The sequence below is a fragment of the Ambystoma mexicanum genome, chromosome 6q, assembly GCF_040938575.1.
Source record: "Ambystoma mexicanum isolate Mex_15411 chromosome 6q, UKY_AmexF1_1, whole genome shotgun sequence".
NCBI lineage: Eukaryota > Metazoa > Chordata > Amphibia > Caudata > Ambystomatidae > Ambystoma > Ambystoma mexicanum.
Window position 1 is genome coordinate 157,832,973 of NC_090937.1, and position 144,179 is coordinate 157,977,151.

The 144,179-nt window shown below is 43.5% G+C and overlaps 1 protein-coding gene and 1 pseudogene across 1 annotated transcript; one reads left to right on the plus strand and one right to left on the minus strand.

The window, feature by feature from the left end:
* Positions 1 to 26,419: 26,419 nt before the first annotated feature.
* AMBN (ameloblastin) lies at positions 26,420 to 68,540 on the minus strand. The gene is made up of 11 exons (XM_069630581.1): positions 68,457 to 68,540; positions 62,819 to 62,887; positions 61,502 to 61,552; positions 57,763 to 57,810; positions 54,978 to 55,076; positions 49,378 to 49,626; positions 46,499 to 46,537; positions 35,167 to 35,577; positions 35,030 to 35,074; positions 34,864 to 34,908; positions 26,420 to 27,477 (listed from the first exon to the last, which is right to left on the minus strand). Exons 2-11 carry the CDS (start codon positions 62,870 to 62,872, stop codon positions 26,881 to 26,883), a joined length of 1,638 nt encoding a protein of 545 aa, XP_069486682.1. The 5' UTR covers positions 62,873 to 62,887; positions 68,457 to 68,540; the 3' UTR covers positions 26,420 to 26,880.
* Positions 48,895 to 49,013, plus strand: LOC138517493 (5S ribosomal RNA; annotated as a pseudogene).
* Positions 68,541 to 144,179: the final 75,639 nt, after the last annotated feature.

Genomic DNA, 144,179 nt, shown 5'->3' on the forward strand with positions numbered 1-144,179 from the left:
ATGGCGAACACCTCTGTGGGGGAATCCTCGGTCAACCACAGGTTGACCCGAAACACCATTAGGCTATTATCTTCCGGGGTGCTCACTGCTCTTGTGTAGTAGCAAGGGTGCTTGTTACTTCCCCCAAAACCTCCCTTGCTACGGATCGGGGGTGGAAGTTTCCCTGTCGTCGAGGTGGGACTTCAGGACAGTCTCTCAATAAATGCTTCGAAGAGCCGCAGTACATACATAATCCTGCCTCGCTCCTTCTTCTTTCTTCTTGCGTCAAGGGACCGCGAGCCGCCCCAATCTGCATAGGTTCATCTGTACCAGGGTTAGCTCGAGGTGGAGGAGCAGGGGATGGTTGACTGGACTGTTGCGGGAAGCCTCTGGTTCTTCTTCTTTCGGATCTTCTTTCTTGGAGACGGAACTCGATCTGAAGTGATAAAGTCATCAATTCCTGAAAGGACGCCGGACGAGCCACTCTTGTTAGCTCGTCCTTGATTTCTTCACGAAAACCCCGTCTGTAGATTGTTTGCTGAGCGGAATCAGGCCAATCTGCCTTGGCTGCCAGCCTCTGGAAACGGGAGAGATAGGTCTGTATGTCCGTGTTTCCCTGTTGGACATCAAGTATTGCTTCCAGAGAAGAATAGAATACTTCTGGTCTATCAAATCTTTCACCAAAAACTTCTGTAAAACGATCATAGTCGCTCAAAACGGGATCGTCTCTGGTAACCAAGGGTGTGGCCCAGGCGAGGGCATTTCCGATCAGATTGGCTATGATGAACCCCACCTTAGATCTGGCAGTCTCATAGGCGTGAGGTCGGAAGGCGAAATACACCCTGCAGGCATCCAGAAATTCCTTCAGACCTCCCGGGTGACCATCATATTTGCCAAAGGAAAGGGGCATAGTAGGCAGGTCTCCACGATCATCCCGATGTAACATAACCTGCTGTCGGAGGGCTACGTTCTCTGTCCGTAAAGCCTGCACCTCCAAAGTAAGGTTCTGTTAAGCAGCTACCAACTCCTGATACTGCTCTAGTGAGGCCATGATGGTTATTGGGCGTTGTATGCTGTCAAGAACTGAGGCTTCCTCCCCCAACTCCTCACCTGATTCTTCTGGGAAGGATTCTTTAGGGCTGGCCTCTGGCTTCTTCTGATCCCTTCTCCTTGAGGGAGTTTTGTCCTTTGGAGTTCGGACCTTCTTATCATGTAGGTAGGGTCTGGCCCCTCCGGAGGCCACCTTGGCAGAGATGTAACCCTGACCTTGGGGATCCCCAGAGGGCCAGTCCTAATTTCCAGGGAAAAAGCACAAATGCAGAAAAAACCCTGTTCCCGAATGGGCTCAGATGGGGGACCGTCGGTTCCTCTCAATCGACAATGAAGGCGTTGTTTGCTCCACAACAAAAAGGAATGCTGGTAGAATAGATGTCTGATTCCACAATTGTCCAGGCTGTAGGGAGTATAAATGGAAGAGAACACCAGAAGTTTTCCAAATAGAATGCTGAGATGAGTAAAGGATTATAAGGAGAAAAGGCAACACCACGTGATAAGTGACAGAAGATGGAAATAAATGGGATTAGGACGAAAAGAATATCCTGAGCAGGTTGTGAAAGGCAGTCTGAAAGGAAATAGAAAAGTATACGGATATAGTCCAATAATGCAAGAGAAAAAGGTTCCCAGGGTGTAGTCAGAGCAACAGGGAACCAACAAGTGAAAGGCAAAGGCTGCGCCGGTGAAAGTATGGAATACCGGCGCCTACAGTTCAAAATGAAATATTAAAGGAAAGGCAGAGTAGCGAATGGAACGGGAGCTAAGAAAGACAAACTAAGGGCAAAGGCACAGAACCAGGCGGCGCCGAGACACCCTGAGTAGAAGGGAAAAGAAGATAAGGCGGAGAGCAAAACGGAACAAACAGACAAAAGAGGCACGGGCAGGACGGAGGAGGGAGAATAAGGTAGGATTCAAGGTGGTCAGTAAGTTCACTGTAGGCACGGAAGGATCCACAGAAGAAACTCCACCACACGAACCGAGCGTTGACTAACAGATACAACGCATCGGCTTGTGGGAGGAGCCAGCCTCTTAAAGGTATGGCGGCCATCTTGGGTGAGGACTGGAGCCCGCGCTGATCATAGCCTCCAGCGCTGCCACAATCTCCAGTTCCTGACAGTGGGAGAGAGACTGCCTGCTTCATAGAAGACATCTCTCATGCAGATTGAATCCCCATCTCACAGGTCTCTTGGTGAGTATGAGTTTAAAACAAGAAGAATGAATGAAGCAATTCATTTGGATAACGACTGGCCTGTATTGAGAAGTGCCAAATCAGGATAAAACAAATACAAGGGGGGAACACATATGCTCTTATTTACTAAAGAGCAACAGTGTTCTTCTGTGTGAAAAGATCGAATCTGCAGGAGCGCTAAGGGCTGTCAGCTTACTTTCAAGGTTACAGAAAAACTAAATACATGTCTTCTGCCAAGTGCTGGTATATAAATAGCCTCGCTATTAGAAAAGAGAAATCTCTGTTGTGGTTGGGGGCATACAAAGGGAATTAAAGAATGTTTGCATCACTGAACTGTATGTGAAGGTTTTTCCAACTTTATCATCAGTCCAATAAAAGTGTACTGGAGGAAGGGTAAATGGTAAATGAGGCAGCACTGACCTGAAAATGATATGTAGAGTGCTTTTTTGTAAAATGTGAAATTGTCTGGTGTTTTCTTTCTCTAAGAATAAGATACTAGAGGGCAGGGGGTCTGAGATTGTGTTGCCTTCCAAACAATATTGATCTTTCCCAAGGCAAAGTGTTCTGTGTGTTTTTATGATTCATGTAAATGTCTTATTGTGTGCTGGAGTTTTCAAGTGAGCATATAAGGGTACATGTTTATGAAAGCCTGTGTGCTAATCTATTTAGTGATTTGTTTATTTGGTGATCATAATTACTAATGTGGAAAATAGTGTGCGTGGCACTATACCAAGGGCCTGATTCATGGAATGGTTGCACCATGCAATGTGACTTTTCACTGGTGCAAAGTGACTTTGCACGGCAAAAAAACAGTTAGCACTACTCCATGAATCAGGGTGGAGCCGTGCAAAGCATATGTGTGCAGTGCAAAGTCACTTTGCACGGAAAACAACACTTTGAACTGATCCATGAATCAGGGTGGAGCAGTGCAAAGTGTATTTTTGCAGTGCAAAGTGACTTTGCATGGCAAAAACGCACTATGCACTGTATCATGGATCACAGTGTTTGTTGCCAGTGCAAACTCACTTTGCACCAGTGAAAGGTCACTTTGCACCATGCAAAAAATGTCATGCTTCAGGCTCCAGGCCTGGCATCTCCCTAGCCAAGCATTCCATATAAAAGGGTATGAGAGTGAGCTAATTTCCCATGTTTTAGCAAATGAAAATATAGGGGTATAAATATATTTCCTTACAACATCCAGGCTATGTGTTTCGTTCCTATCTTGGGGACGTCAACCTCAACTCTACTAAGCAGCTCTGGAAATCTGAAAAGTAAAAGTTAAATAAAAAGAGATGCAAACATGCATCCTTGCTTCAGCCCCCTTTGTGTGTTTAATTTTCTTGTATAGTGGCCTTTGTGATCCAGACTAATCTGTACTTGCATGTTAGTGTGTAGTTGTATTAATCATCTAATCCATTGAGTGTCAACCACCTTAATATCTAGATTTTGCCAGAGATAATCTCTGCAGACATAGTTGAATGCCGTTGAGTAATCAATATATTCCGCAAAGAGCAGTGGGTTATTGGGCATTTGGGAAGTTTTACATAGGAAATTCATTGTTAAAATATTATGCACCATGGACCACCCTCTTCTAAAGCCTGTTTGTAAGCAAGAGAATACATTCTCCTTATCTGCCCACCTCTCCAACATTCCGAGCAGGAAAGATGCAAATAACTTTCTAATTATATTTAGGAGGGTAATACGGCAATAAGAACTAGGCTCTTTCCTTGTTCCTGTTTTATAAAATGGTTTAGTACCCGGTGGGGGACTTGAAACAGGGGAATTACCACATGGTAATCACGCCGCTCTGATTCTACTCAGGGCTGGAGGCCGCCATCTTCCCCACTGGGAACAAGGCAAGTGGCCGCCATGGATAGGGTGAACAGACTTTGATTCGCCTTCCTTCCAGGCAATTTATTTTTCTTTTTTCAGAATCGGAACACCTGAGCGTTTTGGAAATGAAAAAAAAAAGGTTTTCAGTACCCCGGTTTTACGGGCCGGGGTACTAATAGCAATAAGACCTCGAAGGGGGGGCATTATAGCTTCAGGTAATGCCCAGGGGCCTCCGTTAAGGCCATCGCTTTGCTCAGGCCTGTAACTATGGGCCTCGGGGCATTACCTGAAGTGATAAAACAACGGTTTTAGGAACTTGGCCCTCCTAGCAGTGTTGATTTGAATAAGGTATTGGGTCCCGGTGCCCTTGACCTTTTCATCTTCCCCAAACACATTTTCGATTTAGTTTTTGCTGTGATGTGGATTTCATCCAGATTTCTACATGTTCGCTTTTCCTTCTTTTTTAACTCAGTCACGTGGACCAAATTCTTTCACCATGAAATCTCTCCAGCTCTTCTCCCCATTGGACATGGTTTGAATCTTCATTGTATCCTCTTTGTCTTTTTGGAAGCACTTTGAACATCCTGTATTTTGTCAGCAGATTCATACCTATTCCGGCGAACAAACAAGTGAACCTATTCTTCTCATTAATTCATTTTTATATAGTGACAATATATTCGTACAGGGCCTCAGGCACTAATGATAAACAGCCAGCGTACTGGTAGACAACCTTTCTTGAACATGGATTAAGTGCAGTTGATGGCTATGATATCCTGTGATGTATAACTCAATCATTACTTGTTCATTATCTTGATCACTTAATTTAAATGCTATAATTCTTTTCAGTGTCCACGTGGATTAAAAACAACCCTAACAATATAGGATTCTAACACAATAGACGCCTAACTCTTACATTAGGCCCACTTTATATGGTAGAAAATGCATCAGAGCGGTGGATTTTGTTAATGCAGAACCCTCTAAGGGAACATATTGAAAATGTGTTTTAAGAAGCTAGGCCATCTCTTGAATACACATTAGGATTATGATAATGAACCTAAAACCAACATAACCGTTTGATCAATGATACACAATAACACTTGCTGGTGTGCTTGACTTCCATTTCTAAAAAGTTAGGCTAGTCCCCTAAAGAGTTACTTGCATTTATTAATATTAGTTATATACTTAAATGGGATGACAGAGTTTCCCTTCTAAATAGTTAGGCTATATCACTAATGTGTTACTTGCATGTATTAACACATGCTTAATACTTACATGTGCATTGAATGTAGGCCATTATATGTTTTCATGGTAAAAGAAATACATGATGTTGCTTCTCATTTTGTTATGTTTTGTTTGTATGTAACAAATATTTGTAACTTTTGTTAGTGTGAACTTTTATTGCCTTGATAACACGCTTACACTGGCCAAGAGTTGTCAAAAAAAGAGTTTTGAATGAGAAATATGTTTAATCCGTTTTATTGCTCATGGTGTTCTTCATTATCAGAAATACATAGATTTCACCAAAGTTATTGTTTACACATTTCTTCATTAAACATACTACTGTTCCTAACGGTTGTTTTCTCCCCTTTTTACATCCATATTTATTTCAAACATGATAGTTTTTTCTAGTGATGAATACTTCTCTTTGACTTATATCTTTCGAATACTTGGATTTAGCACAGACACAAGAGTTCTAAACTTTAACTCTTGTTTGCTCAATTTGACACATGGCATAGTGTCATTCTAGAGAAATAGTCTAACTGCAGAACTCCATCTTTAAAGAGGCTAGCACAGGGGACTAGTTAACACAAACCCATATCTATCTTCTCTGCCAGTGCGCAGCCCACACAAATGAAACACATATTGCCTTCATTTGCAATGTTCCTACTAGTGTTCATTGGATCCACAATGCATCTCTACATCCATTCAAAGACAACACGGGATGACAGACAAAATACCTAGATCATATACTTTGGCTCCTCCATTCCCTTACAACTCCCTTTGGCTTGGCCTTTCTCTTTTGTAGTACCACCTGCTCTGACACACACTACTAAAAACCTGGGAGTCATCATTGACAACATTTTAATCATCTCTTCTCGAGTCCAGGACATCCCCAGGAGATCACACCTCACGCTCTATGTGCTTGTTCTGTCTTTCCTGAACCTCTCACTTACAACACAAGTGACAAGAGCCATGGTGATAACAAGACCTGACTACTGCAATAATCTTCTCTTGGGACTACCTCAATGCTTGCCAAATCAGCTGATAGCCATCCAGAATAAGGCAGCCCGGTTAACTCTACATCTAAAATGCCATGAACACATTACTCCTGCCTTGACCTCCCTCTGCTGGCTGTATGTTACTGCCCACACAACATTTAAAGTACTGTGCAAGAGATGATGTTTTACCAGGTATCCAGTGTTCTCGGCAATGAGTATCAGTGTCGGATCCCTCAATGAGAAGCAGCATAGGGCGTACCCTAGACTTCACTCTTATTTTTCTTTGGATCAGGTTACACAGGCTCTAAAGATGGCAAACACTCACCATAATCTTATAAAAATTAACGCATGTGGCCAGTTCCTTATCTCACTGTCATACTCACAATCCAATCTGAGCTCCCTAACCCCTTTGCACGCCCGACTATTCTCTCCCATATTTAACAGCACCACATGCTCCCCTCCTCTCACACTCCCACCCTTACTTACCTATGTCACCCGAGTGCCATTGCATCCAGCCCTTGCACCGAATCTTTAGCACCACCCTTCCTCTGGCGACTCTGCACCTTTTCCACAATATGGCTCCAGTGCAACAATCCCACAGAGGGGCGATGAGCTGGGCTGCTAGCACTTAATCTGACCACCCTTCTTCACACTTTTCAATGGTCTGATATAACTGCACTTACATCTTTACTGAGCTACAAGCACTTATCCTCCCCCGGCTCTTGTGCATTTATTTATATGAATTCATTCACAGTGTGTAAAAGATCCTAAATCTTTACCCTTTTCCCTTTCCTGGGTTGCACTCTGAAGCAGCTGTGCTCATAGCTGGCTCTTGATCACTCACAAATAAATATAGTTGTATGTCCTTATCTTTGAGCATTATATGTCCACCGTTACAAATTCATCCCAAAGAAGAAAGCTAGTACCTCTACACACAGATCCATCTGAAAATAAATGTCTACTTATTTAAGAACCATAGTGCATGGCCCAACTATAAATACATTCCAAACGTGACTTACCCTAGGAAATTAGGATGTATCAACTTAATCTTGGCTACCAACAGCATCTGTGACCAGAGCAGAATTGTACAGCAAATGTTTTTTAACATACAAGTTAGAAATGAAGAGGGGAATAGAATGATTTCCCCGCTTCATAACATGCAGAGAGAATTCAATGCATTCTGAAAATAGAGCAGTACTGCTTCCCCCAAAATTGGAACTCGTCTGCCATTTAGTAGGCCCACGAACAATGACCATAGGGATCAGCATCTGAAATACCAACTGGATGTGGCAGACTTCGCAAAACACATTCTGTGCAAGCCACAGTCCATGGCAAATCCCATTGCCCAAACTCATAACAAACAAATCCTAAAGCATTCATGGCCTGTGCAGCAATTCAATTGGTTGGACGAACATGTCAACTCACCCACCAGAGAGTCAGTTCACTCACCAACCAATCCCCTAATTTGTCACACTTTCATGCCTTTCCAAGGCGTAGGAGGTGGGCTAAGCAGTTTGCATCTCTGATTTGCTTTCTTCCTTCGTAATTGGAAGACCAACCGGTTTTACACTTGCATGGCATCTAGGCTTAAATAGCAGGTGGATTCCAAAGGAATCAATTTTAAAGCACTGCCCGCAAAGTGGGATTTGCATGCAGCGTTTTATTTCTTACAAAGCGAAGATTAACAGTGAGGAGTAAATGCAAATTCACCTTCATTGTCTCTTCACAATTACATTCATGTTTGTGAGTGTTGAAAATTGCATGAACAGGACCAACCAGCACATAACTGCAAGTATTGGTGGTCCCCTGCGTGCAATTTGCATTGTATTGAAAATGACCTCATTCCGTTTAATATTGGTGGGATCAACCTTTATTGTTTGATGTATTAAGCATGCACGGTGCTTGATCTCACTGTCCCTGTGGGATTGGGCAACATTTCTGGGACCCTCCTTTTTAAAGTTTTGGCAATAATCAGTGATGGTGTTACATGGTTCACTTAACCGGTTTGATACGTGTGGAGGAGAATTCAAATGGGTGGAAAGTGCGTTTTTCAAGCTGTCCTGTGACAACCTGTCATAATGTCATACCTGAAATTGGCTCTGCACATTTCTTTCACTGGAGATCAAGCTTAAGTGGGAGTTGATCGTCTTGGAAAGGGCAAGCGTTTCTATTACGAGCTGGTGATTGGTGATGAAAAATACAATAAATTGACGATCATGAGCAAAACAGGAAACATGCATCACCTTTAAAACTTGTAGTGCAGCAAGGATCTTATACCCAGTGTCAACAGCAACAAAACTCAGCTAAAGGTGTGTCTTAACTGTTATGCCATCACAGCCCTCACCTTCTCCCAGATCCCAGATGTTAACTTCCCTGCTGTAGCTGGTGTAAAAGCCCACTAGTAATGCAATGTAATGTAAATTGGCATTTGTGTAGCACCTATTGCCATTCGTAAGACCTCAAAGCGATGTAGGTCAATGCCCCTGGAGGACCGAGGTATGAGAGAATAGTCCGGGAAATTCTGAATGCGTGTGTGCATTTAGCCAGTATGAAGGTAGTTAGGGATGAGTAAGTCCCTGCTACTGACCCAAGTGGAACTGGCTTGTGGGCAGTTGCTGTGAAGGCTGTCGGGGGACTATGCAAGTCAAGAGACTGATTATGTGTCCAGCTAGACCAAATCTTTATTGCTGCATTCTAGTGGCAGAGGTGATGTGAGATATGCCATCGAGTAGTGGGTGATTGTAAAGGTTTGCGGGTGGTTGGCCTTGACTTGGAAGGGATACGGCTATCTTCCATCGAGATGGAGTGCAGCATGTAACTAAGAGCCATGGCTGATTACTTGTTTCGTTGATGAATTGCTCTGCGCTTTCTTGGAGTATCCTCACTTGACTCATCAAGCCCTCCGCCTACCTGTAGAGCCAGCAGTAAGACTGTGACATGTTCCCTCGTCCATTGGCATGCTTAGGTGTTCCAGACATGTTGCCACTCCTACTTTGTAGGCTACAACTTTATTTTTGTCTTGTCAAAAACAGATGGCCCACAGAGCTATAGTCACTTAATAGAAACTGGACCCGATTCCAAGGTTTGTTCTTCTCAAGCAATAAGTATGTTGGCGCCACACGAAGCAGAAGACCCCATTCATTTACAGCCACTGACTGTAATCTCATCCAAATAATTTAAAGATTTTTTCTTCAAAATAGACAAGTGTGTCTTGTCACAAAAAGATGGAACACTCAATTTCAGTTACTGTATATAACCTTCTGCTTGTCTCCAAACAATTCTGGGTTAATTGCCCGAGTATTCTGATAAGAAATGTCCCAATAATGTATTTAATGCAAGATGGTCTCTGTGCTAGTAGCTAATAGATGATGGCATATGTATTGCATGCTTCTTTGCAATCATGAACATACTTTACTCCTGCATCCAAAGAATTTTAAGACTTTTTTTTCACAAACAACAAACACTATATGGTACCCAGTCATGTTACCAAAAATAAAACAGAGTGGTAAGTTTCACCAGAGACCATAATACCGAAAAACACACACAATATAAAATAACTATATATAGGATAGTGGGGTAAGGGGATAAAATGGGTCGGGATGGGGTTGCGGTGGCGTTGTAAGGATCCAAAAATGGTGGCTTGGGTGGCTTGGGGGAACCCCCCCCCAAATAAATAAAAAGAAAGACATTTGGTATTTTGGTTGTGATGAAATGTACCACTCTGATTTTTCTGTCTGTAAAATCACATATAACCCACTTTATTTTGTTGCAGAAAAGATGGACTGCTCCACCACAGCTGCTGTGTATAATGTCTTCCTGCTTACAAAGAATTCTAAACCTTTCTTTATACAAGCAACGGGTATTTTGTCTTGTCAAAAAAAAGATGGTCCACTGATTTTCAATTTGTTTGTGGACGGTAAATCCCACGCTTGGATTATTAAATTAGATGTAAATCATAAAATCATTAAAGTAGAATTGTCCCAAACATTCACAGTAAAGTGTCCCTATTAACCCGTACCACTGTAATTAACAAAGAATCAGGGCTTTTCACTTTTTCTTTAACACAGTAGTGATGCCCTTTTGGAATAATTAAATCATTGACTCCTATAAAAGAATATAAGCGTGCACATTATTTTCTTAAAATATAACCCATTTTGCTTGGTTATGGTAATCGTTGGGTTCCATTATAATGTCTCTTCATATTCTTTTCTTGAAATATAATCTGTCTTGCCGAAATATGGTAATTTTTGAATTTCACTATAACGTTTCTCGATTATGTAAACAATAGGGAAAGATAAGGAAGTATCTGAAAATATTTCTTCAATTAATGACAGGATTAGTAATTAAGTTCCATAGAGATGTTTTGGAAAAGGTAATATATAGCATACAGATTTGTATGGGAATAAAAGTTTGAATGAATTGGCACGGCATTTATTTCCATTATATATGTTTTCTTTTGACTGATTTACAGCCCGTGAATAAGATCTCTGATTTACAGCCCGTGAATAAGATCTCCCCTCGCCTTTAAAGAAAGCTAAGACACCATATTGGAAGCAACACGTTTTTGGATTTGTCTCAAAAAAGATTGGCCCACTCATTTAAGAACAACAAAATGGAGTTGCTCTAGTGTACTTGAACACTTTTTCAACAGACCATAAAATGGACACTATACACTTTGGGGATTATATTTAGGAGTGTTCATTTATTAACTCAATCCTTACTTATGTGCAGATAATTTTTGCACATTAAAGTGAAAATTACACATTTTCTATACATTTATAAATCACAAAAATTGTAGATTTAATTTTTGTAAAAAACAATGAAACAAAACCTCAGCATTGGTCATTCTGTAAACATACAACCAGTCATCTTATTGTGAAGGCATGTCAGATCACGCTGTTGTGTTTACATTGGTTAAACAGGTGGTTTTATAATGTGCCAAAAATGTCCCCTAGGTCAGTGCCCTAACATGAAAATATTCCTGCAGAAAATACAATGAAAACCCACTAAAAACACTTTCTGCTCACATAAAACTGCCCCTGTGTACAATGAGCAAGAGCAAGCTTCAATTGCATAGAATTGCGTGGAATTGTTTTCTTGTTAAAGCACACCCTTCTTTCTTTCTGATAATATCAGTACCCATGCCTGCTAATTCTCAGTGGAGATCAGTATCTGTTGAAATGTAGGTGTCACATGTCCTTACCCCACTTCTTTTTCACAGGGCAAATATATACAATATTTTTCCATTTCTGCAATGACAGCACAAAAATCTAGGGCAGAAATGGTACTTCAACTGGATGAATATCTCTGTGGTCAAACATAGAGACCCCACCCATCTCCACAGCCCAGCCATTCGCTTTCATTGCTCCATCTGATCTGTTATTTAGTCCCCACATTCCATCCTGTTACCAGACTCATTCTTTCATCAATTTTCTCTCATTTCTTTCTTTTATTTCTCTCATGCTGTTGTACAATCCTTCTCCACCTATTATATTCTAGCATTATCCACCTTATCATTCCTTCTATCGTTACACTGAAAGGGCACCTTCCCACTGCATTCATTTCCACTGCTCAATGTTCACCCCTTTTCTCCTCGCAGTCTTAGGTGACTCTGCCCATTTTAACATGTAGCCAAGCACATTTTCTCTATGAAGTGTAGCTGGCTGCGTTTTTGCAGAAAATGCCTTTCCACATTCTGCTCTCTCTCTCCCACCCTATTGTATCCTAAGCTCTTAATGCTCACACAAGCAACCGGAGCCAGAGGCCTATGCTCTTATCTGATCGCCACGCCACCCCCACACTCACGGCTGGAGACCTCTGCACCATTCCACGTGCAGTTTAGGTTTTGCGCTTCCATGTCACTGCAGCATAACACTGAGGTAAAACATCTTCTGCTCACTCCCCTCCATACTCTTCCTGTTTCTTTTCAATGGCTATATGCAGAGTGTGAACATTTGCAAATGGCTGGACTGTGGTCATGGGTAGAGCCTCTATGTTGGCCCACAGAGCTCTTCATCCGGAAGAAGTAACAATTCTGCCCTAGATTTATATATGTATGTATGAGTCTGCCTTTGCATAACTTTTTTTATTCTGTGAAAGGGAGACTGTGAGTGGCAATGTGTGAATAGATGACAAAATAAGACCAGTCTGTCCGGCGACAGCTCATCTGTGAAATTGGTTTCTTACAGCTCTCTTTTTACCTAATAACACCAAACTACTAAAATCTCACAGTGGAGCTATATCCCATGGATTTTGCATATTGCTGGGACAGTGAGAGGGTCCGTGGCAACACTGCTTTGCTTTAACTCTGACATTCCATCTAAGGACCATTGACCAATCTTGTAGAGCAAGCCTACCCCTACCCCAGCATCGGCTATCTTTATGAACTCAAAACAGCAGCTACCACCCCAGCCACCTCCCTAGACCAGGCCGTTTTCCTTTTGTTTATATTAATTGCAATATTGAATCTGTTATTTTGCCCTCACATGTCATCCTTTCGCCAGACTCATTCTTTTACAGGCTACACCTATTCTATTTTTACAATATCCACCTTATAATTCTTCTGTGCTTTAGGTGACTCTCCCCATTTTAACACGTGGCCTAGCTTTTTATCTGTCCCTTTCCCCATGAGGTGGAACTTGCTGCATGTTTGATGAAACCATCCTTCCCCATTCTGCTGTCTCTCCCACCATGTTTTATGATGGCTGCATTCCTGAACTATTAATGTGCACACCAGCAACAGGGAGTCAGAGGCCTATGTTCTTATCTAATCGCCCCCCACCCCCACTCTCATGGCAGGAGACATTTGTACCATTGCACATGCCATTTTAATGTTGCCCTTTCTTTTCACTGCAGCATAACCTACCAACTGCAGTTCCTCAGAGGTATTCTTCCTTTGCTCTCCTTCCCCCAGAAGCTCACTGTGTCTAGAGCTCTGGTTCTCCTAAGCTGGACTACTGCAACAGCCTCTTTCTTAATCTGCCTGCTACTACTCTCCGCCCTCTGCAACTCATCCAGAACAGGACTGCAAGACTTTTCCTTGGCCGCAAGCCTAGGGATCTTATCTTCCCACTCTGCAATCTCTTAATTGGCTCCCAGTGACTACAAGGGTTAAGTTCAAGACCCTCTCCAATGTCCACAAGGCCTTCTGGGGCATGGGTCCGAAATACCTTCAACTCTCACTTCGAAAATACCTTCCTCTTTGAGCTCTTCGCTCCTCCACCTCCAACTTCCTCAGGGTCAGTCGCTTCTCCAAGCAACCAGTTGGAGTAGATCTCTTTCTTTGGCGGGGGCCTCCCTCTGGAACAGCCTCCCTGCTGCTCTGAAACTTGAGGAGAACCATCTTTGGTTCCTGAAGCACCGCAAGACCTTCCTCTTTGCTTCTGCCTTCTCTCTTCCTCTCCCCTGCTGATCTCTGTCTGTCTGTTTCAGCACTGGGCACCTGGCTACCCTCTGATTTCGGGCCCAGATCCCTGCCCACCCAGCCGCATACCCGCACTGCCTCCTGGCAACCCTTGCACTTGGGTCTGTATCTGCAACCCTACAGTCCCCTTCCTGCATTTATTAAACACCCGCTCTCTGTGCCTTATCTTTGCACTTGCCACCTGATGGCCACACTACTGTTGTTGTTTTTGATCACATGTTCAGCACTTCCTACTCCTCACCTGCCCCTTGCACTTTCCCCATTCCCTCTGCTCTGCACTTGCACATTCTCAATGTCACTGGGTCTATAGAATCATTGTTTTTGTCCTGCCTTGTACCCCTCCCTTCCCTAGTTGCACCCTGGGTATGGGTGCGACATAAATAAAATATCCTTGACGACAATGTGGCTTTGTAGTCCGTTGCTCTGCAGGGCAACACCTTCCAATCCCTTGGATTAATGAAACAGAAAAATATCGAGTGGGAATTTCGGTTGATTTGTTGGTCATTAAAGATGTGAACCGGGATGTCGCGGGTCACTGTAACTGGACGGCAAAGAAAGCCTAACCGTCCCTGAAACAGTATTCAAGAGAAAGAAGTACAGGACTCGGCGCCACTGTTGTGCCTGTAGTAATAACGGGGTATTATCCCCAGTCACAATCTCTGTTCCTCCGTTCGATAATCACACGCGTCGGCAAGCAATTACTACAGGCACAACAGTGCTAATAATTGGCTACTTTCGATTTTGGCCCGGATTTGAAAAAGGCTCAGAGGAGCCGAAACATGTTATCACACAAGGGCTCCATTCTTCATGTATAACTGTGCTTTAAGAACAAATACACATTTATCTTGATGGCGCCGAGTCCTGTACTTCTTTCTCTTAAATAAAATATCCTATCATATCACGTAAGGCATTTTCTGCTCACTCCTCTCCATAATCTCCCTGTTTCTTTTCAATGGATACATGCATGCATGAACATTTGCAAATGGCTGGACTGAGGAGATGGCCAGAGCCTCTACGTTGGCCCATAGAGAACCTCATCCCAACGAAGTACCAATTCTGCCCTAGATATTTGTATGTATGTATGAGTTTGGCATTGCACAACTGTTTTTATTCTGTAATTGACAATAAATGTTTCAAATGATCTACTTAAACGTTTCTACTAGGTAGCCACAAAGTTGCCTCAGATGAACCCTTGCACTGCAGAGATGCAAGGCATGTTTTTTTGACTTGGGGTTTGGACATCAGGTTTCAAAAGTGAATGGGTCCTGCGGTCAATGAAACACGACAGGGTGCATAATAAAAAATGCACTCATGTATGTTGAGCGCAAGCTGCTTCATGGGGCTTGCTGACTACAAGCCTCCACTCAAGTGTACAAGTGTACACAGTGTACAATTTATTAAAAGACCCAACAAGTATTTAAAGCCAGTTCCAGCTGGAACTCGCCCCATCCAATGTGATAATTGGCTGGCGAGCTGGATACACCGTAGACACTGAATGATGTGCTCTCAAACCTCCAGGCGGCTTCATGCATGGCCTCAATGAAAGATAACACTCAATAACCCCTGGTCTTTTTTCTGAAGCCATGTTTCAAGATTGAAGTGAGTCTCTCAGAACTAGGCAGAATGAGACAAGTTTCAGGTGCACATAAATGAACTGATGCAGCGGCAGGAAATTAAACTGCACGAAGAACAGAGTCAGAAGATTGGCGACAACCGATGTGCTCAATACACCGCTACCAGAGAGGTGAAGCACATTGTCTTCCTCATCATCCGGGACTGCATTGCTCAGACCACCTATACGGCCTGGCCCATCTTCTGAGAACATTACTGATAGTGATAGGCTGGAAACCGAGAGTCTGTGGGATGCATTCATCACTCGATTGGGTATACTCATAGTGGATGGGTCTGAAATAACACCAAGAGGGGATGTCCTGAAGCTCTGAAGGTGGTGGGTGCTCACCTTCTTGACACATCTCACCTGAGGAGGGATGATGATCCCTTACAGTATTGGACGCATAAGCCATGCCAGTGGCCAGCACCACTTGTGAGAGTTGCCAAAGCATCCCACGGCTTCTCCCTGCCCCACTGCCCAGTCTGAGCACATCTGTAGAGCCGCATTTGCTATTGCACCTGACCACTGGAGAAGCCTGGAAGTGCCTCCCGTTGATTGATTAACTTTCATTAAAGTGAACCCGTCTTATCACATGATGCCCGTCCACCTCCTGAGGAAGTTCTGTTAGCACCTAAGGAACAATAAATGTTTGGCATATTATTGTCCTTTGCTCAGACGGAATTCATGACAATATGTAACTGCAACATTGTATAATAATGAGTTTAACTCTCCTGTATCTTTCACCGTGATACCCTAGGGTCTGGGCGAGTAACAAATGTAATAAATAAATAAATGAATAAATAAATAAATAAATATGAAATCTGCACTAGGTGTCTCACATGACCCTTTGGCGTAGTAACAAAGAAGTGGGTCTTTTGATTACTCTGCTGAAGCATTCATATTTTTGGGAGCTGGACCTGTATTGGTAGTGGCAGCTGGCACTGCTATTTGCTTAAAAAAGACAACACTTTCGATCAATGTAATTGCACATGCTCATTTGTTCATCATTTTGGATATGAATGGCTTTCTTAAAATGTTTTACATTTTGCAATGAAAGTGGTTGGATCATTTGAATGTGGTACATCATTAATCAATGTGTGCATTGATTAGGGTGGTCTCGGTGATGTGATAGCTAGTTTACAGGACAGGATGAAAACTGTATCAGGGTGATTTGCATGTGGTAGTCTGTTATAATGATTTTCCGGGTTGTGCTCTCTTCACAAGCGTGGAATTCTCCTGAGAATTTTACGCTCGTGCGGGGGTCTTTGGCGGTTGGGAAGGGGAAAGGAGACGTGGTGAGAGCGGCTAGGACACGGCTGTTCAGGTTGAAGATATTAAAGCTGTTTTCTACTTACCTGGCTCCTGCTCGTCATTACACTGGCGACGAGCTTCAACCTGATACCCACGCGCCTGACTAAGCCGTGTGTCCTGTTGTCGTGTTGTCGTGGAGGCTCTCCTTCAGCCCAGCAGCCTAGTCACTCTCCTCAGCTGACGGTCGTCTGTGCCTATACTGGTGCCTTCCGTGCCGCACTCCCGGACGTGGTCGAGCGCGGCTCATTCCTGACACCGCTATTGTTGCTGTTGCCGCGCTTCCGAGCTGGATTCAGCGTGGCGTTGATAGCCTCCAGCTTTCCCCGCAGGTGAGGCCGCGCACGCTCGGGTGGGGATCTAACCCGGGTGGGTTCCCCTCCTCGCCGTTTCTCCTGGCAGTTTGCCAGCGTGACTGTGCCGCGTCAGGGATTTTACTATCCCACCTCCTGGAGGAGGAGAAAACGGCCTCCACGGCTGTAAGGGGGCGGATTTGACCGGAAAGGGGCGGATTGACTGCAAAGGGGCGGATTTGTCTTCTCTCCACCTATTGACTGCAAAGGGGCGGATTTGTCTTGTCTCCATCCACAGTTAACCCCTAAGGTCCCAGGAGTGTCTACAGGCCCATCTGAACTAACTCTCCACGCGATTTGTCTTGTCTCCATCCACAGTTAACCCCTAAGGTCCCAGGAGTGTCTACAGGCCCATCTGAACTAACTCTCCACGCTCCATCAGCAGAAGAGTTTTGTTTTCTTCCTCTTACTACTTTTGCTGAAATTGCCATTAACCCAGTTCAAGTGTCCTTGGGCCGCATCTGTACTGCTGAGTTTCTACTAGTTCCTCGTTGCAAGTTTGTCTTCTACAGCATTGTTCAGTCATGCAGCATAGCAATGCACGTCCTCCCCCCGCCTTTTTACCTAACCCGGGTGAGCCTCCCATTGCATGGGAGCTTTGGGTGGACAGTTTCAAAGTGTACCTGAGAGCCTCAGGGGGTTCCAGGTTGTCAGACGACGATAAGGAGGCGGCCCTACTTAACTGTCTCGGCACGGAGGGCCTAAGGATCTTCAGACATCTTCCAGGAAATAACGTGTTGGCGTTGTCCACTGGCGATGGCGAAGGGGAGGGGGCCAGGTGGTGGTGTTGGCTTATGAAACTGCTCTCAAGAAGTTGGAGGCCCGTTTCGGCAAGAGAGCCAACATAGTGTTGGAGAGGTATCACTTTTTCTCGAGAGCGCAAGGTCCTGGTGAAAGTATTGACTCCTACGTGACGGCCTTGCATACCCTTATTTCGACCTGCAAGTTCACGGGTCTTATAGAGGAGTACATTCGCGACCAGATCATGATGCGGACAAGCGATTCCAAGGTGAGGGAGAGGTTATGGACGGAAAAGGACCCTCCGTTGGATAAAGTGATTGAGATAGCCCGCGCCCTGGAGGAGTCCAGGAAGAGCGTCAAGGAGATGACTGAAAAAGTGGATGTGGTACACATGGTTCAGCCACGCAAGGCAGAGGATAATCGTGCCAGGGACAAGGACCAAAGAGGAACGTTTAGCGCCAGAGAACTTTGCAAGAAGTGTGGCTGGCGAGGACATGTTGCAGGATCCAAGGAGTGTCCTGCTTCTGCGGTTGTGCGCAGGAAGTGCAAGGGGAGAGGGCATTACGCCCGCATGTGCAGGGGTGGTCCGCAGAGGGAGAGTGTGCGCCTGGTGGACCCCGACGGGGCCGATGAGGATGTAACTGTTGTTGGGTACGTCAGCCCTTCGCAGGTCCCGGGTGTGCGCGCCAAGGAGGGGGCGCTATTGAGTGTGGGACCCACCAAGAAGAGCGCGTGGGCTACCCTTAGTGTGAATGGGGTTCCCCTTAGTGTATTAGTTGACACTGGCTCTCCTTATACCATGGTCTCTCCCGAGTTGTACAAGGCTAAGTTTCAGAAAAAGGTGTCCGACTTGATTCCACCTGACATTAAACCTTGTGCTTATGGGCGTGTCCCCATTAAAGTGTTTGGTTATGACTGGGTTGACATAGAGTTCCACAGGCGGAGGACTAGAGGCAAACTTTATGTGGCTCACAAGGGGGATCCTGTTATTGGTTGGGATGAACAGGCAGCTCTTGATTTCGAGGTTCGCCCGGGTAAGGCGGTCCCAGTTTTGTGTGTGAGCAAGGAAAGTGGGGATGAGTGGAAGGATGCTAGTCCATTGACAGCTGATGTTCTCCAGGCCAAATTTCCCTCGGTGTTCTCCTCTACCTTGGGCAAGTTGCGTGGTTTCTCCCACAAAATAGTTTTGAAGAGGGGTGCTATCCCTGTGGTGCATAAGGTCAGACGGGTGCCCATTGTCGCACAGGAGCCACTCAAGGCAGAACTGGACAAACTCTTGGAGGCTGGTGTGATTGAAGAGGTGGAATCCTCAGAGTGGCTGGCTCCTATTGTATTGGCGCGCAAATCTGATGGAGGCATGAGGATGTGTGTCGATCTCAGGGATTTGAATTGCAGTATCTGGATCGACAGACATCCCTTGCCTAACATCAACGAAATGCTCTCTCTGGGGGCGGAGCGTCTCATTTTTCCACCCTTGATCTATCCTCTGCCTACCACCAGGTGGACCTTCATGTCGAATCGCGCCCCCTCACCTCATTCATCACCCCGTTTGGGGCCTTTCGTTTCCGGCGAATGCCTTTTGGTTTAGCCTCTGCTGTTTTCCAGCGAGTGATGCAGAAGTTGTTCTCCGGTGTGGGAGGCGTAGAGTATTTTCAGGACGATATTTTGGTGTGGGGCAGGTCGCGCAGGGAGCATGATGAGAGGCTTTTGCAAGTTCTTGGCATATTGGAGAAGAGTGGTTTGACAGTCAAAATGAGTAAATGTAAGGTTGGAGTGGAGAGCGTCACTTATCTAGGACACACCTTAGATGCTAAGGGGATACATCCCAAGGCTGATTTGGTGAAGGTGTTGTGTGAGGTGTCACCACCCGCCAGCAAGGACCAGCTGAGATCATTCTTAGGGTTGGCCGAATATTACAGCAGGTTCATTCCCACGTACTCTGACAAGACTATTGCCATGAGAGCGTTACTCAAAAAGGGTGTTCGTTTTGACTGGTCTGAGTTGTGCCAGCGCGAGTTTGAACATTTGAAGGCTCTAGTCGATCAAGCTCCTTCTTTGGTTTCCTTTTGTCCCTCTAGGAGGACGGTATTGACCGTAGATGCGAGTGAATATGGTGTGGGTGCTGTACTTGAGCAGTGGTTTGAGGGGGCTTTTCGCCCTGTTGCCTTTGCTTCCAGGGTACTCAGTGAGACAGAGCGCAGATACGCCGTGATAGAGAGGGAGGCCCTGGCTGCTGTCTGGGCATCGAAGCACTTTAGGACGTTTTTGTGGGGTGTGGAATACACTTTGCGCACCGATCACAAACCGTTAGTGCACGTTTTAACAACAAAAGGATTGGCCCAAGCATCTTCAAGGGTGATGCGTTGGATGGCTGACATGGGGGAGTACAATTTCAAGGTCGAGTATGTGCCTGGTGAGAAAAATGCAGTGGCGGACTGTCTCTCTCGTTTCCCACGCCAAGATTCGTATGTTGGGGATCCGGTCCAGAATGTAGCAGGGGATGAGTGCACTTTGGTGGCCAAAGTGTTTCCTGCAATCAGTGAGCAGGAGTGGGATATTGAGTGTGGTCGGGATCCCGTTTTGAACAGTATTAAGTCAGCTCTCGCGACTGGTGCAGGCAAGGAAGATTTGAGTAAGTCATTTGGTCAAGTGTGGTCAGAGTTGTCGGAAGGTCCCTGGGGCATCGCTAGAGGCTCTAGGTTAGTTCCGCCAGAGTCTCTAAAGGGTAGGCTTGTGGAGTTAGCGCATGAGGGTCACATCGGAAGATCTATGACGAAAAGGAGGCTCCGAGAGGGGTATTGGTGGCCCAAGATGGATGAGGAAGTTGAAAGGGTTGTTAAGGACTGCGGAGCCTGTTCCGTCAGTGATAAAAGTAAGACAACCCTAGCGCAGCCAATCCACCCCGTGGAGGTGCCCCAAGATGTGTGGGCCAAGGTAGCGGTGGATATCATGGGGCCCATAGACGCCTTGGGAGGTGGGTTGAGATTTTTTGTGGTATTAGTTGACTACACCTCCAGGTGGGTGGAGGCCACGGCTTTATCTTCCGCAACTACGGAAAAGGTAATTGAGTTTTTGGCATCAGTGTTTGACAGGGAGGGCGTACCTGCAGGAGTTGTCACCGACAATGGTCCTCAGTTTGTATCAAGTGCCATGCAAGAATTTTTCTCTAAGTTAGGGATTCATCACCACAAAGTGGCTTTGTACAATCCAGAGGCCAATGGGTTAGTGGAGCGCATGAATAGGTTTGTGAAAGGAGCGGTTCAGTTGGCGATCGCTAATGGGTTGCTGTGGTGCAGCGTGGTGTCCGAAGCACTCAAGGCATATAGGCTTACCCCTTCGTTCCTTACGGGTTTGTCTCCGTTTGAGCTAATGAGGGGAAGGAAGCCTGGGTCCAAACTGAGAGTCGCTGCCTTGGGTGGTGGTGTTCAAAGTCGGGTGAACATGCAAGAAGTTCTCGATAGAGTTCGCGCCAAGCAGGATGCGTTTTGGCAAAGTCAACTTAAAAGGAGGAGGCACTTGCGTGTGAAAGTGGGTGACCATGTAGTCGTGAAGAATCCCAGGTTTGTGGCCAAGGGTTTGAGCAAGTTCATGCGGCCATGTGTGGTGACCAAAGTTGGTCGTGGCTATGTAAAGTTACAGGACAGTACCAGATGGAGTTTGAGACGTGTGGTTCCTGTGGAAAATCCTGGTGGCATCTGGCGGGAAGAAGATACCCCCTACGCGGGGGGGCAGGATAGGAGTTTTGATGGGAATTGGACAGCTGCTCCTTGTGTGGAATCGTGTGGTTCCACGAATGACAGTAGTGGTGATGGTACGGTTGCAGGTGGCGAGGGAACGGTTAGGTCTGGTGATGATGCGAATGATGGTAGTACGTCCATTCCGGGGTCCACGGGGGCCAATAGTAAGGTGGTAGTGCCAGCACCGATGGGTGCAGGTGTGCGTGAGAGTATGAGGGTTTCTTCCCCGGAATGTGAGGGTGTTGCGCCTCTGGGTGGGGAAGTTGATGAAGTTTTCCAAAGTAGTTCGCAGGATTCTGTGCTGTTTCCAAGGGAAGTGGGGCCTACTGAGCATAATTCTTCTGGGGAGACTAGCAATGACACAAGTATCTGCCCAAGGAGAGTGAAGAAAGTGCCAGCTATGTATAAGGACTTTATCCAAGAGTTTGCCGATGATTGAGGATTTTATTTATGTCTTCCTTTAGGCCGATCTTCTTCTCATTCCTGCTAAGCAATGTCCTTCTTTGTGTTCCCTTTGTTTTTTTTCTTCCAGTTCCTTCACGGGGTGTTTGAGGCATGTTCGCGCTCATCTCCTGTGTGTGTGTGTGTGTGTGTGTGTGTGTGTGTGTGTGTGTATGACGGGGGAGAAGTGTTATAATGGTTTTCCGGGTTGTGCTCTCTTCACGAGCGTGGAATTCTCCTGAGAATTCTACGCTCGTGCGGGGGTCGTTGGCGGTTGGGAAGGGGAAAGGAGACGTGGTGAGAGCGGCTAGGACACGGCTGTTCAGGTTGAAGATATTAAAGCTGTTTTCTACTTACCTGGCTCCTGCTCGTCATTACATAGTCTGTATTTATCCCGGTGTCATTGCGTCATCAATCTATCCATTGTTTAGGTAAGATTCTGGATTGCCTTCTGTGTTGTATATGAATCATCATACGGGCCATGTGGAGATATCCCCGTGTGTAGGCTATGGACGGGAGATGATGCCCGGCGAGATCGCAATAGGGCTCCAAGTGTTGAGTGTTCAGGCTGTGTGCTTCCACTCCAGTGTTACCCCTGGTAATATTTGGTTACCCCTTCTGTAATGAACTTCTAAAGGTGGTAGCAGTACTGTGGCGGCCATGCACAACTTCCCACGTCTTTCTGTCAATGGGCGAATGTACAGATGTCTGAAGACTTTCAACTTACATTGTGGACATAAATATGTATACACTCATCCTGTGATCTGACAGATATGATTCAAATGCCGTGTAATGATTAAAACGATCTTTAAATAGGCACATCATTGCTAATAGTGTGCATCTATGGTACTCGTCAGATTGGCATTCTCATTGCAAATCACTGGCCAGGTGACACAAAGATAAGCACGTTCATTGCAAAAATGGGTCTGTTTAATTTTCTTCATTTAGCCTTAAGAGGAGACCCGGAGGCCTTGTCAACTCGCCAGTAAATGATTCTTTGGCGCCCAGTGGAGTTTACACATCTGTTTTTATAGACAAACACTAATTGTATCATGGTTGGCGAATGTGGTACAAGCAACCTCACATATTGGGTAGATCTCTGTCCACGGCTGGGGCCTCCCTTCAGAAAGGCCTCCCTGCCTCTCTCAAACTTAAGCAGGACCACCTAAGGTTCCAGAAGCAACTCAAGACCTTTTCGATTCCGCTTTCTCTCTCCCTCTGCATTGCTGATTCCCTGTCTGCTGTGCATACTGGTTACCTGGCCACCCACTGAAGTTACGTGACCAGACTCATGCACAACCAGTTGCCCTTGCACTGCCTCCGGGCCTCCCTACCACTTAGGGACTTTATCTGCGTCCCTACAGTCCCCTGGCTCTCTGCACTTTGAGCCACCTCCCTGGCAGCACGTATGTGTTCCTTTGCACTCCAGCACTTTATGTGTTTAAGCAGAGAATGTTGAGTAGTAGAAAAATATGTGGTTAACTTTATGATTTGAAATGAAAAAATTGAAAAAAGTTTGACAGAGAGGATTCTGATAGAACAAGATGAGAAGTAAGCACAGGGGAAACACGGAAAGCAAAGAGAGAGAAAATGTGATGGATAGTCTGAGATGTGGAGAAGAAGAACAAAGCAGTAGCTAGAAGTGTAGGTGGTCAGGGAAAGAGAAGGAGAATCAGCCAAATGTATAGATGTTGTCATGAGGCAGAGGAATATTAAGAACAGTCTTTGGGTGGTGGGAAGTCAATTAAATTGGTGAACACGTTAAGAGAGAGAGGAATCTGTGAGTTTGAAAATGAAGCGAGCAATAGAGTTCTGTAGGATTACTAGCAGAGAAGGAGAGCAACCCGGAATTACGGTACCCTAGTCAAGACAGGAAATATTCAGGATATAAGAGAGGAAGAGAGGTTTTGGTGATTCAAGTGATGAATTTGATAGAGGTTTAGTAGATGGAATCTGGAAAGAAGGGGCATCTGGGTTGATAAGACAAGTGAGTGGCGAGGCAGGCATGATCCCAACAGAGGATGAAATGAATAGCAAAGGTAGGAAAGGAAACGAAGAAGACCAAAGAAAGAGCACACACAGCAGAACTACGGTACAGAATCTCGGTCTTGGAAGGATTTATGGGAGGCAAAGAAGAATGCAGCCAAGACTGAATAACAAATAGAATCACAAGTATGCGAGAAAGCAAGAAGCCTGAAAAATAAGGGCAAGGGACGAAGAACTGAACATCAACCGTGAAAAGGTGGAATTGATGGTTGAAAGAAAAACTAAGGGCACACATTGATCATGCAAAAAGGGAGATTGGTGTAGAAACAGACGAACAACCATATTGGAACAGCCAGAGTATGACGTGTAGCTTACTTAGCAACGAAAGAACAGATGCAGTGATTTCAAGAGAAGAAATAATGTCGAGGAAGAGAGAGTGATCCGCCATGGAATAATCAGGAAGGAAGAGAATAACATCCATGTCAATGTGATGCACGAGGGCAGCGGCTATGAAAGTGGCAGAGAGCAGGCCTCGTAGAGTATGCCAGATGAATGCCAGATGGGGGCGAAAAAAGCGAGAAAGAGTGTCCTAGGAATAGGAAAGACATTAGAACCAAGATGGGGGTCCTGATTAGCAGTCAGTGGGGTTTAAAGAAAGATTTTTCCGGAGCAGTAAGAAGATGGACAAGCATTGGAGAAAAGAGAAGGGTTGAAGACAGTCAATATTAAAAGAAGAAATGTTTGAAAAACTGGCACAGTCCAGAGAGGGAAGAAAATAATTGAAATTGGATGCAATCGAATGAGTGTGAAACTGACTCACAAACTGGAGGGGACTTTAGAAAAGCAGGCAAAGGGCAAGGGAGGAGTTAGAGCAAGACAGAGGTGCAGTAAAGCAGTCAGGCAGGCATATGCCCAGTGATGAGGGGTGGTTTCATAAAACAAACAGAAGACAACCACGGGGAGAGAACGAATGTGGGGGAGGCAGGAGAGAACACGATTGATAGAGAAACCTTGATGACGTTTGGAGGAGAAAAAATGAAACGAGAGAAGAAAAATGGACTTTATTCAAATGGAGGGAGCAAATAGACATATCTGAGTTTGAAAAGAAGAAATGTCCAAAGAAATGTATGATTTGGGTTCATGGAACTATAACCCATCTGTGGTCCTTGCCTATATTTTTTAGTATTTGTTGTAAGTTTGTTTCTTTGATTACTTCCAAGTTCTCGACAGGATTAAAGATACAGTATTTGGGACACGATGCGTCACATGTTTTGTTTTTTCTTCCTACCTTTGCAGAGGCCACAGCTGTAACTAGATTCAGTTGGAAAAAAAGATGAAATAAGAGCAGATCTTTCCCATTTCAATTTCATACGGAATGTCACATAAAGACTGTGCGAGTAATGCTTCTTTGCAACTCCACACTATTGAATCTCCATAACCCGTGGACAGCCCAGCCCAAAACAGACCCTGTAAACATCAAGTGTGCTAATGCTTCCTTTTTCTAGTCTTGTCTGCTGGCTTCATTATCTCTGTTTTTGAAAGTACAGTTTGATTATTTAAATGCAATGTTGGCTCGTGGTCCGGCTGATTCGCAGGCCTCTAACTGGGCGTGCGCATGTCAAGATATCGTGGCTTAGTTCTGGAGGCACTCCATTTCCGCCCTGTTGCAAATGCAGGAAGGAAGCTAGAGGATGGGTAGTGGAAAGGAAAATAGAAACAAGCATTGGCAATACCACCAGTGTTGGCTTTCCTGTAGGCATGGGAAATGCATTTGCGAGGCACGGCCGTAGTGGGACCAACTGGCCATTAATGGTAGCAGCTGCAAAATGGTGCGAGTACCTGGCTATATAACTGCAGTGCATGGAAAATGCCTAATACTTATACACAAGCCAAATCTGTCGCCTTTGCCAATGCTTGTTTTTAAAGAACTTCAATGAAGGACACATATAGTGCTTATAACATCGAGTGGCTGAAGGCAGACCTGGTTAAAACATTTTTACTACACCAGTAGCATGTTTAAAGCTCCAATTAAGTCACAACCTCTCGGAAGACTGCTTTGAAAAATCCTGGCATGCACTTGAAGCTCAAAGTTTGATGGTAAGGCTTGAAGAGGTTAGCTCAAATAGATCACTGGCACTTCAGTCCTTGTTAATAAAAATCTTTGGCAAAGCCAATTATTTTGGCTCCAGTATAGGCATTAGATAGGCATTTGCCAGGCACTGTCATAGTATACTGAGGTGTTATCAACATTTGCCAGTTCTTGCCATCTTATGGCCAGATATCACCATTATGGCAATGCATGGAAAATGCCTTTCCCATGCCTTCATAAAAGCACAAACTGCTGGTCCCATTCACTAGTCAGGGTTATTGTGGACACTTGAATAAGGGCTATCATCCACACTTGCTTTGCACTTTCCTTGAAAAGATAGCAATGTTGGCTTTCACCAATCTGCTAGCGCATGACGTGTACATGTCATACACAATATTAAGCAAATGGAACGCTCACAGTAAATCACAAAATAAACTCTCATAAACCAAGATCGTATTTAGTAAGAACGTATTTTAATGTTTGCTGGGCGATGAGCAGCATCGTGTACAAAGGTAAACGAATAAGCGTACGTCTGCGCTCTCCATAAACTTTTTCTGAAGCCCATACATGCATTTTGTTTTCAAAAATATTGTAAATGTTCCATAAATAATATTTATTACATAACAGCAGCACACATGTGGCATTCACTAAGTCAACAGCAAATGAAATTAAGCAACTAATAAAAGACAATTTACACGTTCTGCATTTGCCTCTCACTGTACAAACAATAACAATCTGATATGCAAAAAATAATGCATGAAAAAGAAATTCAGAACTTGCGCCGGGCAATCTGACCAGTATTGCATGCAACAATGCATCTCCTGCATCATTGCTTGCAATTAAAAGCATTAAGGCACAATGTGCATATTAATGAGCATAGCTAGCCGTTATGGCAAGGGCAGGTGCTACAGTATCTCTCATGGCTCCTGAAAATACCATTTGTTTTCTGGCGGCTGGCCCTTTTCCCCCTCTGAGGTAGTACTTTGAGTGGCGCTTGTTTCCGTAGCAACCACAGCGCTAGGCGGCAATTCCTTTTGGACACCAATAGGGGCTGTGTCATAAGTTCCAAGGGGCACAGCGTTGTCAGAAACTGCCTGAGTGGAAGGTGAGGCCAGACTTGGCGTGACTCCTGCTGGCAACTTGCTCTGCCCTGCCGGATCCGGTCCCGGGTTTGGAATGTTATTGTTCGGGCGTGGAAGAATATTTCCTTGGCCGGTCGGGGTTCCTTCGGGAATTATGGCAGTGTTTCCAGGAAGTGGGGGTACGGCCACAGGTGTGCCAACCCCATCAGCAGGGGGGTTAGCTCCGGGAACAGCCGAGTTTCCATTCTGCACTACTACCACCCCTGCGTGCCCCGTTGGTGCGCCTCCTGCGGCCACAGCATCATCTTCAGCAGTAAGGTCTCCTTGAAAGGCAGAATTCTGCCCCATTCCACCTCCACCATGGTTAGAGCCCATGCCAACAAAACCTGGATAGAGGGCACCAAAGGCATGTGTGCCACTTCCCGGGCCTCCCTGAAACACACAGTATGTGTACAAGTTATGAGACACATTCACAATACATTTACAGTGATCACAAATTCATACACCAAATCTAAAATAACATAATAGATATTCTCCAGTTAATTAAATAGGCAAAGGGTAAGGGTGTACCGAAGAGCACATTTAGTATTCGGCCGAGTACCAAGTAGTGTGCAAATATCTTGGACGAATATGAAAGAGAATATTTGTTTTGTTTGTTTTCAATACGTGATCGCATGTTTCATTTATTTCTGTTTAATTTACATATGTTGAATGTACATGAAATAGAAAATAACAGATTAACAAAAAACTAGGGACCATACGTACGCAAGGATGTTGCATTTACAAAGGCATTGCTACTCAAAGTGGCAGTCTTCACAAATACATAATTAAGTTGCAATTACCCAATAGTTTCTGCAATTGGCAATTGCCACTGTGAATGACACACAGTGCAATCTCTCGTGGGTTGCAAAGTAGTTTACATGGAAAGTGAATTTCAAACATTCCTTCCAGCCCACACAGAAATGCATAAAACTGTTCTATTCGCTCTTGCAGGGAACACAGTGAATTATCTATCAGTTGAGTGGACTCCAATGCCCTCCTATTCTTCCCATATGCTAAACATAGGAGAGACAGATGGGCTTAGAGCAGAGGTGATCACACCTACGAAATTCTAACATGTGACTGAATCTGCCCAAACCCTTTAAGCTCCAAGAACATACTTGCCCATTGAGCAGTCCCTCATTTGCACCAAATCTCTGTCCACAGCTACTTACCATACCTCCATCCAACCACACTAGAGGATGAACGGCTGCATGGCGTTTTCTATCTGTTTCACTCTTCAACCCAGCAGCCCACAACGCCAGCAGATACAATGCTCTCTATCACTCTCTGTCCTCTCACAAATGCTTCCTGTTGGGACAGACTGGACAATAATGTTATTTGAGAGATTTCCTGATAAGCAAATTCTCCCAAGAGACACGTATGGGTTGGGACATGTGGGTCTCATCTTGCACTGCCTGACATGTAACTGACTCGCCCTATCGTTTATTGACATCGAAGAGGCAGCCAGCCTGCTGGCAAGCCTTTGATTTCCAAACAATCTCCCTTTGGACCAATTTCACCAACAGACCACAGCTCCTTGACTATGTCCCACACAGAGTCCGTACATCTCTTTCTCTCTATATGCCATCTGGTAGACTGGACCAAAGGGGTTCTGGAGAGATTTTCCAACATGAAGCTCGTCAGAGGCTTCTTGGGGGAGGAAGGGCATGCCACTCTGTCTGTCTCGGGAGGATAGCTCAGGGATAACGTGCTCCCCTTGGAAGCAAGACAACACAGAGCAACACAGGTTCGATCCCCGGGTCCGCGCTCAGAAACCTCTGGGTATTAAGCGTGTTATAAATAACTTATCATATCATATCAGACATACAACTGACTCACCCAGTCCTACTGGTCTCCTCCACCTGTTATGAATTCAAGTTTCTTCATGGGGCATGCATAGGGCATTTCCCACAAAAACAAACCATACTCACCTCTCACTCATTCTCTCCTGTCCAGTACACAAACATATGCACCTTAGTCTTATGTTTAATCAGAATGTGTCAGGGAATGTTTAATGTTTAATTATATTCTCTTGCACAATCTGCTTTCCATATTTGTCTAAGTTGCACTAAAATGAGAAGACAAAGGTATCTGACTGGAGCCAAATAGCGGACATTATTCTGCTAAAGCCGAACAGCTATTTTTCAGCCGGGATTCGGCTGAATACTAACTCAAAGCTGAAGTATAGTACACTTCAGTCAAACGTTCCACACAGAAACATAACTGAGGCAATGCCAACCCAATAATAGAGGTATACATGTATAATTAGACAGTGTTCTTAAGTACATGAGGTGTTGGATGGTAATCAGTGAGTTATCCTGTTTCAGGGGTCTGCAAACCTTGGCTCTAGAGATGTGTTGTCTACTACTCCCATGTGCCCTAGCCACCATCGTCAATGGGGAGGGAATCATAGGATTTGCAGTCCAAAACATATGTAGAGCATCATGTTGCATAACCTGGTTCTAGTTCAAGGCTCCTATAGTATTAATTACTGTGAACTATGATGCTCAGAAATTACTTTAAATTTAGTTTAGTTTTTAATTATATTTTATTGAGGGTGTTATATTGCAATTTGATTTGATTTATTTGTGCTTATATAGCACTTTACGCCAAAGCGCTTAACAATGACAATAGGCAAAAGTCTGGCAACGGTACAAATCATGGGAAAAGAAATGGTATTTTTTAGGTAGAAGAATGAAAGTGGGATTTCAATTGAGAACGAAATATGGAAAATGAATAAAGAGAACAAATTGATAGAGGGAGACAGTTCCAGAGTTTAAGGGCTAATAAGGAAAGGGAGCGAAAGCATGATTGGGCACATGGAGGGCAAGAAACAGAAATAAGATAAAGAAATTGGGAATGGAGAGGGCATGCTGGTTGGTACCAGGAAACGAGTTTGGAAAGATATGGAGGTATCATGACATAGAGGTACTTAAAGACAATAGAAGGAACATGGTATTGGATGGGATATTCAAAGGATAACCAGTGAAGGGAATTAAGAGCATCAAAAATACAGCTACGGTTATTTTCGGAGCATTTGAGATGTACAGATGAGTGGTAAATACACCAAAATGGGTCGAGAGAAGAGGCGAGGAGACCAAGAAACAGGGAAGAACTATAATCGAGACGAGCCAGGATAATAATAGAAAATAGGAGTTTAGTTGACCTAATAGTTAGGAAGGGGCGTGCTTTACGTATATTAAAAAGATGCAAGCGGTATGCCCATGCAATCGCAAGACGGTGAGAGGAGAAAGACAAGGTGGAGTCGAAAGTGATGCCTAAAGTTTGCTGAGACGGAGGGAAGAGAATGAAGGGGGGAATGGGAGGAGGAAGAGGGGAAGATTAGAATTTCCTTCTTGGATGAATTAAGATGTAGAAAATGGGGGGACATCCAAAACTGAATAGGGGAACGACAAGCAGGGAGTTTTGTATGCAGAGACATTGCAAAAGAAGAAAAGGAGAAGAAAATGTGGTTTTCGTCTACATATTAGTGATAGGAGAAATTATAAGAAGAACTAATAACCGAGAGAGAAATGGTGTTAAGAGAGAAGAGTAATAGGCTGAGGTTATTGGTACTATATAACCATATTAACATTAACATAGTACCATGTACATTCATTTTAGATGCCAAATTGTACTAAAGGTTGCGTTGTATAGTATCGGAGCAAGCCAGTAAGAGGTAAATGTGGTCCAATACCACCAGTGTCTATGTGGATGGTAACCTAATCTACACGAATACAAGATGACATATATCATTTCTATACAATGTTTAAACAAATCTCCTACGTGAGATCTGGAAAAGAAACTGAATGTAGTTCATTATCTAAAATATCCCTTTTACCAATGATAAGGACACATATAATGTGCATACTATGACCTGTCCTCTGGTGACAAAAGTGCTTTGACATGGGGCAGTAGTTAAATACTATCCACACCTGCATGGATTGGAAACAAGCCATGTGCAGTGGAAACAGAGTGCATCCAGCTGTATACGTGCAAGACTCTATGCACCATTGTGCAGTACTGTAATTTGCCAATGCACTGTATGGAAAGACAATATATCACGTTTGGGCACGCATATGTTTGTCCTCAATGTGGGTTTGCAGAAACGAACAAGCCCAAGTGGCAGCTGCGATTTACTGATCTGGGGAATACAGGCCTTATCCGCGTGGAGCTAGCAATAAGGGAAGAACGGAACCTTAATTAGCAGCCAGGTGGTGCTTCTCCGCCATGTTTTTGGACATACATATCAGCCATAGGAGCTTTAAGGTTTTTTAACTTGCCTTCCCTTACATTCCTGCTATGCTGCTTGCACACGATGTTACCCCATAGCCTCATCTTCTTTAAAAGAAATGGAAAGGGGCCGCTTTCATTTGGGCTCCCTTTTCATTTCCTGTGGCAGCCATCTTGTGCATGTTTATTTTTCATTTTGGAAGTAGGCGCTTGCATGTGTGAATGCCTTTTTCTAATCCAAACAAAATGGGCGTACACCAAGGTGCTCATCGTCATAACACCCTCGTCTATAAAATGTACCATCTGTTAATGGTCCCACAGCTCTCGTTAAAGGCGCCTGCTTCACTCAGATCTGATAACTCGGTCTGACGCCCATCTGGCAGACAGTAGAGGCTAAAGCCATGGGTGTTATTTTTGAATTTCTTTTTAAGGATAACAGCACTACAAAATGAGTGACCATATATTACTTAGCTCTCTTTTCAAAAGTTGTGCAAAAGAAAACATAACTTGAGAAACCTAAATATAATGGCTAAAAGTCACAGGGCCCGATTCATGGAACTGTGGAAAGTGTATTTTTGCAGTGCAAAGTCCGTGCAAAGTCATGCTGTACTGCAAAAATGACTATGCACTTACTTTGCACTGCAAAAATACACTTTGCACAATTCCATGAATCAGAGTTTGTGTTGGCAGTGCAAAGTCACTTTTCAGCAGGGCAAAGTAACTTTGAACTGTGCAAATAATTCCATGAATTGGGCCCACAATTTGTATGACTGCCCAGCGAACTTGCAAATCGTAGGAGTTATCACTTTGCATTACTCATTTATATATGTGGCGTGTGTAGAAACTCTCCAGAAGGATCCCTTTACAGCACTCCAAGAGGATAACATATACACACAGACAATGTGTTTCTCTCCTCTGCTTGATAAAGCTGGGTAGAGTAGAGAAAATAAAGGCAAATGCCTTTTTTTCATAATTCCCATTCCAGTAAGATTCTGTGCTCCCCCACACACCACCAACCCCCGCCCGAAAACATAATTTGTGACAAACATGGTCTCAGAAAGGGTTTCCCTGATGGCCTCGCCCTGTAATGGGACACCATCACCCCATCAGAGACTGCGTAGTAATCAGGATTCCATTGCCCGCAGAATTATCCTGACTGTCCATATGCAGGGTGGCCAATTGCGTGTGTTCATGCCCGTGGTGAATAAGCTGGCAGACAGCCATTGGCAGACAGCATGAACTGGGGAATCTGCAGATGGGGGAAATAAAGCAGCACGCCCTTTTCTGCTTTTTTTTTGGCACATCCACTCTCGGGTGAATCAAGTTGTAAATTAGATTTAAGATCTGTTAGATCCCAGATGTGAGACAGAATTTTTCCAATAGGTGGGCACCATTGCCTGATAAATATCAGAAACAAAATCATAATATGGAACTTTTTGTCTTCATGGTTGTACAATTGTCCCCCTCTCTACATGGATAGGACCCTTTCAAGGAGGGGGGCAGGACCCTATAGGCTATGTGCGGGAGTTGAATGCACCCCTTGTGCCCGACTCCTCATACATAAAGCTGTGTATGTAGATTGCTGCCTCTTTCCCTGTCTGGTTCCCAGTAGATAGCAACCTTCAGAGAAGAACTGGGACTACAAGTTACACAATGCACCTGGGCCCGATGGACAAGATCCAGCCTGGAACAGGAGGAATGGCTTGGTTACCCAAATGGAAATGTGAAAGACGTCTCCATTCATTAGCCGAATGAGAGACCAAAAACCCACTACAGACTGCCCAAGCAGGCTACAGGGGAGCACGGGAACACCAGTGGCAGGGTTCGAACCAGCAGATCGCAACACATCATTAGAGGACACCAGATCGGCCACATGGCTGAGTGGAAGAAAATGGAGTCTGGAAAGGTGAATGGCTAAGGCCCATGTGAAGACTTACTGGGGACATTCAAGTCCACAAATTGATGAGATGGGCGGGATTGGGATTAGTTTAGCTAGAGATTGGCCTAGGGAAACAGCTATCTCAGTTAGCAAATGCAAGTGGAGAGAACCACCTAGGCAGGAAGGGGAGGGCTATGTAAAGCCAGCAGAGTCTGTCGGTAGCAAGAGATGTTTGTATGTGGTCGGAGGACAAGGAGATCAGAGAGGAGTGTGCATCAGTTGGAGGATTTGGAGGACACTCTTTACATGGTTGGAGAGAGTAAAGGTAAAGTGTTGGGATTGAGAAGGTGTTATCAATTGTATGCTTGGAATGGGTGAGAGCATGATTGAAGCTAACTTTGGAGGTAAAGCAGGGGGGGAGTTTGGAGTAGGAGTGAAAAGAGAGAAAAAGACAGAGAGAGAGAGAGAGAGAGAGAGAGAGATTGAGATTCCGGGGGAAGTGAGACACAGGAGGGTGGAGGAGAGTAGAGGCAGTGGTAATGTGGGGGAGGGGTGAGATCATGAAGGAAGCAGATAAGATCAAGAGAGCGTGGGATAGCAGAGATATGAAGAATATAGAGGGAGACAATCAGCAGAGTTTGGAAAGAGACAAGCAAGGGTGAAGAAAGGTGTGAGAGGTGATCTTTCAGACGAAGGACAACAGGGCATTCAGACACAATCGCTGGGTCCCCAAGCAAGTTCCTGAGGAGGTTAGACAGATAGGGTATTGGCCTTTTCGACCTCTCTTTAATAGAGCTAGCTAAAACAGCAGGGGGTCACCTGGCTACAGGGAGAATCAGCACCACCAGACCTGTCTGAGTAGGGAGAATGGGCTAGGGTTCAAGGATGAGGGAAAGGATACAGGTACACACCGCTATAACTGGGACCCCCAACTGGCTGGGTTTCTACTTATTTTTATAATGAAAGTGGAAAACATTTTCCTTTCATCAAATGACTTCTTGACAGTCGTGCCACACTAACTGCCAATATTTTCCTCCTATCCTCTCTTCCCACCGGTCACAGGTACATTGCAAACCTAGTGCTGAGTGTGCTGTACAAAGGTGGGTGCAGTGCTTAATTTGCAAAAAAATAAGTGCCAGGGTCCAAGTATTTTCTAGCACTCCTGTGACACTGCAGGTGGGCAGTTCCCCACCATTGCTGCCACCACCCATAGCGGCTCCGAACACTGTTGAGATATTTGGGGTTACACTACAGCTCACACCTGCTCATTGTGGTTGATGGATGCACTGACTATCACCACGTCATAATCAAAGTGAGTCTGAGACAATAAGTGCCCGGACTCAAAAATAAGTGCCAGGGCTGTGCCTTGGCAAACACCCCCACAAATTAAGCACTGAGAAGGACGGAGATCTTGGGGAGGGGAAGTGAAGGAATTATTAAACATTGCGTAAAGAGCTTGGAAGGGAAGGAAGGTGGTTGGAACACACATGGGAAAGCATTGTGGTTGCAGTCTTGGGTAGGCCAATTAATAGGAAACAGCTTGGAGGCTGTTTGGGAAACATTGTGAAGGTTCTCCTTGAATAGGTGTTCCCTGGTTCAATTCTGAAGAGTTTTGTAGTACCATGGTTTTTCATCGGTTTCAGGACTGAAGCTTTGCTGCCTACCTGCATTTCTTCAGAGCTTACAATGCCAAGTCTTGCAGGTGACCCCTTTGTGGAAAAAAAGAAGCATATTCATAATGTTAGACACAAATCCTTAGCCGATGATGTTATATCCTTTGCATTGCGAAGCCTATGGTACGTTTGCATATCCGATAAAGAGAACACTTACTGCCGGGCCCGTTCCATATTGCATGTAATAAACTCCAGGGTATGCCTGTGTGCAAAAGAAAAACATAAGCACATGAATATGGATTTCAAACATACTGTAATTAAAGCCATTAAAAGATAGTGCTAATATAGACCTACATGCTGCACTGGTCCTTGGTGCAGGGGTGGATGAACTGGGCTCATGGGGCCTTGGTGAAAATGTGGCTGAATATGCTGGACCGGCCCTTGGTGAAGGTGTGGATACACAGGCTGCGTTGGACCTTGGTTTGGATGCACTGCCCCTTGATGAAGATGTGGATGTACCAGCTGCACATGTCCTTGCTCGAGGTGTGGATACACTGGTTGCATTGGTCCTTGAGGAAGCTGGGGCTGCATCGGCTGCATTGCGGCTTGGTGGAGCTGGGGATGGAATGGTCCTGGGTGGAGCTGGGGTTGGAATGCTCCTGCGTGGAGCTGGGGTTGGAATGGTTGTGATGGTCCTGGTTGAGGTTGTGGTGGCACTGGTTGCATTGATTCATACTGCAGCCATTTTTGTATTAAAGGGAATAGCTTTCAAAAAGAAACACCTTGTTAAAATTGCTAAATATTTTGTTATTTTACCTACTATTTTATTTAAGGCACAGAACATCAAATGGTATATACAGAGGAGATGATTAAAACATGATTATACAGTAAGTATCGGCCTAGAGGTATTGTGTGGCACTACCTAATGATACGACCTGACAATAAGATGGTAACAGCTAGAAAATTGAAGTATGTGTGAATTTGATAGCAGTGTCTGGCAAATGTCTATCAAATAACTATCCACACGCCAAAACTGTTAGCTTTGCTAATGCTTGTTTTTTACAGAACTTCAGTGCAAGGAACTCATAGGAAGACACACATGCTGGTTATACATTAAATGGATGACGGTCCTCTTGGACACTTGGCTACTTTTCTGGACCAAGTTGTGCAACTTTAATAATGTATTGTACATGCACAATGCTGCTGGTTGTGTTGACCAATATTACTAGTGCATTGTGCTTTTTTCTTAAAGTTGGTTTTCCACAAATGTCCTCAAATACCTCCCCAGGTCATACTCACATTTTTGTGAAAAGTCACAAACTGTGATTTGTGAATCTCTGCACTTTTCTTGTTGCCCCAATCAATCTTCAGGTTTGGTCTATGTGCTGGGATCTACGCCGGCTATCTTCTCAGTCCATTCTTAAGCATTCTTAAGCATTCTTCAGGCCCTGCTGACAACCAATGAGGAGGGAGCTGATCTATCCGCTCTGATGGATCTTCTTGAAAAAGAACTCATGTTTGCCCGTGACATCCCATGTGATGTCCTGCATGCCTTTGCCTTGGAGGAGGTGTCAGTGGTGGCCAGCAGGAGACAGCTGGCTAAGGGGTTGGAAGAGAGAGGCTTCTGAAACAGAGGTCTTGCTCTATTTTCCCTTCCTTGGACAGAAGCTGTTTGGTCAGAGAATGGTGGAACTTGTCAAACAGGATAGAGAGAACTGTGGCCTTGCTCTCCCCATTAAGCCGAAGCCCTTTCTGTCTCGAAGGTCTTACAGATACAAGCCCTCTTGCCCTGAGTATGTGGCCCAACGAGAGGGTTTCAGGGGTAGAGGGGCCACCTCAGCTACCAAACCTTGACAGTCCCTCACTATCACCCTGGCCACGCCGTCAACATGACTATCCAAAGATTCTTCATGCCTGCCTCCAGTGCAATATTCCTGTAGGAGGACCTCTGCCTTATTTTTCTTAAGTCTAGGAGCAGACAGTTTCATATACCAGGGTGTGCACAGAGGTCCATGAAGGACTGTCCATAGACTCAACATCCTGTCCCCACAGATTCTGCGATCAGGTTCACTGCTTGCCCCAGAGACCCTTAAAGGGGAGGTGCACGAATTCAATATTTCAGCTCGGCTGACAAAAAGGCCATCTGCGTGAACTAGACCTGGAGGATGCCTACCTATATATCCCCATCTGGAGGGCACATCGGCAGTTCCTGAGTTTTGCCACTACAGAGGGGCACTTTCAGTTTCGCATGCTCCCCTTTGGATTAACTTCAGCTCCGATGGCATCTATCAAGATACTTGCTCCCCTGGTGGGGATCCTTCATGTCCAGGGGACTCGATTCAGTCCATACCTTGATGATTGGTTAATCCAGACTCCTTCTAGGGAGAAGGCCTTGCAAAGCACAACTATTGTTTGCCATACCCAAGTCAGGTTTGATTGAAAATTGAACTTGGACAAGAAACACCTAAGCCCTTGCTCTCACCTGGAGTTTACGGGGCCATATTTCAACACTCTCCAGGGCAGTATGTCCCTTCCACTAAATAGAGCAGTCAAGCTTTAGGCTTGATTGAGATGCCTTCTTGGCAGGTCATCAACTCCAGGCCGGAGTTGGCTCCAGAGTAATGGGGATATAGCAGCCACGATCTTTGTTGTCCCCTGTGCAAGGGTTCACCTCCAACCATTGCTAGCCCACATCTTGAGGTCATGTGATCCAGCCTCTTGGGATTATTGCTGATGAATTCCCCTGAAAGGATCCATCAGCGAGGATCTCCAGTGGTGGCTGTCCCTCCCCAACTTGATGAGTGGCCTTTCTTTGCTAAAGCCCTCAACTTAGATTCTGATGACAGATGCCAGTGTGATAGGATGGGGGTAATGCTGAATGGGGCTTCAAACCAGGGATGCAGAAGCCAGAGCTTCCTCCAACTGGAGAGACCTAACTGTGGTACAAACAGCCTTACTACAGTTCCATCATCCGATGAAGGCACATGCAGTGCTCATCAGGATGGACAATATGGTAACCAAGTGGTACCTCACCCGCCAAGGTGGCAGCAGGTGTGCCTCACTTGCCCTCCTTGCATCCAGGTTCATGTTTTGGGCAGAGATACATCTCCTTTAGGGGAATCTTCCTATATCCCAGGGTGGAAAATTCAGAGCAGTTGCCTTGAGAAGAATCGTCCTGCCTCCGGGGGATATTACCCAGACTCAACATGCATTTCAATTGTTGTTTAGAAGGTTTGGGATCCCAGTAATAAACCTCTTTGCTTCCTGCCTCTCTCCCCTCCTTCCCACTTATGGTTCCTGGGAGAGGGATCCTCAGGTTTGGGGTCAAGATGCTCTGTCCACTCAGTGGTCCCCAGGGCTCCTCTATGCTTTCCCTCCCATTTCCCTACTCTCCAGGTTCCTTCCTAGGATAAGGAGGGAGGGGACATATGGCATCCCGGTAGCCCAAGCCTCGCACAGGAGAAGGTGGTTTCTGCTGATCCAGGAAATGGCATCGGAGGTGCTCTGGTCATTTCCCCCATATCTTTTTCCTCTGAGAGCTTCTCTTCCTCCTCAGTTTTCCCTGATGTCCCTCCATCTAATGGTGAGGTGTTTGAACTAGAAGGGCTCCTTCGTAAGGGTGTGTCACATGCTATAGTGGTTGACATTTAGGGCTGTTCTAGGTCCTCCACCCTGAGGGCTTACAACAAGCAATGGAGTCCTTTTCGGCTTCATGCTTACCCTAGGGGTTACTTCCTACGTTTTGTCTGACCCTGCAGATTTTAGAATTCCTGAAAGAAGTCTTCAATCTGGGTTTGGCTGTTTCCTCTCTTAGAGCCCAGTTGGTGGCTAATAGAACTTTCTGGAAACCATGAGGTAGCAATAGAGAGGCTGAGTGTTTTGTTGCCTGTCTCTTGAAGAATCTCTCCCGGGCAAGGCCTACTATTAGATCTCCCTGCCCGACCTGGGGCCCCCCCCTAGTCCTTTCCCACCTGGCCTTGCATCCCTTTGAACCTTTGGGGTCAGTAGAGCTGAAGGTCTTAACCTTTAAAATGTTTTTGTGTTGGCCATTTCCTCTGCTAGATGCTGGTGGGAGTTGAGGGCCTTACTGTGTGTGGCTCACTCTCCATGTTTCCTTCCTGAGGGTATGGGCCCAGCACCTGAGTTCTGTCCTAAAGGGATCTCCTCCATACACCTCAGTGAATATCTTGTCTTTCCTTCTTTTCATCAAGAGGGTCCCCTAAAAGAAAACATGACCCTCGGCCTCCTGCATATACGTCGGCTTGTCTGGACTTACTTGGAAAGGACAGCTGCCTCCCTGACATGTGACTCTCTACTGGTGACTTTTAGGCCAGGCCACGCATGTCATAAAGCCTCTGTGGCCACTAAGAGCCACTAGGTCAAACAAACCATTTTGTTGTCGTAAGAGCTGGCTGGGACTTTCTCACCTGAGGACATTCTCAGTAGGTCCGCCTGAGGTGTGGCAAATTCTTGTGTGGCCTTCAAGGACATTGTCAATGATGACATTTGTCGAGCAGACACTTGAGCTGCTCCTTCACGTTTGTGTGGCTTTACCAATTGGCGTTCCCTGCAGTGGGCTCTGTCTTTGGATCTACGATGTTGAATGTGCACCATTTTTGGTAAATAGTGTGTCTTTGAAAAAATTCACTGGTGTGCAATATCCCTCCTAGGGTATCTCGTTTGCATTGTTCAATCAGGCGTTGCTCGCTATGTCCTCAAAGTTTATGGACTGTGATGAGGAAGAGAAGCGAGGGGGAATGACCTACCAAATTACTTTATGGTAATCTTCATTTACCACGAGTGCTATTCTTACCCGTCCTACTCTGGCTTCCCTACCCACCCTCCCCTCTAGTGGTGGCCCTGGTCAAGGACTTGTTTAAGACACCAGGACACTATGAGGAAGGCAGTTCCTTTGATTCGGTCTGGATGCAGGGGGGAGGAGCAGTGCTCCAATTGGATAAGGTGAGCACTTGGACTCCATTTAATTGACAGGCTAGACCTGTTTGAGAGGTGGGAACACCTCAAAGGTTATGGATTGGGATAAGGAAGAGGAGGACTCGGGTAATGAAGATCACCTGTAAGTAATTCAACCATTTGCCATCACTTTTGCATGTGTTAAAAATGTGCCACTAACGGAAAAGTGTTGGGAAATGTACCGGAGTCCAATGCGCCGAGGAAGTACCCTCCCCTAGAGCAGAGGCATGATTGTCCCGGCTGCACAGAGTTTGGGTTGGTTTCATCTATTCTCTCGTGTATTTGCATTTAATAGCGTACCTTTCTAGGTCCAGTATGTCAGTATCTGAATGTATCAGTGATTGGTGTGTGGTCTACAGGCTTAGCCGCAGGGTGGCAGCCCAACTGGCCTTGCACCTGACAGAGGGTCTTCAAAGGAATCAGATACATACGTGTCCTACATAACTGCCCTGCCCTAGTAGGCCAAACAGTGCGACCTGCAGTGGATTTGGCACAAACTAAAAACAATTCACGCAGTTTTTCTACCAAGATGCTTACATTAGCTCTTTATCAATGTAAAATTCAAGTTCATCTTTCGTATCTGCGCAAAATAAATCTCTTAGTTGCACATAGCTCTATTATTTGTAAACGGCTGAACCCGTCTGCTATTTGGAGACAATCAGAGAATCTCAATATATTTTAATATGGCGATATAAGGCTTCTCCGTCATTATGGAATACAATTAGTTTTAAATCTCTGAAGTGAACACAGCAACTGTGAGGCCATTTTATTTTGCCCCTCCTTTTGTCTTTTAGTGATATTAACAACGGGTGAATGGACTCACTAGACATACAGATCTAGAATACATTAATTAGATTTGTTGTAATTGGCTCTACTTCGTAAATGACAATATAATAATGTAGTTTTTTATATAGTGCTTCATACAAGATTTCTAACAGTTCTAAGCACTGTAATAGCAGATTGTATTCTACCTCAAATTAATATTAATCGTTTTATTAACCTGTGAATGATGAAGGGATGAGCGGACCCTGCTTGTTTTCAAATTGTGACTGCAGGCTAAACACCAGTCAAGGAGAGGGGAGCGGGCCTGACTCGCTTGACTCTCTTGCTGCTCTTGTCCCTAAGAGCTGGTCTGATCCAGGTTGTAGGTTACAACGTGGCAACGAGTTCTCAATTGACTTTGAGACATTCCCTGTTTTAGATGGTATAGTTTCATGAATTATCCCTTGTATAATGGGGAGGATTTCAGATTACAGCTCTTCATATTACAGGAAGAAGTTTAGTGGCTTGTGAATGGTTGCGATATGGGGTATTTATTATAAGCCACCTCCCTTTTGGCAAAAACAATCAATATCTTTATAATCGATTTGATTGTTTTTCTTTTTCAATCCAGTTGGAGCATATTGCATTAATCGTGTCTTGCCACAACTAGTACCCCAGTAATTATGCCAGGATATTCCTCTGCTGAACCTTTTGATTGATTGATTGATTGATTGATTATTTACTTTGTGCTTATACACAAGTGTTCCAAAGCGCAACCATGCATGGAAGGGGAAGACATAGGGAAGACAAAACAAACAATCTTAATAGGCATGGTACATTCAGATTATGCAGGTGAAGAGAACAGGAAGTGTGTGGGGGGGGTGGGGGCAATAGGGACCAAGTGTGCCCAGTCCCGTCAGAACATGGGTTAAAGTGCAGAGAGATACCACTCTTATGGCTCGTAACCGAAGTGCAGTAGTGCTGCGGCAAGTGCAAGGCCCGGGGGCAAGCGCAGGAGACTAGAGAGGAAAGCTTGGGACCTGTGAGGCTCTGAATGAACACCAGGCAGCCAGTCAGCGAAACTGAGCAGAAGTAGAGGAGAGAGAGCGGGAGAGCAGAAAGAGGTGGTTAGCAGGGGAGAGGGAGGGAGAAGGAGGAGGTGAAGAGGAAAGTCTTGAGGAGTTTCCGGAACTTAAGGAGATCCGGCTCAAGATGGAGAGAGGCAGGGAGGCTGTTCCAGAGGGAGGCACCTGCAGTGGATAAATATCTCCCCCCAAGTCTCTGCTTGGAGAAGCAGCTCAACCGCCGAGAGTTAGAGGAAGACAAGCGAAGGGCTCAGGAAGGCTAGTATTTAGGAAGAGAGTGTTGCAGATGGAATGGGCCCAGGCCCCAGAAAGCCTTGTGGACAATGCAAAGGGTCTTGAACTCAATCATTGCATCCATGGGGAGCCAATGAAGGGATTTCATCACCGGAGAGATGTGGCTCCTGGGCTGGAGGCCATGGATTAGTCTTGCAGTTCTTTTCTGGATGAGTTGAAGAGGACAGAGGGTAGAAGAGGGTAGGTTGAGGTTGCAGTAGCCCAGCCTAGAGAGGACCAGGGCTCTGGAGACGGCGAGTCTCTGTGGGAAGGTGTGTTAAGGTAGAATACCTCTGAGAAGGTGCAGTTGGTAGTGGGACTTTTTGAGATGTCCATGATGTGCGAGGCGAGAAGGAGAGAGTGGAGACGAAGATGACCCCAGGAATTGTTGGCTCATTGGTAGATGGAGGCGCAGGGCCAAGGGAGGCCGGCCAGAGAGAAAGAGGGATAGCGGGAGCAGAGGTCCCAGTGAGGACAATCTCTGTCTTACTGGCATTGAGGCAGAGGTCGTTTGCAGCACACCACGACTGAATTGTGGACAGACATTCAGGAATAAGTGAGGAAGAGGAAGAGGCCGAGGGTAGCCTGAAGGAGAGCTGCGTGTCATCCGCGTAACACTGAAAGTTGGAGGTGGAAATCATATGGGCCAGGGGGGCCATGTAGCCATTGAAAAACCAGGGGGATAGGTTAGATCCCTGGGGGGATACCGCATGTAGAGAGAGTGAAAGGGGAGAGGAAGGATGCCAATTGTACTTGGCATGGGCGGTCGGAGAGAAAGGAAGTTAGCCACACCAGAGCCTGATCAGTGATGTCCAGGGTATCCCGGAGATGTGTGATCAGGATGTTGTGTTTCACTGTATCAAAGGCAGAGGAGAGGTCGAGCAGAATGAGGACAGGTGGAGAGTCAAGATTTGAGAGCAGATCTTCACAGGTGTTCACAAGAGCAGTTTCCGTGCCTCTGGATGCTCTAAAGCCAGACTAGTGGTCATGGAAGCAATCAACAGATTCAGTGTAGAGGGTAAGCTGAGAAATAGCCAACTTCTCCAGGAGTTTGCCCAGGAAAGCAGTGATAGAGATTGGGCAATAGTTTGCTGGAATCAAAGGGTCAGCAGAAGGATTTTTTAGGAGAGGGTGCACAAGGGAGTGCTTAAGAGCAGTGGGGAAAACTCCAGTGGTGAAGGAGAGGTTGCAGAGGTCAGCCAAGGCTGGGGCAAGAGAGTCCTTGATAGTTTTGTAGGGACGGGCGTCCACCTGTTTGGAGGAGGCTTTCATAGACTAGACTTGTCTAGTGACCTCCTCAGGTGTGACAGGGGAGAGAGAAGAGAGAAGAAGGGGAGGGGTGGGGGTGGCCAAGGCTGGTACAAGAGATGTAGGTGCATGAGGTGGTGAGGAAGAGATAGAGGATAGGATATCCTGTATTTTTGAGGCGAAGTGTGTAGCCAACGCAGAGCAAAGGACCTGGGTGGGTGCAATGGTGGAGGAGGCTACGGTAGGGTTGGCTAGTTCCTTGCAGACTTTGAAAAGTTTGACTGTGTTATTGCATGCCGCAGAGATGCTGGCTTGAATAAATACTCTTTTCTTGGAGCAGATGCAGAGACCATACTTTCTTTGAAGGAGGCCGCCGGCCAGTTTGTCAGAGGGTGCACCTGAGAAATCCCATTTCCGTTTGGCTGCCCTGCACTTGCGTTTAAGGGCAGCCAGTTGGAGTCGTACCAAGAGTTGAACTTTTTTGGTAGGCTTCAGTCGTACCCGCATGACAGGGGCAAGAATATCAAGAGTGTTGGGAACGGAGAGGTTAAAGTTAGAGAGGGCTGTGATACAGTGTTAGTGGGTGGCAGGTTCACCAAAGAGGAGGAGGCTGACGAGGTTGTCAATGTGGGGGTGGCGGCAAGGAGGCCATGGTGAGGGCAGAAGGATGGTTAGGAGGCAGCAAGGGAGCCAAGGTGGGCACAGCTTGCCGGTGAGCCAGGTATGATGCCGAAGGAGCTGATGCAGAAGGAGAAGCGGGGATGATAAGGCGGGGAGTAGCCTATCAAAGAGTAGAAGGTTGGCTTGAGGACACTGTACCATGATGGTACCATTGCGGTAGACATTGATGATGGCTCTGGAGGTGGGGAAGAGGGCAAGAAGGACCTCCCAGCGGGTGCCACCATTGATGGGTGAGGAAGAGAAAGGAGAGAGAAGAGCGATCATATGGAGAGTCCATAGGTCGGGTGACGGAACAACAAAGAGGTTGTTGTGAGAGTCTCTCTGGCAAAGGCAGTGACATAGGTGTCTGCAATTGGAAGATCTGAGTTAGAGCACAGCATGTCCTTCTTGAGTTTATTCCTGCCGGTCTTATTAAAAGGTGAAGGATTGGAGATAGAGAAGCAGTTTGAGAAGATAGGAGATACAGAGAGTGCCATAGCAAACTGCAGAGAGTGAGGTACACTTAAGCCGGCTGAGGCCACAGAAGTGCTGGGAGAACAGTAGGTAGGGGGGAGACAAGGCACAAGACTGGGCGAAAAACACTGGGAGCTGGAGGGAGGTAATATACACAAAGAACAGTGAACACGCAGAGGAAAGTGGATAGCGGGTGTAGGGCTGAAGGGAATAACAGCACATAGAGACAATGGGAACTGAGGGGGTTGGGGAGTAGGTAATAAACTAGAGCAGAGGGCTGAAGGGGGTAACCAATCACCGTAATCCAAACAATGAACAATGTGAACACAATGGGAGATGACGAGGGTGAGGGAACAGATAGCAGACTGGACAGAGTGCAGAGGGGGTGGACTTGACAACACATTCTCATGAAAATCAGGATGTGCATACAGCTAAAAACGAATTTCAAACGGCAGCAAGACAATCAGGATGTGCACACAGCTAAAAAAATGATTGTTTTAAATGTATTTTTTAGGCCAGCAGGTATATAAGCAGATTGTACAGGTGTGTAGCAGTGGAGGTAAACGTCCAGGAAGACGTGGGTGTTATGGTTTGGTGTTTTTGAAACAAAAGAGAGAAGAAAAGTGTCTTCTGAAGGTAGTTAATAGAGATTGTCAGGAGAGGCTGGGGGTCCAGAGGATGATGCAGTGGAGTGTGAGGAAGGATCTGGTGCAAGCCTGAGGTGAGATTCAGTGCTGTTAGGTTGTCAGACACAGTGACCCAGACCAGATAGAATTGATGGAATGCAGTGCTGCCTGGAAGAATACCCAGTGGTTATGGCTGATTCCAAGATGTGGACCATCACTTTTTGTTCATTGCATTACCAGACACATACCACTGTGTTGTTCTATACTTTGAGTGGGATAGTCCATGCGTTTTAAGTGGTTTCTTGAGATATATCAAAGTATTTACAAAACTTTTTTCTGGCTGTGTGGAATGTACCGTTTGCCTGAGATTCAACATCTCTGAACTACTCTGCAGGATATATATATCGGCCAATGTTAATTGCGTTAGCGCCACCGGATGATCAAGGGTTGGGCGATAGCGGGAAATCCCCATTCTCCATTGGGTCCATTGGACCCCATGGGGCATTTTTGGCCCAATTACTGTGCGCTAATACCGCCAGCGGTAATCGTGCTGAATATGGGGCGCTAAATGGAATTTTCAGCTCCAGCAAAAAGCTGGAGGTAACACAGCCCATTTAGCACCCAACTCGTGATCAGGTCAGCCCTTAAATGTGGCAGTATTAGCATTGCCACTACATTTGAGGGCTACCACCCAACTCGTGATCAGGACCATGGTCCATCCTTGGTAAGCTTCTTAGGTCTTCTAAAATACTCTGTGACAATATTCCACAATTCTGCAATCCCCACTCCACTACAGCACTTCTCTTCTCTTCTCTTCTCTTCTCTTCTCTTCTCTTCTCTTCTCTTCTCTTCTCTTCTCTTCTCTTCTCTTCTCTTCTCTCCTCTCCTCTCCTCTCCTCTCCTCTTCCCTTCTCTTCATGCTTCTCCTTATACTGCTGGCCTCAAATGTCTCTCAAGCGCAAGAGATTGCAAGCTGTGGCTTTCCAGATGTTTTGGACTACATCTCCCATGATCCCTCATCATGGGCTATGCTGGCTAATGCTGATTGGAGTTTCAGTCCAGAACATCTGTAGCGCCAAAGACCTATTCTCTAGCGCCTCTTGTTTGCCGTTCTGTTGTGTATGTTCTCACAAATCAATGAGTGGTGTTTTTTCCTTCAATTTGAACAGCTGCCCTTTGAATTTTGGAATACAATTGGTTTCAAATCCTTGAACTGAACACTGCAAGTGTGAGGCAATTATTTTTGTGTGTGTTTGTGCATCCTTTGTCAGGGCTGTCAAGTTTCCCAATTCTGCACATGCAAAAGCAATCCAGTCCTATTTTTTTTAATTCTGTGATTGGTATTTGTAGCTTTCCCATTTTAAATTTAGGACTACAAATACTAGAATGTCAAGGAAAAATTACACTGGATGAATTTCTCATGCGCTTAGTTGGGAAACTTGAGATTCCTGCCTTTTTAATGCTATTATTGTTGATTGGAGTCACTATACATATGCATGTAGATCAAATTAAATATATTGCAACAGGTTATACTTCTTAAATATTGTAAATAGAGTGAATACAGTTTGAGGACGATATACTTACTGACTGTCCATTTTGACCCATGTAGTCCCATATAGGCAGCTGTAATACATAATAACAATGTTCATTATATTTAGTGCATGCCTGCCCTATGTGATCTGAAAGCAACACGTTTACAAAAATACATATGAAAGATTAGAAATATATGGATAAAGGAGGCATTTAAGTATGTGTTCTTCTTGCAGCATGCATGTTTCTGAGGTAGTTTCGCACAACTGTAGTGGCAGGTCTGGGGTGACTGTCATATCTTATCGCAGAGGATAAACATATAGGGCCTCATTACACGGACGGCGGTAAGGGTTAACGGTCACCGTTAATGGCAACGGTGACCGTTAACCCTTACCGCCGTACTACGAGGTCCCTTTGCGGGTTGGAGGAATTAACGCCTGCTTCTTGCAGGCGTTAAGTACCAACCCGCTAAGGGACCTCGGAGCTAATTACGGCACCGCAAAATTGCGGTGCCGTAATTAGCGCCTTCCCCATTCCCATAGAGCCCTATGGGGCAGAAATGGGAATGGGGAAGGGCAATGGCGGAAGGGGGATTTACCGCCCCTCCAACCTTGGAATGGGGCGGTAAATCCCCTTTCCGCCAAGGCGGTGCCGGTAATTTACCGGCATGGTCCAGGGTGCTAATAGCACCCTGGATTACCGCCTTCCGTGTAATGAGGCCCATAGTCACTTAGATATGATATGTCATTTATAACGCGGCTGTATACAAGTGTTTCTAGGTGCAACAAGACAAGGAAGGAAGGACAGAAGGAGGACAAAACAACCATCTTACTAGACCTTGTGTTATTCAGATCGCACAAGTGTGGGGGGGGGAGAAGTGACAGGGGCTAGGGGAGAGTGCAAGTAACTAGTAAGTGCAGCCGGGAAGTGGCTCATAAATGCAGAGTATCAGGGGACTGCAGGGCTGCAGATACAGTCCCTTAAGTGGTTGGGAGGCGTGGAGGCAGTGCAAGGGCAACCGTTTGTGCAAGAGCCTTGTCCCGTAAGTTCAGTGGGTGGCCAGGTAACCAGTATGCGCAGCAGACAGGGACATCAGCAAGGGAGAGGGAGAGAGAAAGCAGAAGCAAAAAGGAAGGTCTTGAGTTGCTTGCGGAATCTTAGGTGGTCCTGCTCAAGTTTGAGAGAGGCACTGAGGCTGTTCCCGAAGGAGGCCCCAGCCGAGGACAAAGACCTACCCCCCACTCTCTGCCTGCAGAAGCGTCTGACCATCAGAGAGTTGGAGGTCGATGAGCAGAGGGCTTGAAAAGGAAGATGGTTAGTAACAGAAAGATGGATGTGGTGTGTGGTCCCCGGCCCCAGAAAGCCTTGCAGACTATGCAGAGGGTCTTGAAGATGATCCAAACGCAACAGGGAGCCAGTGGAGAGGTTTTAGGGCTGGAGAGATAAAGCATGTGAGTATCACACGGACCCATCCATTCTGCACATGTCCTTGTCTGCTATTAACAGATGACCCCTATTTGGTCTCTAGCTTCACTTCAGATGATGTGAATTTAAGAAAATGGTATATAGCATCAGAGATGCAGCTTTTCTAAAGCTTTGGAGCCAGGTGGAGGTCAATTCTCCCCAACGCACTGAATTCCATGTCACGCGAAACTGTGGAAGAATCCATTTAAATCGTTGGGGCAGAATTAGGGTACAATTGTGCACCCAGGAAGGAAATTAGTACATGTGCAAATACTGATTGCGCTCGCACAATTAAGTTAGCCGTAGGGCATATGCATTAGCACGGTTTATGCATTGGTACAACTGCAACAAAGTGCAAATTGTTTTTGGACATATAAAATTGTACCGTAATCCCACACTGAGAGCCATCATGTACCGCAGGGATCTATACTGGCTGCACAGGGACCAATGTATTTTATAGTTAACTCTGGTCATCGTACAGTGAATAAGCTTTGTTCTTCGTGGAGTGGAGTTATTTAAGGCTACAATTGGGCAAAGATTCGGCTTACCGACCCAACAGACAGTAAAATACAGTCCAGTTTTCAGTATAACAAAAACAATACACAGATGGCCGCCAATTGAAATTCATTTTATGTATATTATTTCCATCACTGTAGCCTTATAGACCAAGGGATGGGTAATTATTGTGTGATAATGACCCACCACCAAGTTATGCCCTGTGGTGAAACCGAGCGCCATATATTGGAGAAGAGTCATTATCCAAAGAAATAGTGACCCCTCCCGAGGTCTATAAAGCTATTAGGACATTGTGGTGGCAGCAATGCATGTTTTGAAGTTTTGATGCTGAAGTAAAATGCTGCATTAATAAGGATTAAAGCAAAGAGATAAACTGAGCTAGCAAATTAAATGTGGTTTTATTCTGTAGAATTTAAATAGCAAGGCTGTCTTCATAACAGGAGCATTTATTTGGTGTGGTACAAGTAAATATTTACGGCCACACCACACTGAATGTGTCCGATCTCATCTGATCTAGGAAGCTAAGCAGTGTTGGGCCTAGTTAGTACCTGGATGGGAGACTGCCTGGGAATACCAGGTGCTGTAGGCTAAATAAAAAAATATATACTTTCTCTATAAGGAAGTGAACACACTCTCCCATCGTTTTGCTTTGTCTGTAGCAAACACAATCTACTGTTGAACAAGGAAGTATAGTGTTGAAAGGGATATTGTGTGGAGATTGTATTCCTGTTTCTCTGCTTTCGAAGACAGAATATTCAGAATGCAGTCAACACCAGTAGAAATTGATTGCATTCCAAACATTCTGATTGACTTTGAGAAGGTAAATCATGATCTTCATGTGCTAATAATAATCCATGACCATTTTGACACATTTCTTGAAGAAATCGACCGTGCAGTGCTCATTATTCTACAGTCACACATTTACTGCAGCAACAAAAGCCTTCTGTGCCTACCTGCTGGGGAATTTGTCCTTCCGGTGGTGCCACCTGCTGCTGGACCAATGCCTGATCTCCCTGGCGCAATGTTGGCCGAGTCTCCTGATCTGGATGCTGCTGGCCGGGCTGCAGGGGCTCCTGGCCGACAGGTATGACAGCCGGGGGTTGATGAGAAAGACTTGGTGCTTGCAGTCCTGGCTGTGGAGGCTGGAGCGGGATTTGCTGTGCAGGTAGTGGTGGTGGATGAACTGGCAGAGCATATTCATACTGAGGAGAAGACAGACAGCATAACATGAAGGCAAACAATGGCAAATTGCCCACAAGTATGAACAAGTGAGATGTACTGAAGAAAACTAATGAAGGATTCCTTTTTATCCCCTTAACAAAGAATGCCTAAATGTCAATAGACCTTTGAACAGAAGATACTCCATTAAAAGTGACAGTGGTGGTTATGGCTATAAAACTCAAGCTCTTGATCTGGAAATATTTAAGCAATCCAGTCGAGGCACCTTACCAATTTATGCAAGATGAATGTGTTTATGCCGGGGTGGAGGGAATTTGAACAGTACATTGGAGTTATTAATCTGAACTCATTCCTTTATAGACCACTACAGATGATAAAAGTACTGCATCATGGGAGAACGAGGATAAAGTCACTGAAACAAACGTGAATATAAAGTGTGTTGTGGATGCTTTGGACTGCGATGGACTGATCATGGTCACAGTACTTTGAAGCATGCGTGTTTAGGCCATTCACAGGCTTTATAGTGCCATTTCTAGTCAGGCCGCAGAATCTCTTCCTGTCACTACTTTTAAGCTGGCACTATGTGCACAAGTATGTGACAATCACATTAAATAATTATTAAAGCAATTCAATGAAGGGATTGCGATGAGAAGTTGCACTAGAACATGCAAATACAGGAAGTAAAGTACCCAGAGAAGCATTAGACTATTCCCTCCCTTGAGGTATCAGCACATGAGCGTACTTGTTCTGCATTCGTGGCACAAAAACAAGATGCAAAATCAGATTTGGGGTTACAGATAAAAGAGGCTATTGCTGGAGCTAGGGGATCAGCCTATAAGTCCATTTCAGAGTGTATACAGTAAATGTATGCTGAAAACAAAGAAAGGGGGAAACAGAGAACACAAACTGTAATTTGTGAGAATACACAAAGACCCTCTGGTAAGCATTAATACAGTCTCCAATGATACGTTAAGAAAATATCTGAAATATCTACACAAGAAGTTGACAAAGACTGCACATATCACCCCGCTGTTGAGCAGTCAATATAGTAACGCCGCCTTAACTTTTAATGTGTTTAGAGATGACATCACTATTATGAAACATTGACAATAGCTTATTTATTTAAATATGCGTATAGCCATATCTGGCTTTATATATTACAAGCATATACATCATATAAGGCTACATATATCGATCACTAAAAACAATTCAAAAATCTCACTTAAATGACAAAAATACCAATAGACACATTTTTTAAATGGTTAAAATTAGCTCATAAAAATTCATCATATGGAAGATAAGATTAATATCATTACCTTCTAACAAACACTGGCTGATGAACGAAGGGTGAACACACACCTATGGGGGTTACACCTTGGTAATTGTGTACACGTTACTGTAAATGAATTCTGACAACAATGTATCAGGACAATTGTGAGTACTGCAGTCAGAATTTTAATAAAACTGCAGTTTTTCGTGTTTGTAGATACACTAAACTGGGAGTTACAGAAGATACAACAGTATTTACACATTTTAAAGGTATAGTAACCGGTTGGAAGGATCCTTCCTTCAACCCGAGCCCCTCCTTGTAAGCATTGGAAAGACGTTACAAATATTTGAAATTTGTCACTTACCAACCTGTTACTACACCTGTAAAATGTGTAAATACTGTTGTAACTTGTGTAACTCCCAGTTTAGTGTATCTACAAACACGTAAACTGCAGTTTTATTAAAATTCTAACTGCAGTACTCACAATTGTCCTGATACATTGTTGTCAGAATTCATTTACAGTAACGTGTACACACTTACCAAGGTGTAACCCCCATAGGTGTGTGTTCACCCTTCGTTCATCAGCCAGGAATCCCATGACCTTGCTAATTTTTGCTCTTTAATACGTGACTACCCACCTGGGTAGAGCAAGGCATCAACCAGGTGCCCTTTTTGACAAACACTTCTAACAAACACTGCCATGTCATTTCAATATCTTCTAAAGAGCTAGAGTTGTTATTTTATTTCAAGTACAGATGTCGCAATTTATTAAGGCTTTCACAATAGCACATACGATGTTTAACCATTTCAATGTTCACAGTCCAACATAGTCTACATAATCTTTCATTTCTTGCAATACCAGGTTTAGCACCTACAATTTCCATCATATCACATTTATTGAATTTGAAAAGCAAATAGGACTTGAGGATATTAGGATGGGGGAATGCAAATTGCTATTTTGTTTTTTTGGTATCTAATGTCCAACATTCTAAATATTGTCCGGTATTTGCTTTGGTGGCTAAATGAATCATTTCTCTCTACATAGAGATAGCTTATTGCAAATGGAGGACTCTGCTACCACTGATGCCAAGGCACAAGGATCTCAGAAGGGTTGAATAAGGATAACAAAAAGGAAAATAAACAAAATAAGCAAAATCAAAGTTCCCAACATCTAGCCACGCCCCTCCTCATCAATACAGTGTAACCTTTCATTTTAATTAGCACACTGTTCACCTCAGCTGTTGGATTATGAGTCAGTGAACATGGCAGGGTTAGATGAACAGAGCTGAATGCTATACCAACTAAACTTATGTCAAGATACAAATCGGGATATGTTCCCTAGGAAAACCAATGATAAAGACTCTGTACTCAGCAGGGCTGGGAACAGAATACACATGGACTTGATGGGATACAATAACAGGACTCTTAACCATATAATTAGTAGTAAGAGGAGGCATAGAGGTTTGATGTAGAATTAATTATCTGAATGATAAAGATTTTCATAGTATAGCACTCACTTGGTTATAGACAATGGGCTTCATTATGACCCTGCCGGTCCAGAAACAAGGGTGCCGGTAAGCATTTAGAATTTGTTTTCGGCAAGGGTCTATCTGGATATGGGCTAATATGGCCCGGGACGATAACTCAGTGGCAGCGTTTGTCTTGGAAGCAAGACATTGCATAAGTATACAGGTTCAAATCCCGGTCCACTGTTTAGAGAGTGTCTCCAGTATTAAGTGCTTTATAAAAGATTAATTAATTATGAACACTTGACGGAGTTCACCATCTTTAAAGGGAAGTTCTTACGTTTTTGGTCTTTTTGAACCACATATCCATGGTTGTAGGATAGAAGGGTAGATCATTTGAGATCCCCGTGCATGGACGTGAGACCATGAGCCTGGAAGGCCACAAAATGATCTCCTGATGTTTTTCCCAATGAATCACAAATGTGATTTTTTGAGCCTGAAACTTATTTCTTGGTTGGGGAGATGAGCTCTGAAACAGAACAGGCTTCTCTGTTTTGACAGGAAGGAAGCATATTCAGGAACAAGCACATTTGAAGAGGGATCATGAATTTCTGGGGATAATGAGTGAGCTTCTTAGATGTCCAGGCTTTCCCGGTGGGAGGCGGGTCACCAGAGGCATGCACGCCTTCTGCAGGTACTGCAGGATTGAAAAGGGCAAAGGGGGAGAAGGGGAATGGGCATGGGACCTCATATCTATGTTTCCACTTCCCTTACTGACCACATCCCTGGTAACCCAACTACTAATACTCCTACCCTGACCGGCCATAATCATGTTGCTGCTCTAAGGTAAATAACCCGGTTCATGTAATTTCATCATTTTAACGTTCACATTCCATTGAATGTGCACATGTTTTTTTTTTTTTTTTTGGGGGGTTCCCCCCAATCACCCTCCCACGCTTTTTTTTTGCTATTGCCCACCCATCCAAACCCTTATCTGCCCTTTCCCACACCCCCTAAAAAATTTGATGAGCACATTCAATGGTATGTGCACGTTAAAAAGCCTGGGGATGAACAGGCAGGCGATGAAAGGACGTTGTACCAAATAACCCTGACCTTCAGTTTTTTCTCAAGGGATGAGGTGGAGGACTCCGGTTTAAGCTCTGCCTGGTGCCTGTCGATTGACCATAAGCACACTCTCTACCTCCTCCTGTGTGCGGCTGAGAACAATTCAACAAAAGCAGATAGGTTAGAATAAGCCACTGGACAAGAGTTTTTTTTATTTTTGCTGCTGCCTCTGCTAAGGATTTGGTATGATGCCAAACATACATGTAGTGGCATAGTGATGAAATCACTACATGTAATCATTTGTTTTGGAAAAATAGGTCTAAGCTTGTGTCTCGGACACATGTCTGGTGACAGCAGATGACTTTATGAAGGAAAGTATCAGGTTAAAGACTACAATTATAAATAAGGTGGTCTCTGGTATTTAAAGGAGAAGTACGGCCAAGCCATAAGACTTTCGAATTTCAATATCTGCCAGAAACGGTTTAGTTTTATGCATTTCTGAGCTGTATGAATTTAAAAATCAAAAACCTTGACATTTCCGTCATCCATATCACGCCTACAAGCCTGCAGCACTTGGCCTGCGAGGGTGCAAAATTACGACCACGCTGTGTACTCTCCTTTGCCAAAAGAATGAAAATAAAAACAAAAAAAAGGAACTGACTGATGGGGAGTGCATTATATAATTTCTCTCTAAGTGTTGTTTGTTTGGAGTGCTTCTTTAAAGAGGAAACAGCATCACACACCAGCGTGCCCTGTGCCATTCAGGAGATCCCCATTCATTCCTTAGTTCCTTTGGATTTTGTCCTGGATTAACAACAGGAAATCAGAACCACAAGCCCCCGCAAAAAACAAGATGTAAGGAGCATGCAATTCTAAGCCATGCTGGGTCATTCTCATTGGTCAGCAGGAGATAGGACAATGTGGCGGTCTTTTCGAAAATAATAAAAAAATGTACAAGATAGTGCATTACAGGAAGGAGGAATTTAAAGCAAAGCAGACTGAAAAACACCTGAAATGGTACAATGCTTAATTATAACTGCAATTATTTATAAATATACGGATCATAATTTTCTGTGGTAGGAATAGAGAAAGGGTAACAGCACATCACACACATAGAAAGAGGACCACCCTTATACACACGAGGAAAACCCATCACACACAAAGGCTCCATTAAAAAATGTGCAAGAAGTGGAGAGTCATTTGACTGGAGTAACATTTCCTCATTTTCCAGAGGCAGGCAAGTCTTCCCACAAAAGAGATTAGGGTATAGCAAGCAGGCAGATACTCTAGTTGAGGGGATTCCATATTATAGTGTCTCACGCACCAAGTATCTCCAAACTCACCCACACTAAAATGTGATTGGCCATTGACAGTATGCTTATGGCCAATCACATGGAAGTGGCTAAAGTGGCTCGGCTGCCTCTGAATTCCCCAGTTTTTGCATCCTCCCCAGAGACCCAGAGAAGAGCCCCTAACTCATGGGACTCATGGAAATTCCCAGACACAAACGCGGATGTAACTAATACCAGGACATTCCTTTTATTTCCTTTGATTTTGGTGGCGTTTTACTGACCTGCTGGGTTTCATGCTCGTGTGGTCTCAGCGGCATCCAGGGGAAAGCAGCAGGCGGGCCACGCATCCACCAGGAGGGAAACCGGTCCCCAAACCCATACTGTTTGAATGTAAAAAAGAGGTAGATCGAGAGATCAGGTAAGCTGCTCCTTTATCCACTGGCGTGTGCAATTATGTGTCATACACTATTTACAATTGTATAAAAATGTGAGTTATCCACTAATAAACTGCCTTGTGTGTTATAGCCTGTACTGTATTTCCAATGTATGAATATCTGCTAGCACTGATTCTTAGACTGTGTGCTACATTTTCAAGAAATAGCTTTTTCATTTATATGTGTAAACATTGCAACAGGACACATACAAGTTTACTAACAATCAAAAGGTGCTTGACTCATCTTTCTAACATGTCAAAAACAGTACTAGTTGATTTTTATATATCAATAATAGTCCATATTGCACACAGTTGTGATGGCACACAACTCAGAATGTATTATTACACATTAACACCCCCTATCTGGGGGTATTTTTGAAAATTACCGTTCTGGACTCTGGTTTTACTCTTTGCTATGTACATAGATTATATTCTGAGAACTAACACATTCTACCGCTGGATGCACTGTGAACTATATTTGTATATGTTGAAAATGTTAATAGAGATCGTATATATTTAATTTTATTTTATTCTCCCTTTTTAGTATTTTGTATATATTTTTATTTTACCCATTTTTGATCACTGGTTTACATATTAATGTGGAGATTATTGATCTCCACTTTTGTAATTTTTAGTTTTCGGCGTAATAACTCCTTCATTTTTTCTTACAATCATCTCCCGTCTGGTGGAGAAGCGAATCAATTGTTAAATATATGAATGACCCCTTTTAGTTTTTACCGCCTGAGTATTGTTCAATAGTTTGCTCCTTTAACATGGAGGACGTCTTTTCATTAAAATCTGGGGTAGTTTCATTGACCGCCTTACATCATGACGTTGTCACTTCTCTTCTGCCATACGTGAATCACGCTACTTAAAAGGTGCCAATTTTGCATATAACCGCACAGATTTTTGGTGTCTATTCAGGACTGGCGGAGCCTCGTCTTACCTAGCCTTTTCAGTTTAGTTTTAAGGTTCCATGTATTACAGTATTTTCTGTATATATGCTTCTCTATACCATATTTCGGAGATTATCTCCTTAAGTAAGTATTTTATGATGTTATTTTATTTTTTCATGATTATCTGAAACCATTGCCTATGTGTTGCATCTACCAAACAGGTTTCGTACAAGCTGTTTTAACTTAATTTTTAACTTAATTTTTAATATAAGCTGTGGATCACACCATCCACTCAACTTTCTCCTGTTTAGGAAGTATGTCAATATTTTAACTTTTTGTTCTTCTAACCCACACTTCCTCCTTTGTGAATGATTTCTCTAGGGGGTTTTATGATTGTTTTTTCTAGGGTCATTTACCTGGGGTCCTACACCTATTTTCTTATTGGTATTTAGATCAGGTAAATCTTATTACAATTTCACTTATTTTTGTACTAACAAATTCTACCAATTCATTAAATACCATTTCACTATTTTTGCTGTTTAACAGATGCTTGAACGTATTGCTCCCGAAGAAGGGATCCTTCCCGAAATGTGTCAAGCTCATTTTTGTTTATTATCTTATGGTTTGCTTGATCATTACTGATGAAAAGGATCTACAACTTCTTTTCTTTTCATAAACACTGTTGGAAAGTCATTCCATCTTTTTCAACTAAGTGTTTGACATATTGACTGATTGTTTCAGTATAGTGGTGTGCAGGGGACGGGAGCAACCCGCACTTCAGAATTCCTTTTTGTTGTTTTAAATTTTCTACCTCTGTGCAAAGGTTGTTAATACCCCAGCACCTAGAATCTTCTAAATACCTTTGTTTACATTTATCGAGTTGACAGTTACTCTAAGGTGTGCACTGGTGTGCACTGGAGGCCTGTTTGTTCTTGTTTATTATATTTCAAATCCCGTCATTGGAGTCTTAGCCTCTGGCGAAGTCAATGCTTTGGAATTTGTAGACCAGCAGTAAGTTGATCTACACATGATGCCCACTTTAGGGTATTCTCAAGGACCAAGATGGAAGCAAATCCCCTGCAGACCCATCAATGTGATGATATGCATTTATGGATATCTTCCGTGCCAGGATAGGATGGGGTGGCTGGCTCTGTAGAGCAGCAGCACACTGACATTGCTGCTTTAGCACTGTGTGCTAGTGCACAGCAGAATATGTGGCCACCGGGGTGAAATGTGCAAAATGCGCAGTCAGCCTACAACTACAACTAATTCATAATGCAATGTGCACCTTTTATTCAAAGTGAACCAATGGGCCTGATTTACACAATCATTTTACAATGGCGCAATCCCATTGAACAACTGCTTCTAAAGCAGGCCCAATACGTCTCACTGTGTTTTTCTCCTAATAGTTATTTAGCCAGTGAGATATCTAGATGGGCTAAGTGATTACTGTTGCAATCTGAGAGCAACTTGCAGGGGCGAGGGTTGCATCCTGGCAGCTTCCCACATAAGTAATCTTTCCCAGGTCACTGAAATGATGGTATTGATTTTGGATTTTATGGTATTGACCTGTAAAACTTGTACTACATTATATTTTAAGGTTTCTGGATGCCGATTGGATTCGTCAGGCAATGTTATACTGTGGATCTTGCCAAAGGCTGACTAGTGGCGTGGCACGACTGCAGGTGGTATTCTGCACTTGATGGCATGCGCTGTATGTTTGTGGAAGATGGTTACCTGTGGCCTCATGTTGACTCCATTTGGGGTTCCATATCTTCTCATGCTCTGAAAAACAAACCAGGGGTACAACGTAAACAGTAGACGATACACCAGCCTAAATTGTTCTGTTATGTCATTGGGTTTTATACCATGATCAGTTGCCATTTGCAGGGTCTTGGTGCAGTAATATCTGCAAAAAAAGGGGGCTGGACTTGGGTGGTTAGGGCAGAGGGAGCAATGTAAGATGACTTTGCTGTTGTGTCGCTCAGGTATGTTTTTAAGTGATGTGTGTGGCGGGCACCTGACCTACTGTGTCTGCCATAGATGGAGTATGGATGGCCAGGGGCTGGGTTATACAAGCTGGCAGGAAAGATGGAGGCACTGAGGGTCTTAGCGTGTATTGTGGTAGATGTGTTCTCCCTAAAAATAGACAAATACTCCCAAAAAATAAGAATAGGGAGTAAGAATACTCCCAACAAAAATGAGATACAGACACATCAGTGCATGTCCCCTTGCTTCTATCCACGCAACTCCATGGATATGTTTGGACCAGTAGTAAACGAAGTGCCGAAGGAAGAAGCTCTATTATTATTACTGCCTGATGGGAAGAGGTAAAAATTTACCTTTTAATGTGCACAAATAACTTGGTGCAAAGAAATACTTATTACAAAACATTTCTAAATATTTGTGCTAGCTTATTAAAAATACTCCCACTGGGAGTGGGACTTACTTTTTTACTCTCCAGAAAAATCATTTTACTCCAAACTTGAAAAAATATGGAGTAAAATACTCCCACTTCAAAATCTTATCTGCAGCACTGAGTGTAAGTATATGGTTGAAAGCGGGAATTTGAGTGGGTTAGTGACCTGCCACTCAAGTGTGATTTGGCTGCCATCTTGTTCGCTTCTCTGGCATGCCAGATATAACATGTCATTTAAATCTGGTTGATTTAGCCTCCATCCCTACGAATTGTTGACCTTAGCAGGGTCGTTGTGCCACCATCTGTTCCTAGGCTGACCTTTCTAAGAGAGCTTTTTTAATATGGCTACTGAAACTGCCCCATGAGCTGGGTTATGCCGACTGCTGGTACTTGCCTAAGCATAAGGATGATTTAGGCAGACTGCCACTCCTGCTTTACATGGCAGCCATTTTGTGATTCTTTCTTCCCTGTCTAATTCTTTGGGAACAGTTTGTCCTTGGATTACAAAGCAGTCCAACCCCTTCTGTCTAGAAGTCCTTTGTGTCTGTTTTAATTTCCCATCTAGCATTTGCGAAAAAGGGCCTCAGATCCCATTGAAAGTCACCGCCTTTGCTCTGTGTGTTGCTTGTAATACGGCTCCTTGAACCTCTTCCAGTGACATAGATATGCTGGTTGGTTACTACCAAGTCTCCAAGGCGCACAATTCAACAACCATGGGATACCTGATAAATTGCTTCCCAGTGCAGATTTTGGGACTTTGGGACTGCATTTACACAATCTTTTCAGAACTCTTTCTAGAATTCACCAAAATTAGCACATGCCAGGAATTAAGGGACTGCCGGCCTGCATTGCCGGCCAGAGTTTTGCATGCTTTTTTACGACTTTACCCTTATGTTTGCCAATGTTTCAGGACTTGCTTTTTAACAGACTTGGTGTATATTTCAGCTAATATGGGAGAATAAACCAATCACTGTATCCATATAATTCTCTAATGATCAATATCTTGCAAGCTAGTTAACACTTTGCCTTTGTACTGCCTCTTTTCTCATGTTTAATAAGTGCGAAATGCAAACAGTTAAATGTCTTTCATTAGAGGATTCACAGAGCGAATCGGAACAAAAAAGCCTATTTTCCCTCAATACCCCCACCCCCACCTTCCAACCATCGAATGCATTAATACCCCCAGTAAGTCCAGGAAACCCTTCTCACTCCAATTCATATCTGCGAGTTGCTGCGCACTGAGGCCCCCAAGTATACGTGTGGGTTGACATGAAGCACTGTGTGTTCTGCAATCTATTCCGGATTTTGAGTTCAACATAAAATGTGAATTCAGTTGATGAGTTTCCTCAAACCTCAAAAGGAATACCCTCTGTGCCTGTCATCACCGGCTCAATTTGAAGGCATATTGGAACTATTGTTTCCTCAGAGAATTTATGACAACTGGTGCACTGGGTACTACATCTGCATGGCAGCAAGCCTGACCCTCCCAGCCTGCTCCCTGGCAAAGGATCTATATATATATATCTTTGTGATGTTCACAATTCTTTGCATTTTGACTCAGATGGAGTTATTGATTCCTCAGGCATTTTGCTTGAGAGTGGGTCTGACAGATATCATTAGAATTACATAGATAGGGCATGATTCACACAGTGTTTCCCAGTGGGATTGTGCCATTACAAAATGCTTCTGTGAATCAGGCCCATAGTCTTTTCTTTGGGGCCAAACCATTTTGATTGTTTGAACCTCCCCAACAGGAACCAGTGACAGTGCAGCTTTTTCCACTGCACACAATCCAGCTACCTTTTGTTCAATTAATCTTAAATTGCTTTGCTGGGCTATCCTTTATGATTCCATTTAATATTCAGCTATTTCATAATATTGCTCAACCAACTAAATGTACTCACACTTAGGATCATTTACCCACGGAATCTCCACTCCCCGCACTTTATTTTGTATATTTTGTCTATCTGTCTCCTTCGTCTCGGGAGGATAGCTCAGGGGCAACGTGCTCGCCTTGGAAGCAAGACGAGACGGAACAACACAGGTTTGATCCCCAGGTCCGAGCTTAGAAGGCCTCTGGTTAGGAAAAGGACATTGTGACATCACCCACATTAAACAAATTGTTAATGATGATAGGTTATTTATAACGCACCCAGAGGTTTCTAAGCGCGGACCCGGGAACAAAATCTGTGTGCTCCGCCTCGTCTTGCTTTCAAGGCGAGAACGTTGCGGCTGAGCTATCCTCCCTCAATCGAGGTACTATTGCCCATGCTGGTCTGAGAGTTCTCTGTGCGGAGTGCCTGACTCAAAAACCAATAAGTCACAGGTTTGAGTCCTGGCAGGGACAGTGTATTGCCAAACCATCCTTCTGAGGACGATCAATTGATAAAACATAGAGTTGGTTAATAACAAAACGTACAGTGTCATCACATTACGTTTTGGGGTCGGCTTCACCAAGAAGTCCATGAGCGTATGTTGTGCTAGCCGCAAACGTGAGTATGGACCATAGAAACAGTAGGAGTCCGTTGCTGGAACATACACACATGCACCTGCTATTGACCACACATGTGCATGGAGAGTGCATGCTTAAGCGTGAAGGCCCTATATAGTCTGGTGCCGCCTTGCTAATTATTCTAAAATGCACACTAACTTTCCGGAAGAATAGTGAAATATCATTCCCTCTCTTTACCCTGACCCTATTGCCGTGCGCCTGGAGACAATTCAGTTAGTGGAGGGCTAAGGAGCGTTTAAGCCAATACGGAGCAAAAGATTGTCCAAACGCCTGAAAGAAACATGGATGCAAATGCCGGAGAGCAGGGTTTGATGAGATCAAGGTTCAAGATTTGAAAATGCCTAAAAATCAGCATTTTGATTTTCTGTGATGTGGCACCAATACACACATTGGTTTGTCGCTATTTCACTAATTGGTGATGGAAACCGGCAGCCTCCACCACAATACAAACCATATGGACATGATTTTAGCCAGGGTGGCATCTCCTAATGCGGGACCGCTTCATTCAAGCCTACGCTTTTAATCACAACTTTGATAAGACCTACCTCAAAACTCATGCTGGCCATTCCATGCATCCCGCCTTGTTGAGGGTATATCTGCAAAAGAGAAAGGATGTGTTAGATTTTGTCATGATCTAGCAGAGGCAAGCCAGTCTACAGTTAACAAACATGAGATGAAAGAAGTACATCCCAAGTGCTGGCATTGCCAAGCTCTTTTCCTGCTCATTCCCCTGTGAAGCAGTCTGTGGCTTATTCCAAGAGTGGTGCATCCATTGGTCTTGCCTTGGGGAAAGCGCATGCATCTGCAGCCGTTCAGTCAAGATATTGGGGGGTCTGTACGAACACTCTTGTCTGCTCTCTCCTGTTGTACACTCTGCATTTAGCTCTTATATTTGATTGGTTTTTAAACTCAGTTGCATAGAAAAAAAACTGTTTATAAATGTGGTACACGTTACTGTGAACAGTAGTATTGCTCTCGAACCCACAAATTCTTGTGTCGGACATGTCGCTAGTGGACAGTTGACCCCCAACTCCTCTCTCTTCCTTCTTCTCGTTTCCTTCCTGGGGGTCCTGTCTATTCTTCGAACTTGACCCCTGCCATCTTATCTTGCTCTTTTCTAGCGATGCAAAGGGAAGGGTGGGCCTGGTATTTGAAACATCGACTGCCATAATGATATACGGCCCCTTGTTGCAGCTGCATTTAAAACTAGCTTTTGTTCAAATGTGTTAAACTTCAATATCCTTTTCGACTGGTGATCTATTTGTAAAAATCGATGAAGATTTTTTTTGTTTTTATATGAATCAAATATGTTCTTTCAAAGACTTCTGTGAGTACAGTTGTCTTTTTTCCACCCTCACTCTGCAAAATGCCTATCTAACGTGTTAATATGCGAAACATTACTGTACAGATGGAATGAGCTCACTGAAAGTCTAGAAAGCTAAGCTTTTCATTCTCAAGAATCTCGACCATCAAAGGGCTCCAGAAATAACAGGGTTGCTGTGGATCTACAGCTGTAAAGCCATTGCAAGAGAAGGAAACAAGATGGTAGCCAAATCACACCTGGGTGGAAGGTCACTAATTCACTCAACTTGAAAGGAATTACATATGTTTTTGACTTTGTGAAATGGAAATTCGCAATCACAAAGCCAGCATAGCAACTGTGCGCTGTACTGGCTTTGCAAATGCAAATCAATGTGATGAATCGAGCCCCGTGTGGGCACCATGATCATGTCAGATATAAAGAATGAACTGCAAGTAAGTGGCAGAGTGCACTTAACATTGAATGTAGTCCCTCTAAATGGTAAATGAAAGTCAATTACAATAAGCAACAACCCCAAGGGTAAGCAGGGATGTTTACTTACCGGTAGAGCCAAGCTTGTGCCCAGGAGGCACCACATCGCTACCAGGAGCCCCATGTTGCATGGGTATATCTGCAACACAAGCAGAACAGCGAGTATCAGAATCTCTGTGCATAGTCACTCATAAGGTAAGCCTGGCATCAATGCAGAGTTTCATGAACATTATAGATGTACCGTCTTTGGTACATTTTATCATTTGGTTTTAGAGCTGTCTCCACATTCTTCTCGACATGTTACTTTCTTAACAATTAAGTCAATATCTGTGCAGCAAAGAATGCTATCGTTCCCAAGTAGAATGTAGTTGTCTATTTTTTGTTACATTACTATTATTTCCAAACTCGTGTGCCAGCCTTCCAACCGGCAAAATCAATATGATTAGACTTCAGACACTCTATAAAAAGGTAAAACATAAACAGATGTACGAATGTCTCTCTCACTGATGCAGTTTTTATCTCTTTTTACTCACCCTTGCTTTGCACTTTTTTATTTTTGCCACCCACTCTCATTTGAATGGCTTCTGAAACCTTGCTCGTTTCCCCACCTCCTTGTCCTTCTTGCTTCCATTTCTGTCCCCCTGTCACCACTTTGGATCGCCAAGGTCATTTCCTAACACGTCATTTTGGCTATGTTTACATGCTTTTAAAAATGTTTTTTTATTTATTTGCATGATATAGTTGATAGGCAACTTTTCACACATACCACTACAAAAGACAAAGACATAAATACTTCTGTACAAAACAATTGATAAAACATGAGAAATAAATCTAATAGCAGCTATTACCAATGATGTTTACATCCCAGCTAAAATCCTCAACCAAATAATTTCTGTAGATAAAAGAGCAACGCCGTAAACAAAATGTACAAAATAAAACTTCTACTTTTTGTCCCATGACCAGAGTTTCTGTAAAGAATCCTTACTCTTTGAAAAGAAGGTGTTGCAAGACCTAGCGACATTGGAAGAAGAACATTCGAAAGTTTGGTATATCTTAGAGAAAACAGATCTCACATGTGTCCAGAAATTAGGGTAGAATAAGAATATAGTGCTCAGAAGTGCTGATGAAGGTGCGGTGATTGCTATCTTAAACACCAACGATTACATACAAGAGTGCAAGAGACTCCTAAGCGACGTAGGAAGCTATAATACACTAGACGGAGAACCCATAGAGGAACTCTCCATCCTAATTACAGAAAAGCTATGGACGCTTGTGAAGAGGGATGGATATGACGACACTAATGTGATTCTGCTATACAAACCAAACAATATACATGAGGTATTCAAAAGAAGAGAAAGAAATGGTGCACTTTTACTCTTTGCAGTTTCACATTGAGCTTTTTGCTGCATTATAAATCCTGTACCTTGCATGTTACCAGCAACTTATTCACATGTTATACTGGCAACATAAGAATGGCTATATGTGTGTGCCACATTATTGCTGGCAACAAAATGCCATCACATTTATTGAAGCGCTATATACTCTAAAGCGCTATAAATATTATAAAGCGCTATATATATTACTACAATACCCACATTTTATACATTGGTTAAAATTAAAAAACAATTGATCAGTCCACTGGGACCTCCTGTAGTGACTGGTATTTCCCGGTTTTGGAACCAGTCACCAAATATGTGATCATTTTTTTAACCTGTTAAAAATGGAGCCCTATATCAAAGACTCTACAGCTGTCATTAATAAACTAGAGAATCTCTCATTTGATACAGCTGAATACATGCTTATCTGTTTAGATATTGAGGGGCTCCACACGCGTATTCTACAGATAGCCAAACTAGAAAGGGTTGAAGAGCGCCTGAAAAAAAAATGAGGATTTGCCAGCCCCTAATTCCTTTTTAATGTGGTGTATTTCAGTATCTCTCACCGAGAATTATTTCCAGTTTAACAGCCCATGTTTTCAACAGATAGAGGACACAGCGACGGGGTCAGTGATGGCCCCCAGCCTAGCTAACCTATATGTTGAGGGGTTAATATTATTGGCAAAGTCGCATGCTCTCTGCCCAAATTGCCATAAGAATATATTCCTTATCATTTTTAGAATGACAACTCTTCAAATATATGTGGTTTTGCAGTTCCAGTGGCTTAAATACCATTGGGTGTCGCATGCCAACCCATGTTTCACCCTCTGCGGGCCTTTTTAACGCTCATATTAATGATGGTTAATCTCTATGATAGTCCTGTGTAAGGGTAATTCTGTTGCAGTTTAGTTGTGTACTGGTTTTCCACCGGCGTCTGTCTTGTCATTAATACATTTTGATGCGATATATGGTCTGGAACCCGTGGTAAGGCTTATCTCCATGGAGCCATGGAAATCACCGGGAACAGTGCGAGCAACAGGCTCCATGTACACAAGCCTTATCATGGGTTCCAGACCATATATTTAATCGAAATGAATTAATAACAATACAGACACAGCTGGAAAACGATTTGACAACTAATCTGCTTTGGAACTATGGGAAGCAACCTTGAAGTTGACACACAAACATACCTAGAGGTTAGTTAGTACCATGGACATCTCACAGCTGAAACAATGTGCACCACGTAGTCAATCCCGGTTGCTGCAAACTTTAATAGAGATCACTGTCACCAAAATGAATTTTTGTTTCTCTACCAAGCCATTGAAACACTCATCCAATCGTGCCAATTTGGCAAAAATCCCAAAGGGTCCATACTACAATTTGTCCTTAGCACCAAATGTCTAGGTCTTTTCATCAGCAGACAACCTATCACATTTCAAAGGAGGACTAAATTACTTGGCTTTAGCTCAAACTCCGCCACAGAATATATCCTGTTCTTCTATCCCATGACTTCATGACCAGCATCCAAGCATTAGCACTGTCCCATGTGGCTAGAAGCAACATGCTCCCCTCAAGTGTCACCACATCACCCCTCCAGCCACGCAAGGGACTGGAATACACGGCTGACACAGACTAATCACTGGCCTCAACCAGTTGAACTACATTTCTCTAATTCTTTGACTCGGTGCTGATCATGTATTATATCCATGGCTATATCAGCACACAGGTTGCCTTACTGAGCTGAACAGCTACCCATTTTCCGGGGGACAGCACGATTCCAGGAGCCACACAATGTTAGGCCAGAAATGCTAGAGCAGTAAACAGACTTCTGAACATCCGCACCGCACCAACACTATTATTTCTTCTGGAAAAACAAAGTCAAGGCCTTGTTGTTCAGGGAGTTACTCGCTGAGTGCCAGGGCCCTTAACGTGCCATTCTCTGCCATGGCGCCCAGGTATCCTGGGAGACTGCCACGATGCGTTGATGCTCTTCTAAACCTTGTGTTTCCATACGCACAGTGCTGTGCCGCTTCCTAGATAGGTTTGCACTATATTAATGCCATACATAGATACTTACATACATGTGCATAATAGCTTAGGAAAAGAGAATTGTCTGGTACACAGATATACCAAGAATGTACCAAGCACTCATATTTTCTGCATAGAAACATAAAACTTCTTTGCAGTTTTATTTTTAAATTAGCATTCACTGCTAACATGGTTCACCTTTCCTTTTATTAAAGTTGGGATTGCCATTTTTACCCAAAGACAGCCCCAAGTAGCCATAGCAGCAGTAGCTTTGGAAGTGGGCAGAGCCCATGATGGCTGCTAGGGAATCAGGACGAACTTACTGGCCCTTAGCATGTAAGGGGGTATTCCCCTTCGTCTGATCTTCCTCCTCAAGGCAGCGGCTGTGCTTTCCCAGCTTGGCATTCCCCTCACGCCTGCCCTGGCTTGCTTTTCGCCTCTTCTGGTGCAATGTCTTTCTCTCGCTCCGCTTTTCCCTCTCACCCCAGCACCAGAAACACAAACATTCTTCTGACAAAATCCACATGTTCTCAGCCAAACGACATATTGTAAAAATCGATTGCTATTTCCTTGTCGAGCACATGTTTTCATGGGAGCCCGATTTGGGCACAACTTCTAGACACTGTGGTAAATGTGCTCAGACGCCAGGCTCTACCTGCACTGCCTTTGAATTGCGCAATCAGTTAAAGGGGCGGGGCTACTGTGTGAGCAGAATGATTGCATTCCATGCATGAATCGGGGTTTCCTTTGCATTGAGATCTGCACCGGATTAAGATCACACCTTTTGCAGTGTTCCAGTTGGAACTCATGCAATGTTCTAAAAACATGCACCCACCTTTTAGAAAAGATATTTTTGTTCTGCTCAGCTTCAAATAGTATCAGGCCTTCCAGATGACTCTACCACCCTGATTCACTGAGCGGTGCAAAGTGTATTATTGCAGTGCAAGGCCACTTTGCACTTTTGCAAAGCCACTTTGCTCCTCAACAATACACTTTGCACCACTCTGTGAATCAGGCTGTTTGTTGGCAGTGCAAAGCCACTTTGCACCGCGCTAAAAGTTCCATGAATTAGGCCCTGAATGTTTTGAACAATGTCAATTTCCAAAAGGGTATCCTGATCATTTTGCGCAATTTGCAATGCACTGTCCTGTCCTGCAGATTTCTGGGGTTCATATGAATTGGTGCACGTCTGCCCCTTCCCCTCCGACCCTCCTGCCAGCACTGCGACCCCGGACTCAGCACTTCATGATGCACACCTCATACACACCGTGCTTTGTTTTGTGTTAAGCCTTGGAAGGAAAGCTTCAAACTCATAAACAAAACCTCCAACCATCAAATCCTCTCGTTTAAGATGGATGGTGTTTGAAGCCATTGAGTGGAAACAGGTTGAAAATTGTTGATCCTTCAAATGCCTTAGTCTCAAGTTTCAACATGTCATGTGTGAGTAGCGCATCTTGGTCTGGATTTATACTTTGCATTCTGAGAATTGTAGTCATTCTGCTCCCATTTTAAAATGAGGACTACGCGTCCCACAATGCTAAGCGAAAAGGCCTGGAGCATCTGTTTAAAACGATCCGGGGCTATGCTAATATCGCGACTTTCGGGCTAGCTAGCCTTTTGGTTTTAGCCCGTGAGCTTCTATCTGGGGCTACAACCAAAAGACTTGGGGGCTATAGCTTCTCCAGTTCCCCCCTAGCGACGCCTCTGGGTGGGAATACAGTCTCTGAATTCCAAATTTGAAAACAACCCTCTAAAGTGCAAATATAGCAAGATCAGAGAGAGCCATGAAATAATATGTATATTGTGAGGTCATCCATTTTAAACTACAAGTGACAAAAGAGGTCTTAGCACACGAGGGAGTATGGAGAAATTGGACTTTGGAGGTCAAGTACGGTGCAAAGCAAAGCGCGACGCCTCTCCCTTAACTAGGCATGGTAAATAAACAACGCATGTCAACAGCTTCTTATAAGGTTGATCACGACGACATCAGCAGAAGGCTATAATGGTGTCAAAAAACAGAAAAGCACAATTCAAGATACTGACAGATTGTCTTCATAAAGATTCACGTTATTCTCCAGGCCCTGGCAAGTTCTCTACACACAAAATAACACGGTTGAACCATTAACACAAAATAAAAGTAGCACATGTTTTCCATCTCAGGAGTGTCACTCGCTAATGCAAAAAGCGCATGCCTTAGCTGTCAGTACAGGGCCCCCATCCCCCTTCCTGGCAATTCGCACATCGCTCGCCGATTTGCGTTTTTAGCAAACCCACACTCGTGAAGTCCAGATACAGTGAAACTACCTTTTATGGCCCCCTCTTCCTGCGTAGTCTGGTAGCCCGGTTCAGACGACGACCAGAAAAGCCAGCTTTGGTTCTTCTCTCTGCTAACTTTTCTGCTCGAAGTAGGTTTTAAACCCTTTCTGAAGTGCTGATCAGCCAATCGTCGTTAAGTGGGAACCTGCACGCGCGCCTAATTAGCTCAGAGGTTTCTTTTGCGGCACGGGACGCAGTGCGTGCAGACGCATTCCCGGTAATTGCACATGCCAACCTGTGTTTAGAGGGTTCCATTTTACACCATCTATACTTGTTGCGTTAAAAACACGCAGTGTATAGACACGGGCTCTCAGACAACCACGTCAATGGCTTGGCTTTAAACCTGGTCTTAGGCCTGCAGAGAGTAGGGTATGTTCACAGTCGCTGGGTGTGGGGAGGGAAGGCATTTCAGGTTGCCAAGGGAGAGAGCTTACCACCTAAGAAGATACCCATTCTCATGATTAGACAAAATGGACGGCTGTCAGAGAAGTGTGAAGGCGCAAACTGTGCAAGAGGCAGAGAATCATGTTTTGTCAGCACGCTTGTGACCAGTGCAAAATATTCAGATATTAGCTGTCCACCAAGGAATTTCTCTTGCTTCATGCAAGGAGCCAATTTGCAGCCATGAGCTGCATTTTGATTGACCAGTTCAGGGTAAGAATCAACCAATCGTTAAAGTGCCTAAGCCAGCTGGTGTGGGAGCTCAGTGATGCCTGCCAGAAGACCCCAGACCCGATCTCCGTGCTGTAGGGAAGCAGCTTGGCTCTACAGGAGGGGTGCACAACTGATTTTGACAGAGGGCCGAAAGTACCTTACATGAGGGCTATAGTGGGCCGAAAAGTAAATGTGGGCGGGGCAGTAGGCGGGGCGTTGCAGGAGGCTTTTTCATCCACCAATTTGTATTAAATACATGGAAAAAGAATATGTTTTTGAGGGGTAACAATTTTTATTTGCATTTCAAACTTACATTTTGTACTACACATTTTCCATTGTTATAATTTATTTCTATTTAGTTATTGTATATTGTCTGTTTAATTAAATTATATATATTTTATTGACCCTAGATTGGACATTCCGTTATTTTGGACTGCTACAGTTTGCTGTTTGGGTTGGCCAAGAGGAGTATGGCCTTCGTTGAGTCAGGTTTCCTCAAAAAGCAAAGGATGTACATTTCCTAACTGTGCCTGTTTTAGCTTTATTATTGGGTTCACTCTTGGAGTGCAACACTATGCCCCATGGCTCCCACCCCCAACCAAACACTATGCCCCATGGCCCCCTCACCCCCAACCAAACACTATGCCCCAAGGCTCCCTCAACCCACAAACACTATGCCCCATGTCCCTCACCCCCAACCAAACACTATGCCCCATGGCCCCCACCCCTCAACCAAACACTATGCCCCATGTCCCTCACCCCCAACCAAACACTATGCCCCATGTCCCTCACCCCCAACCAAACACTATGCCCCATGGCCCCCTCACCCCCAACCAAACACTATGCCCCATGGCTCCCACCCCCAACCAAACACTATGCCCCATGTCCCTCACCTCCATCCAAACACTATGACCCATGGCCCCCACCCCTCAACCAAACACTATGCCCCATATCCCTCACCCCCAACCTAACACTACGCCCCATGCCCCCCTCACCCCTAACCAAACACTATGCCCCATGGCTCTCACCCCCAACCAAACACTATGCCCCATGTCCCTCACCCCCAACCAAACACTATGACCCATGGCCCCCACCCCTCAACCAAACACTATGCCCCAGGGCTCCCTCACCCCCACCCAAACACTATGCCCCATGGCCCCCTCACCCCAACCAAACACTATGCCCCAGGGTCCCCTCACCCCCAACCAAACACTATGCCCCATGGCCCTCTCACCCCCGAAACCCCCACCTCCCAACTCAGCACACACACTCTCAAGCATGCATCCATACAGACTCGAAACCCCCACCCCCCAACTCAGCACACTCTTAAACATGCACCTATACAGACCCAAACCCCCCACCCCCCAACTCAGCACACACATTCAAACATGCACCCATACATACACAAACCACCCAACTCAGCACACAAACTCTCAAGCAAGCACCCATACAAACCTGAACCCCCCCAACTCAGCACACACACTCTCAAGCATGCACCCATACAGAACCGAACCCCCCACCCCCCAACTCAGCACACACACTCTCAAGCATGCACCCATACAGACCTGAAAGCCCCACACCCCAACTCAGCACACACACTCTCAAGCAAGCACCCATACAAACCTGAACCCCCCAACCCCCAACTCAGCACACACACTCTCAAGCATGCACCCATACAGACCCAAACCCCCCACCCCCCAAATCAGCATACAAACTAGCAAGCATGCACACATACAGACCCTGCATCTCAACATACACTGCACTTACACTCCAAAACAAACATTCATGCACATCCGACACCCCCACCCCCCATCTCAACATACACAACACAAACATTAAAAAACAAACATTCATGCACATACAACACTCCCCCACCCCCATCTCAACATACACAACACAAACATTCAAAAACAAATATTCATAACATTCATGCACATCCGACACCCCCCACCCCGCATCTCAACATACACAACACATTCAAAAACAAACATTCATGCACATCCGACACCCCCCCACCTCCCCATCGCAACATACACAACACAAACATTCAAAAACAAACATTCATGCACATCCGACACCCCCCCACCCCTGCATCTCAACATGCACAACACAAACATTCAAAAACAAACATTCATGCACATCCGACAAACCCCCACCCCCCATCTCAACATACACAACACAAACATTCATGCACATCCGACACCCCCCCACCCCTCCATCTCAACATACACAACACAAACATACAGCAGAACAGACCCGACACACAAACACAAACAAACAGACCACTTACCGGACGTGCTGGAAGGCAGGCTAGCTGGAACGCTGGCAAGGTAAGTGGAGAGGTACTACAGGTGGCATGGCATGCAAGGCTGAAATGCCTTCCGGCATCAAGCCTTATTGGCCATGCCAGCCGTAGTGCTGGCCCTCCATTGGTGCAGCACACACACACTACGTGGCTTGTAGGAGCGACGTGGAGCGTTTGTGCTGAGCCAATGACGGCCAGTGTTTTGTCCGGCCCGGAAGACAACAAAGACTTTCCTAATGGAGGGCGGCCGATGCTGCTTGCGGGCCGCCCTCCATTAGAAATGTCTTTGTGCCTCGCGGGCCAGACAAAACAGCATGGCGGGCCGCAACTGGCCCGCGGGCCGTATGTTGTGCACCCATGCTCTACAGGAAACCGTCATGGGTGCTTCTGTGAAAGTGTGTATGTATTTTTTTGTATGTAAAGGTGAGAAATGGAGTGCATGATTGTGTGTGATATGCCTCAAGGCGTGTGTATATCTCTCAGTGTATAGGTATGTGTGTGTAGTTGCACGGTATATGCACGTTTGTGAGTGGGTGCCTATCTACCTAGCGTAACCTGGTACGGTTAATGGCCCCTTTCTCACAGCACATCGGGCAGTCCCTGAGACTAATGAGATTATCGTGTGATTTGCAAATCTGTCCATGTAAAAATTATTACTGCGTAATGGTGAACATTGCACACGCTTGGGGTTACTGAGTGGAACTACAAATCTTAGTAAGTACTGTGGATTGTGGATGGGTGGACATGACCTGAACAGGCAGAGTGGAATACTGAGGCATGACCGAGTGCGTCATGAGGATTACTGAGTAATGGGACACATTTGAATGTGGACTAAGGAAAATATTGAATTTGCACACTGGGACATGTACTGAACACAACTGCAATTCTGCAAACCTAGGCATATGCAAATCCGTTATCAATGAGGCAGAACATTCAGGAGTGTGGAATTCCATGCACTAAAGCAGGGGTCTGGAACGTGCGACTCTACAGATGTTTTGGACTAAGACTTCCATGATCTCTCACCATTCACTGGGCTGTCTGGAGCTGATGGGAGTTTATTTATTTTTACATATAGGGAAGAGCAATGCTCTTTTGATCACAAAAGAATGTATGATAGATGAGATATCAGATTTGACAGGAACTAGTGAGATTCTTATAATGGGGTGAGTCTGGGTGACAGTTGTACAGGGGAACAAAACAAGGATGGACTTACATAGATTAAGGACAAACAACATTAGACATGTTTAAGTGCAGCTAGCCGGCACGGCCAACTGTGCTAGGGATGTGACCATGATGGATGAAGTGCTAGAGTGGAGGCAAAGAGAGTGAGGGGCTGAGGCAGGTTAGAGGCGAGGGAACAATGTTAGCTTGACAGCATTGAGATGTAGGTTAAGAGGGTAACTTGGAGGCGAGGAGGTAGGCTTTCAGTCTGGTTTTGAATAAATCGATGCCGACTGTTTCTCGGATGTCCGGGGGAAAATAATTCCATGCAAGTGGAGCAGGAAGGGTGAAGGAGCAGAAGGGAGGAGGATAGATCTTTTGGGGAAGAAGGATAGCTCATGGGCAACGCAAGTGTCTTAAAAGCAAGACCAATGCTGTACAACAGAGGTTCAAATCCAGATCCCATGCTTAGAAACCACTTGTTGGTTTTAAGCGAGTTATAAACAAATAATTATTATTATTAAAAAAGAGGAAGCACAGAAGCAAGAGGATGGAAAGAAACAGATTGATCCTTTTCACAAAAATATCAATTTATTTTCATACAGAACACATATTTAGTAGTACTAAACCAACACAGGAATTAAAAACCAAATTTTACAAATATCCATAATAACTCATACTCCATTCAATCTACTCCATCAGACATACTCATTCATGCATATAGCTATCAACTTCTCCATTGTACTTTTTATATATTGGCCTTGTAACATACACAACTTTCTAACAATTATTCAAAGATTTCCCTACACCCCATGTGTATACTGGTGTGTCTGTCTATGCTGCAACAGGTGTTGTCAAATGTTTAGCTCTATTCTTCTACTATGGACACCAAGGAAATGAAGGGGAATATTTTCAACCATAGTGTCCGTAGTAGAAGAATAGAGCTCTGCCAAGAAGTGATCTGGTTGCATGAGAATTGAGGATTTTTCCATAGTCTTGTACGTCCTCCGATAATCCTCTGGAGATGATGTTTCCAAATCTATATATATAGATTTGGGGCACAACAGTTCATCCACTTCTGTCATGAAGAAGGTTGGAGAAAATTGAGGGCCATAGTTTGACGGCCCGTTGATTCTGACTGAACCATGTGTGGACAACATTTGACAACATCTGTTGCCGAATAGACCGACACACCAGCATACACATAGGGGTGTTCGAAAATCTTTCAATAACTGTAAGAAGGTCATGTATGTTACAAGGCCAATATATAAAAAGTACAGTGTAGAAGTACGATATATGTATGTATGAATGAGTATGTATGATGGAGTGGATTGAATGGAGTATGAGTAACTATGGATATTTATACAATTTGGTTTTTAAAGCCTATGTTGTTTTCGTACCACTAAATATTTGTTATGTATGAAAATACATTGACATTTTGGTGAAAAGGATCAAACTGTTTGTTTCCATCCTCTTGCTCCTGGTCAATTTTTTTGTATATATCAATTACTTACCTGTAGGACCGAGAGCATACCAGGTAACCTTTATTTTGTGGTTCAAAAGAGTAAAGTAACTTTAACTATGGTGGTCTCCTAAATTTCGCTGTGGAGATCACTAGAATGTTTTATATAGCAAAACTAACAATCATCCATAAAATCACAAAAGTACCTGCCTATATGAAAATCACTGTCATCAGTCCATATAAACATTCATTCTAATAGTCTACACATACATATATTGTATTCTAAACTATGCTAGACACTTTAAAATGTGTATACTACTTTTGCTTCAATCTAAATACCCTTATTTGCCATGATAACATTCCAGCATGATGCAAGTGTGTTTAAAACATTACATTTTCTACAGTATCAAGGCAAGTATGGTATCCGAGAAAGTTACTTGAACAATTAACAATCAACATTTAGTGTACATTTACAATAATCTCGACTCCCCAACGCAGGTGTGAGGCAGTGAATATATAGCATATGGGCAAGTAATTTAAATGTAGACAATGGCCAGCATGCATTTGTCTCTTGCAGGTTTGAATTCAAAGTAATGCTCCCAGGGATCTGTTTATTCTGTTCTGAATATATTTATGTGCAGTCTTCTCAGAATATGTATTTAACTTTCTATGAACATGGATATGCAACTTTTACTAAACATGGGTGTGTTATTTGAAGTCTATCTGTGTGTGACTATGAAGACAGCTAGGTATGCAGCTTAAATTTCACTTATGCGTGTGCACTTTAAAAAAATCTATTTGCATGTTTGACTTCCAATCTATGTATACCTGAACAGCTAATGTCCCTGTGTGTAGTTTTCAGCCTGTGTGTGTTTTTAAGGGTGGAGTGTAGGAATAAGTAGTGTGAATTTCAACCATTTAAGAATTTTAGCAGAACTTCTGCTCCTGTAGAGGGTGTTTGCCTGTGTTCAAATGATGACGGTGTTGCAGTCGGTGTGTGTGGTTTAGCATTGATGTGAGACACTGATGAGAATCATACAAACCAAAGAAAGGAGTGAGCAAAGCATAGCATAGCATACCATGACAGTGTAGTGTGGTGCAGGGACTAACAATTAATTGTATAAAACTACCTAACATACTACTGCACTAATATTAACAAAACTAATGTAAGAGAATATTAGTAATTATAATGTGTTTGCCTAGATCATAACCCAGCTGTTGGACTAGGGAAATAAACGCAAATTAAAAGCTTTTTGCTGTTTGCAGAGCGTGAGATTTAGAGCAAGGAGGCAGAATAAATGTGAAGGCAAGAACAGCCTTTTGTTTGTACAGGAAATTGCAGAGGAAGCAGCAGGATGAAAATGTTGCAAGCTTCCCGGGCCTGGGGAATCAACGCTGTGCGAAGGTGATTGTAAAGAAGCTAAAATACTTCTGGAAACTTATTGAAGGGCTGGCCATAGTAGGGGAGGTGTTTGATTGATGGGTGACTTCATGGCAAGGGAAGGTGAAATCATATACTTTATGAAGGTATAAGCAAAGTGGGATGGCAGGGAAAAGACTTTAAAAGGAAGAGGAGGAGAAAACAGTTGGACGCGGCCGACAGAAAAGGGGGAAAGAAGGAGGTTGGAGAGAGAAGAGGAAAGATTTGAGAAATTCAGGTGCTGATGGCTGACGGAACCGTCTATGTGTGTTGAGTCTGCAGCTGGAGTCTGCAGGAATGAGGGATAGGCCTGTGCTGTAAAAGCCCAGCTGAGTGGGAGAAAGACAGCCATACTGACTGAAGGCATTTCCCATGCAAGCTGTTTCCTCTCTCTCTGGGCTCAGTGAGTTTTAGTCAAAACAAGCAAAATAAATAAAATAGGTGATTAGGCCATTCTCTGTTGTCAGAGTTGGGAGTTGGGAGTTGCTAATAGGTTTTTAATGCATTGCTGTTTCTAATGCGAAGTCAGATTTTGCAAAGTTGCTAAAGGGCGTTTAGTGTGACTGCCAAGTTCTGTGTATCCTCTGCCAAATGCTAATGTATAAATAGTCTCGCAAAAAAAGAAAAGAGAAAATATTGTGTGGGATGGATCACATGAAGTAAGGCTGAATGCTCTCCACTGTAAAATGTGAAATGGCATGCATGTATCTTGTTATTTCTTTCCTATGATTGCAAAAGCTAGCGTTGCATGACTTTATTCTCTTGCAGGCAGAGTGTGTTATGCTGTACTAAGACTTTGCAACTGCATTTTGATAAGGCACACTTGACTATGTCCTATTTATTAACAAATCTAGATAAAAACCAAAGAGCTCTATTGTAAAAGATGTGTGTGGCTTGTCTTTTTGTAAGTTTTTCTTTCACAATAAAAATATGTGTGTGTCCAGCACTACACTAGACCTGGAATTGTAGCCCAGAGAACCTAAATAAAAGGACAACCCGCATGTTTTAGATGATGTTGCAGGTGGTGAATGTGACCTAGAGATATAAAAGCATTATTTTGAAGATAATGCGACTCCAGATATTTCACTGGGTTTACTTTGGGATGCATTTAACGTGGTCATAAGTGGAGAATTGATTGCATAAAAAGTGCAAAGAGATGCACAACTGAAACAATGGAAAAGTGAATTGGAGAATAAATTGAAAGAAATTGGAAAGATTATAAAAAAACAACTTAATAAAGCAAACGTGAAGGGGAATAGAAGTGCACAAGGCCAGCTAAACCTATTGCGTACAAGACAGGCAGAGAAAGCCCTATTAAATATGATAAAAGGGTATTATATAAAGGCAAAAACATCAGACTGCCTCCTAGAAAGACAACCTAGAGATAAAGCATTAGCACAAAAAATATTAAAGATTAAAACCCATAAAGGGAAATGTATTACCGCAAATGGGGAAATAATGGATCCATTTACGAAATGTTATTTCTGCCTATATGCATCAGACTTGCCTAAAGAATCTGAGCAACAATCATATTTGAAAATGATTTCACTCCAGAGGATTTCACCCTTAGAGAGGGAACTACTGGAGGGCGACATAACTGTAGAGGAAGTATAATTAACAATTAAAAACTCCCATTAAATAAAGTGGCGGTGGCCTGGTGGATTTCCAGCACTTTTCTCTAAAACCTTCCAGATGACGCAGGCCCCCAGGTTGACAGCACTATATAACACATTTAAGTCCACGAGGGCAATAACACTCACCTTGGATGAAGCAAAAGTGGTCCTTTTCCTTAATCCTAACAAAGACCCAACTTAATAAGGGCATGGCTACCTCCAAACTCGGGTTCGGGTCCCGCAAAAGGGGACTTACTGGGCCATTCCAACCTTGGAGGGCCCGGTAATTCTGTTTCACGGGACCCGGGCCTGGTACGTTCCCATTCCCATTTGAGGCCCCATAATCTGGACGCCTGGTCTGACCAGTTTTGGAGTATTTAAACTTCGGAACTGTCAGGAGGTTGGCGTTGGCCATTCTTGTTGGTCGGTTGGATAATTGTCTCTTAAATCTTTCTGTAAGATAGCCTGGGGCAGTGTTGTGTAGGTACTTGTGTGTAAGTGAGGCTGCTTTTAGCAGGATTTTATCATTGGTGGTGAACCAGCTGTTCATTCTCCTTATCTCTGAGATATGGTGTTTTTCTGCTATACTAAGCGCTGCTCTAAGAGCGTTGTTTTGTAAAATCTGGATTTTATTTATGATATGTTTGTTAGCCCCCAGATATAGGGCGTTACAATAGTCCAGTTTCGAAAGAATGAGGGCTCTGGTCAAGGTGGTGCAGCTGTATGTGGAAAGGAAAGGCTTGGTAGCTCTAATAAGCTTACAGGTATAAGCAGTGGTGGAGCCATGGAGTTGACGTGTTTGGTGAAGGAGAGGGTGGCATCTAAGTAGAAACCTAATGTTTTAACTTCTTTAGCAACTTTGATATTATTGCCATCAATGTTAAAGCTGGTGTATTTGTGGTTGAGTTTCTTAAGATGAGGGTAGTGCCGAGGATGGTGAGCTCAGTTTTGTCATCATTCAGGCATAGACCGTGAGTGGCCATCCATGCCTGGATGATGAGGTAAACTCTATTCATCAAGGCCAAATCCTTGTCGTAATCTCCCGTCAGCAGTATGAGGATCTGGGTATCATCTGCATAGTTGGTGTAGGTGATACCAAGACCGTCAAGCTTAGTGAATATGTTGTACAAGGTGAGTGAGACACATGAGCCCTGTGCCACCCCACAGGTGATGGGAATGGGGTTGGCAGATGCTGGGGAGTTGGAGGCAGGCAATAAGGCTTTTAGACAGGGCACCAGGTCATAGTAATGTTAGAAGTTTTCAGCAGCAGGACCACATATCTGTGAACATGTGTTGTTTTGTTTTTCAACAATAAAGACACTACAGAATGTGAAACTGCTATCTCTAATGTACAATCGAACACTATAGTTTCTAATTGCTGTACTGCAATGGCTCCTGCTGACATTGACCACAAACAAGGTGCCATGCCGGCAGCTACTGGACCCAGTTCTTTGCTATAATAGGCTATAGACTTTTAAATGAAACCAAAGTTTATGCGTCAACACTGATGTCAGAAATTGCATTATAATATGAACAGCTCTAAACTCCACGCCAGGCTACATCAGCATGTCGCCACATATTAAACATTACTGTTACCTTTGACAGACATACATTTTACAAATGTTCATTCCAACTGTTGTCTTTGCCAGCATTCTCTTCTCATTCAAATTGGAAATGTACAGAACATTACTGAAACTTTTTATGGGGTTAATATCTTCACTGGAAACCAAAAAGCTTGATGTGTTTAGAAAATACATTCATGTATTTCTAAGCATCATGCACAATAAGCTGATCTGCTAGCCTTGCACAGATGACTACATTGGTTTTCATAACAATCGCCTTGATCTGCTTTAATGAGCACATAATCACTTTATCAGCATTGCTATTGCAGTGCACATAGAAACGTGCTAACACTATTTTTTTTAAATAACTAGCAGAGAGCCCAAGAATCTGCAAACATAAGCAATATTTTAAACAAGGTAAAGCACTGACATCATTATCTGTTAGAATGTGGTTGGCTAACAGGGAAAGAGAAATTGGACTAAGCCTTTAAAAAGAAGCTATTTTGGTAGCCTGGAGCGGTTCCTCAGATTTCACTGAAGGCTACACCAGGCTGGACCACAAAAGAGCAGGAGCTGGAGGACACTGATAGCGCACACGTTCTTGGCCTGCCTGGGTAAGAAAAGCAGGCAGATTTGGTGGTTATGCCAAGACTGGAATTCTAGTCATTGGGCCCAAAAATGGCACTTTGGTAATGTTTCCAAATTCTGATTTTTAATTCTTGCTTTACTATTTTGGAGGCAAACACATGTACAAAGCTAATCTATCTTGGAAACAAGCACCAAACCGCTTTAAGATGACTTTACCCCAAGACAATAAACACATGTTTTTCTTTTCTTTTCCGTTGTTGCACGATTACGGGACAGTGTGATGTATTTTTGATAGATTAGACTTTCATCTTTCCCTGTGCTGGTGAAACACTGTGTTTAACAAGGTATAGGTTTTGGCACACCATCCATATTACCTGTTTTGTCCTCATACCTCTTTGACCAGGATAAGGGATACCAGGAAAGCACAGAGGAAGGGCAAGGGAAATCCTTTGCAGGGGGATTTGAAATTATTTACTTGTAATATTTTTTGATCTATGGCCCTAGATCGCCTTTAGATTGTTCTTAGTTAACTACCCAGAGAAGAGTTTTTATACCTTCCCACCAAATGTGTTATCCAGAGGATGGTCTGTATACCCTCAAGCATCCCCTCGCTTGCCAAACTGATTTTAGTTTGTACTGGGCCACAGTGGCTACAAACACATCTGTGATTGGTAGTAGGTCGTTTCTACATTTTCGAAGAGCAGGATTCTGGGTATCTACTCCATTACTTTTTTGCTAATATTAGGAGCTGTACATTTCTTGACTATTCTATTGTTAATGCTTAAATACTATCTCTACAAGAGAATAAATATGCATAAATACTAAACCACAGAATGAGAGCATTATTAATGTGTTTCCGTTTATAAGTATGAGTATGGAATACAATTTTGCAAGTTTCTTTAATGATAAAACTGTGTATGGAAAATATTGATCTAAGGTGTATCATAGATGCAAGGGTGATAACCATTGATACATAGAGTCACCCAAAATGTGGACCTCCAACGTTATTGCTGGCCTGTCAGGTGTTATGGGGAAGCGCAGAGATCCAACTTTCTCCAGCGCCTTGCTTTGGGTACAGTACTATTCTCTTCCGCAAAACCCATACAGCCCCAGGTGGGCATTTAGACCACCTTTGGGCTGAAAGGTAGCCAACGGCATGAGGGATTTGATTAAAATGAATACACTTTGAGTACACCCCCCCTTTCAGGACAATATAGAGTAACATGTGTTCCTATAATTAGGTAAATCCAATGCAGACGCTTCAGCCAGCTTATATTTCACCTCAGAGAATGCTCAGCTTCAGTTGGCCATTGTAGGGGTTCAAAAGTGTAAATTCTCATATACATTTACAAGGGTTATACTGAATCGGCATACCCTAAAATCTATTGTCTACAGTAACCATTCATGCAGATGAATGCTGTCATTTCGGTTATCATTTGCAGGTTAACAAATCTTGTATATTGCCTCTTTTCTGTAGGAGGCTTTGAGGGTCATTACAGTTTTGGTGGCATCCTGTCGGTAATTCCAGACGGATGCCACCAAAACGGTTATAGCATTTTTGCCACTTGTAATGCCAGAATTACCGGCATATTCCAAGTTGTGGAAATGCCGGTATATCCCCATTCCATGAAGTCCCATAGGAATCCATGGAGGGGATTGCTGGAATTGCCAGCACTGGAATTACGGTGCCAGTAATTCTGGGATTCGTTTGCCGGTAGCAGCAAGATTTACCTCCAGCTTTTGGCTGGAGGTAAATCAGTGCCCCCACCGGCAAACCTGTGTTTTGCCTGTGCGGTAAAAGTGTTGTGTTGGCATTACAGCCAGTTTTACCAGCACATTTTGTGCACCAGCCAAACTATAATGAATCCCTATGACTTGATGACCCTTAATAATGTGATGGCCTATGTAATGTAGTCATTCTCTACACAAATTGAGTTTCTTTTTAGAAGCATTATGACCATTCTCAGCCAAAACAGTTAGTGGCTCCTTAGTATCGTGCTTGCAAGCCTCGTAGGATGGATTGGCCAGCAGAAGGTCATCCACTTACTACACCAGCACTGATTTGCAGGGAATCAAACGTCACCCAGATCCTTCTTCACTTGTTGAGAAACAGGATTGGGAGATTCGGTGTAATCCTGGGGCAAACAAGTCCAGGTGTACTGGTTTCCCAGATGTGAAAATGAGAAAAGATACTGGCTATCCGCATGTTGGATGACAGAGAACAAAGCAGAGCACAGATAAATCAGAATAAATCTGCAGGCAGTCTGCGGTATACAAGCCAACATGATAGCAGGGTTTGAGAACGAAGGAACATATGGGATAATCACAGAGTTCACTGCCCTCAGGTCGGGCACAAATCTGTAAGTGTTCTATCCAGGCTTCATAACCAGCAATATTGGGATGTTACAGGGGCTAGTGCTTGGACACATGCTACATTGAGACAGAAGAGATTCAATGACGGGGTAATCTCTCCCTCAGCCTCCGGTTTCAAAAGGTACTGTAGAATATGAGGCAACCCCTAGCAGTAGAATTGTTAAAGACTAGGCTCAGGCTTCACTTGCTATTGAGTGTAGAACCATTACCAACCCCGTGTTATTTCTTCTCATGTGACCACCCAGCCCGCCTCTCTTGGCAATGTCTCACAGGTGCACTGAAATGCAAGTTGCACCTTTGGAAATAATTAAATTAGGCCATCAACTTTATTGTATAGGGGATCTCAATTGTGCCCTCACAAGCTCTCTGCGATTCCCTTTCTTCCTTCTTTCATTTAAAAATCTGCAAAGACATCAGTGATAACCCTGCCTGGACTGCTTCCAAGTACAATGTCCCTGGGCCGCCTATTTTAAAAACTCCCTGGCTCTCTTTTCCTGTCTTCCCTGAACAGGACATCTCCAAAGTGATCCATGGTCTTAAATCTGCATCGCCTGCTGATGCTATTCTATTGGATGTGCTTAAAAACATCTCTTCAGATTTGATCACTCATATTACATCGGCAGTGAATCTATCTTTCAAAGAGGGGTGCATTCCTAGATCTCTGAAGCATGCCTGTGTGCTTCCATTATTGAAGAAGCCTTCTCTGGATCCAGCTGTGCTGGATGTCTTTTGTCCCATCTCTCTTCTTCCATCTTTGATGAAGGTGCTTGAGGCTTTGGTCTCTCATCTCCTGTCATCCTTTGTGGAATTGTCTTTGTACGTTGATATCTTTCAGTCTGGTTTCAGGCCGGGGAGAGGAACTGAGTCTGTTCTGAACTCTGTACTCGATGACCTCACCCGCCTAGTTGACCAAGGCGGGGTGGGAGCTCTCCTCCTGCTCGATCTGTCGGCCCTGTTCGACATGGTAGATCACTCTATCCTGATCTCCCGTCTGTCAAGCGCGGGCCTAGGAGGCGAGGTACTGAACTGGTTTGCAGCCTTCCTGGCTGACCGATCCCAGTCAGTTTTCATGCCACCCTTCTGTTCTGAACCTATTTCACTGTTCTGTGGAGTACCACAGGGATCTGCACTCTAACCTATTCTCTTTAACATTTATATCTGCCCTCTTCTTCTTCTTATCATGTCCCATGGTTTCCGTTTCTATTCTTATGCGGACGATACACACATTCTGGTCCGCCTAGATCTCTCTCGACCTGAGACGGCAACTCGGCTCAGGAGCTGCCTAGAGGACTTGGGTGCCTGGATGGCAAATTATTCTCGTAAACTTAATGGCAGTAAAACATAGGTCCTCGTAGTGGGAACAACTAGTCTGCTCTTTTACTGGACCCCTGATTTCTGGCCTGCTTCTCTTGGTTCCTTCCCCTCTCCGTCTCTTGTAGTGAGAAACTTGGGGATTAAGTTCTCCTCTTCTGTGGCTATGTCCGAGCAAGTGGGAGCAGTCTGTAAATCCAGCCACTTTAAGTTGCGCATTTTGCAGAAGGTTCTTCCCTTCATTCCTGTTTATTTTCATGCTCTGGTGGTAGCAGTGCTGGTTCTCTGTACAGTTGATTACTGTTACTGCCTATACTTCGGCCAACCACGCAACCTAATAAACCGCTTTCAAATGCTTCAAAATGCAGCTGCCAGAGTAATTATGTGCCCCCTGGCATGCTCGCATATGGCACCACTCCTGAAACAACTGCACTGGCTCCCATTCAAAAAGCGAATCTTGTTTAAATCCATGTGCCTGGTGCATCGTGCTTTCTATAAGCTAGGTGCTGAATATCTTCAAGAAAGATTAGTCCACTACGTTCCCGCCAGCCTCCTCCGATCCCAGGCTGCCTTACTACTACTTGTCCAGCGTGTTAGACGGACCAGGACTGGCGGCCGTGCCTTCTCTGTGGCTGCCGCTACTGCTTGGAATCAAATGCCTTGGGCACTGCGTGCAACCTCCAACCATCTGGCCTTCCGGCGTGCCCTGAAGACTTTTTTATTCTGATGATCTCTCTTTTGATTTGTCTGTTCCTGGCTTCCCACCTCTGTTTAGTGCGAAGATGCCACAGGGCGTACGTGCGCTCTATAAGAACATATAACATAACATAACATATCTGCTTTATGTCCCTTCGTCTCTGTTCCTGGGCTATGCCCCTTTATATTACCCCTTCACCAACTGGTCTACTTCATCCATTCAACCACTTACGTTTTTTAAGGCACTCTGCTGCCTCCAACATCTGAAATGTATCCCTTACACACCGTTTCTTCTAGAAACAATATCCTGGCTTTCAATAAATACAAAATATAAATGTGCACTACCTACGGTTGTTTCTAGAATCCAGGCTATTGCTGTTGCACTGGTGTGTTTAGAAGCAGGTGTATTGTCCGACATTAAAGGAGTCATACAATTTTAGAATGTATAGGTGCAAAATACAATGTATATGTGCAATAGAAATGCAAAGAACAAAAAAAGCACACACATTGTTTACATGGATGAACATACTGCTTCTGCACATGAAAAGCACACGTGCCCCTGAAGTAAACACCTTCTCAATTACAATAATGGTAGTTTTGTTCAGTTTTGCAGACGCCTTGCGCAATTTGTAAAATCAGACTGAAAAACAGCTGCTACGGAAAGGTTTTTGAGCAATTTGGCAATTCCTAAGCTTTATAGACATAACCCAATTAGGATACCCCACACAACGACTAATTTCCATGCAGTCATAGGCAATCATTTTAGGAGCTATAATTTTCCAGTCTCATACAGAAAACCGTAAGGATTAAAAATATATTTTACGGTGGCGGGCCGTGCCCTTTATTTAGGGTTAAGCATGTGTACATAGACATTTACCAACATTTTATTGCTAATAACTTTTGGCTCGCTGGACGGATTTGTATGAATTTTCCACAAAAAATGTTGCCCCGTCCCCAAACAGGACATTTTGGGGAACACATGTTAAAAGGTGAAAAAGTTATTAAGAGAACAAAGAAACTTTGTTTTCGGCCTACTCCCATTCCTTTTACCAGAGAGAAAATAGACACAAATGAACACCCGTCGCATGAAAAAAGACACTGGATTGAGTTGGACCAATTAAGGAGCAGCTCAGGCACAAAATGCTGCACATGTTCCCTTTGCTGGTTTGGGTTGAGTCTGTCCATAGTTTTTAAAATATTGAAAGGAGAAGAGGGCGCAACTTTCCACCAAAATACCTGAAAAATATATCCAATGGTGCCTTGCAGCAGAGCAGCTGAGAGGCTTTAGAGAAATACAAATCTGCCATTTCGGCTTATAGTCATTGCATCAAATTAAATAGCATTGAATGCCTAACCATCGAAAAAAATGCATCAAAAAAAGCATCAGATGCATTTTTTTTTTTTTAATGGGGTGGATCCCCCCAGACCACTTTTTTTTAACCTTCAAAACCCGTTATAATTAAAATAAACCCTTTACCTTAAAAGAAATGCATGTAATGCTTTTTTTCAATGCATTTTTTCTATGGTAAGGCCTTCGATGCTATTTCATTCGATGCAATGACTAGATACTGCCATTTCTTTTTGCTCGATGCAAACGATTCCCACAGTAATACCGAGCGAAGCCGAAAATGAAAAGTGCTCAAAATGCTATTTGGTTGGGAAAATAGGGAGCATTCATATCAATTTAAAGGTGGGGAGGGGAAAAAAGGGGGAGTTTGGGATGGGCTGGGAATTTCATTTGGGGTAGAACATTTTTGGCTTATCGAGGGAATCCCCATCGGAGATTCACAAGATTCCTGCAGGAACATCGCAAAGCGCGCCTGGAAAAGAAAATGTGTCACAAGAACCCAGGCAGGAAAACACACTGGTGGGGAGTGGGAGGACCACGAAAAGAGGGTGGGGGGGCACATGTGAGTGCCAGTGAGATTAGGAACGTGTTTTTAATTATCAAGCGCATTCCTGTTACAGCAGGAATATACAAACGTTACGTTATCACATGAATCAGAATACTGCGGATGATTACTTGGCCATTAATGCGGAAACAGGAAGAGGGGGAATAACCACTGGAACAGTGTTTCAAACTTCACATCCCATTTACTAGGCAGGAGGCAATAATGCAACATGTACAAAGGGCACCGCCATGGCCAGAGGATACAATAGCTGAGGCCAGCAGAATTTAATGGACACGCAGTGGCCAGTGAACCCTGCGGCCGTCGACCATGGCTAGTTGGCCAATGGAAATGGCCTAAGGGCAGTGACCTTCTGGTGGTTAGGGTTTTTTTTGCCTGTGCTGGCAGGCACGGGCCATGGTGGAAGGCCATGGTGAGTGGCCTTTCCTATTTTAAAATAATCAGTGCAACATGTACAGTGGCCATGGCCAAAGGCCGTGGCTAGTGGGCCCCAAAGAATCTATAGTATAACGGAAGTCTTGTAATTGAAAGAAATGTTCTTAGTTCAGAGAGAGTTAAGGTGGTCAGATTTAACACAACAAAAAACTTGAAATTAAGCTGGTGAGGGAAGTGACAACCCATGAGGACTGACTTAACCTTTTGAAATCCTGGCTCATAAATCTAAATGTAGGTCCGTTATGGAGTATACCCATGAACAGTGAGGCAAAGGGACTGGTTAAGCGTGCAAGCCTTGAATCATCTCGACGAGGCGGCCTGTGACAAACTTAGTACTGGTCAGCTGTATTTCTTGTCTAAAGATGGATTTGGTTTCTAAGCCTGCTTGGATGTAATAACTCCACAATGTGCACCTTCGTTATACTTAGAATTTCGTTTTGGCACTTTAGAATTGGCAACACGCACGCAGAATTGGCATCGGTCTAATCCTCGGCCTATCTGGTATGTGGAGCTTTGGAAGAATCTATTACCCATTTTATGTTTTTCTTGTGAAGGGTACAAAGAATTCCGACGCTTAGGCAGGATGGTAGTCGTCATGTTGGAGTGGCGATGTCTTATTGTAAGAGAACCTATGAGCCGACTGTAGTTTACTTTGTTGCCAAATTTTTGTGCAGAACATGGGTAGCAGATCTAATGCAAACAGATATAGGTCTCCCTCGCAGTAATGTTATCTTTTTATTAACTTTTGAATATTCTAAGCAGGATGTATTAGGCTACTTTGAAACAAGTGTTTTGGTGATTATCTTAAAGATTATTCTTTTTATATGTTTTAACTTTTTAAAGCTGAACTTGTTATTGGTGTTTTATTCTATATTTTCGATAAATGTATTCTTAACTCTTAAGAAGAATATAGTGTATTCTTAACTCTTAAGAACAAAATATCTATATATATGGGAATATATATATATATATATATATATATATATATATATATATATATATATATATATATATATATATACAGAAAAAAGTGGATTGGAAACCAATCCAAGTCACATCGGCACTCCGGCTGTATTCCCAACGGGGAGTTGAATTTCTACAAATAATCCACAGGCAGTCTTGGTGTACTGTGCACTTAAAATGTCCTTTATTGATTAAAATACATGGACAAGGGAGACAACAGCAGTCTTAGGTGCAAGGAAAGAACTCAGGCTTCGTCTGGTATGTGACAGAGAGTGAGGACTGTGATTTTATAGAAATAAAGTGTATAAGTCTGTCTTTGATGTTTAACATTGTAGTAAAAATGACAATTGTTAGTCAAGAAGGCGGCCATGTTAGAACTATGTGACCTCTCATTTTAGTGCACTTGTTAAAAACACTTTATATTAGATACATTTTGGAAATTATATTTCGCATTCGTCCCAAATACCTATTGGCCCGAGTGGGTTGAAGGTGGACAATTTTACACGGAATTAAGATAATATAATTTGTACCTGTTTTTCACCATTTCCAACATGATAGAGGGAAACCATTATTCATCATTTCTTAATTCACCAGGCATATTTTAACAGCCCAAGTGGGCCGACACAATATCTTGGCCTGAACTGAAATTCGCTATCAAAGGTTTACAAAATACATATTATAAACATTAGTGCCAACATTGCAGATATTTCATAAGTACAAAAAAAGTGCTATGTGCTATGTAAACATCAGAGGACTGCAGGTTACTAAAGTGCTATGTTCTATCAATAAGGTGCTAGTTGTAAAGTGCAAGTTTTATAATCAGTTGTGGTTTATGCATTAGCCTTAGGGCTGTATATGATCTTACCGGGTGCCTCCATGGTATATTCTTTCATAAATTGAATTAATTCAACATGGATACACTGGAAGGAACATGAGAATTTATAGTGCATGTAGTATATGTTCATAATAGAACACGTAAGTTGATTTAATGCAACATAAAGGGCAGTGTGTTACCCTTGCCGGTGCCTATATGTTTTGACTTGAGGCTGTATTTAGCCCTTGCGGGTACCTCTATAGTGTGTTCTCAGTATACACAAATCAAATCAACTCAACATGAATGTACTACGGAAGACATAATAATCCATAAAATATGTTGTAAATATTCATAATAAAACACATAGGTTGGTCTGGTTCAACAGTAAAGGCAGTGTCTTAACCTTGTGGGCGCCTATATATTGTAGCTCAACCAGCTTGTGTATTAGATGGTCTAATATTCCCATGCGATTCAAAAAAACTTGATGATAGTGCGCTTTACATATTGATAAAAACAATACACGATTTCTAAAAATATAAAACAGACTCTCATTTAAAAAAATGTGTGCTAAAATAGTGATAAAAAATATAAGTACTACACACTGAAGAATCAAAGTTAATAAATGGATGCAGAAAGAACTTCAATTGGATGCCTGAAACGTCCAAATCAAACATGATTTGCTAGAAAACTTAGATCATTATATGGGCACAGAAGGTATGTACAAAAGGAAAAAATTCAAAAAATTCAGAAAAATCTGAGAATTTCGGACACTCACATGTAAATCTATGTTATTATATGAATATAACTAAATAACTACATAATAATGATAGTTTTAAAATTGTTTTAGAGTTTTTCAAGATCCCAGCAATACATATAGTTCTTCGTCACGATTATGACCTCCCGGATATTTAGTGTTAAAATCTACTATATATCTGGATTCCATTTGTCTTAAAATCCGCAATCTGTCCCCTCCTCTGGGGTGAAATTCTACTGAGTCAATGATAAAATATTTGAAGGAACTAATGTCGTTATGATGAACCTCTTCAAAGTGTTGTGCAAGTGGATACGACATGTCATGGTTCTTGATGGCACGCAGATGTTGCAATATTCGTAACTTGGCTTCCAGCTTGGTGCTACCAATGTACCATAAATTACAAGCACAAGTAATCACATAGATGACAAATTGTGTGGAACATCTCAGATCTCTTTTGATTTTAACTTTTTTCTTTGTTCGGGGATGTGAGAAGACTTTCATGTTCATTCCATAGCGACAGGCTTTGCATTTGGAACAGGTATAGAAGCCTGATGTTCTTGTGGTTAGCCAAGTATTAATACTTTGTTTTGGCGATTGGAACATACTGGGTGATAGTCTATTTTGTATAGAAGGTGTGTTTTCTATAGGTCACAGTGGCATGTGTTGGCAAATGTGGACTAATATCTAGATCTTGTTTCAAAAGGGGCCAATGTTTGTTTAAGATCTGTTTTGTCTCTTTGGCTCCAGAGTTAAATGTAGTAATGAACCTGAGTGAGCAGTCTTCATGCTGTTGATCCTTTGTTTGATCCCTAAGTGTACTTTTTTGGCCAAGATCTCCTCACAGGTTTTGTTACAGGTCCGGTTATAGGCTTTGTTTATAACTGTTCTCTTATAGCCTCGAGTCAAAAATCTGGTCGCAGTTTTTTTAGCATTTGTTTCCCATACTTCGTTTTCACTACAGTTTCTTTTCACCCGCAAGAACTCCCCATATGGGATACTGTCTTTCAGAGATTGTGGGTGCGTACTTGTTGCGTGTAGTAATGTGTTAGTGCTCATTTCTTTTCTATGCAACTCTGTGCTTATATTGTTTCCAATGACTTTCACCTTTATGTCTAAATAAACTATTTCTGTTTTACTGTGCTGTTCCGTAAATTGTAAATTCTGCTGATTATGAGTCCATTCCGCATTCGTCCCACTCCAGATAATGAATAGATCATCAATATATCTTTGCCACATAATTACTTATATATATATATATTTCTTCAGAAAACAAAATAGAAATCATCAGCAGTAAAACTGAAATGTGACACATTACTTCACCTGCACAATACATGCAATATCAGGCATACACAAAATAAACATGAATTGAGCTATCAAGTTAGACACCATACAATTCAGACAGTCAAGAAATAGAATGGCGAGAAGCCAAACATGTTGATTCAAGTAAAATAGTTCATTAGGTGAAAGACAGAAACATACAAATGTCATTATGCCTTCTTTTTCAACCTGGAGGAGGCGCAGAAATACTGTGGGAAAGGCTTTCACGTGTTTTCCTGCATTTTCACACATTCACGTTTGTGCCATAATTACCAATCTGATACAGTCATTTAGAGGGCTAATCCATAAACCAAAGCCAGAGGAAAAAGCCATCAGTAGGGCCTAGAAAGAGGGTACACTAGGTGGGCCCTCTATAGTTTTGCTGACTTTGTCGCTATGTAAATCCATCTTTGACTGATGGACAAACAGGGAAACAGTAAGCAAATGAAACAATGCACCGAATCATCAATAGAAACTGCTGCACCTAAATGTCGCATCATTTTTGGCTCTGCCACAATTGGTGGCACAAGCACCACCTATGTGGTAAAGCACTGCTAACATTAAAGAGAAAAGAAATGGTGTTTGGAAAGTAGGTTATTTCGGTGCCATGGCTACTGGAAATGCTTGTGTCAAGAATATGGCGAATTACAAATGTGTTATATTTCCATCTGCTCACGCCATATTAACCAATGCCTGGTTGTTCGACAATATTTCATTTATCTATATATACAGGGAAGAACAAAGCTCTTTTGATCATAAAAGAACGTACAATAGATAAGATATCAGATTTGACGGGGACCATCTACCTACTTACAATGGGGTGAATTTGGGTGGCATTCTGACCAGGTTCTGCGGGGGGAATAAAAGGAACAGTCACCGGGACAATACATGGGTGGAGGACAATCATCATTAGACATTTTTAAGTGCAGGTAGGTGGTAGGGCGAATTATGTTATGGATGTGACCAAGATGGAAAAAGTTTTAGAGTGCAGGTAGAAAAAGTGAGGGACACAGCAGGTTAGAGGCAAGAGAAAAATGTTAACTTAAAGGCAGATTAGAGGTAAGTTTAGAGGATGACTCGTAGGAGAGGAGGTAGGCTTTCAATTTGGCTTCAAACAAATCATTGTGTGGACTGTTTCTTGGATGTCAGGCGGAAGCTAATTCCATGCAAGTGGGGCAAGAAGAGAGAAAGAGGAGAAGAAAGAGGAATCACAAGGAGGGCCAGGTGCTACAAGGGTAGATGAGAAGGTAGAGATTACGAGAAGTCGTGTAGAGTTGGATAGAGGAGGATAGATTTGTGACCTATGAGAAGAAATTTCAATCTGGCCCTGTTTCGCATCGTCAGCCATCCAGCCTGGTGCCAGTAAGAGGAAGTTTGTGTGAAGTGAGGGAGTGCAAAGAGAGTCCTGGTTGCAAAGTTAATGATCTTGCCGAGAGGACAGAAAGCATAGTTGGGGAGACCAAAGAGTATGCTGGCACGGTAGTACAGTTTTGAGAAGACAAGAGTGGTTAAGAGATGCTTGGCAGTTTTGAAAGGAAAGAGGTGCCTGATTTTCCTAATATTTAGGAGGCTGAGATGATGCGCCATTGCAGTTTTGGGGATGAAAGTAGATGAGGTGTGAGAGAAGTCATACATGACATTGGGGTTTCTAGCTAACGAGGAGTAGGGGAGAGTGTCATGTGCAAACTGGATAGGCAGGGGAAGAGATGAGTGAGAGTAGTTGGGAGGGAAGAAGAGAACCTCTGTTTTGTAAGCATTTAACATCATAGAGTGCAAAGCCATCAAACATTTAATGGCAGCGACTGTTTGAGATTTTGATAGAGAGATGAGAGGAGAGTTCAGAAAAAGAGAAAAGGATGTGGGTGATATCCATGTAGAGTTGGTATGAGAACGCAATGGCGGGGATTAGTGCTACAAGAGCAGAGGTATAGACTTTAAAGAGTCCAGGACCGAAGGCAGAGCATTGTTGAACACCAACAGTTAGAGGAGTGAGCTGAGAGATTTGTTGTTCTAGGGGACAGATGATTGGTGAGGTGCCAGGTAGCAGGGGTGCTGCTAGGTCTGGAAAAGATCTGGGGCTACACTAATGACAGTACTGTCAGAACTGCGGGCTAGCTAGCTTTTTGGTTGTTACCCCTGAGCTTCTCTCTGGAGCTACAACCAAAAGACCCGGGGCTACAGCCCCCTTAGCGCCCCCCTAGCAATGCCTCTGCCAGGTAGGATTTAATCCAGACAAGGGTTTGATTGCAAATCCCAGGAAGAGAGAAAGTATTAAGGAGATTAGAGTGATTGACACTGTCAAAGGCAGCAGACAGGTCATTCTCATGTGAGCAATTTGGAGGAGCGTGTGCACCACAAGGGGGGTGGTCCATTTCCTTGGGTCCAGGGCTCCCTCTCCTTCCTCCTGTATTCTCAACCCACTCCTTTGCCTTTGTAGCAACTCTGGAGTCCATGGGCATGCAACGCTGACCCCTAGCTGTTCACTCAACAGCTATGAGTTCAAAGAGTGCCATGCCCCCCTCAGCTACACCCACACCTGCCTGACCTTCCATCCTTTGCAAGTTTGCCTGCCCACTCAGTCATGTTTGCACCACGGCTAGCCAACCTGTCATTTGTTCTGGCTTCCTGCACGAGCAAGTTACCTCCCTATAGCGATGCCCTTCAGCTGCTCCTGATCAGTAACCCGTTGTGTCTTGGATGGGCCATTGCCCTTATCTCTCTTCCCCCTCAGGTAAGCAATGTGCCTTGTATGCCTGATTGTCTCACGTGTTCCCCTCCCTGCTCAAACGTTGTCTTATCCCTATCCCACTGCTGCTCCCCAACAATATGCTGTGGGCTGCTTGCATCTCCCTGCCCTCACTCAATGGTGCTATGCCAATACCCCCCATGACGGGGGCTTGACTCTTTAATAAAAGTGAAGGGACGCTGACATATGCCGTGGGAAGGGACGTCACAAGACTTTAGGCTGTGGTCTAATTTTATTGATGGTAATGATCCTAACTTGATTTTTTATGTAGTAACATTTTATTGAAAATGCGTCGAAATTTTTAAACTCTTATGTTATTTTTAGATCAGCGTTATTTATGATCTTACAGGAATTCTCTTAGAATTTTTAAGTTGTCCCTGATGATCACTCTGTTTTTATCATTTGTTTATCACTTCTCGGAAAATATGCCTTTGTTTTGTATTATGTAATGTGTACTTTCTTGTATATACAAAGCCATGTGGCTAATCGTATATCAATATATATTGAAATATTGAAACATATTTCACATTATGATGTCTTTTCCGAACTCAAAAAAGTTCACTGGACAAATGAGCATTTTCCAAGAGAACACATTTTCCTGAAAAGCTGAACACCTTTTATGTCTATGAGATATTTTAGAAGTGTATGTTGATAGGTTCTTGTTGACTTGTGTCTAGGTTTCTGGCTTTGCAGCTGGGGCTGGCATGGGCAGGGTGTACATGAGGGATTATGGGGTTCAAATCCGGGCTGTGCATTTTTCATTTGGGGACGGGCCCAGTGCATAAAAAATTAAAAAATTATAAAAATGTGTAAAAAATTAAGTGCCGGGGCCCAACACTTTTTGGTTCACTAATGCCGGCCGCGGCAGCAGCAGGGGCCCGGCTCAGTGCTAGTTCGCCCCATCAAACTGCTGCTACTCCATGTCACATGTTTGCTGCTGCAGCATGGGCTAAAGCTCAATAAACGCATCCTTGCTGCTCTTTCCCCTGAGCCAAAGATAGAATCGGCTCAGGTCAGACACACACCCACACACATAGCGTCCGTGGCTATGCAGGTCGTTAAGGTGCTCAGGTTGCAAACACATTTCTTTTATCAGTGGCAGAGCCTTTCATATGCACAATGCAATATTTCCAACTCAAAGAGCTCACAAAACACCAGTTACCTTGCAAATCTGTGCAAGTTAAAGTGAGCAACACAAGGCGCCCATTTGAAGATTTGTTTATATTCATGATGTCTACTATCTTGATATGCAAAACAATAAAGTTGATTTAAGTCACTAATTAAAGGTTTTCAACATCATGAATAACAACGTGCTGCAAGTTGTGACAAGGAATCTGCATATCTATCTTTGTTTATTACACAACTTCTTTTATTCAATTTCTGAAATCACAGGTTGGCATTATCTTGCATTCTGGGACTTATAGTTCACCATTCAGGGTGTGAAAATGAAAGCCACAATGATATTCTTTTTGCTTAACATGGTGCTCTAAGGATTTACATGCTGTCATGTGGCTTTATTATGTAATGTGTGTTTTTTGTAAGTAAACTCTATAAGACATTATTACTGTAGAGATCCTGGCCAGACCCCTCGGCCTCCTGACAACTCAACCACCCACCCAGCCATCTGTCCGACCGTCGCACGTACTCACTCACTCACTCACTCACTCACTCACTCACTCACTCACTCACTCACTCACTCCTTTTGGATGCAGCCAGACCCAGTACCACTAGTTCCTTTTTTCCACTTCTGCACCTGGGTTAGGCACCATGAGATTGAGCGAGTTGCGTGGCCTGATGGAATCAGTCATCTTACTCAACTTGAGCCATGCTTGGAGTTGGAGCTAGACAGACTAGAGTGGAGCCAGAGGGCCTGCTTCAAGGACAGAAAAAAAAGGCTCAGTTGACGCCGGCCGCCCGCCTCTGCTCATTACTGTGCCACTGCCTAGTCATGCGCACTGGACAGAGTGTGTTTAACACTCACTGAGTCTGTGAACCCCTGCCTGACTTGCACACAGGGACGGCCAGGCACTGCAGAAGCACACACCACATTCAAAGGACGGGTGGCCTGCTGACCCGTGTGACACACACACACCTAGCATCGACTTGCAAGAACAACAAAAAAAGAAATAAGCTGGTGCGCTGCTCGGAGCATGATTGCTTACTGAGCGGCGCACCAGCAGTTTTAAATGACAGCACCTGCAATTTACTTAAGTAAGTATTGTTCACAAGTTGTCACAGGTTATTCAACTGGCCTGGACGACCCGACCTGCACTCAGCCTCCATGGGCCCACCTTTCTGGCTGCATCTCATTGTGCTCTTCCTCTCAGACTCCGTGCTTGTCCTCTCTCTACAGCCGATCTGTACCCAGTCCCACCTGTGCTTACCCCTGCCTTCCAACCTTCTGGCCACGCGCCTCACTTCACTGGAATGTGCACCCCAAAGCCATCAGAGCCATACCATCAGTAGAACTGCTTAAGAACAGGCTCAGGGTCCACAAGCGGGGGAGCACCCTCAACCCCTGACATGTCCTTGCAGCTGACCATCTAGACCACCTCTTGGTAACCTCCCATAGCAACATGCAAATTATACCTATGGACATAAGGGCCTTAACCCGCTCTCCCTGCCCCCGCCCCAATGTTAAAAGTTATATTATCCATGTTTTGCCCCTATGACTCTGTTCCTGGTCCCTTTCCTTTTATATCACCCCTTCAACACCCGATCTACGCTATCACTTTAACCTTAATACAAAATGTAAAATAGAATTGTGCACCACCTGGGGCTGTTTCTGGAAAGCAGATGAGTGTTGCTCTGCTGCCGTTTTGAGAAGTAGGTGCATTGTCTGGCTTAAAGGCAGGTGTACAATTTGCCAGAGTGAGAATGTATACGTGAAATGCGGAGAGCAACACAGACATCAGTATTATTTACATAGATGCTGCTATGCATGAAAACCCCACCTTCCTCTGAAGGGAAGCTGTTATAACACATAGAACTACAGTGCACTGTGCACGTGTCGTCAATTGCACCAATGGCAGTTCTGTTCAGTTCTGCAATGCTAAGCCATGCGCAGGTTGAAAACCAGACAGTCAAACAGCTGCCACCCAGAGGTTTTCAACACAGTTGGCAATTGCTGTAGACATAAACCAATTAGGATCCGTCACATAATGTGTTATTTCCGCGTAGACATAGGTAGTCATTTTTGGAGCTATAATTACAAGTCTCGTTCAGCAAATCACGAGGATGTTAACAAATATATTTTCCTGCACACTCATGAAACAAAATACAAAGCATCAGCAGTACAACTGAAATGTGACATATTGTCTCACCCACAGTTTATATATCAAGCGAAAATAAATGCAGATTGAAGTCGGCAATCGAGATAAAGATACCGTACAATTGTAAAAAAAAGTTAACAAATAAAATAAGAAGACAAACATACTACGTCAAGAACTAAAATTCATTAAGTTAAAGTGCTGGATAAATAAAAAATGTAGTAAGGGCTTAGTTCGGAATCCACCTGAAGATCAGGACCACTGTAAGAAAAAGCCTATCTGTAGTTTTCCTGCCTGTCTGCCCATCCATGCTGGTGCAGAGTGTCGTTCTCAAGAGCGCAATGGCGATGACCGTTGTGTCAATGGTGGTTGCACTTTCAACACTGGGCCATGGCATTGCTGGTCCATGCTGTGCACGACAGGGTCCGCCACAGATTCCCAACATGCCTTCGACGAAGGGCACACAAACAGAGCAGATACAAGGTTCTCACAGCCTTCGCTGCACATAGCCAATGATCCACTCGCATTCAAAAGAACCCCCACTGAGCAGCTGTGAGGTCGGTGGGATTATTTCTAGAGAACAATTGAGATGAGCTGCAGGGGTTTCAATCATTTAGAAGGCTCTACGTCACAATCCGCACACGGAATGAAGTGATGAAGATGCATACTGATTTTGGCATGCAATCTTCTAGGCGATGGCTAAGTAGTCGGGGGCTTTTGTGTGTTGCTAGAAACTGCCTTACATTTTCTCGACTGATTCTCCAGTGTTCAGACTGCCTGGACAATACATTTTCAGGGGACTGGGACCAATGTCTGCAGTCAATCAGATCCACATTTTAAGTTGGGCGGTCTGCTCTGGTGGCTTTATCCCACTTGAAGGCTTCAAACATCCTGTCTCTGCTGCAACCAAGCATTGCCAAATTCTGTTTGTAGACACTGTCCCAATGTCAGTTGAGTTCAACATTTATTTTGAAGGGTGCATTCCATCGACCGCGCATCTAAATAAAATGATACCCAGATCCTTAGTAAAGAACCTTAAAAAATGATATACTTAGTTACCCATGCCTTAAAATATAAAATAACTTTTGCATGAAATATAATATCCAAAAATAATCCTACCTGTGACAACTATTATTTGCGAAAAGGACAAAGGGCAAACAGCCAGGTACAACATACAGTGTGCAAAGGCTTAATTTGTGTCAAATATATAGTTAAGAGAGTAAAATAAGGACTCTTTTGAATGTTATGTGAGGTCCTTACCAACCTGGGTGTGCAACTACAGCTGTGCTTCCACTTCATCATAGCCATCTCTTCTCACTGCCAGCTATCAATCCAGCACAAAGGGCTAGAGCTAATCCCCAGGGACTGAAGTGCAAAGGACACCAATCTTTATCGGTTCAATTGCTCAGCTAGAGTAAGCACATGTTTCATGCCCTTCCTATCATTAGCCCACATCCACAATTTCCCCCGAGTAGTAGGGGGGGTAGCCATCTTTTCCTCTGATGATGATGATGGGGACAAACCAACAAAAAGTCCACTCTGTTCTCCTTTGTCCCCATTCTACATTCCTATACGGCACATCTCTGTGCTGGAGAATCCATCTAGCTTCATATACAAGAAAAGGGAACTCATCAAATTGCAGCTGAGTGGTGGGAATGTGGTCCCTTTTACATGGAATGAGCCCTGAATAAATGCAAGGATTATCCAGATCATGAGCTTGCTTATTGAGGAGCAATTCAAGAAACAAAAAGCCTACTTCCTATCACAATCATCTGTAGAGCCACCCTGATGCTCTCGAGACAATCCAGCCTGGCTGCTTACTCATGAGCTCTTGGTTCACTAACGAGTCCGCGTACAGTGATTTTGTGACACCATGACAAAACATGACCCATTATTTAGGGCTTTTTTACAGGATCTCACCCAGGATCCAATTCTGGCCCAGATCTTTAGGTCTGAGGATGTTTTCAACTGGTCAGCTGAGCCACTGCAGTAGCCTTAAAAAGTAATTTACAATTACATCCAAACGCCTAATGTGTCTTAACCCGCATAGCTTTGCCCCAAACAGTGCATATGGCATGGTTATTGCCTGATTGATCTTCAGTGCAGCCTTAACGAATGAAATAACCCATTCACCAAAATAAAGCAAAATGGAGCGTTTACTTTGGCTCATTCTTAACTGTATACAGCTTATCTACAATGCTCAAGATAAACTCGCCGAAAAGTGGATTCACACATAATCATACACACTGAATCTTTCTAGTGCTTGGTTCATAATCATGCATTTCAATTTAGGTCACTTTCTTTATCCAGTCAGGAAAATCTTGATTATTCGGTATTGAAGATCAACCAATGTGCATCACATCTATTTTTCAAAACACCCAATAATTGTACCAAGGCCTGTTCTGTCTTAGCTATCACTACCACACCAACAGCAAATAAAGGCCGTGGGGTTCTATAGACCCTCAACCTTTTTGACACATCTAGAACATTTTAAACCTAGTGAAATCTGTTTATATATAAAATAAATAGAATATTGGCACAGACACACCCCAGCCTAACCCCAAGATTGACAGGAAAAGAGCCTGGAACACATTACAAGTTTGGCAGTGTGGTAAAGAAGTTGTGGTAATTCCGTTACTACCACTTTTTTGGGCGGTAACTTACAATTATAATTGGTTATTTATAACGTGCTTAATACCCAGAGGTTTCTAAGCGCGGACCCGGGGATTGAAACTGTGTTGCTCAGCGTCATATTGCTTCCAAGGTGAGCATGTTGCCCCTGAGCTATCCCCCCAAAGTATTATCACTTTAACTGCACCACTGAATATTGAGTTTGACCTTGAAGTGGCAGATTTAAATCTTCCAAGGCCAAAACTCGGCAGATTTACTAGGCTGAATTACTGCTCATAGAAATTCGATTAAAAATCCCCATGGAGTCCTAAGGATGCCACAAAGGTGAAAGTACACCTCCCTACCACTCGTAACCCCATGGAAATGCCACAGGACCAAGTGGTGGTAATGGTAGAGGGGTTTGGTGGTAATTTGCATAATTTAGCAGTGATTTTACATCAGACCCGTAATGAGGTCTTGTGTCCTTTTGCCGCATTTTCCGCATCAAGCACATGCCATATTATTAGTGTAGAAGGCAATCATACATTCTTCCAGGCCCAAAGGAATGCCAGAGTTAACCCAAGTATCCCATAGCTTGCCCCTCACCATCAGGTCAAAGACTGACCAGATATCAACGAACCTGTAAGAGATACAAGGGGTGCGAATTTCAACTAGGCCATGAATTCTGTCGACAACTCAGAATCCTATAGAAGGGGTAGGCCTGTGTATAAAAGGTTGCATAAAGTGCGTGTGGCTTAGCACTGACTTGAGACAGTGTTGTGAATTCATACACATGAAAGAAAGGGTGGTTTGGGTTTAACATTACATAGCAGCATAAGTTAGCTTGAGTTGGTTGAATGGCATATAGTGTATACCATAGCATGGTGTACCAGAGGACTGCATTGCAGTGTCGGGACTACCACTACTCACTCCGAACATGCTAATTATTAACCTCTAACCCCTAAATCACTGATATAATTAGTGTTCAGAATTGGGCAGCTTAGTCCATAGCAAATGGTGCAAACATAGAGTGCAAACTAAGGGTGCAAATGTAGGGTGCAAACTGGGTGGTATAGATGTAGACCACAGGTACAGACTCTGCAATGCTTTTTAGAAACACTGAAGTTAGTGTTCACTGAGCACTATATACCAAGACAGGCTCCTGACGAGACAAAATGAATAATCGTGGTAGGAGGTCTAGCCAAGATTGCAGAAACTGACCGTACGATCCTGCCTGGGAGGAGCAAGTAGACAATCGGGGTAACAAGGATCGAGAAAGCCCAGGCTGACTTCTAGAGAAGCAATTCTGATGGAATATGTATTATATCTTTCACACCATTCATAAAGATGAGGGTAAAAGCAACCACATATGCTCTTGTGTGTCAGCCATTAAAGAACTGCAATACTACTGAAAGAAATGGTCCACGTTCAAGATATGTGGGAAACAGGATTCCAAAGTTATCGAGTTTTAATGGTGACATGTCAAAGTGCTATTGAGAAACAGTGGCATGTGTCCACTGGGCAAGGGGTGCTGGACTATATATGCCAAATCTTCAAAGTCAGAACACGTCCATACACTGGAAAGTTGCAGCTGTTTTATCATAAGACTGTTAGGTTGTTTTGGTGCTCTGTGCCAGTTGGATATAATATTTCCTATCTAGAATCCTGGAGGTCAGTGATTAATCATGGTTTCGGTGTCCAGGTCAGAGAAAAAAAACTTGCTCTGTGGCTTATTGGTGGAAGTCATCTGCAAAGTGATCAACAATGCAATGTGGCACAGGACACTGGGGAGGCTTAAGATTGCTGTGGGTGGCCAGCTGCCGTCCTCTCGGACAAACCACTGAGCAACTTGCCAGTGGCTTCGGTGGGATGCACCGAGGGTTATTTGAGGGATAATATGGATGACCATAGACATGCTATCTAAGAGGTACCATGTATTCTCCGTACTGGAAAGAATCTTGGTATTCACAGGGAGGTGGGCAAGTTGGTGATCAGGGGGTGTAACAGTGGACATAGTGGTACCACTATGGCCACCAGGCTGTGCTACCAAGCTTTCAGGTCAAAGCCTGGGGAGGTGGGCTCTTCAGATCTCACCAAAGAGGTGCTGGAGGTTCCAGGCAGATAATTCATAGTGCACTGGTAATGTCTACAGTGGTGCCTGGGACTCCATCCAGCAGATGTCTACTTACAATCCTACCTTGGGCTCTAAAGAGTCTAGTAGCACTATGGGAACATCCAGGCTTCCCCGCCCCAGGGGCCCACACAACGCTTTGAAACCAGAGTGGCACAAATGAACTACAGAAGTGAATCAGTGAAATATTCTGGAACATGCCATTGCAAAAGAATTATAGCCAATCTCTGGATAGAAGGAAATCATGGCCTAGGCCTTAGGAGAAAACAATTGGGAGACTTGGTCACCTCAGAGAATGGCATTCCCACAGGGGAATGTCTTTATTTGACAATGTCCCACTCTTTTAGAGTTGTGTGTTGGAGATGAGGAAGACCGAGACAGGCGACACCAGTGAGTGTGCGAATTGTCTGCTGTATCTGCCTTATACAAGCTAATAGTTCTGCCCATTAATGTAATTCTGAAACTTGAAGGTAGTTAAAATGAGTTATTTTATTTTTCAACACAGAGATGTCAATTCCCTATATCTTAGGCCTTCAAAAAGAGGGATATACAAGAGAAGGGTTTCACAGAGACCTGGCAGCATCACAAGATGCATTCCCGTGTCTCAGAGTAATAGGACATTCTCATTGGGTAGCCAAGCAGGGCCCACATCAATGTCACTTCGAGGCTTTGTATCATGAGTTGGTTCAATGGCAATATCATAAACATAAAGTAGAGTGACTGTATGAGTACATGCACACCCCTAACTATTGTACACTATGCAGGTAGAAAAGAGGAAAGTCTTGCACCAATGCACTTCAGTGCTAAATCCTAAGCTCTTCAGATCAGAACCAGAATGGTACTAGAAGACACCCCTCCCTTTTCCATAAGCTACCAGCACAACATCTACACCTACTTCCTGTGGACCCCCTCACGTGCACCCATGTTTCATCCAGCCTACCTTTTAAGCAGGATGTTTTGATGGCCAGACAGATCAATAGTGGTTATAGAGAGAACCCATTCTCAGTAGGACCAGTTGTGAATTTCCATAATAGTCATATATTCTAGTTGTATGTTCAAGTGCCCTGCCTCCTATGCTGATGTGGTATGGTGGCATGCTACAGTGTCCAGAAGAAATGACTATGCAGAATCAAAGACTAGACATTTGCCATCCGGGCATGCTCTATCCCATGTGTCATCAGATCACCTATGGTCTGGAGACATATACTTAATGCCATATAAATGCAGTTGGCCTCGAGTGTGAATAATGCGCATGGCCCAGTCTCTCCATGGATGTTAATTCTTCAGTGTATGCAATTATCTCTCAGGTGCACCCGGGGAACCCAAAGGTCACTGTGCTGCATTTCAGGATATATAGTCATTGTTGATGCTTATTGTGACCCACGTGTCGCCTTCTGTTTATGGACCTCATCCCTTTATACATCCGCTCTGCAAACACAATGGGTGGGTAAAGATTTGCTCAGGTTCCTGTGATCCGATCTTCTGAACCTGGATATCGTTGGGTTTATTCACTTGCTGTATACATTCAGGAAGGGACTCATTTTGACCACTAAGGCCTCTTTTCTGGTATCTAAAACTACTAGACATTGTGTAATGATCTCCAGTTTTTCAGTCCGGATTATGAGATGAAAACCCAACATTCATGGAGGCATTACCTCCAGATGAATTGAAGAATTACTTTCAGAGGAATTACCGCAGGAGCTAGTGCCCCCATTACTCCAAGGGAGTCCTATGGAAGATTGGCAGCTAGGCGGTGGTGATGGGAGTAAGGGGGTAGGGATTGATTGAAAAGGACCAAGCGAAAAATGAAAAAGTTGCACAGATATTGTAGCCCTATTGCCACGTATACACTGGGACCGATTCTGAGATGTGATCAACAGGAAGGATGCTGTTGCTAAGTTTAAAAACAATTTTCTTCTTTGCAACGGGTTCTGAGATAAGTTCAGAAGTGGCAGACAGTCGTGTTGTTCGCTGCTCTCAGAGTGGCTGTGCTGTTAGACCAGGGGATCCGAGGCATAGGGCACGAGTCGAGATTAAAACCCCTTTTATATTGGCTCAAACTATGGAGTTTGCCAAGACACACGCAGGTCCCAAGGGCCAATGTCATTACCATGGTTTGCACACAGATGAGGCAAACTCTGGGAATGTCTTAGCTCTGGGACGACACCTGCAACATCAGTGAAGCCAACACAGCAGTGATCGAGCAAGAGCATAATGACAATCTCTTGATCATATACTAAAGAAATCTCTGACAAGTGAATCATTGCGACTACACCGACAATGAAAAGTAGTGCAGGATTAGACAAATATTGAGATGACGTGGAACATGTCTGTGCCACTAACCTCTACTTGAAGAGGTGGTTTGGAGTCCTGCGACAGCCCGAAACTATTGTTAAATTGAAAGAAGCCTGGCAACGCTTTTTGCAAGTTCAGTCCCGATGTCAAAGAACATCTGACCCACTTCTTAAGGTACAAGGGAAGACTCTGGGCCTCATTACGAGAGGGGCAGTAAGGGGTTAACGGCGCCGGTAAAGGTGCCGGGGCCGTTAACCCCTTACCGCCCCATTACGAGGTCCCCTCACGGGACCCGCTCTGGACGTCTGGTTCTTTGTCTTCCTCGCTCTTTCTCCAAACGGGGAGTCAGCCCACCTCTCGCTCCAAATTCTCACCAACTCTCTATCGAGCCTTTCTGATTCCCTCAATCTCTGTTTCGTGCCCACATCTTCAGCTGCAGTGGCAAGGCTGCATCCTGATATAAAGATCATTGAGGTACCTACAGTTTTATAAGTATTCTACTATGCAGTATACTTGAGTGCTGTCCACATCCAATCCACTTGTAGGCTGCAAACCCACCATGTCCTTCACCACCTGGCTGCAGTGCACCCTCCAGACCACTGCACCCGCCCTTGCATCATGAATCTGGGAACCCTCATTTTGGGGCAGAAGCTTCACCGGCCCTCACTCCACATGAGGACCAATGACAGGGAGTGCAGCACCTCTGCAGGATGCGGCCCCTTGCAATACACAGTCCCATGCTCCATCAATATGCTGCGTCCTGTAGGGTATTTTGTGGAGATTTGGGGCCTGACGGTATTTTCTTACCGCCGAAATATAACTTAGCAACAATCACTCCTTGTATTCAGATTGGGCCATGTACAACAATAATACAGTGAACATGCATTATTTCAGCACCCAGGCATGCATATTTGTTATGCGTGGGTGGTAGGTGTGGTTGGTGGTATTTTGGTGAGCATAATTCCCTTGTTTTATTTGTGGCCCCAATGTCCAGAATCCCTTCTCTTTGCTTAGATTTTTCGTGTAATCACTAGAGAGACCTCAGACCTACATTTTAGGAATACCACATTTTTCAGTGTTAGTGTTAGTGTGCCACCATGGGCGATCTCACTGACTTATTTACGACAGAGAGCTATATATGGTAATCTTGTGGTAATTTCCACTACCTTATATACGGTAGGGAGCTATGTTCAGAGAGTCTCTCTTCCCGTTGGCTCATGTACCTCCAACGAGCTATGCTACAGTCACTCACAACTGTTCATACTGAATCTGACATGCACACATCTGTCTTAAAATGACCATTGCACTGTTTAAAATCTCCCCACATCATCAGCATTGTAATGGTAAATAGTAAATACACCACCCGTCTGTTTTCAAATATTTTTCTGTATTATAAAAGTTGCAATTAAACACGATCTCATTCTTTACAGAAATAAATAAAATGGTACAGTAAAAGCATTGTCTATGACACACTGCAAAGAGAGTGGCGGAGAACAGAACTCAAATTGCAACATTAGCATTTGATTAAGGCATGCACAGGAATCCTACACTGACTGCATATTATCGTACACACTCAGCTCCCACACTTCTGTAATTACCTTATCTTTTTAGTTGTTCTCTTTGGCTGTTCTCTTTCTGAATGTGGCTCCCTTGAAGATTAACTCCAGTAAAAAGGAACGCTTGCCTTCTCAAACCGGGGTCATTGCCTGGAATTCTCAGCTTTTGCAGATAGGAATGCCTCAGCCAGGGGAAAGGTCCTTCTTTCAGCTCTCCCCAATCTTGACTGCCTTCTCCTTTTTCAAAAACCCCCCAGCAAAAGCCTGATCACTCCCTCTAGCATGATACTTGCTATGACGCTGCTCCAATCAGAATTAATCACGCCATCTCCTCCTTCTCTACACAATGGCTCATTTTTATAGTAATGCTTTGTAACCAACTGATTTCCTGTTCTTTCGAGCCCATTTGCTTCCTGTAGTTATATGGACAGGGCAGCAGAGAGAACAGAAAAAAAAATGGATGTGCGTTTAAAAGTTCACTTTCAGAATAGGCCTAATTCTGCAGTGGAGACACATTTTTTATTAGTGGATTATGTTTCATTAGTCAGGTTAGTTGTCAGTAAGGTTAGTTATTATTTTCAAATGTGTCTCTCGCACCATAGGCATTTCAGGTGAAAAATAGTGTGCATTTTTGAATGTGCACGTGTACTTTTAACTGTAAAAATAGATTTGCATCTTATATGTTAAAATCGTTTTTGACTGAATGGCCTGTCTTTCCTTGTTAATCTGGTAACACATATAGCAATGCACCGCACCCTTGTGGTGGTGCTGCAAAAAAAAATTGCTACCTGTGCAGTAGTGCTGTACTCTGTGCTGTTTGCTACCTGTGTAGTATTGCTGTACTCTGTGCTGTTTGCTACCTGTGTAGTAGTGCTGTACTCTGTGCTGTTTGCTACCTGTGTAGTAGTGCTGTACTCTGTGCTGTAACACGCCAAATATCCTTACATACCCTCCTTTTGTTTTTAGAACTTGGCTATAATCCAAGGCAATTCCTAAAAACAATTTGTTCTCTCTTTTTTTCTTTTACAATATAGCAATCCAACAAAATGAATATTCATGTGCATCAATGAAAAATTTGCAATCAACACAGTATTCATCCGAGTTCATTAGTTTACAAAATGTTCTACATTTGCCTTCTCAGTTGAAGTGGCATTACTTTAAGTTTAGATTTTCCAAGTCAATTAAAAACAAAGAAATAAAACAACTAACTAAAACAAATAATTAATATAACAAATTAAAATAAATAATTAAAATAATAAATACGTGGAACTCCATATGTCAGCACTCTTGTCCGCTTCTGATATGTCCCGACCAGCGATGTTATTCGGTTCATTCGAGTACACTTCCATCTTGGCAATCTTAGATCCATAGGAGTCATCCTTTTTAGCATTCTGGTTATCTTGTCTTCACCTCCACCTGGAGGCAGGCATCTTTTGGTCTTCATCCAGGGGACTCCAGGACTCCATCGTCTCTCCCGTGGGCTCTGATCTCGGAACCTCCGACCAAATAATGTTAATTGTCTAAATCAAAATAGAGAATAAACAAATTAAGTACATAGCATAATACTAACTTCATCCTTTTGCCAAAAATAAAACATGCTTGGTAAAAATCTTTCATTTTTTTTTTTTCTGAAATTAAACACAAATTAAAAGAAAACAAGCAGATATTCAATATTTAACACACTTTCTCTCTGCACACCAACCATGAGCTTCCATTATATGTGTATTTATTTATTTATTTATATTATATATTTTTACATATATTACAGTGTTTATGTACCATCATAACAATCAACTTTTTTTTTTAACTTCTTTGTCACTGCCTCCTGATTACACCCATTTATTTTCTCTTTTTTTGTTCAAGGGACTTTATCTGTCTCTACATGCTCAAGCTGCCTGATCTCATGTCTGGGATGGCATGGTTTGATTTGATTTACATGGACAAACTGCTCTATTGCTGTTTCACCTTCATTTTTCAAAATTTTATAAACCACAGGAGAGACCTTATCTATAATTTGAAATGGCCCCTGCCAGGCTGCTAGAAATTTAGAATTTTTCTGTTTACTTTTTCCAAAATGAAACTTGTACACCTGATCCCCTACACTGTATTCCTTTACTGATGTCTTTTTGTCATAATAAGACTTTTCACTGTGAGCGGCTCTTTCCAGATTTCTCTGCACAAAAGCAAATGCATGTTGCAAATGCCTCCTCAGTTCATCAATATATTCATGAACTGTGGATGCACTCACAAGAGTTTGCTCATGTGTTCTGTATAGTAGGTGTTGTGTTAACACCATTTTCCTACCTGTTAAGACCTCATGGGGGCTAACACCTGTTGCTTTGGCAGGAGTCGGCCTGATTGCCATCAAAACCAATGGTAAACGTAAATCCCAGCTGGAACCTGCTTCTGCCACACATTTCTTTAAAATATCCACAACAGACCTATTGCTTCTTTCAACTGTACCTGAAGACGCCGCCCGATATGCGATATGTAGTTTCCTTTTCACACCTAGTATTTGCCATACTTTACTCATTAGAGTACTTGTGAAATGACTTCCTCTGTCTGACTCAATTCTTTGTGGCAACCCAAACCTTGAGAACACATGGTTCACCAGCAATGTGGCTGCTGTTTGCGCACTACAATCTGGTGCAGGAATGCACTCAATCCACTTCGACATCAAACATACCACACTCAAAATATAACGGTGTCCCCTGCTCGACCTTTTTAAAGGACCTACATAGTCTATTTGCAAATCTGACCATGGGAGAGTTAGGCCTCTTTTCATCAATGGTGCTCTATGCATTGGTGAAGCAGGTTTAAATTGGGCGCATACTAGACATCCTCTAGTATATAATTCCACATCTTGGGACATATGTGGCCAGTAAGCATAATCTTTTAGTATTTCTAATGTTTTTTGTGAACCTCTATGGCCTGCAGTTAAGGCATCATGTGCATGGTGTAGCATTAGTCCTCTGAATGAAAGGGGTACTACCCACTGTATTTGCCCTGTTATGGACTCTCTAATCATGAGTCCATCCTGTAATCTAATTCGTGTTTTGTTCTTTAATAACACCCTCAAATCTTCTTTTCCAATACAATCATTTTCTGTTAAAGGATTTTGTTCGGGGTCTATCAAATGATTATAATAGATTCCCAAAATTTGATCATTCTTTTGTGCCTCAATCAAATCTTGGTCTGGCGTGTCATGACTCCACTGCACCACCGGTTGATCTACCTCCTTTGGTGCTTTAGAACGTGTGACTGCATCAATTTGTATTTCACCCATTAAATAATCAATAGGTAGCAATTCTCCCATCACAGCCCCAATCTTAGCCAGGTGGTCTGCCTTATCATTTCCCTCCTTATCCTCTCCTGGTGTTTTTAAATGCCCACAAATTTTTCTCCAGTATATTGTTAAATTATTTTCTGACACCAATTTGTCTATGGCTTGTATCATTCCTTTAATTTAGCCACTGCATCAGACTGCCCTCTTTCCCATCTCCAGGGAGTATTTAGTTTAAGCAGTTTAGTCAATGGTTGAGTGATTTCTGCATAATTCTCAATGAACTTTCTGTTATAGTCTGTCATCCCTAATAAACTTTTTACTCCTTTCACATTTTTAGGAATTTTTAATCTTTGTCTGGCCTCTATTTTCTTCCTTTGTGGATTTAGCCCATGTTCAGTCACTTCATGCCCTAGAAGTTCACTTTTTTCTTGCACCATTGTGCTTTTTGCAAAGATACTTTGGTGCCTGCTTTCTGCAATTGGCCAAGTACATGTCTTATTTCATCAAAATGGCTTTTCAGGCTTTTATTTTTTATCAGGACATCATCCACATAAACTATTGTTCCTCTTTCCGCTGCATCCGGCATGGCCTTTCTCAAAAATATGCCAAATTCACTCCCACTATTGATGTACCCGAATGGAGCTCTAAGCCAGGCATATTGAGTCCTGTCAAATGTAAAGGAAAATAAGTGTTGTATCTCCTCTGCCAATGGCACACACCAATATCCAGAGGTGAGATCTAATGTGGTAAATACATTTGAACCATGTATCTGAGCTAGGCCCTGATCAATGAATGGCAGTGGCCATCTAGATACTGGCACTCTTTTATTTAACTCTCTTAAGTCTGCACACAGCCGCCATTGACCATTTGGCTTTAACACACCTAAAATAGGCGTATTGGATGTGCTATGAATGGGCCTGATTATTCCCCGTGATTCCAAATTTTTAATAATCTCTGCCAATGATTCTAAACATGCCAGCGGTAATCTATACTGGCGTACAAACACTGGATTTCTGCTACAACCTTCTGGTAGTGTGGCCACATGTAAATCAGTTAAACCACAATCATAAGCATCTTTTGCAAATACATCCTTAAACTCCATAAATATTTCCCTCAGGTCGTCCCTATCCTTATCGCTTTCACATGCATCCGCTAAGGAGATCTGCTCTTCTACCATTCTGGAAAATTCTGGAAAATCTTCTGGTGAGGGAATCTCGGCGCTTTCCTCTAACTGTGTGGCTGTGTCTTTTTGTAAAGCTGCCACTTTTAAATATTTTGGCATATCAGCTTCCACTTCAATGGGCTGATTTTCTGTTTCATTTTCATTTAAATTAAATATTATGCAATCCTCTTGATGGCAGCACACTGTCTCATTTGAATCATAAGGATACACAGAATGAATTTTAAATATTCCTTTGGGCTGAGAGTCCAGGTGTTCTGGCAACTCGCCCTTGGCATCTGCATATTTTTCAGGAATATTCCCAATCACCATGTTATTTAAATCTGCCGTATAATGTGATTTTTGTATGGCCATTCCTAATGGGGAGTTTTCCTCTAAATGAATATCCTGACAACCTTTATTATTTACCATGATTTTTACAGATCCCTCACCAATGTCTACCAATGGAATGTATTCATAATCCAGGCCTTGCTGTTTTATGGATTCATTCAGGCATACAAATGCATCAGAGCCTTTCATCTGCTGTCCATTTTTGCATTTCAGTGTTATTGCAAACTGTTTTGTAAATGCAGGAATAATAGTATTTTTCCTTATTTGTAATTCGATTGCATAAGGAACCAGTTGTGCACAATGATAAGCCCTTCTTTTGTCTTCAAATTCAGGTGCCGGACCACCTAGGCGTGACCATATTTTTTGATTAAGGAAATCTAACACCATACACATTCTGTGCATGATGTCATTGCCCATGTAAAATTAATTTTGTGCTCCACTCACTATCCATACATTATGGTAAATTGTTTTCTGCCCAATGCTAATTTTAAGCATGCATCTGCCTGCAATTCGGTTTTCAAAGTCTGGACTGTCCAACCCAGAAACATATTGGTTTTTAATCCTAAATTTCGGGATTTCTTCCCTCTCCATAATTTTTTGCAACAATTTCTCATTAATGAAACTCCTTTCATGTTCAAGCGCTAAAGTGGCTTTTATTGTTTTAAGATAATCATTTATACCAACATGAACCCATGGTTGCTCATCTTCCATGTGTATTTCTGCCAGAGTGGTAATGTGTTTTTCTGAATCTGTTTTAGGAGCAATATTCTGTTTGCATGTTTTCTCTTTTAAATAGAAACGTAATGTGTGCTCATCTATGGCAGTCTGCCAATCTTTCCTTGGGTCCAAGTATATTTGTACAGGTAGTTTTTCATTGCCGCTCTGCATTTTGTCTTGACACATTAATATAACAGTGACACTAGGTATGCAGCTATTCTGGAGATATACCTCCACAGCATCATTTGTTTTGGCAACGGTGTGACATTCATTTATATTGCTGTTTTGTGATTTTAGTTTCTTAGGCCTCAATGGTTTTTTGGTTAAGGACCACAGCACTCCATTCACCCCATCTATGAGAGGAGACAATCTTTTCAGGCAATCTGTCCCCATCAGAAATGGAATTTCACAAATAGATGTGATCAATACCTCTTGTTTCATTCTGTGCTTTCCTATTTTTATGTCAACCTCAGTTACACCTATGATGGGCACCTCCTCCCCATTAAAGTTATGCACTGGGCCTTGATTTTCCTTCACTGTGATCTGACTCTGTGGAGGCCTCCCTTCATTGATACTCTTTACCAGCTCCTTGGACATAATTGTGGCCTGTGCGCCAGTGTCAATCATAGCAAAGGTGTGGCATTTTTCTTCTACAGTGATGGGTGCATAATATCTGTCCTCAACTTCCTCTAATAAACATAAGAAATGTGAATTCTTACTGATTTCAGGGCTCACCTTTCTCAGGTCTTTTTCACTTTTGGCTAAGCACATTGGTAAATGAAATGACATTTTTCCCTCCTTTTTACCCATTTCTGTGCGAGAGATTTTATTCATTTCTCCATGTTCAGAGGTTTTTTGGAGTGTGGCCACTGTTCGCCCATCCATCTGGGTAACATCAGAGACCACATTACAATCCTCCAACTGAACATGTGTAACAACATCATTCAGCAATTTGTCATTTTTTAATTCTGTGCATTTGTGATCATTTAGTGTGATACCAGCCCTTTCAGCCTCTTCAAAAATATGTGGCTCAAAGAATTCTTCAGGTGATTGACTTGTATCCTCCTTGTGAGTATTTCCTTTTTCTGTCTGTGTTTGGTCATTGTTTTGCTTGCCCAGGGAAGGAGCTATGGCATCCCCACTTACTCCCTGTTCACTGGTATTCCCCATGCATGAGTCATTTTTCTTAAATCTGTCCCTTTGTTCTTTTGGAATTCCTAATGTTTCTTTTACATTTGTGCAAATCTTTACTGTTTTATTTAGCTCTAAGTTAAACCGTACCTCTTTTTTAGAAGTATTTGCACTTTCTGTCACAATTTCATTTACTGGTACTTTCATTTTTAATCCATTAGGCATCTCAGAGTCGTTATGCAAAATTATATCAGAGCAATCAGTCATTTTGGCACTGCAGTTATCATGAGTACTTAGTCACTTTTCGGAAGCCCCCCGGTCATTGCTATGGCCATCAGCCCCCTCTTTGGAAGGTTGTTTTTGCGCTGTATAGAGCTTTCCTATTTGCTCAGCTAACATTTTCACTTGGGCCTCAAGGCACTGGAACCTTTCCATCTCTCTAGGATCCTCTTTCTGTGGCCTAGGTCGATATTGGTTGTTTTCCCCCTGATTGGATCTATTCTGATACCTCTCAGGTGATTGATGTCGGTTGGGATGGTTTCTGAACTCTTGATTCATTTGTGGAGGGGAGCGGGTTGCACCCATCCTTTGATTATAGTCCCCTGGTGGGGAATCATTGTACTGGCGTGGACTGTAGTTCACGTTTTGCCTCATGTCCTGTCCCTCAGATTGTGGGTATTGGCCCCTATGTTGATTTCCATTATCAGTAAATCGATCCACATATCGGGGCCTATCCTGATTACCATATATCATGGTGCTGGGATCAAATCTGCTCTGTGTCCCCAATGACTGGTAGGGACCATCATTTCTTTGATCTTGATTTTGTCTCTGGTTATTGTTCATACCTGCCATATCAGGCCGATATCCTACCCGGGGTCTATCCCCTAAATACCTAGGGCTGATGTAGCTCTCTCTATTACTAGGATCATGTGTTTGGAACATTGGTACAGGAAATGGCGATCTTTGTTGATTACCCCTTTGTTCAGGTGTCACATTATTTTTACCTTGGCTTTGAGCAGACTCAAGGGACATTTTGGCTGACCTGATTTCCATTACTGTGGCTGAGGGTTCTTTAGATTTAGGCCTAGTATCTTTCATTTTATCACTTTCTCTACCCTGACAATAGAGTACCTCATATAGCTTTGTGCTTTGATGTACAATCCATTCAAGGGACTTGTCACGGTCAAATTCACGGACCAATTGGGATATGATGTCTTTTTGTAGCCCATAGAAGTATGCAGTTTTAAACTCATTGGAATTTGAGTCAAAAGATACATCAAAGCGAGAGAATGCTCTTTTTAAGTCTTGTAAAAATTGGCGAGGGGATATATTAGGTCCAGCAGTAATTGTGTACGCGACTTTCTTTGCCTCCTGCAATGACTGAAAAGGAGAAAAATGACGCCTAATTTCTTTTTCAAACTCCAGCCATGTCATATTCTGCTGTTCATTTAATCCCCTTATGATGCTGGCCGTTGGGGCATCTAAAGTTAAATGAAAATATTGTCTGTACTGTTCCTTAGGTATCTGGAGTGCTTTAAAAATGTCATGCACCGCTTCTAAGTGATCCTCAATGCAACATTCACCTCCCTTTTTAAATGGTTTGATCAGGGCTTTAATGGATTTCATTATTTTTATGGGGCTACTTGTTGCAATACATGGAATTGCACTATTTTGTGATTCAATCCTGTTTTCAGGTGTATGATATTGGTGGCCGCCCCCAATGGGAGTATCAAATCCCCCAAGGGCGCTGCAACCAAGTTCAGTCACCGGCCCAGTCACTGGAGCACTAGCTCTTTGGGCAGAGCTAGAATTCACCTCCACTCCATTGAATGTGGTACCCTGCCGCCTCTCCTGGGACCTCGGAATGCACATTTGCTGTTCTAAGTCCTTACACTTTTTAAGGAGTCTGGTTGCTTCATTTTGCAAATAATTATTTTCATCACTCATTTTATTAATCACCTCCTGCATTTCGCACATTTGCATTTGGCATTCATTGAACTCTTTATTTCTCTTGTCTCTTTCTTGGATCATTTTAATCATTTCTTGTTCTGCACTCTGGAGATCACCTTCTTTTTCACAATGTTCTTTTTGTAAAATCTGCATTTCTGAAACAACCTCATCTTTATCCTGCCTAATGTGATCCACTAAGGCTTTTAAGTGTGCCAATTCTTGCTCACTATCTTCAAATTGTTTCTTGCTTTTGGATAACTGAGTATCAAAGTCTCTGCATTTTAATTGCATGTCTTTTTGGCATACATCCAATTCTGCTCTCAACATTTCCTGATTTTTACTTGCCCCCTCTAATTCAGTCTTTAACCTGTTAATTAGCTGAGTATCATTCTCTTGCATTCGCAGGGACTTGTTTAAAATAAACCATATTTTGCCGCATAGCCGTATTAAACAGTCTTTCTCTGCACTTTTATCGGCTGCATTCAATAATCTTGTAAGGCAGACCTGAATTATGCTGCCTTCTGCAAAAATATTGTCTAGTTTTTCTTTCTGAACCTCACCCTGAATGCGGTTACTCCATTCTAACGTGCTATTCGAAGACCAATTCCCATGTGCAAATAACTTTGCCTCTAAATATTGCACTAGATCTGAGAATGTGGTTTCCCTTTGTGACATTCTGAAATTCGTTTTTAGTGGCACACTGTTATTATAAAATGGGTTCCCTTTAATGTGCAAATGGCAGTGTGAGACACGCTTGCCACGCCCAGTAGGTACTCTATGATCACTTTCCCGGCCTGCAACGCACCATAAATATGTAGGGTATTTTGTGGAGATTTGGGGCCTGACGGTATTTTCTTACCGCCGAAATATAACTTAGAAACAATCACTCCTTGTATTCAGATTGGGCCATGTACAACAATAATACAGTGAACATGCATTATTTCAGCACCCAGGCATGCATATTTGGTATGCGTGGGTGGTAGGCGTGGTTGGTGGTATTTTGGTGAGCATAATTCCCTTGTTTTATTTGTGGCCCCAATGTCCAGAATCCCTTATCTTTGCTTAGATTTTTCGTGTAATCACTAGAGAGACCTCAGACCTACATTTTAGGAATACCACATTTTTCAGTGTTAGTGTTAGTGTGCCACCATGGGCGATCTCACTGACTTATTTACGACAGAGAGCTATATAATATGGTAATCTTGTGGTAATTTCCACTACCTTATATACGGTAGGGAGCTATGTTCAGAGAGTCACTCTTCCCGTTGGCTCATGTACCTCCAACGAGCTATGCTACAGTCACTCACAACTGTTCATACTGAATCTGACATGCACACATCTGTCTTAAAATGACCATTGCACTGTTTAAAATCTCCCCACATCATCAGCATTGTAATGGTAAATAGTAAATACACCACCCGTCTGTTTTCAAATATTTTTCTGTATTATAAAAGTTGCAATTAAACACGATCTCATTCTTTACAGAAATAAATAAAATGGTACAGTAAAAGCATTGTCTATGACACACTGCAAAGAGAGTGGCGGTGAACAGAACTCAAATTGCAACATTAGCATTTGATTAAGGCATGCACAGGAATCCTACACTGACTGCATATTATCGTACACACTCAGCTCCCACACTTCTGTAATTACCTTATCTTTTTAGTTGTTCTCTTTGGCTGTTCTCTTTCTGAATGTGGCTCCCTTGAAGATTAACTCCAGTAAAAAGGAACGCTTGCCTTCTCAAACCGGGGTCATTGCCTGGAATTCTCAGCTTTTGCAGATAGGAATGCCTCAGCCAGGGGAAAGGTCCTTCTTTCAGCTCTCCCCAATCTTGACTGCCTTCTCCTTTTTCAAAAAGCCCCCAGCAAAAGCCTGATCACTCCCTCTAGCATGATACTTGCTATGACGCTGCTCCAATCAGAATTAATCACGCCATCTCCTCCTTCTCTACACAATGGCTCATTTTTATAGTAATACTTTGTAACCAACTGATTTCCTTTTCTTTCGAGCCCATTTGCTTCCTGTAGTTATGTGGACAGGGCAGCAGAGAGAACAGAAAAAAAAATAGATGTGCGTTTAAAAGTTCACTTTCAGAATAGGCCTAATTCTGCAGTGGAGACACATTTTTTATTAGTGGATTATGTTTCATTAGTCAGGTCAGTTGTCAGTAAGGTTAGTTATTATTTTCAAATGTGTCTCTCGCACCATAGGCATTTCAGGTGAAAAATAGTGTGCATTTTTGAATGTGCACGTGTACTTTTAACTGTAAAAATAGATTTGCATCTTATATGTTAAAATCGTTTTTGACTGAATGGCCTGTTTTTCCTTGTTAATCTGGTAACACATATAGCAATGCACCGCACCCTTGTGGTGGTGCTGCAAAAAAGAATTGCTACCTGTGCAGTAGTGCTGTACTCTGTGCTGTTTGCTACCTGTGCAGTAGTGCTGTACTCTGTGCTGTTTGCTACCTGTGCAGTAGTGCTGTACTCTGTGCTGTAACACGCCAAATATCCTTACAGTCCTTTTAAGGACTGTGAGTCCTGTGCTTTGCTGGAGGTGAGGGATGAGGCCTGATCCCAACTTGAAATTATAATTCTCCTCCACAAGCTTGGAATTTAATTCTAGCACAAACAGCGTTTGTAGTAGCATTGACCATCCAGTAACATAGAGGGTATGCCTGCAGCAGACTGCAGTGATCTGCATCTTATCTACAAGTCACTGGTACCGCCACCCGAAAGCTAGCTCCGTATTTTTAATATAAGTAAGAACATGTTGCAAAGATCTGTTTTAACATGGAAGCCAGAGGTTTAAATTCCAATAATATAGCTTGGCATGTTAACACACCTGCTTTGGAACTCCGTGTGCAACCAGAGGGTGTAACTCCCTAAGAGACTGGGAGAGATAGAGATGGAAGGACACAGAGGGAGGGACAGATGGATGGGCAGAGGAGGAGAAAGGAAACAGACAGGAAGGAAGGCAGGTAAGGGAGATAGGGAGATAAAGAGGAAAGGGGATGCAGAATTGTTGACTGTAGAGGAGGAAGGGGACGTGGGACAGGATAACAGGAAGTCAGAGCAGGTAAGTGGGTTTGGGAAGAGAGGTGAGTCTGGAAGAACAAATGAGGGAGGTATGGGGAGTGACATGTGATGAGAGAGAGAGAAGGGGGGACTTTGAGGCATTTAAGTGAGACAGATGCAAGGAGGAAAGTGAAGACGAGGAAAACTATTGCCTTTAAATAAAAATAAAAATGGTACTTTGCAGACACCTGAACAAGAGCCTGAGTGGTGAATCCCATTTAATCGTGGCATTAATAATAAAAGGGGTGCAGCTTTTATTCGACATATATGCATTAATTGAGCAATAAAGCAGTACAACCACAGAGCAAAAGATAAGCCAGATCAATAGTGTGACAACATCAGTTTACCGATCTTTCCTTCCCATGTCATGTCACCATTTTATTCCCTCCTCTTCCCCGTTACCTTTGACCCCCCCAGTCAACGTACATCCAGTCTTCCTGACCACCACCCCAGGATAAAACCAGTCCTATGCAGTATAAGCACACAAACTGTGACTTCTTGGCATGGCTGGGGAGAATCGAGGATGACACCTCCCGTCCTCTGCGAGGGCTGAGCAATGGGGTCATAAGCCCTTATTCCATATCAGCTTCAGTGCACTCCACAATGCCTCCCTGAACACTGTGGCTAGTCCCAGTAGGCCCCAGGGGAAGGGCATAGGGGCCTGGCATCTTTTAATGTAAGGCAGATATGCTCCTCCCCAGATTGCTGCAGCATAGAGTGGGGCATTTTGCAGCCTAAAGAATGTCATTGTAAAGCACACAATGATATTCTTTGCTGCCTTTTTGCAACACACTTGAATTGCATGGAGTGTGGCAGGTAGAGCAAGCATGTGAGAGAGAGACAGGGTGAAACAGCAATTGGAATTGTAACCAACCTTCTTAGAGTAACATACAGGGTTGGACTAGGCCGTAAAATTGCCTTGGGCACCAATGAACAAGTGGCCCACCGTTGCAAATGGCTATTCATTCCTTTTGTGAGACTGTTTAAATAGTGCCGAAGGGGGAGTTTGTTGATAAAATGTGATGCAAATTGTGCTTTTTAAACAATATTTATTCAGCAACACTGGTCAAAACTACTAGCCCCAGAGTGAATTAACTCACCAAACTGGCCCACATTGGTCAAATAAGTGGGCCACATTGACCAAAAAAACTGGTCGACACCAGCATTTTGCGTTTTTGGTTTAGCCATGGGCCTATTGCCCTATAGGCCAGTACAAGTCTGATACCGGGAGGATAGCTCAGCAGCACTGTGCGCGCCTTGGAAGCAAGACGTCGATCCCCGGGTCCGCGCTTAGAAACCTCTGGGTGTTTAAGTGTGTTATAAATACGCAACTAAGACAAACACACAGATTTGCAAACAGCATCTGCAACTTTGAATGGTGAGTATGAAAGGTCTCTATTATCGTATATGGAGCAACCCTAGTCTATTAAACCATGAGTGAGGCTTTTTTGGACTAGAATGCACTGTAAACCAAATCAATTCTGGGGTCACCTGATTTGCAGAGAAGGCGCATTGAGATTGAATGATTTTATCATGTCCACACACTTAAAGTGGCCGAATTTGAGACAAGTCTTAAATGTAGCTACTTGATCAAGTATCTACACAGTTTAAGTTGGTACAAATATGTGTTAATGTTTTATTTGAAAACCTTAAATAATACGCAATTTTGTACAGGTGTTTTAAAAGTGCACAAGTCGCATGATAAACAAACTTGACAATGTTTATTACAAAGTACATGGGCTTCATTTTGTTTTTCTAAATTGCATGCAGGAGACCACTTCTAATGTATACAGATTACTCCCAAAAGTGGTAATATGCAAAACTAGAAACCTGCCATGTTTGGCTCCCTCTTGGCCTATGGGATGGACTGGCTCACACACAGTTGCATTTAGGTGTTTGTAACAAGATTAATGAGAACTGACATGCAGCTTTTGAAAAAAATGCACAAAGAACACTTCCATGGAGTATGTGACTAGAAACTCATGAGTGAGTGGTTAGATAGTAAACAGAAGGGTGGATCCAGCAGTTGACTTTGCATCCTACTGAAACATGACAAAGTCAATGGAGAACAGTAATACATTTGTTACACTTCAGACCCACACTTACCAAATAGCTATCCCTTACTAAAAACCCCAGACTCACATTTACCAAGTAGCTATCCCTTAGTGAACAGCCCCACACTCAGACTTAGCAAATAGCCATCCCTTACTAAATACTGTGAAGGCATCATCAGTCAGACATAGACGGCAGGTCCACGTTTTCTTAACAAAACCTTTATTCAACTGAAAAGGCAGGTTGGATGAATGCCTAACTTGCCCTATGCTAAAGTGGGATTTCCCTACCTAAAGAAAACTAAGGATACTCTATATCAGGAAGTACAAAGTAAAACATCTGTCCCTGTCCAACACCTACAGTATCCATCACAACTAACTGTATACAATGTGTAGGGATGTCAGCATCAAACAAAAGGAATAGCATTCAAAGTAAAGTTCCAAGCTTTTTGTAGCTCTCTTGCTTGTAATCAGCTCCCCTTCCCTAAGTTCAAGGTAACTCATCAAATGCAGGGGTTTCCTTCCCGAGTTCAAGAAAGTTCATCAAATGCCCCAAGAGTTCAACACTTTTTTCCAGTATCACAACACAAGATTCTTTATGGATGCTTTCAATTACTTTTCCATTCAAGCCATCCGGTCTAGGCGCAGTTGTCAGACCACATGGTCCACCTATTACAAGTCACGCAACCGGTACCCTTTCTAGACTGCCATTCCTGTAGCACCAGTCCAGTGCTGCTCCTCAGCAGCAAGGTTTGCCTCAGACATGTGTCACACTCTCCTGACACAATGGTGTGGCTCGGTTAGCTACCTTGCAGGGGTTACAACTCCTTAGATTTCCATGGCTCTTGTCAATTATTGTTTACACAGTTCTTTGCAGCAGTGTTGGATTGCTTATATCCTGAGTTCAACTCCTTGTGCTCTCTTGGTTTTGCTAACACTTGTTTTCAGTTAATGCAGTTCCTTATATTCACATGATTCAAAACCCTCCTTTCAGTAAAGTTCAGAATTCCATCTTTCATCCCTTTCAATATGCCATGGTGTATTCAAAATGTACGTTTACTTGTTTTTCAAAATTGCATTTTATCTTGCTTTGAATTAATTCAGTATTCAAACGGTATTGTGCCTTGCTTTCAATTCGCTCAGTATTCAAAATGAGCTTTAACTTGCCTGTCTTTGCCTATGATGTGGTAAGCACTGCTGGGACTCATCGCATCTTTTTCCCAGGAAGTAAACCCATGATGGCCACTACATTGTCCAACCCGAGGAGGCCTGCAAACATGGCCACCATGGAGACCGAAGCTCCACACAGCCCTCTACTGTGCCCAGGAGGGCCTTCCGTAATGCCGCGAATCTGATTGGTGCCTGGAAGCACCAAATCAGCTAGCCCCACTGAGCCGGGAGGCGAAGCCGGCATGACTCAAAGGCTAGTTTTGCCTGTCTTTGCCTATGAGGTGGTAAGCACTGCTGGGACTCATCCCATCCTTGTCCCAGCAAGTGCATCCACAATGGCCACTACTTTGTCCAACCCGAGTAGGCCTGCAAACATGGCCGCCATGGAGACCTACGCTCCACCCTCACAGCCCTCTACAGTGTCAAGGAGGGCCTGTCGTAAAGCAGCGATCCGATTGGTGAGTGGAAGCACCCTATCAGCTGGCCCCACCGAGCCGGGATGCAATTCCGGCCCAATTCAAGTCTAGTTTTGCCTGTCTTTGCTGTCTTCCCTGTATGCTGATCTGACAGGTAAGAAGTGCTCCAGTCCTGCAGATACTCCAGAACGCACAGCAGTATTTCCCTAATGCCTTCTCTTTCCCACTTAAACTCAACCCTTCAAATTCGTCCTTGCGAGGCTCGCTGTCGTTCTGTGAATCCTCCTATGCTGCACTTGATCACCTACATTTCTGTAACGACCATCTCCGACCCTTTATGTGTGCTGCTTCCGATCTGTACATACTTCAACAACTGAATTCTGCCCCGGCACGTAGCTGTGTGCTGCATCTGAACTTAATTTATTGCAACAATGATTATGACCACTATGTTACTGACCACCTGGCCTTGCACATTTGTTGATGGTACTAATGTTGAATGCATACATCTGCTCATTCCCTGCTCTCATTTCTGCCGCTTTCCTGTGCTTTGCAAAAAAGTGGAATCTACCCATGTGTCCAAACCTGTTCATCGAGCACCTCTGCTGCTATGTTGCGGACCACAAGGTTGACCTTGCCAATCTGTATGCATGCCTGATGTAGCCCCCCGTAACATGAGCTGGGGATTTGCCAACCTGCATACTTGCACCTACTCTGTCCTATTAATGTATGCATGTGTGATGTAGCCCCCCCCCCTAACATGAGGTGAGGCTTTTCCAATCTGTATACTTGCACCTACTCTGTCCTATTGATGTATGCATGTGTGATTTAGCCACCCCCCCTAACATGAGGTGAGACTTTTCCAATCTGTATACTTGCACCTACTCTGTCCTATTGATGTATGCATGTTTGATTTAGTCCCCGTAACATGAGGTGAGGCTTTTCCAATCTGTATACTTGCACCTACTCTGTCCTATTGATGTATGCATGTTTGATTTAGTCCCTGTAACATGAGGTGAGGCTTTTCCAATCTGTATACTTGCACCTACTCTGTCCTATTGATGTATGCATGTCTGATGTAGCCCCCCCTAACATGAGGTGAGGCTTTGCCAATCTGTATACTTGCACCTACTCTGTCCTATTGATGTATGCATGTCTGATGTAGCCCGCCCTAACATGAGGTGCGGCTTTGCCAATCTGTATACTTGCACCTACTCTGTCCTATTGATGTATGAATGTCTGATGTAGCCCCCATATCATGAGGTGAGGCTTTGCCACTCTGTAAACTTGCACCTACTCTGTCCTATTGATGTATGAATGTCTGATGTAGCCCCCTGTAAAATGAGGTGAGGAATGTCAAGATTATGCATCTACCAACCACCACTACACTGTAATCCTAATGAGCATCCTTGTACCTATGAATGGTAACAACTGTAACTAGCGCCTAGATGCCTCAGGGCATTGTGCGCTTAAATAAATGCCAACATAAATAAATAACTTCATTCAGCATCACCGCCTGGCAGCCCAGTATTCTCCCTCTCTCTGGTTTCACTCACTGGTTGGTTTTACGGCTCCTCGCAAGTCCTTGTATCGCCGTGGGTACCTGGTTCTCCATGCGGTTGTTCGTGTCTTCTCCCGGTGGCTTCCCTGTGGCTCATGCACACCCAGCAATCCTTCAACAACAAAGCATGATACTTCGGGATGCTCACTTCAGTCCGTCCGGCCTCCTTCTCATGGCTTGCCACGGCCTCCAGCTTCTTCTGCCGCTTCCTGCTGCATAAACTCTGCACTGCTTCCCGGGCCTTCATCGCTCCTTCAGCCATGCCGCCTCACCTCATGCAGCTATCCACCCTCCCACAGCTGATTGTGCTACAGCCGATGACGCCATTTCTGCTGGGCTTCCCCTTTTTTAAGTTCCTGCCTTCAATGCTATTACACAAAAGACTAAACAGTCCCTTGTTGCTCTTGTTGTATTTCTCCTTGTCCCAGTACTTGGCTGGAGCTGATGTTAGTTCATTCTCAGAAAATGAGGATGTGCTGGTCGGGTAGTCCTCTTCTTCATCCCAGTATCAGATTGATGCCATTTGAGGGATATTATAGGGGAGTCATAATAAAATGGCTGGCAAAAACCTATTAAGGTTTGTGGGATGGATGGTTTGTGTTGAAAGGGAAATGGGGAATACCATGTCTTGCCTGAGGATGCCCTTGCCCCACTGCTTAGGTCTCCTCCACCAAGGTGATCCTCCCTCGCATGTTAATCCCCAGGATCAGGATCCAAAAGCGATGGCCTTTCCCTGGCCACCTGAGAAGGGGAAACCGGGAGAGAAGAAGTGAGGATGCCCTCAGGTCCTTCACATACCCTTCCCCTATGTGGGTTAGACCTCACTGTTTCACAAGGAAATCGGGAGAGAGAAAGTTAACATTCCCTTGGTCTCAACCCATCCTGTGTTCCACTGTGAAACAGTTGGGCTGGAGGTCTAAAATCGTACGCATAACCCTTGAGTTGGATCAGTTCCTATGACTTATCTAAACTAAAGGGGGATGATCAGTAATCAATCTGAATTTGTGCCCCAATAAGTAATACTTCAGATGTGATATGGCCCACTTAATGGCCAGGGCCTCTAGCTCAATGACTGAGTAGTTCTTTTCTCAGGGGAATAACTTCCTACTAATGTAGAGTATGGGGTGTTCTATTCCATCATGATGTTGTGAGAGAACCAGTCGTAATCCTATCAAAGAGGCATCCGTTTGAAGTCTGCTACTTTCGAAATAGGGCTCTGGCAAGGGGTTTATTTGAGGGTGTTATGACAAAGTTGATCTTTCTCATCCCACTTGATCTTTTGGGGATCCTCATTTTTCAATTTAACTGCAAGTTTGGCCATCTTGCGTGAAACCTTTGGGATGAATCAGTGATAATAACCGATCAAGCCTAAAAAGGCTCTGAGGTCTTTCTTTGTTCGTGGTGGGGGGATGTCCAAAACTGGCTTAACCTTTTCATGTTATGGTTGTACAGACCTATTACCCACAAATAATTCTATATACTGAACTGCTGACTCAGCCTATTTAAATGTTTGGGATTCGCTGTTAAGCCTGCCTTTCTCAGTGTTCTCATGACTGTGTAGAGATGATAGATGTGATCTTCCCAAGTCTTGATATGTATAACAATATCATCTATATATGCTCCATAGAAATCAGCACACAGTTGTAATATTTTGTCCATCAACCATTGGAATGTGGCGGGGGCTCCATGTAGCCTGAACAGGAAGACTTTGAACTGGAAAAGACCCATGGGTGTTGTAAAGACAATTTTTTTCTTGTCAGCACCATATAACGGAAACTGCCAATAAGTCCTCAATGTGAGGCATCAGGTATGCATCAAAAGCCAAGATGGAGTTCACTTTTCAAAAATCAATACAAAACCTACAGCTTCCATTATGTTTTGCACCAACCCAATGGGGGAAGACCAGGGGCTAGTAGATGGTTCAATGATGTTTGCCTCAAGCGATTGTTTGACTTCTTGATGATGGTTGCTTTTCTAGCTTCGGGTAATCTGTAAGGTTTCAAATGTACCACTTTGCTTCCAGGGGTGCGGATATGAGGGAAAATACCCTTCACTCTACCTGGTCCCTCTCTAAATACATCAGGGAACTAACGTATAAGGTAAAAGAGGTCTTGCTTTTGGTTATTACTGAGTTCCGGGGAATCATGACCTTATTAACAGAGTGTTCAGGCAATAGACAGGCTAGAGTAGTGGTGTTAGACTCTGTGGGATTCTCCTTCCATTCTTTCAATAGGTTCACGTGGTATACTTGTGTTTGTAATCATTAGTCAGGTTGGGAAATGTTATAGTTACATGGGCCTGTTTTCTCTAATAAAGATCAACTTATTTTCTGAAGTGGGAAACAGTACTACAACCTGTTGACTTATTGAAAAGTATCTTAAGGCAACCTTTTTATCATATGAGGTTTACTGCTGTTCTTGGGCTTTGGCCATGTGGGTTTGAACTAAGGTCCTGACTACCTGCATTTGTTCTTTCAGTCGGTTGGCAGTTTGGGAAAGTGGAATTGGGGCATCTTCCCTTTCCTCCCAGGTTTCCCTTAACATATCTAAGATGTCGCGAAACTCCCGCCCATAAAGTAACTTAAACTGGGAGAATCCTGTAGAAGCCTGGGGAGGCTTTCTTACTGCAAAGACAACCCAAGGTATCATTTGATCCCAATTTCTGACATCCTGTTCTACCAGTTTGCATAATTTGGCTTTTAGGTTTTTGTTAAATCTTTCTACAAGGCCATCTGTTTGTGGGTGATAGACTGAGATATGACATCATACAATATGATAAGTCATTTATAATGCACCCGTACACAAGTGTTTCTTGGCATGACAAGACAAGGGTGGGAAGACAGAGGGAGGACAATACAAACGATCTTACTAGGCATTGTGACCTTCAGATTGTGCAAGTGCAACAGCGCCAAAGTGCAGGGGGGAGGGAGAGGGGAAGTGAGATCAGGGCATCAATGCACTGAGTAAATGCATCCAGGGCAGGGCAGCTCTGGGTAAGTGCAGGGAGGCAAGGGACTATAGAGGTTACAGTTACAGACCTTAAGAGTGCATTGGACTGAAGGCAATGCAGGGGAGACTGATCATGGAGGAGCCTGGTCCCCAATTATGCTCAGTGGGTAAGCAGGCAATCAGTCGATGCGGCATACAGGTAAGTCAGCAAGGGAGGGAGAGAGAGAAATCAGAGGAGAATAAGAAGGTCTTGAGCTGCTTCCAGAACCTCAGGTGGTCTGGCTCAAGTTTTAGAGGGGCAGGGAGTCGATTCCAGAGGGAGGCACCTGCAGAAGTGAGAGATCTACCCCCCACTCTCTGCCTAGCGAAGCGTCTGACCCTCAAGGAGTTGGAGGTAGTTGAGCGAAGGGATCGAGAAGGAAGGTATTTTGGAAGAGAGAGTTGGATGTAGTGAGGGCCCTGGCCCCAGAAAGCCATGTGGATGATGCAGATGGTCATGCATTTGATCCTTATAGCCACAGGGAGCCAGTGGAGAGATTTCAGTGCAGGAAGGATGCAGTCCCTGGGCTTAAGGCCAAGGATACATCTTGAAGTCCTGTTCTGGATTAGTTACAGGGGGCGGAGAGTAGTGGAAGGCAGATTGAGAAAGATGCTTTTCAGTAGTCCAGCCCAGAGAGAACCAGTGAGCTTCTGGGGGAAAGTGAGAGCAGGAAGAATACCTCTGAGGATGTACGGCTGGTATAGGGACTTCTTAGCAAGGTCTGAGATGTGAGGAGAGAAGTAAAGAGTGGAGTTGAAGATGACACCAAGGTTTTTTGCTTCACAGGAAGGTGAAGGAAGAGGGCCCCAGGAGGGCAGCCAGAGTGAGAGGGGGGAAGTGGGAGCAGGGGTCCCAAAGAGAAGGTTCTCCCTCTTACTGCCATAAAGGCAGAGATGGAGGCACACCAATCCTGAATCATGAAAAGACATTCAGGAATCAGCGAGAGAGAAGTGGCGGCTGAGGGGAGCCTGAAAAAGAGCTGGGTGTCATCCACATAACACTGAAAGTTAGAGAAAGTAGAGATCAGATGGACCAAAGAGGCCAAGTAGACATTAAATAGCCAGTGAGAGAGGTTAGAGCCCTGGGGGACACCACATCTGGAGAGGGAGGTGGTGGAGCGAATGGACCCAAGTTGGACCTGGGAGGGCCAGTCCAAGAGGCAGAAGGTCAACCACTACAAAGCCTGATCCATGATGCCCAGATTGTCAAGGAGTTGATTGATCAGGATGGTGTGATTGGCCATGTCAAAGGCAGAGGAAAGGTCAAGGAGGAAGAGGACAGAAGGTCAAAATTAGAGAGTCCTTACACTGCCATGGGTACCTGGTTCTCCGTGCAGTCGCTAGCGTCTTCTCCAACATCTTCCCTGTGACTGGTGCACATCCATCAGCAATGTTATTTCCCTGGCCACCTGAGCAGTGGATACCAATGGAGAAGAAGTGAGGATGCCCTCTGGTTCCTCACAATACCCAGACTCACATTTACCAAGAAACCATCACTCACTAAATACCCTGACCCATACTTACCAAGTAGCCATTCCTTACTAAATACATCAGACTCAAACTTACCAAATAGCCATCACTTACTATATACCCGAGCCTCAATCTTACCAAGTAGACATCCCTTACTAAATACCCCAGATGGACACTTGCCAATAAGCCATCCCTCACCAAATACCCAGGCCCACACTTTCCAAGTAGCCATCCCTTCATAAATACCCCAGACTCACCCTTACCAAGTAGTCATCCCTTGCTAAATACCCAGACCCACACTTAGCAAGTAGCCATTCCTTACTGAATAATCCCAGCTCACAGTTAGCAAGTAGCCATCCTTTCGAGGTACCCAGACCCACAATTACTAAGAAGCCATCACTTACTAAATACCCTGACCCATACTAATCAAGTAGCCATCCCTTACTAAATATCCCAGACTCACACTTACAAAGTAGCCATCCCTTATTAAATACCCCAGACTCAAACTTACCAAGTAGCCATCACTTACTATATACCCCAGCCTCAAACTTATCAAGTAGACATCCCTTACCAAATACTCCAGACTCACACTTACCAAGTAGCCACCCCTTACAAAATACTGTGACCCACACTTACCAAGTAGCCATTCCTTACTGAATTACCCCAGACTCACACTTACCAAGAAACCATCCCTTACTGAATACCCAGACCCAAACCTACCAAGTAGCCATCACTTACTAAATGGCCAGAGTCCCACTTACCAAGAAGCTATCTGTTACTAATTACGGTTTGGGTTGATTTGGTCAAAAACATTTCCTCATAGGAGATTTTGTTTAATTATGTTTTCGTCAGGTGCCTTTTGCCACATATATATGCAGGGGAAACCCCCCCACAGATCCACCCTTACATCACCTACCTTAATTATTCCCCACATATATATTAGGCAAAATAAATTGCAAAAAATACAACAAATTCTCCTGCAAGGAAATGTAATGCACAGTAATCTACCAACACCCTAAATTTCCCAGACTCACACTTACTAAGACACCATTCCTTACTGAATACACTACCAACACTTACCAAGTAACCATCCCTTACTAAATACCCCAGACTCACACTTACCAAGCAGCCACCCCTTACTACATACCACAGATTCAAACTTACTAAGCAGCCAACCCTCACTAAATACCCATACCCACCCTAAAAAGTAGCCAACCCTTACTAAATACCCAGACTCGCACTTACCAACTAGCCATCCCTTATTAAATACCCCAGACTCAAATTTATCAAGTAACCATCCCTTAATATATTCCCAGACCCGCACTTACCAAGTAGCTATCCATTACTTGATACCCCAGGCTCACACTTACCAAGTTGCCTTCCCTCATTAAATACACAGACCCACACTTACCATGTAGTCATCCCTTACCAAATACATCCCAGAATCACACTTTCTAAATGGCCACCCTTTACTAAATATCCCCGACTCACACTTATCAAGTAGCACCCTTTACTAAATACCCCAGACCCACACCTACCATGTAGTCATCCGTTACTACATAAACCCCAGAATCAAACTTTCCTAGTAGCTACCCCTTACTAAATACCGCAAACTCATACTTACCAAGAAGCCATCTCTTACTAAATACCGTTTGGGATGATTTGGTTGAAAACATTTCCTTGTAAGAGATTTTGTCGAATTTCTTTTTAGCCAGCTGCATTTTGTTGCATATATATGCAGAGGGAGACAACCCAAAGCCTCTCCTAGACCACCTACCTTAATTATTCCCCTAAACCTACCCCCAGATATATATTTGGCAAAATGCATTGCAAAAAAAGCTACAAATTCTCCTGTGAGGAAATGTAATGTGCAGTAATCTACCAACACCCTAAATAGCCCAGGCTCACACTTACCAAGTAGCCATCTCTTACTGAATAACCCTAGAATCACACTTATCTAGTCACCATCCCTTACAGAATACCCAGAACCACACTTACCAAGTAACTATCCCTTACTAAATACCCAGACCCACTTACCCACTAGCCATCCCTTAATAAATACCCCAGACTGACACCAAGTAGCCATCTCTTACTAAACACCCCAGATGCACACTTACCAAGTAGCCATTCCTTATTAAATAACCAGACCCACACTTACCAGGTAGCCATCCCTTACTAAATACCCAGACTAACACTTACCAAGAAGTAATCCCTTACTAAATAACCAGACCCACTTTTACCAACTAGGAATCGCTTACCAAATAACCCAGGCACTCCCTTACCAAGTAACCATCACTTACCAAATACACCAGACTCAAATTGACCAAGTAGCCAGCCCTTACTAAATTCCCAGACCCAAACATATACATTTACTATCCCTTACTTAATACCCCAAACTCAAACTTAACAAGTAGCCATCCATCATTAAATACCCAGACCCACACTTACCATGTAGTCATCACATACTAAATAAACCCCTGAATCACACTTTCTAAATAGCCACCCCTTACTAAATACCCCAGAATCACACTTAGCAAGTAGCCATCCCTTACTAAATGCTGCAGATGCACACTTACCAAGTAGCCATCCCTTACTAAGTACCCAGACCCACACTTACCAAGTAGCCATTCCTTACTAAACACCCCAGACTCACACTTGCCAAGTTACTATCTCTTGCAAAATACCCTGACCCACACTAACCAAGTAGCCATCCCTTACTAAGTACACGTACATATCAAGTAGCCATCCCTTACTAAACTCCTCAGATTCACAATAGCCAAGTAGCCACACTTACTAAATACCCTGACCTACACTTCCCAAGTAGTCATCCCTTATTAAATTCCCAGACCCACACTTACAAAGTAGCCATCCCTTACCAAATGCCCCAGACTCACACTTACCAAGTAGCCACACCTCACTAATTAACCAGACCCACATTTACCAAGTAGCCATCCCTTACTAAATACCCTGACAAACACTTACCAAGTAGCCATCTCTTACTAAATACACCGGACTCACCCTTACCAAGAAGCCATCCCTTACTAACTATCCAGACTCACACTTACCAAGTAGCCATCCTTTAATTAATTATGTGACCCACACTTACCAAGTAGTCATCCCTTATTAAACACCCCAGACTCACACTTATCAAGTAGCCATCCTGTACCAAATACACAGGCCCACAGTTACCAAGTAGCCATCCCTTACTAAATAACACAGCCCCACACCTGCCAAGTAGCCACTCCTTACAAACTACCCCAGACCCACACTTACCAAGTAGGCATCCCTTGCTAAATTCACAGGCCCACACTTACCAAGTATCCATCCCTTACTAAATATCCTGACCCATACTTACCAAGTATCCATCCCTTACTAAATACACCAGACTCTCACTTACCAAGTAACCATCCCTTACCAAATACACCAGACTCAAATTTACCAAGTAGCCACCCCTTACTAAATTCCCAGACCCAAACATATCAATTTACTATCCCTTACTTAATACCCCAGACTCAAACTTAACAAGTAGCCTTCCCCCATTAAATACCCAGACCCACACTTACCATGTAGTTATCCCATACTAAATAAACCCCAGAATCACACTTTCTAAATAGCCACCCTTTACTAAATACCCCAGAATCACACTTAGCAAGTAGCCATCTCTTACTAAATACTGCAGACCCACACTTACCAAGTAGCCATCCCTTACTAAATACCCAGACCCACACTTACCAAGTAGCCATTCCTTACTAAACACCCCAGACTCACACTTGCCAAGTAACTATCTCTTGCTAAATACCCTGACCCACACTAACCAAGTAGCCATCCCTTACTAGGTACACACACTTATCAAGTAGCCATCCCTTACTAAACTCCTCAGATTCACACTAGCCAAGTAACCAGGCTTACTAAATACCCTGACCCACACTAGCCAAGTAGTCATCCCTTATTAAATTCCCAGATCCATACTTACAAAGTAGCAATCCCTTACCAAATGCCCCAGACTCACACTTACCAAGTAGCCACACCTCACTAATTACCCGGACCCACATTTACCAAGTAGCCATCCCTACTAAATATCCCAGACTGACACTTGCCAAGTAGCCACCCCTTACCAAATACCCTGACAAACACCAAGTAGCCATCTCTTACTAAATACACCAGACTCACCCTTACCAAGAAGCCATCCCTTAATAACTACCCAGAATCACACTTACCAAGTAGCCATCCTTTAGTTAATTATGTGACCCACACTCACCAAGTAGCCATCCCTTATTAAATACCCCAGACTCACACTTACCAAGTAGCCATCCTGTACTAAATACACAGGCCCACACTTACCAAGTAGCCATCCCTTACTAAACAACACAGCCTCACACCTGCCAAATAGCCACTCCTTATAAACTACCCCAGACCCACACTTACCAAGTAGGCAACCCTTGCTAAATTCACAGACCCATACTTACCAAGTATCAATCCCTTACTAAATATCCTGACGCATACTTAGCAAGTATCCATCCCTTACTAAATACACCAGATTCACACTTACCAAGTATTCTTAGCTAAGTACAAGTTACTGGCCCAGGCAGTGTTTCAAGGACTATGAACATTTGCAGGACTTCCACAGAGAAAAGGCGGTAACTATAAGCAATAGCGCACACTCACAGTGCGCTCAGGCCCACAGTAAAACCCTCACCACTCATAGCTAAAGCTTGCCAGAGCAGGGAAGGGAGCAGAGGACCCTCTAAGAAAGCTCCCAGTCCCAACGAGCAGGGCACACCGGCAAAGGAGCAGATCCCCATTGCCTTGCGAACCACTAACAGAATTCAAAGACAGTGCCAACCCTTACACCTATAGTTAAAGCCTTGCAAATTCCCAATAGAGTAATTATGCGAAGCCCAGAGTTATCCTATCCCAATAAAAACCTAATTGCTAGAATAGCAAAGCGAGTGACTTGACTACAGACAATAACCAATCCGATCTCTGAGTTAAACTTCAAACGGGGAATAACGTATGGGAAGGAAAGGGGGTGGTATAGAGCCTCTCACTGAAGTAAAAAAAAACATTGAGGAACGCCCTGATGAGGGTAGAATTCTGAAGGTGAGAATCTTAGAGGTGATAGCTCCAGTTTACAATAGTGCTGATGATCGAAGGTGAAACACTTAGACAGCAGGAAGGCTGTCCACCATTGCAACATCTGGAGAAGGCTTCAGATCAATAAGCTGATAAGTACCTTGTTGTGAATCCTGAAACCAGTGTCTGAGAAGAGGTATGTTGGGAATCATGAAACCCATGTTATGGAAGGAGACTTGTGAATCCTGAGACCAAGGTCCAGGAGAGCCATGTTGGAAATCCAGAGAGCACCAAGGCAAAATACTGTTTTTCTGCTTTGGAATAGGCATGGATTCTGAAGAAGGGGTTAGACTTTTTGTGCTATCATCAAGATTAGGAGTGTGACCTATCTGTTGACCCCACTGGTTGGACATCAGTTTGAAGCCTGGGGTTACATGGAAGGAGTGATAACTTATTAGAACAGGTTTTTGACATTTATATTTTCACAGAGTGGAACCTCAGGAGCACTAAAGAAGCATCATTTAATTTAGCCACTTCTGGCATAATCCTATTCAGAGGCCCTTCTTTTATTGTATTATTTCACCTAGCCCCATTTATCGAACCTAACAATGTCTAATTTTGACCTAAATAAAGATATTGTAGGAACCATACTTAGTTTCTTCGTTGTATCATTGCCTCGGGTCAGTACAAAATGACGGTCAAAATATCAGTCAAGGAAGAGGCATACAGATAGTAGTCTCTATTAAGACTACAAAGAACTGAAGATATACAAAATAACAAAACAATATGTAGGTGCATTCATCGAGAGGGAAGGGAAGCCTGTCAGCGACTAAAAGAAAGGGGCACTGCAAACAAATTCCGAGGGCCTCTATAGTCAGATGCAGAAAGACAGGCTGAACAAAAGCACAAAATCAGGGATAATGGGACACGTCATCAAAAGAAAGAATAGGAAAAAGAAGAAACAAATGAAAGAAAAGTAACGCCAGCAGTGAGATTAAAATTTGTAAGGTCAATGTTGGTGGTAAGCTGGTAAATGCCATGATGGATGAGGTGAATAGAGTTAGTTTATCAAATAAACAGCTAAATGACTCTGAAACCATCTGTTGCCAGAAGATATATTAGACCTCAAGTCTGTTTCAATGGTCAACATTATGGACGCGTTGAATGTTCGTTTGGAAGATAAAACATCGCAGGATAATAAATGTCCCGGGTGGAAACATCACAGAGAAGAAGTAGAGGGAAAGGAAAGAATAACTTTCCACACAAACAATTTACTCTGTGTAAAACATTAACTATGATGATAATTGCACAACGTTTTTGCTGACAAAAGCTCTCAGCCTCTGAATCATACATGTCTGTTGTATGCGTTACAAACAACACCCCAATTAAGTGTCATCAAATGAAGGGATACACATTTATTTGAATTTTTGATGAAGTTATCTACGCCTGACCCAGGGTGGCTTTGCATACAGCTTTAATGATAGTACTGATTTTCACATATCCTGGTTCGCCGTGCAGATTGGGTTACGATATCTAGGTTGTTGGTACTAACATGAATGTTATCCATTATAAGGTTAATAACATCACAAACAGTGAACCAAATACACATTTAAAAGGAGTAAATGAGACTACGGTTGCAGTGGGTCAAGGAAAGGAACACATTTATATATAAGTAGCTTAAGAGAAAAACGGACCCCCCCCTCAACTTCTCAAGCATACTAACCTTAACAAGAAAGAGATAACTTCCTTGAATTGGCTACCTTCCATCTTGCAGCTGCTGTGTTTGCAAAGACCCTAACACAGACACCCATTAGATTCATATATGTAATACACAAGGTAAACGTCATTATGGGATAGAAGGCCACCAAAAGACTTCATTTCAGAACAAGCTGTAGCTTATATTTAGGATCTATGGTCACTAGAGAACATTTACTTGGATGGAATTAAAAATTATACACAAACCATCTATAGAGTCCTACTCGGGAATGTCAAAACACTAGCATTCTAGCAGATCTTTCAGGTCAATATTGGTTGGTAATTTATAGGGTCACCTCTGTCACCATTCTTAAATATTGGAATTACCACTGATCGCTTCAAGGAAGGGGGCATAGGTCCCTGTGACTTATTAATGGTCATTGTAAAAGCTAAATGTATAGGTAACGGTCTTCTTTTGAATTTGAAAGGCATATTTGTATCAGATGGAATGAGAGGTATGCGCGGTATAAGAATACTATCTAAGTTCTATGGATTACACAGGCCTCTATGATGTGTGTTTGTAGACACGTAATTGTTAACCTTGTTCCATTGCAGAGCCCCCGTAATAGCATAAGATTGCGTAGTAGCATAATTACAGTACCTACTTTCAGTTTTAGCTCGTGAGGAGGCATTCGTCCTACAGCGTTTTGCCCTTTAGAGACAAAACGTTGAGCCAGTAATTAACTGTTCATTGACACTGTGTCAGTAATCATGTGCAAAATGCGTAGGTACAATGAATCATCGAGTGGTGGGGAGAGAAGGATGATGTTGATGCTGCTGCCAGCTAGCCCACTAGGGGCATCCTCTGAGAGGACCACCTTTCCTGTGAAACACTGCCCTGTCTGTTGACTTTACAGACAGGACTGTGGTTCAGATGAAAGAGCAAAAAATACCACCAGGTATTCGCAAGGCTGCAAATAAATGAGGAACTTGCTTTAGTATCTGAGAACAGAGGAGTTAAATTGAACTGGTCTGGATATGGCACTAACCTGAATCGGCTTACGAGTTGACCTCATAATAAAGGGAAGCTATTAAGCTGGTCACAAAAACACTCTGAGCTTGGTCAAAGATTCCAGAAGGAAGGGGTTTCCAAGTAGCAGAAGAAGAGAGGAGGACTAGGCGCAGCAGTAAGGGAAATTAGTAAGGTTAGTTGGGACCTGTTTCCGGGGCCGGAACAAAGACACACTACCGGCAAACAGAGTGGAGTCTAATATTGCAGCATAGTGCCCAAAGTTCAGTGCACCATGTTGGGCAGGATACTGGCAAAGTTCCACAAATCCTGCATAGCCCAGACCAAAACAAACAAAACCTTTGAGGGAAATCCAGCAGGCAATTTGTAAAACAGAGAGACCCAATCACGATCCTATCCCATATAGAAAGCATACTTAGATGTTCCCCTTGAGCCAATCAATCCCATGTAGGTTTCCTTAGTTTGCCACGTGGGATGACGTCACGTATTACGAGGTTGTGCTAGATAAGTGCGATTTTTTTACGAACTGCATTGAGATTATGCTGTGCGATGTCCATTGATGTCCGTCATACTCCCTGTTTTAGACAATTGATGTTAAAACAGAGTTATTTGCCAAATTCCTGAGTTGGTCTTGTTATTCTACATCCCATCCATAGAAGACATGTTACCTTGAGTAAAACGCCTCCAGGTTCACATGCTTGGATCCTTTCCTTAAGTGTTCTTTGAGGAGCAAAACGTGCTGAGTTGCCTCCCGAGAGGGAACTGTCTCACCCAAGAGAGAAAGGGTGTCTGCTTTAGTATGGATGATGGCAGGCCTATAGGGAAATCAAACAAAGAAAAAAAAGAATGCCAACGAGCCTGCTTGGCGGTCACACATTTCATCGATTTGAGTGCAAGCTGGTTACGATGATCTGTGTAAATGGTCACTGGTCACTGTATGACGGGCTCCCGAGAAATGATGTTGCCACTCAGTAAAAGCATCCCTGATGGCCAACAACTCGCGACGCGTCCGGTATAATTCCATTCAGAGAGGGTCAGTTTGTGGGCGTAATAGGCCACTGGATTGATCCTAGCAGTGCCAGGACACTTCTGTGAGAGAACTGCCACTATAGCGATGCTGGAAGCGTCTGCTTCCACTAGAAATGGTAGCTGAGGATCATGGTGCTGAAAGACCGGACCTGTGGTGAAAGCAAGTTTTAGACACTTGAAAGCATATTGGGCAGCCAAATTCCATCTGAACGGTACTTTAGGACTAGTGAGGCTGGTAAACTCAGTCACTATAGAAGAAAAGGAGTGTACGAATCTTCTGTAGACATTTGCAAAGCTGACAAAGGACTGCAAGGTTATCAAAGAATTAGGAACAGGCCAGTCGAACACTGCTTTTGACTGATTCATCTTAACCCCCTTATCCGTTATGTCATAACCCAAAAACTCAGCTTCGGTTGCGTGGAATACGCATTTATCCGCTTTGGCAAATTATGTTCTCTTAGTATCTGCAAGACAGAACAGATATGTTCTACATGATGTTTATTAGTGTCAGAATATATCAGGATATCATTCAGGTAGATGACTGCATATTGATCTAACATGTCCTGGAAGATATTATTCATAAAATACTGAAAAGTGTTGGGGGCATTACAAAACCCGAATGGCATCACCAAGTACTCATATAAACCATAACGTGTTTTTAATGCAATTTTCCACTCCTCTCCATCCTTCATCTGAACAAGATTGTAGGCACCCCTTAAATCAAGTTCAGCAAAGATCACTGAGGAACCGAGTTGATCCAGGAGGAGCGAGATGAGAGGCAAAGGATACTGGATTTTAATGGTGATGGCATTCAGAGCTCTATATCAATGCAGGCCCTCAAGTCACCTCCTTTTTTAAGCCACAAAGAATAATGGAGAAGCAGCAGGAGATCTGGAAGGACGGATGAATCCGCTAGCCGGTGGCTTGTCCAAATAATCCCATAAAATCTTGTCTTCTTTGACTGTAAGGGAGTATATATGCTCACTAGGGATTTTGGAGCCAGGAACCAGTTCTATCAGGCAATCATAAGGAAGGTGAGGAGGTAACTGTTCAGCTTTACCCTTATCAAATACATCAGAATACTCTTGATACAGATTAGGAATCTTGGTGTCTATATGTCTGGTTATGGCACCGATTGAAGAAATAGACTCAAGTATAGCAACACACAGAGAGTTTGACACTGTAGTGTCAGAATCAAAGCAATGAGCGTGACAATAGTCTGACAAAAAACAAGACATCGGGCCTCATTACAAGTAGGGCAGTAAGGGTTAACTGTCACCGGTAACGAGACCGGTGGCATTAAACCCTTGCCGCCCTACTACGAGTTCCCTTTGCGGGTCCTTCCTTAACGCCTGCTGTTAGCAGGAATTAAGGACGAGACCCGCAAAGGGACTTTAGAGCTAATAACGGTACCATAATTTACGGTACCGTTATTAGCACCTTCCCCATTCCCATTGAGCCCTATGGGGACTCAAATGGGAATGGGGAAGGGCCCTGGTGAATGGGGAATTACCGGTCCCGCCAACCTTGGAATGGACCGGTAATTGCTCCATTCACCAGGGCGGAATCGGAACGAGTTTGGAGGCAGCCATGCCGCAAATAGCGGCGTGGATATCTCCAAACTCGAAATGAGGCCCATCATGTTTTTCCCAATCTATGTGTAGGTAGTGCTCCTGTAACCATGGTATGCCCAATATGACTTTATACTTGGGGCGACTATAAGATCAAGGGATAAGCGTACTTGATGCCTGGAATCAATGGTCACCATGATAGAGGGGGTCTGTTCAGTCACTAGACCAGAAACAAGGACAATTCCATCTACTGCATTGACCACCTAAGGTTGTGCTTTGAGAACGTAATGTCCATGTAGTTCCCAGTCACCCCTGAGTCAATGATGGTTCAGGTTTGTAGAATGGTTTTGTCGGACAAGACAAGAGAGACAGGTAGGCAAACCGGAAACAAAGTGGTCGTGGATAAGGAGCCCAGAGGACAGGTACTCCAATGAGGCACTCCATCTACGGTCGAGCTCTGGAGTTTCCCTGTTTCCGTACTGGTGTTTTGGGCAGTTACGTAGGAAGTGACCTGCTGAGCCACAATACATACATGCATTTGCTTTATGCCTATGTTCATGTTCTTTTTGTGAGTTAGATAATGGACCGTGAATAGCACTGATTTGCATGGGTTCACATTCCGTCATGGTAGTAACAGAGGTTTCTAGTTTATCCGGCGAGGGTTGGGGAAGCATCTTCTTGCCTTTTCTTTTTGCCCTTTGAGCTTCGATTTGAAGGACTAAATAGAGTAATTCAGGGAACTCCACGGGTACCACTGGAACCATGGCAATGATGTCTTTTAATTCATCTGATAGGCCTCTATAATAATCAGCAGCTTTTTTCTCTTCAGACCCTCCTGTTTCTGCAGCTAACTGATTAAACTTGGCAAGATATGAAAGCAAAGGAGTGCCGCCCTGTTTTAGCTCAAGGAATTCCAAATCAGTAGTTTGTGTCTTGTAGCGGGTGTCAAAGACACAGTTTATAGCACTGATAAGGCCTTCGCAATCATGCAACAAATAACTATTAGACTCGAACAACGGATAGGCCCAGACAGCTGCGGTACCACCAAGGTAGGAGAGAATGAAAGCTGCTTTGGTAGTGGCATCCGGAAACGAGTCAGGGCGACACAAGAGATGTAATTTACATTGGTTAATGAAGATGTGATATGTTTTTGGATCACCTTGGAACTTTTCAGGAGGTGCCAGTAGCAACTGCATGGACATCAAGACTGGAACCGGATTCTTCGGAGGAATAGGATAGACAGGTGGATAGACAGGGGGATGGATGTGCTGAATCATGCAATGTATCCATTCTACGATGGATATCAGACTGAGCAGTGGTCATATTGGTACATAAGCCTGCTACTAACTGCATTAGGCTGGTCAAGGAATGCCAGCCATATCCATTGGTTAGGCTTCTGATTCTGTCAGTACTCATGTGCAATATGCATGGGTACAGTGAATCATCGAGTGGTGAGGAGAGAAGGATGCTGTTGATACTGCTGCCAGTTAGCCCATTAGGGGCCACCTCTGAGAGGGTGACCTTTTCTGTGAAACACTTCCCTGTCCGTTAACTTTACAGACTGGACTGTGGTTCAGATGAAAGAGCAAAACATACCACCAGGTATACGCCAGGCTGCAAATAAATGAGGAACTTGTTTTAGTATCTGAGTACTTATGACACTAACATGAATCGCGTTACGATTCATGTTAGAACGAGGACACACTAATGGCAAACAGAATGCACTCTAATATTGCAGCATAGCGTCCAAAGTTCACTGCACCATGTTGAGCAAGATACTGGCAAAGTTCCACAAATCCTGCGTAGCCCAGACCAAAACAACCAAACCTTTGAGCGAAATCCAGCAGGCAATCTGTAAAACAGAAGAATGTTTGTTCAACCAAGACAGCAATAAGGTACCAAATGTGTGATCCAAGGGACAGTCAGGTAAGCAGAATCAGGAGTCAGCAACGGTAGTCAAAGAGCGCTAAGAATAGAAACAGAACACAAGGGGGATATATTGTGATCCGAAGCACCCGCACCATGCAGGTGTGCTTCTTTATCCTTGCGTGTTGTGTTCTCAATTACGTTCTGATGTACATGCTTGCGCCACGTAATCGTCATGCACCGCATAGTCATAACAACAGGGGTAACGCTTGCATGCCGATGCACGATTTCCGACATGAGCTCATGGCGTCAATAGAAGCACTATGGTAACTGCCAGGAGCGCAGGCTGTAATGTGAGGGACAGCGCCGCTTGCGTGGACAGCGGACACTCCGCTCCTAAACCGTGACACACTGGAACCACTGTGCCCTTTGTGAAGAGAAGTGAGGGTGGAAAGAAGTAACTTGAAATTATTTTGAATGTTGCAACCGTGCTCATTCTGTTTGTTAAAATGATAGCTGTGTTGGATTGGAAGGGAACACAGAGGTGCACTTTGCCATTTGGACAGCAGAGGGCAACCTAACCCTGATAAATTGAATCATCTTAGTATGGAAACATACCTAAGCGTTTTAAATATAGAGAGATATTTTGCTGGGGCCAATGTTAAATAAAAGACTGTACGATTTTGTATGATTAATGTTTACAACTCCAGTTAAACTTATTTATTCTACTGTCAAGAAAACAAACAGACAGTTCACAGATTGGTGTTTCATCAAAACAAAGGATCACATTGTAAGCTTGAGAGATAATACTACAAAATGCATAAACCAGATTGGAACAGGCATAAATGGTAGGATTTTGAGAATTTTTGGATCTGTATTTGCAATTACATTACAAAGACAGATTATTGAAAGGACAATGACAGAGAGTCTTGTAGAGGAGGTCCCAAATAAAGCCTGCACTCCAGTCGCCCATTTTGAAGTCCCAGGAATGTTCACACCAAAATATGTGACGTATGATGAGTAAATAAACCAGCAGAGAGCCGCAGTGGAGCTCTGCCCAATGCCTATCAGAAAAGCAACACCTATTGAAGTACCAATACCCAGAAAACCATGGACAGTAAGGTATCCATTAAGGAAACCCTACCAGCAAATGAAACAAAATGCAGATTGCCCAAGTACTGTCCCGGAAGAAACCAAAAAGGTCTTAATGGAAGACGAATGGTGACGCCATGAGGACCCGGCTAGACTCACAGATAGAAAAAATAATGACCCAAGAATAACACACAAAGAAAAAAAAACACCATGGATAAGGATATCGTGACCTAAAACAAGAGGACGATGTGTATGAAGATTAAGTTGTAAACAAGGCAAAGAGATTTGACCAAGTTCACGCCTGTAAATATGCTTGTAACTGCAAGAGAGCTAAGAAAACATTGCAGCTTACTATGCTTAGTAGAAAAACAGTGCGGCAAGCGCCATTATACATAATCTACCGCAAACGAAGCACAGTATTATAAGTCTATTTCTACTTTCCACAAAAGCAGAACCAACCCAGGTTACTAAAGGCCAAATACAAGAAGATTCATATTCTAGCAAAACGAAGAGAGACGACTGAATCGAAACTCGGCAGAGGCAGCTAGTGCCAGGGAAGTCAAGGTCATACCAATAGAAGCTATGAACAGTAGCTACTTTTAATTGAAACTAAGAACAGAATATCCTGCCTTTGAAGGATCGATATAAGAAGGCGAGGGCAGGTGGCGGTGACACGAAAATCAAATACACAAATTGAGAGAAACAAGACAAATTCATGGTGTGGGAATCACGTGAGCAGCCGAGCAAGAAGAAGCACGGGTTCACACCTACGCTTGGCATCGGACCAAGCAGAGATATCAGAACATTTCCAGACAGAAGATACAGTTTCGAGGCCAACCACAGTGAACTAATTGACACATGGCCATTAAAGTTATGATTGACTGTAGCAAGGGATGGAGGGAGGCCGGGTAACTAAGGGGCACCTCACACCTGGCTGACCGTTCTGCGTGCTGCTAAGCAAAGTGGAAAAGTATGCATGGGATTGGTGCCAACCAAATCACAATGGACCAAGTAATCTAGGGTCCTATAGTTAGTAGAACCAATGGGATGTCGTACTTTTAGTGACATCTACAGTAGTCATTTTTGAAGGAAGGGCCCACCTGACAGTGTTTACCCAATCCCCTCACTCCATTATCATATACAGATATAGTACCTATACTAAAGTTACCTTTTCCCAGCCAATGGAATTGCATGTTAACTTTTGAGAGTTACACATCAATTATGATGAGTTTTCAGTGTAAATGTTACAACTTGTATGAAGTTCGTTGGAGTTGAAGCGAGAAGGACGATCGCATCACTGCTGATATCCATGACTCCCCGTTTTCTGTACTTGTCATTAAACAGACTCCCCTTTGCCAAACCATTGAGTTGTCCTTATTGATTGGTGTTTGAGTAATAAATCTGCGCCCCCATCCATCTCAAGAGTGCAGCTATCTCGTCTTAAAGTACTTCTGAGCAAGTCCCGGCTCTATGGGCCGGCTGGGGGTCCCAGAGTACAGTCTAATGCTGGAATCTATTAATTCTAGGATGCACGCCAAATGGTCTTTTTGAAGGGATATGCCAAGCCAGTAAACTAGGGCTACTGATATAACTGAATCAACTATTAATCACATCTTTACTTCAATGTGTCATTTGTTAAACTGGTCAAGAGAAAATCGGAGTAGCTACTAACTCATTACTTTATTAGATACACTGTCAAAGATGTTTGCTAAAGTCCTCTTTGTGGCACTTACAAACGGGGCAAAAAAGTCTTCCTCTCTGTGTTTTAAACTGACTTTCTGGCTGGAATGTTGATGAGTGTAAATTCAATGGCTTTAGCTTGTTTAGCCAAAAAACTGTGAAGCAGCACTAAGCTCTTGTATTGTTTAATAATCACCACAGAGGCTAAGAGGCTATTGCCTGCAACATCTGCTCAAAGCTTATAAGCTAAACATATCTACCATTGCTTTGTTTTTGGAGAGCAACTGTGAACCTAAAAGGATATCACTGGGCTAAAATAAATTAAAGGCCAGCTTTGTGAATACCTGTGGTCAGATCTGGGCCTTATTTCATAGATGGCACAAGTTAGAAAAAGCGTAATTGTATTTCAAGCAAAGAAGTGCCAATGCAAAAAAGGGATTGTGCAAGATCCAAGAGTGTAATGAAGCAGGCAGTGGAGCCTACTATAAGCATAGCAGTCCTTTCTGAGGCATAGCAAATTTAACTCCTGAGAATTGTGTGGGCTTCATTACACTCCCGCGGTAGCGGCCGTGAAGTTATGGTTAAGTAGCTAAACTCATTGGAAGACCACTTTTTCAGCGGCTTATAACTTTGCTCCTGCTGGAGGAATCCACACAAAACTTTGATTAAAAAGTATATGGCCCGCTCTGAATATTTCCAGCAAGATTGGTGAGGTTTCGTGCAGGGGGGAAATTATAGGGGGGTCCCAACCATTTGTTTTCCCCATAGACTGAATGAGCAAAAACTTTGCGCACGGCTACAGCCCAAACGGCTGGACGGATTTTCACCAAATTTGCGGCAGGAGCGGGGGCTTGGTTCAGAAAGCGTGCTTTTATATGTTTGGTGGAAATCCGTTTAGAACTTCTGTTGCAAACAACCGAAATGTAAGTCTTGAAAAATTAGTGATATCTGGGTCTGCTCTGTTGACCCATTTCCCTGTTGGCTCCACGGACAGAAGTGTCATTGGCTTGCGGTACGGCGTGCTGTCGGAGAACTTTGGACGCTGCCGGTGGTTGGCTGGAGGGAAGCATGCTTTGTGTCAAAATTTTATGAAAAACTCTGCCATGGTGTATCGGAGGACAGTGCGCCAGTGGAAGGGTGTGGAAAATATACTGTACGGCATGTGTTGGCAGCAAGAAAGGAGGGAAAAGGTGGGGAAGTGAGAAGTGTTTTATGTGATATATGTAAATAGGTGAAGAAGATGGAGGAGTGCCTGCAGTATTCGTGCGTATTGGGCCAATTCGCAGGTACCCAGACAGGCGACTACTTTGTGTGGTGTTTGGAGGCAGCTGTCGTAATGGTCCGATAGCTTGTGCCGTGACCTGTTTGCAGTGACCTCTTTCCGTGGTAAGTGGTGGCAGGTGAATTTCAGAAGGGGAGTGAATTGCACATGACATAGGTTGGGTGCGAGCGCAGGTGGCTGTGCTCTGCGGATGGATTGCCGTAGTTGGGCACATGGTGGCATGAATGGGGGCATGAAGTTGCGGTGGGTCTGTTGAAGGATTAGACTATTGGGTGCATGGCCGAAGGTCGTAGGCCGTAGGGGATGCACTCAAGAGCCTAGGGCTTCAGCACACCCACAGCAGCAACACATATCTGACTCTGTATCCTGTAGAGGGTACTGCTTACATAGTGTGGTGTGTGCAGATTGGTTGGAGTAGGGCCAATGTTGCGACCAGTATGTGGGAAGGTTGGCAGTGACACAATACTTTGTGAATGGAAGTGGGTAAGTCCATACTATGTGAATGAAAGTGCACAGGAGACCGTGTTTTCTTTCTACATTATGGTAACTGTTGTAATTCTTTGCTGCATAGCTCCATGGCGGTGCGCAGGTTGGGTAGGAGTGCTGGTGGTATGTATGTGGATTGTCGTAGATTGGGTGCATGGCAGAAGGCCGTAGACCATAGGCTATGCACTCAAAAGCCTAGGTCTTGAGCACACCCACAGCACTAATGCATTTTTGACTATGAATGACTTAGAGGGTGATGACTTGTACAGAATGGTTGTGGAGCACATTTCAGATGCAATAGATTGGTTGGAGTAGGGGCAATGTTGGGAGCATTTTGTGGTTAGAGTGGCAGTGACACAATACTTTCTGAGTGGAAGTGGGTAAGACCATAGTATGTGAATGAAAGTGCGTAGGGGTGCCGGAGACAGTGTAATGTTTGTAAACTATGGTGACTGTTGCATTTTACGCAGTATAGCTCCATTGCGGTGAAGAGGTTGGGTAGGAGTGCTGGTGCCAATGGTGCGTATGTGCATAGTGGTAGTTGGTGACATGCTGACATGCATGGTTGCATTACGGTGCAGTGAATGTGTGCAAGGAGCACACCCACTGCAGCAATGCAGGTTTGACAGTGCATCAGGCACAGGGTGGTCATCTTTGGAGAATGGATGGGGAGCACATTGTAAACATGCTACAGCAGCACAAGTGAGTTAAAAAGCATGTATTGTGAGTTCCATGGTTGTGGTGATAGTTGCAACATGCTACAATGTTTGGTGCATGGCTGGAGATGGTGCAGTGAGAAGTTGTGCAGTGTGGCCACAGGGTGCAATGTTTCTATACTGTGAGTATGAAAGAGGGTATGGTTGAAGTGCAGCTTATATGTGCTTGTTTACTCTGATTTATTGAAGTAGGCCTAATGTTGTTGAGATGTTGCGCTTGCCAGTGACACAATACTTTGTGAATGACAGTGGGTAGGGGTGGTGCAGGCTGTGGTATGTTTGTGGATTATGCCTATTGTGACACATTTCGTGAATGGGTGTTTTATGGTGTGGGGGAGTTGGGTAGAAGTGACACTATGTATGTTACATTTGTGCATAATGTTAGCTGCCCACATGGTCACATGCATTGATCCATCGTGTTGTAGTGGGTGTGGGCAATGGCTGCACTGTTGTGTGCATGGCCAAAGGTGTGCTGGGTGTGCCTCAGCATCTTTGTGGATGCTGCAATCGTGCATTCTTTAGCAGAAGTTTCTGGTGGAGCGGTTTGGAATCAAACGGAACGTGCACTGAGAGTGTTTAATGGTAAATGTGGAGTGGTGTACAGAAATGATAGTGTGCAATGCAGAGGTTTTGTATGTGATTGCTGAATGCATGTTTGAAAATTTCACAGCTCCCAATGAGGTAGTGCTGCAAAACTGCCAGTGCAAAGGGAAGAAGTATTGTGTCTGCTTTACTGGGCCATGGCCCTCACTGTAGCTGGGAAAGCACACATGCCACATCCTGCCATTATGAGCATGGTGGCCATGCAAATGGAATTGTGGGAAAAAGGCAATTAGGTGTTTAGGGTGTGGTTGACAGGAAGGGGCAATACCATTTTTTCCCACTACTGTGTCGTGAGGTTTGTAGAGATGGAGAGACGC

Bases quoted from the DNA above. Each gene is read 5' to 3' on its own strand.
- AMBN (XM_069630581.1), bottom strand. From the start codon at position 62,872: ATGGGGCTCCTGGTAGCGATGTGGTGCCTCCTGGGCACAAGCTTGGCT. The intron at 35,578-46,498 runs GTAAGTATATCG...TCTTTTTGAAAG, and splicing joins TGGGTCAAAATGGACAGTCA to CTATTCCCTTTAATACAAAA. The intron at 34,909-35,029 runs GTAAGTGTTCTC...TTTTCCACAAAG, and splicing joins AATATGGAACGGGCCCGGCA to GGGTCACCTGCAAGACTTGG.